Source organism: Pseudonaja textilis, chromosome 2 (genome assembly GCF_049901715.1).
Source record: "Pseudonaja textilis isolate UNSWEBS1 chromosome 2, rPseTex1.2, whole genome shotgun sequence".
NCBI classification, from domain to species: Eukaryota; Metazoa; Chordata; class Lepidosauria; order Squamata; family Elapidae; genus Pseudonaja; species Pseudonaja textilis.
The window spans coordinates 162,978,308-163,086,140 of record NC_141991.1 but is presented as its reverse complement, the minus strand read 5'-3'; the positions used below and the strand labels follow the sequence as shown (position 1 = coordinate 163,086,140).

The following is a 107,833-nucleotide window of genomic DNA, read 5'->3' as shown; positions in this document are numbered from 1 at the left end:
AGCAGCAGTAACATCAAAGATTTCAAAGCTGTTTTTAAGAAATAAGGTCAGGCAGGAGGAACATTTGGCGCATTTGAATACATAAAGTATTTTAATAATATAAATGTTAGAATGAATAGTTTCCTGGGCAATTTCCTTTTCCAATAGATTTTGACTCCACCATGCCATCACCTTGTGACATTGTCCCTGTGCTGGCTTATCCAAAGGCTGTTCTTTGGGGACTGTCAAGAACCTTGTTTTGAGCAGTTCATGCTGTCTCAAGCCAAGTAAATAGCTAACCAACCATGACTGATCTAAACAAGCTTAGCGTCAACTATAAAATGTGTATACAACGTGTATACATTGTCAAGGGTGACAGTGAATTATGTATCTCAGAGTTGGCTACACCCAGGTTAGTGCCGGACGTAGAATGTTACCTTCAAATAAATCCTCTTTAGCTTTGGGAGTGTGGCTCGAGGCTCATGATTTAATTGGAGTAAGTGCCGGAACCCTGACACTTAGCAGATTTGAGCCTGTTTGTGAGAATGAGAATCCCAGCAGATTTGGGCCTGTTGGATGAGAATCCCAGGACTGTAAGCTAGGCTGAATAGCTGAAAAATCCTTATGGTTGCCAAGAAAACAATATGGTCAAAAGAAGTCACCAAGAATTGGCTTCATTTGAAAGGGGCATTGCAAACCAAAAACATTCTTGATGTAAAATACATAAACAAACACAGAGAAGTGTAAATAGTTAACAAACCCAGAAAAAATGCAACCCATTTTTATCTCAACACTTGTCCAGGTATTTAGTATTTAGTGTTTATTTGATTTGTCAATTGCTTACAAGATACAGGTATAAGAATAAACATAGTTTTGAATACATGAGATAGATACTTATAAGAAAAATAAAAAGAAACAATAGGACAGGGATGATAGGCACGATTGGTGCGCTTATGCATGCCCACTACAGGCCTCTTAGGAAGGGGGTGAGGTCAATAGTGGACAGTCTAAGGTTAAAGTTTTGGGGGTTTGGGGAAGAAACCACAGTCAGGTAGAGTATTCCAAACATTGACCACTCTGTTGCTGAAGTCGTATTTCCTGCAGTCAAGTTTGATGCGGTTAACCTTGAGTTTTTATCTATTGTGTGCTCTTGTACTGAAGCTGAAGTATTCACTTGCAGGTAGGACATTGCAATGTATGATTTTATATACTATATTTAAATCGGACCAGAGGCGGCATAGTTCTAGGTTTTCTAGGTCTAGAGTTTCAAGTCTGGTGGCATAAGGTATTCTGCAATGAGTAGAGGAGTGGAGAAGTCTTCTTGTGAAATATTTCTGGACTTTTTCAATTGTGTTAATATCAGATACATGATATGGGTTCCAGACTGATGAGCTGTATTCGAGTGCTGGTCTAGCAAATGTTTTGTATGCTCTAGTTAGTAGTGTGATATTACCAGAGAAAAAGCTACATAGGATTAGATTAACAACTCTTAATGCCTTTTTGGCTATGTAGTTACAGTGGGCTCTAGCACTTAGGTCATTTGAGATGAGTACTCCAAGGTCCTTGACAGAGTTTGGATCCTCAACAAGGTCTTGACTATTTAGCTTGTATTTTATTTTCTGGTTTTTTTGCCAATATGTAAGACAGAGCATTTATTTGTTGAGATTTGAAGTTGCCATTTGTTTGACCATTCTGATACATAGTCAAGGTCTTTTTGGAGGGTAGCAGTATTGTCTGTGGTGTTGAATAGCTTTACATCATCAGCAAAGAGAATGCAGTTGCTCTTGATATGATCACAGAGGTCATTTATGTAGAGTATGAAGAGAGTTGGTCCTAAAACACTGCCTTGGGGGACACCACTGTTGACAGGTACAGAATTTGATAGGATGCTCCCAATTTTGACCATTTGTTGTCTGTTTGACAAGAATGCTTCTATCCAGTTATTCAGGTGTCCAGAGATACCATATGATTTTAGTAGTAGTTTGTTGTGCACCACTGAATCAAAGGCTTTACAGAAGTCTATGTAGATTGTGTCTATTACTTTGCCCTGATTGAGTTGTGTAGTCCATATGTTTTTGCAGTGTAAGAGTTGCAGATTGCAGGATAGTTGTTTTTTCTGAAACCAAATTGTTTATTAGAGAGTAGGTTGTTTGTCTCTAAGTGGAGGATAATGGATTGGTTAATAATTGATTCCATGACTTTACAGGTGACGCAGCATAAGGAGATTGGTCTGTAATTTTCAACTAGGCTGAGGTCTCTCTTTTTGAAGATGGGGATGACTGTGGCTTGTGACCATAGTTTTGGCAAGGAGCTGGTCCTGAAAGATTTTTCAAAGATTATGCTTAGAGCTTCGGCTATGGCAGTGAATAGCTTTTTTAAGAAGAAGGCATATATTCTGTCCAGTCCAATAGGGATGGTTTTAGATTGCGCAGTGCTTTTTCAACAGTGTCTTCTGTAAAATCAATATGTATTAGATATTGTAGTTGTCTGTGGTTCGACTAGGAAGTACTGGGTTTGATCCATTGCTGTTTACAAATACTGAGCCAAAGAATGTGTTAAAGAGGTTTGCTTTGATGTTGTCGTAGTTGCAGTCTTTGCCATTAGGTCCTTTCAGGGGTGGGATGGACCTTGAGTCTTTTAGTTTGTTGTTTACAAAATTGTAGAAAGCATGGGTGGAATTTGTGCATAGAAGATTTTCCTCTTGTTTAATGTGATGATTGGTGCATTCAGTCTTTATCTGATGGCATAGATTTATGTATCGGCTTTTGAAGTTGGCAACGTGACCAGATTTGTTTTTTCGCCAAAGTGATCTCTTTTTGGATTGAAGCTTCCTTATTGTTATGGGTAATCTGTTTTTCCTGGTTTGGGGAGTTGTTATTGGTACATATAGTTTGATGGCTCTTTTGATTTCTAGTAAGAATATGTTGTAATGGTCTTCAACAATACTGCATCCAATGAATAGAAATTGCCAATCAATGGGGCTTCCGGTTTGAGTTCCTTCAGCGATAGACAGAAATCCGCGATTGTGCGCGGTTTTGGTCTGGGCTCACCGCTGGAGCGCCCCGAGCTGGCTGGTTTTGGGGCTAAGCCACCCTGTAGAGGTGGTGAAGAGGGGGGAGACTGCCAGCAGGGTTGAGGAGAGCCGCATCTCTCCTCCTCAGCTGGCCATTACTCCCTTTCCCAAAGGCGGTTGTAGCGGTGGTCAGAAATGGCCACCTCAAAGAAGAACTCGACCGGAAAAGAATGTGCAGGAGGAAGATAAGAAGTGAAAGTTTTGGCTGACCGGGTTAAATTGCAAAAGCAACAACTAAGGTACCCTGGAATTTAAACTTACAAAAAAATAACATTGTTCCCAAAGAAGAGTCTGAAGCAGCAAAGGAAAGTGAAAAGAGAAAGGTTTGGGGTTTTTTGCTTCTCTCCCTTTCCCTATACTGACAACTAAGAGTCTTAAATAAGAAATTGGAAAAATCCGCTTTGACATCAACAGGCAATTAAGCTGAAAATAAAACAAAATGTCAAAGGGATAGATTTCTGGACAGTAAATTTTTTTTCATAAGCAGGAAAGGAGAGAAAAAGAATAAAAGGGCAGGATCTGGAAAGAGGGAGGAGACTACCTGGAAGTAAAAGGAATCTACAGTAAAACTTCAACAAGACTTCTAAAAGATACATTTGAACTGAAACTTTGTAACTAAACAGTAGAACCCCAGGAAGAGGAAGTGAAAAAAAGGGAGCAAAAAGAAAGAGCTTGCGTGTATTTGGATTACTTGGTGATCTTTGGTTTCTTGGTTATTGCATTTGAATGACTAAAATTAATTGGGTGGTTGTTTAAAAATTTATACAATGGGACTACTTCTGGATGAATTGAAAATGAAACTTAAAAAGTACAAAGAAGATGCACAAGAAGGGAGGGGTTCTTTTGGCTTCATTTTTCAATTCTTAGAAATGGAGATTTGGAACTATGAGAAACAACAAGAAACGACTGCAAAACAAGAAGACTGGGACAAAGAAGAAGCCATCTTTAATGAACAAGTAATTCTATGTGGGGAAGAAAAAGGAAAGGGGGGGGAAGAGAATGGAGAATTTAAGACTTAAAAAAACAACCAAAGAAAAGAAAAATAATTCAAAAAATAAGTATAATACTGGAAAGCAACAGAAGAGAGAAATAGAGGTAGAGAGACAAGGGGGTAAAAAGGGGAGAGAGAAGAAGAGAGGGAAGAAGGAAAGGAAAAGAAGTTACAAAGGACCGGAACAAGATATAGAGAAACAGGACCTATTTAGAAATAATGGGTGAAAATCTAACTGAAAAGGGGATTCTGTAAAGGTACATAAGATTGTATTGTTATATTAGTAATAGAAATAACTTTAGAAAATTGGAAACAATGTATGATTAAAATGAGGGATAAAATACTTAGTGTAATTTAGTGAAATGTTTGTTAATAAAATAAATGAAATAAAATAAATAAGAAAATTGAATTAGGAAGGGACGGGAACATTTTAATTAGTTAATGTTTTATAAAATATAAGTGAAGGGGGGGAATTAATTATGGAAAGCTTATAACTGTTCCCATAGAAGTATGATATTTAATTGAAAAGTAATGTTAAAGAAGTTAAGATTTTAATGAATATTAACATTAATGATAGAATTGAATTGGAATGGAATGTGTTGTTTTAATTACATATATTAATATTTTTTTTCTTTTTTTAAGAATATAGTGTGTATTTTAAGAATATACCAAGCAGAATCCGAATGGAAGTTATGTATTATATTGAATGTTATAACTTTACGGTATACATTGAAGCCTAAATAAGAGTTAAATGGATAAATTTAAAAGATATAAAGATGTCATATTCCAATCAGTAACTACAGGAGAAATTTTGTTTAATGAGAAAAGATAATAGATAAATGAAACAGGACAGACAAAAAGTATAAATATAATGATTTGAATTGAGATGGGATAGTTAAAATAAAATTGAGAAAATTAAAAGAGGGGAGAAGCTATGTAGAAAATGTAAAACAGTAACAAGATATGGAATAGAACATAAAAATGAGCATGAAATTGAATTTGTGTCCGTACGAAAAAATGTAACCCGGGATTACGCTACTTTCAAAAAAGATGTTTTATTTATATTTTTTTGTGAAAACTCAAATAAAATTTACAAAAAAAAAAGAAATTGCCAATCAGTGTATGAGAGATCATTGATTATAAGATCATAGTTGCCTTTTTTGAAGGTATATGATAACTCTGTGGAGAGAAGAGAGAGAGACTATGAGCCTACTCCAAGTCAGGCATTCTGTAGATTTTGTCTTGAATGAGTGTCTACAGCAGGGGTGTCAAACTTGTGTTATCAAATAACATATTGTGACTTTCCCCCTTCACTAAACCAGGCATGGGCCTGGCCAGCTTGTGACACATCTGCCTGCGAGCTGTGAATTTGACACCCCTGGTCTAAAGAATCACAGGTTTGAAGCAAGGCTGGGAGGGAAAAGCATTGCAAATTCATTGTCTCTTACAACAGAATGACGGCATGATGAGAACTAAGGAACATCTAGCATTTAGAGACATCAAAGTTTCAGGTTCTAGTGGATCTTTGGAAATGATCAGATTTGCTTGTGAAAGACAGACCCATCTGTTTGGATGAGTCTGAACTCAAGCTCCTCCTCCTCTCCTCCATTCTTGAAGCTTGTACTAAGACTGGCCATTCTATCTTGGTATCAAATCATGATGACCTGGAGAAACCTCAGTTGATTAAATAGGTCTGCTTCTGCTTCTTCTTTTTTTTTTAATATGCTTAACACTGATTTGATGGAGAATCCAGAATGGCATGTTATTTAATATGCCAATTGCAAGTAGTTGCTGCCTGTCCAAGTTGCAGGTATTTCCCAAGTGTTTCCTAATATGGTTGGATATATTACTATAATTTCTTGGGTAATCTGGATCTTGGGTGATCAAGAAGAAAAGGCGTGAAGCATAAGCCCATAAAAAGCATGACTTGCTGAACACGAAGGGCAAATCAGGGCAACTCTTTACCTTGCCAAACTATATATCATCAATTCTCACAAGATTTATGAATTCTCACTCATAATCTTGCCAGGCTGAGGAGACCTCAAATGAGAATAACAAAATCTTGCATGATTTCACAGTCTGCCCACATTCGGGCCCATTTATTTTTTTTCTGAAAGGACTCTGTCCATGGCTTCAATCACCTACAATCTTTTCAGGGACTGCCAATACTTTCCAACCCACACAAAAACCATTTTATACCAACGTTGTTTTTACAGTAGTGTATATTTTACATTTGCCACTAGAAATAGTCTAGTAAAAATTCTACATCAGGTGTTTGCATATATAGCCTCTAATAAATCAATACAATGTTGAAGTGCTATAATTTCTTGATTGATTCTCAGCAGAACATGTTTCAAGTATCCTCTTAAATATTCACCAGTTTGCTGCCTCTGACCTTGGGAACCACACTTAAATTATTACTGCCAATGTTGACCTTCCATGAATCTTAGTAATTCATTTTCTCTTCACATCAGCCCATTCTTAATTTTACCTATTCGTTTCACAAAAACTCATGCTGAAACAATCACTTTTAATCAATTCTCCATTAGTTCGGTTGCTCTGGAACTTGCAAATACACATATGGATGTGTGGGTGTGACTTAGAAGTTCCATTTTACAAATACTGTACTATAACTCTTATGATGCTATGTGAATGCCTGCAAAACTGAATGCACACTTCAGGCGCATTGCATCATGAACTGTCCCATATTCACATTTGATTTATTTGTGTTTATACAACTTAGTACCAGAGCTGATCAATCTGAAATACGTTTACACATTCCTGAGTAATATTCCCATGACGTCAGCAGAACTCTGTTGCAAATTCTTCTAAAAGGATGTCAACCAAAGCTCATATAATTCTTGGGTAAGCACTTAATAAGAAGTTTGAGAGAAGCCAGACTCTCAATTGTGTCTTCACCTTAAATCCCTCAAGCATTTCTATCAAGAGAAAAAAATACAGCTTGATACTTCAATGCAGGAAAGACTTTCAAAGGATCATCCACCTCATAAGGCTGTAAAAGCCTGAAAAGTAACAGAAACAGAAAGTTAGTTGATTCCTTTCTTCTCTTCTCCAGAGTCCGGCTGGCCATTACAATGGTGGAAGTTGTCTTCAAAAAGCTTTCGCTGAAGATCCAAGAGGAATTTGAGCAATAGAAAGTGTTGAACTGCCCTATATTGGTCCCTCCCTAAATAGTCTTCCTGAGTTTCTCTGTTCTTTATTTGCCCAAAGGGGAAGATTTGAAGTCCTGAAAAGCAGTTCTAAAGTACCATTAATTTCCTTTGCTGCAAACCTAAAGGCCTGGCTTTTATCCTGCAGCTGCCAGGAAGGAAATCAAGGAAAGAATCCAGGGGAAATGAATTGTTACTGGCAACAAAGTTATATGATGGAATCTCAATAGATCCCTTGAATTAAAGCAAGGAAGATATATGCAGTTGGGAACTGTCAACCTGACACATCTTCAAGGATGCAGTGTTGCAAATTGGCACTCTCAGCCTCATCACATTTACTTGGATTCTGCTTTAAAATCGAGAGCCATCTTCCGTTTTTCCTCGATAGTAATTTTGAAGTGAGATCTAAGATGATACTAGAGATGGACGTTGGAAAGTCCCAATTCAGTAAAGCTTCATTCTTAAATTAGATAGCATGAATTAAGAGATCATATCACAGCCTTGGCAAACTCTAGTTGCAATGTGAAAAGTAAGATCAACTATCTAATGAGGCTGGTTTACTGTAAGGCCGTCTAACATATGCTCAGATTCACATATCATTCCTATTCCTGGTTTGTTTGTTTTTTTGGAGGGTAGGACCATGCTGAAGAAAATACTAGATTAAGAAGTCACAAAATGTCTGAATATTACTACAGGAATAGGAAAGTGTTTAAAATATACCATAGTAGAGTCTCTTCACATACAGCAATATTAGAAGTATATGTAAAAGGTGGTATGATTAGCTGCAAGTTTGGGGATCTTTTTAACAAAGGGAAGTAGGTCATGGCTTTCTGCGAGGAGACTTGTTGCTGTGTGAAATGGTCTCAAACACCCCAGAGCTTTGGTCCAAGAGCACAAAATGGGTTTTTAACACCTTGGCATTTGCTCACACAGGCAAATACAAACAGTCAGCTGTTGAATATTCACAGGAATTGTGGACAGTTTACTTGTTCACATGTTATGGGTCCAGGTAGGCCACCTGCATAGAGCAGAGGTCTCCAAACTTGGCAACTTTAAGACTTGTGGACTTCAAACTCCCAGAATTCTCCAGAAGCATAGCTGGCAGGAGAAATCGGGGAGTTGAAGTCCACAAGTCTTAAAGTTGCCAACTGGGGACCCCTGGTATAGAGCAAAAAGCAAGGATCACATGATATAGAAGGAAGTAGTTTTACAGCTGGGTATGCTACAGAAAGACATCCCAGATCGGTTTCATTCTGACATTACCTTGCTTCCCTTCCAGAATTTTACAAAAGGGTCTAGATTTGACTGGCTTCCCCTGGAAAGCAGCCTGTTTCTCCACAACTTTTTTTCCCCCTACCATAAAAATTACACTAAGGAAATACAGAATTGGTACAGAAGACTGTTGTGATTGATTATTAGTGACCACACATCCTTTATTATAAAGGATAATATTTATTTCAGAAGATAATCTTTATTTATTTTTCAAACACTTTTGTCTTTCTTTTTGGTCATTTCGCTTTTAACCATACAAATGATACTACTTAAGGTACAACCTTAAGTACATTCATATTTTACTTAAGGTACAACCGTAAGTACATTCATATTTTACATTCATGTAAAATATGGACATTAAATTGTCTTTTTAAAATAAATTAATATACGCTGTTTGAGTTTAGATCTTTTTATTGGAATATGTGTTTTTGTATACTTTTTCTAAGTTTTGCTCTTTACTTTTCCTTTGTAAAACATGAACATTTAACATTTTTACCTTTATGAACCTGTTTTAAATTTGCCCCTTTTTCAGATTTAACCTTTATTTTTTCCAAGCAAATATGGTCCCGATCTGGTAGTGGTTCATTTGAATTTTCCACGGCTCAGGATAAGAGTAACCCTATCAGGAACATGTGTGGCATATACATTCAATAAATAAATAAAAGTAATGTAATAAATGCATAAATGTAAGTTTGACTCTTGCCATTGGTATTATTTTGACAACAATCACACTGGTAATACAGTGTTTCGAAATGCAGGTGTAGCCTGAAACAAACACAAACACACCTAGAGCATCACAGGAAGGGAAAAGGGAGATACAAGCTGAAGGACTTTGCAAACATTGACCAAAGAAGGAACCTGTTAGTGTTAAATTCAGGGAAAATGAAATGGATCTTCTCTTTAAAGGATATCTTCCTGCGTGGAAATAGAATAGAATACTTTTATTGGCCAAGTGTGATTGGACACACAAGGAATTTGTCTTGGTGTAAACACTCTCAGTATACATAAAAGAAAAGATACATTCATCAGGAGTCGAGAATCATAAGGTACGACACTTAATGATAGTCATAGGGTACAATAAGCAATCAATCATACTAGGAAACAGTCAATATAAATTGTAAGTATACAAATGACAATGTTACAGTCATACAGTCACAAGTGGGAGGGGATGGGTGATAAGAAGTGATGACAAGATTTAACTGTAATAGTAATGCAGACTTTGTAATAATTGAACAAGGTTGAGGGAATTATTTGTTTAGCAGAGTGATGGCTTATGTGCTCTTCTGGCCAGACTTACCATCTCCATTAAGACAAGTAGTCTTCTAGGCAAAATGCAGCAACAAATATAATCTTGTAAGTTGGCTCTGTTGCAATTAGTTTTGTGCAAACTCTGAGTTTGCCAAAACCTGGTATGTTAGGTAAGTCATAGTTAGGTGTGTTCCCAGAATGTACTAAGCTGAAACAGCTGACTATATTGTGGTGTAATACATTATGTGCATGCAAGTACCACTGTCTGGCGGGCAGAAGGGATATGCCTTGATGTAATAATATCTTTTTATAGTATTTAAATCCTGAGGACTCTTTCCTATAGTTGTATGATGGTCATGTCAGGTAGCCCTTGACTTACAATAGTCCAGTTAGTGACTGAAGTTACAACGGCACCCCAAAAATGATTTATGACCGTTTTTCACATGACCATTGCAGCATCCTCGTAGTCATATGATCAAAATTCAGATGCTTGGCAACTGACTCATATTTATGATGGTGGCAATGTCCTGAGGTCATTGTGATCACCTTTTGTAACCTTCTGACAAGCAAAGTCAATGGGAAAACCAGATTCACTTAACAATCTTCTTACTAACTTAGTAACTTCAGTGATTCATTTAATAAATGTGGCAAGAAAGGTCAAAACTCAGGTAACAAAAGACATTTTGGGCTCAATTGCGGTCATAAGTCCAGGACTAACTGTAGTATCTGAGGAGGAAAACAGAAATGATTTTTTTAAAGATCATTTTTGCCTGTCCTCTGACCAAATGCATGAATTGCAGAACTAAGTAATTGGTTAATAGACTCATTCCTGACCCTGTCCTTTGCACTCCAAGAGAAGGGCTACCAGATCTGGATTTCAAAAATCCAGAGGACTATTATATGACAGACAGCAAAGAGACAGACTCTGCCTCTTCAATGTCATCTAGTGTTTATCAGGATTTGTAGTGTACAACTCCAATATGGAAGCTTGATTTGTTTCAATAACCTGATCTGGACTTTATCTTCCTGTCTTGTCAACCTCATACTTTTACACTCAAAACTTCTTGGAGTCCTTCAGTAGCTCAGGCAAACTTTTAAAAACTCAGATCTCCAAGGAAATTAGAGTGTTAATTGCATCCCCTCAGGGTGCTCTGGCTTAGTCATTGAGGAAGATGTATGTTAATGACATTTGTCTGGGGAGGGGGGAGAAATAAAGAGGATTTTGGGGAAGGCATAAAGTTACAAGAGAAGGGAAGGGAGAATATAGGTGTGTTTTGCTACTTTTCAGTATTGATGTTTAATTGGCTTTTGCCTTTCCCAAGCAGAGTATGGCTAAAGAAAATCTATACCGCTTTCATAAGATTTGTGCAAGCTTTTAGAGTGGTAAATTCAGGGCCAACAGAGGGAGATAGGAAGGCCATTCAAACAGAGCTTCAGACTGTTAATTTTTTTAATCTTTAAAATATCTAAGTTATTACTATAATAGTTTATTGGTTTATTTTCATAGTTTATAATTATGTAATTATTTTGCAATATAATGGCTGAGGAATCAAATCTTTGGACCTGATAAAATTGTGCCATAATCTTATCTTTTATAGGTCCCTATAAATCTTTATAGTAGCAATAGCACTTAGACTTATATACCGCTTCTTAGTGCTTTACAGCCTCCTATAAGCTGTTTGTTATGTGAGAGATAGGACAATTAAAAGAGCCTGGGGCACAGTTTATTCACATACAGATAGTGAAGGCCAGGTCATCTAAAGTTAGAGGTTTATTTCTATATTATTGCCATTTTGCAACCTAAACTATGATGAGTCTAGGGTACTTAAACATGTAATCATTTTATAATTACAGAGATTGCTAGATATTGCAGTCAACATAACCAGATTATTCATTTATTCATTCAGATTTTTATTGTGCCTTCTAGACACTTGCTAATTTTAAGGTTAGTTAGTTCACCTCAGCACCAATTCTCTTTGTGTTTTAACTGAACTAAAAGCAGAAGCTTTCTGTCACCTTTCCCTCAAAGATTGGGACAGATATTGCTTCCACTGTAAAAGTGTCCTTAATTATAGAAGTGTATTTTCTTCCACCAAGGGTAACACATTCATTTAATAACAAAAAAGTGATACACTCTTAAGAAAATAAATCTTGGAGGCTGGATAAATTATGGCTACTATGATATAGTCATGCTTTTGTTCTTCTTACTTTCTAGCCTAAGACAGACTTTAAAAAAAGAGAGATAAATATTGTTTCAACTGTAAGTCAAACTTTGGTGACCAAAAGGATCTAGGGACCCCTTATTCCTCTCTACTCAGCATTGAGTTTACACCTGGAGTACTGCGTACTATTGTGAGAGCATCTCATTTCCAGGAAGATATTGAAAAGTTAAGAACAGTCAGAAGAGGACAACAAAGATGATACAGAAACAATATGAAGGAACATTTGATAGTTAATCTGGAGAAAAGAAGACTGAGGGGAGAAATAATAACATGGTAGACATGTCCAGCTTCATAAGAGGAAACTACAGGAAAGAAGGTCATGAATGAACTATACTAGGAATAGCATAGCCTAGCATAGCACAGCAAAGAATAGAATACTTTATTGCCATGTGTGATTTGACATGCAAGGAATTGGTCTCTGGTGCATAAGCTCTCAGTGTAGATACAAACAACAAGTATACAAACAAAGCAAAACAAAAACAAAAGTGTACATACAAAAAACAAGTGTACATTATAAACCAGTATTTCTCAAATGTGGCAATTTTAATATGTGTGGACTTCAACTCCAGAATTCCCGTCAACTCTCTAATGCCTGATGTTTACATCTGTTTATGTTTCAGGATCAATATCACAAGTGCTAATTAAGCTTGTTTCTCAATTCTGTTGCTGTGGAATACAGCCAGTGATGTATACTCAACATTTCTAAAGCAAAATAAAACATGACTAATTGAAAATTTACTGTCAATTAGGTAATTCCCAAGGCATAAAATATGGCAGGGAAGTTTTCTCACAAATAAAACAAATTATTTCTAGGAGCACTTTTTTCTTCATCTTGGAATTTCTTCTTAGGGAAACCTATTTTGATCATGAAGCCTTTCAGGAAGGCTTTTGCTACTTGTGAATTTTCTTTTAAAAAAAGAAACTATCTTATAATTGGCTGCTGTGATACTTTGTGTAAGTATTTTATTTTTTTAAAAAAATATATTTTTAAAAATATCTTTGCATTTAGAAAGGAGATAGAGATAAAGCAATGAAGAAATTAGTAATCATGCATTAGCGTTAATGTAACTGAACTTCAGGATTGTTAATGCAGCTTTGATTGGAACTATTTTTTACAGTTAGGTATTCTAAAAAGAACAAAAGTTAATTCCATGAAGAGAAAGTATGAGCTGGACTTCTGCTGATCCAAACAGCTTTCCCAGTCATAAAATTCATGTACTTTTAAATGCCTCCCTGAGCTTTTCTTTTAACACTCTTAGAAGAAAGGCAACACACAAAATAAACAACTCTAACACCCATAATAGCTAAAGGACTATAACAATAAACACTTTCAAATTAACACAGGAAATCTTTAATTTTTTAAAGAAAGATTCCCCCCCAGTTAAAATTATTTATTGAGTTAAAAAAAGACTGTAAAAGAGGTATGTTTAAAATGTAAGACAGTGGTTCTCAATCTTTTTAGGATACTGAAATCATTCAGATTTTTCACAGGCTCTTAAAAGTAGGCCCACAAAATTACAAATACATCTGATTCTGATGTAGATCCTTGTGTGTGTGGGGAGGGGGGGGAATGTGGACAAGTGCTTTGTTTTATATCACCCATTTTGACAACTGTTAACAGTAATTTATTCTCATGTTTTCTGTCTTTCTTCCTTTTTAATCAAGAATATCAAAAAATCTTGTGGCTAACAAATTTATTATGCCATAAGCTATTTCAGATACACTGTGATTTTCGGGCTATAAGACGCACTCCCCTCACCCAAAATAGTGGGTGGAAATGTCTGTGCATCTTACGCAGCAAATATGGGCCCATTTTTGGCCTCCCAAAGCCTCCATGCGTCCCGTTTTTGCCCTGCCTAGTGTCCAGAAGCACTCCGCGGGTCTCATTTTCGGCCTTCCCGACACCGGGAAGGCAAAAACAGGACCTGCGGAGGTCTCCAGAGGCCAAAACTGTGGCTGTTTTTGGCCTACAGAGTGCTTCTAGATGCCGGGGAGGGCAAAATTGGGATGCATGGAGGCAAAAAACTATTTTTTTTCTTGTTTTCTTCCTCTAAACCAAGGTACGTCTTTTTTTTTTTCCAAAATTTTTATTAATTTTTAAAAAACAAACATACAGACCAAACACAAAACATAAAAACATAAAACATCTTTTTTGAAAGCAGCTTGATCCTGGGTTACATCTCTTCGTACAGACATAAATTCAAATTCATGCTCGCTTTTATATACCATTCCATATCTTATTACCATTCTAGATTTTCTATATAGCTTCTCCCCTCTTTTCACTCTCTTAATTCTATTTTATTTATTTCATCTCAATTTAAATCATTATACTTATATCCTTTGTCTGTCCTGTTTCAACTGTCTATTAGCCTTTCTCATTAACACAAAAATTCTCCTGTAATCACTGATTGGAGTATGACGCCTTTATATCTTTCCCCTAAATTTAACACTTAATACATAACTTTCATTCGGATTCTGCTTAGTAGATTCTAAAGCTACAGACTATATTTTAAAAAAAGAAAAAATTATAAATATATAATATAATTAAAACAACAATCCATACCAGTTAAACTCTATTGTTAAAATTAATATTCATTTAAATCTTAAACATTTTACACATTCCTCTTCAAATAAGTATCATGCTTCTATGGGAACCCTTATAAATTTTGCGTAACTTCCCCCCCATTTCACTTATATTTTAAAACATTATGTAATTAAAATGTTCCCATTCCTTTTTAATTCAATTCTCTCATATTTCATTTCATTTATTTTGTTCAAAAAAGAAAAAGTTTCACTAAATTACATTGAATATTTTATCCCATTTTATAATCATATGTTGTTCCAATTTTCTAACATTATTTCTAATACAAATACAACAATACAGTCTATATGTACCTTTGCAGAATCTCTTTTTCAGTTATATTTTTACCCATTATCTCTAAATAAATCCTGTTTCTTTACATCTTGTTTCAAACCCTTGTAGCTTCTCTTCCCTTCCTTCCTACCTTGCTTCTTCACACCCTTTTTACCCCCTTGTCTCTCCATCTCCATTTCCCTCTTCTGTATTCCTCTTTTCTGTTGCTTTCTGACATTATATCCACTTTTCACCTTATTTTTCCCTTTTTTGGTTGTTTTTTTAGGTCTTAAATTCTCCATTCTCTTTCTCTTCTTTCCTCTTTCTTCCCCAGATAAAGTTACTTGTTCATTAAAGATGGCTTCTTCTTTGTCCCAATCTTCTTGTTCTTGTAGTTTCTCATAGGTAGAAATCGCCATTTCTAAAAAGTTGAAAACAGAGCCAAAAGAGCCCTTAAAATCCCATCTTTTAAAATAATCCTGCCCTTCCTATTTGGGAGATAATATATATTATTTTGTGTCAAGCAACAAATTCTTATTTGTTCAAATTATTCTGGGGAAGCTGTGATGGATGATATTACACCATCAGTTTATTATTGTATTATTGCCTGTTTTTCTTTTTAATTTTTAATTTCAGATTAAAGTTATGTATTTTCATTGGAGTTTATTGTCTTGTTGAGTATTAGGTAGCTATTGCTAACCACTAAGTATCTTAAATATAATGGATACCATTTCTTAAACTCAACTTTTGCTGAGATAAATATTGTTTATGAAACTTCACTTCTTGATGTTAAGGACAATTTGATTAGAATTAAACCAAATAAATTAGTACCAATTAATCACTTGCTTGGTCTAGAACAGGAGTGGGCAAGTATGGCTCTTTTAAGACTTGTACTGGCTCAGGAATTCTAGGAGTTGAAGTCCACGCGTCATAAAGGGGCCATAGTCTTCCACCTCTGGCCTAGAAAAATAGAAATGTTCTATTGTTGTGATGAAGATTCTGAACTGTACTCAGCAGCAAACATAGAGGAGTTTATGTCATTATGATTTTTAAATTGATTAAAATTTTGTTTTTGAGTTGTTTACCTAGATTGAGAGGCCCTTTAGGCAACCTTTCATGCCCTGGTCATTTCACAGCAAAACTGCTGCAACACACACAATATAGGGCTGTCCTTGAAGACCACCTAGAAGCTTCAACTGGACCAGAATGGAGTAACACAGTAATAGTAGGCATCCCTCAATATGTCCATGTAATACACTTGCTTTAGAGGTGCATTGGTTGCCAGTTTGCTTCTGAGTGCAATTCAAGATGCTGATCATGCCTTATAAAACATAGGTCTTGATTATTTGGGCGGGGGCTCCTATCTCCCATGGTGCTTGTCCAGCAGCAGAAACTGGCAGACCTGGCACATTGTGGGTTCCATTGTCATCTATGGGGACCCAGGAATTGTGTCTTCTTTGTCATTTCTGGAATGAGGTTCCCCTTCACATGTGGGGAGCTACCATTCCAGAGCGCCTTCAAAAACAGAATCTTTTCTCCCAATGATTGTTAGAGACCTTTGCAGATGTGAAATGTTTGGGGATTTTTTTTGGCGTTGCTGCCATCTGGTTATATATTTGTTGTATATTAGTCATTTGTTTTATGTTGGAAGCTGCCCAGAGTCAGCTAGAGTTGGGTGGTATCTAAGTTGAATAAGATAAACAAATACATGAATAATACTATAAGGTGTCATGCATCCTGTGTATTGGAGGTGTATGGTACCAATGTTTACACTAAAATAAATAGCATTTACAAATAACAGCTCCATTTGAAGTTGGGGAGGGTTATTTTGGCTTTCTGTGATTATTTTGTATTTTTGCACCCCTCCTGATTTTGCAATTCATTATTATGCTTATATTTTTTCTCTTGTTTGACACTGTATGCCATCCTGAGTCCTTTAGGATAGAGGTAGCTACATGAGGACTGTAAAATAAATGTAAAGATAAATAAATAAGTACATTGCTGCAGGAGTTCCATTAGATTTCTCCAAAGAATTAAGTATCTGTAAAGTTGATTGAAAGGCCAGCATCTAAACAAGATGAAGAGGCGGAAGATTAAAGGCAGGCTTTGTTGTCAGGGTGACAGACAGGGGAGATTTTCAACCCACCAGGCCTGGCTGTTTGTTGACCCTAAACTGGAGCCTGGAATGTTATAAAAAGACGACTGGGTGTGTCTGCACACTGAGAGATCCACACAAAGATCCACAATACAATTTGACTCATCCAACTTCAGTCTAGGAAATACACTCTCAAGAATATGAGAGGAGAAGTTCCTACTTTTCCTGGTGTGAATTTGCTAGTAGGAGAATGTGCTCCAATTAGATGTATGGGTTGTATAGCGAAAGAGCAATTTTCTGCTTCAAAAGCAGTTTCTTCCCATGGTGCTTGTCATAGTCATTTTTTCTTGTCTCATTTCATGTGGAAAGGTCAAGTGTCTTCTGCCTGGAGCTCTTGATGGATCACAGAGATACTGTGGAAGGATCACACTAGGCCTCAAGATTTTAAAACCTGATTTATTATTAGTGATGTTGTTAATTAGTTTTATGGCAAGGGCTGGAAATGAACATTTGCTGTAATGCTTACTGTTAACCTTCTTGTGCCCTGCTTTTTATAAAGCCAATCATTCTCCATTGTGTCTAAATGGCTTAATTCCTTGAAACTTCCTGAGCTTGTCAATACTTTTTTGAAAAATGCAAGGGCACAATCCAGTGAAACACTCTTGTCTTAATCATAATAATTAATCATAATGATTAAGCACATGTTCAACATCTCTGAAAGGAATGAGCTATAAAAGTGCTTTGATAGTTATTCCCCACATTTATTATAAACCTTAAAATACTTTTTTAAAAAATTCCCTTTAAAAATATGGAGCAACTCTAATACATGATAACACCCTCTTATCGTCTTCTCCCCCTTTTAAGCCAACAATACTAAAAATGGGAAAAGAAAATTTCTGATTCAAGTATACATCAATATGAAGCATGAGGCATCCAAAGGAGCAAGGCAAACTAGTAAATTAGAAAGATATGATCAAGACAGACTCCAAGATAACTGATAAAACTCTTTTGCAATTCAGTATATTTTGTATTTAAGAATGCTTTGGTATGCACACACACTTGAGACTCTGGGAGGAGTGAAGAATTAGAGTAACAAAAAATGATTAGAGGGCTAAAACATATGAAGAACAGTTGCAAGAACTGGCCATAGTTAGTCTAGTGAAGAGAAGGACTGGGGTGACATGATAGCAGTGTTCCAATATTTGAGGGGCTGTCACAGAGAAGAGGGGGTCAACCTATTCTCCAAAGCACCTGAAGGCAAGGCAAGAAACAATGGATGGAAACTAATCAAGGAGAAAAGCAATCTAGAACTGAGGAGAAATTTCCTGACAGAACAATTGACCAGTGGAATGGCTTGCACTGGAGGCTATTACGAAGAGACTGGACAGCCACTTGTCTGGAATGATATAAGATCTGCTGCTTGAGAAGGGGGCTGGACTAGAAGATCCCCAAGGTCCCTTCCAACTCTCTTATTCTGTTATTCTACTTCTGTGTATACTTAGTAGCTCTGGCAATATTCTTAAACTTTTTCAAGTGGCAAATAACAAATAGTTTTGAACAAGGATGCCAGTAAAAAATGAATTTTTAGTGAGCAAAATAAGTTTGTGTCCAGGTGTTGCATGCTGGGGAATGAACACTAGGCTTACCTCTTCTAAATTAGCCTATTGTCCTTATGCTCCATTACTAGGGTTGAAGAAAAATATAATTTCCAGGACAGTTGACTTTTGCATGTGGCACCCACACTTGTTGTCCTTTTGGTGCTTTACTATAGGATGCAGACGTTAAAGCACAAAATAACCCAGAAATGAATATTTTACACCTGTGTAATTGTCCCACAACACAAGAGCAGAAAGTCTTTATATAAACAAGTTTAAGTCTGGAAGACTTAACTTATATTTTTTTTCCTGGGCCTTCCTGTGAGTCAACTGTGCTCCAGTTGCCAAAAGGATGGTCTCAAAGGAGAGTGAAAAATACCCCAGTGTTCTTGCTGTTTATAATGTTATTTTATTGCTCTCATTTCCTTGAGGTGTATTGAATGCTACAAAACGCCAAAGGCCAATTAAATAAAGAGCTTGCAAAATGGAGGTAAGCCTTCATCCCCAATAAAGCCCCATCTGCCTTAAATATAATTTAATGGGATTATGTGTTTGGAGGTAGCTTAAGAAATATCACTTAACCTAATAAATGAATTACTGTGCCTAGATTTCTCCACCAATTTCAAAGTATATAATGAAATAAAATATAAATAAGCAGCAAAACGTAGTTAACTTTTCATGTGAACTAATGGCAACTAGTTAATGGTGATTTATTGTTTCATTAATAGTTTCAGGAATTAGAACTAGCTGATGTTGTATGAGCAACTAGTTGTGGAGTTTGTACTCTAATGGAAATGAGTTGTTATTCCTGCTCATGAAAAATGAGTTCACAATTTAAACTAAGCCATAATTGTGTCAGTTTATCATGTTGTAAAAAACTAAACGTTGTACAGACAGTCTTCCACTTATGACGAACATATGTTCTAAGAGGCTGTTCTTAAGTGCATTTTGTTCGTAAATCCAACCAAGTATAAAAAACACACGCAGCACAATTCTTACCTCTCATAAGTAGCACTTAATTTCAGACATACTAAAATTCACAATCAAGATACAAAGGAAGAACACCACAAACTAACACCATGTGATCAGCAAATACACAGGACACCTTAGTGTCCAAGATAGCATACACTCAGCCTCCCAACATTTGACTATGCTGCCAATATGAGGCATGCTGCAAACTAACGCTTTCCCACTTTTTCCCGCCTTCCAGAATCTTCTAGGCTGGAGTTGCTGTCAGGTTTCTCCCTATCAGTGAAAGTTTGTAACATAATTCAAAAGTTTGTACGTAGAGGACTCTCTGTAATTCGTTATCTAAACCATGGGCAAAGAAAGCATGCTTTACTTCATTATGTAAACGAAGTTTGAAAGTAAACCACTCTTGAGTGTATAAGTGAAATATTTTTCCAGTTATTCATCAAAGGAAAAAATGTACCTCAGTGTAAATAGTCTGTAACAATGCAGAAAGCCTCCAGTGTAAATTTTATCTTTTCCATGAATTCAGATGTACAGGTAGTCCTCAACTTACAAAAGTTTCTTTAGTGACTGTTCAAAGTTACAACAGCACTGAAAAAAGTGACTTATGACTGTTTTTCACAGTTACAACCTTTGCAGCATCTCCACGATGATGGGATCAAAATTCAGATGCTTGGCAACTGGTTCACATTTATGACCAAGATCATATGATCACCTTTTGTGACCTTTTGACAAGCAAGGTCAATGGGGAAACCAGATTCACTTAACAACCAGGTTACTGACTTATCAACAGCAGTGATTCACTTAACAACTGAGGCAAGAAAGGTCATAAAATGGGGGCAAAACTCATTTAATAAATGTCTCATCTAAGAACAGAAATGTTGGGCTCAATTGTGAGTCAAGGACTATCTCTACTGTAAGCCTCAGAGCATCTTTACTCTGCTGGAAACATAGGAATAATACTTACAGGACTCTTGTAAGAACGAGAGACATTGTGTGAAGAATTTCACACTTGTTGCAAATGTTTTTTTAAAAGTTGGAATAATATTAATGTAAATGGTTATTATTTGTTATATGTTTGATTTATTATATGTTTGATATTATGTTTGATTATTATTATGTTTGATTTTGTTGTACGAGGTGCAATGACAATAAAGAAAACCAAAATTAGAAGCAGCAGTTAAAATGTGTTTTTAGACATTACTGTATTCAGAACCAACTAAGAGAAATCATTGCTGTATATGACTGATTATGCTGATATGATAGAAATACTATTTGTTATGGTTCATTCTAATTAAATTATAGTTTTTTTAATCTATATTGGAGAAAGTCAGAAATTTCTTTTTTCTTACAGCTGTTTTTTTTGTTGATGCTGCTTGAGCTCCCTAATTTTTTTTGTTATCCCTTTTCCCTTTTTTTCTAACTCCCTTTCGTTGATTTTCTTGTATTTCCCTTTTTTGTAATATATCATAGATCAGACTGCAGGAATGTCATTTAGAATTGCTAGGCATATGTCAGTTGTGCATATAAAAATAAGTAAACATCCACAGCTTTATCACTTCTATAATTTTTCAGTTTCAATACTCACATAATGTCAAACATTTATATCCACACTGGATAAAAATATTATTTTCTAATTTTGCATTCATTATATTTTGCATAAGCAGAGCTATTTTGGTGTCATAGTTAAGGCACCAGGCTAGAAACCAGGAGACCATGAGTTCTAATCCTGCTTTAGGCATGAAAGCCACTGGGTGACTTTGGGCCAGTCACTCTCTGTCAGCCCCACCCACCTCACACAGTTATTACGGGTGAAAATAGGAGGAAGAAGGAATATAAGGTATGTTTGCCGAGTTATTTATAAAATAATAAAGGTGGGTTTTAAATTAATTGACTAGAGTCCTGATTATCCATTGCCCCAACCAGTAGCTTGTCCTGGAGATTAATTCCAAAACCTAGTTCTACACCTATCTTTTGGGGGATGGTAATCTGACATGTTTAAATGGATTTGGATTAGCTCCTGGCCCTTCTCCAGGAATTCCTTTTCTCACCTCCCTCAGAGCTCTAATCTAACAGAGATCACAGCTGCAATACACATCCATGTAGACACCAATTGTGGCAACTAAGTGGAATGTAACCCCAAGCTGCATTAACTGGTTTCGTAGTGCAGTACAAATTGCATTAAGCAATCTTTTCTGCTGCCTGTTTTTGTAACCTTTAAACTGAGGAAGGAACAAGGAAAGACAGGCGGGGGGAGGAGCTCATTGAGCAGTGGTCAAATTTTGGCACTTTTAGCCCTTCCCGTTTCTTTACCATAACTGATGTAATGATTGCAAAAACCAATGTGTATTATGAGTGTGTTCCTGGGGAACCCCAACTACCATTCTAAGTCCAGTTGCTGTAAATTGCATGGTGTTAACTAACTTTTGTTCTCTTATTCATTCCTCAGGCATGATTCATTTATGGTTGCAAGCTAACATTTGGTTATATTTTCCTGTTTATCTGGATTTTTCTCTTGTTTTTAAAATGGAACAATATAATCACTATGACTATAATTCTAGAAGCAATTTTTAGAAGGCAAAAATTATATGCGTACATCTCTTTCATGTTTTACAATGCTTATTTTAGCTGTTGCTGCTATTGGACTGATATTTGTGATGGTTCTTCTGTTTATTTATGTCTTGTTTTATTTTTTTTATTAGATTCTAAAAAGCACCACAATTAGGAGTTTGCTATTTATTTAAGTGGCATGATCCCCGAGATGAAGGAATGAGTAAAGCTGGACTTAACTTGCACTGGTTGCCTTCCACTATTCTTCCCTCTGGATGGAATTTTGATCTTAAATAGCTCATTCTCAGACTTAGAAATCCATTGTCAAGGGTGCTAGAGCAGTGGCCCCCAACCTTTTTTGCGCCACAGCCCAGTACCAGCATCACAAAATGATCCGCGGCCCGGTACCAGCATCAGCACGCATGGCAAGGCGAGCCGAGCGACCGGCCAGCCAACCGTCCCCCGCTTCTCCCCGCCACCTTCAATTCCTCCTTTGTACCTTTGTCGATGGGCTTCGGGACAGCTTCGGGACGGTCACTCGGCTCACCTTGCCTTGGGTGCTGAAAAGAATCCTCGCGCCTTAGTTTTGTTCGAAGCCGCCCCCCACTTCAATGAAACTAAGGCGCGAGGATTCCTTCAGGACCCAAACGCCGCTTTCCAACTGGAAAAGCTCACCGGAAGCACTTTCTCATCAAAACAAGATGGTGGCGCCCAGCAAACCGGCCGCCTGGTAGAAAATGTTCCACGGACCAGGACCAGTCCGGGGCCTGGTGGTTGGGGACCCCTGTGCTAGAGGACACTTTTCAAAAGCTAGAGATCTCAGCTCATATTTGCATAGAAAGTATGCTAAATTACATGTATACATGCAAATTTTGGCTACCAAAAAGATGCCAATGAGATTTATTTTCGGTTGACCAATTGTGGGTACTCACAAGATTTTTTGAAACACTGCACTTGTCCTTGGTCATCACAATTACTCTGATTAATGAGTCCACTCATTTACTGGTTCACACAATACATTGAGACATTTAAGCAAAGGAAAAAGCCAAGATGACAGATATGATCACATGAGCCCTGCCTCTTTTTTACATGTAGGTGATGTGTCATATAATTAAAAAGAGGTGGGTTTCAATTGCATGGTCCTACATATCACCTTGACTCTTTTGATCTCCCCTTTGGATATTCCTGGAGCTTGAATTCAGGCAACACCCTGACCTGCAAAAACCCTAATAATATTAAGATTAACCAAGGTTACACCTTTTATCTTTAAATGATTGCGTTACATTATGGTGCGGATAAACCAATATGTCCCTGTGAAAATAAATATTTTGCAAGACTATTGAAAGAATTAATAAAGGAAGGTACATGAAGCACATGCGACAATTATGTCCTACATAAATACTAATTCAGGTTTTATTATGCATTAAGGTCTTCATAATTTAAGGATCCAAAATAAACTTTATTGATCAATCTATTAATTTATAAGACTAAAAACTTAAAAAAAAAATCTGCAGACTTTTGTAGAATACTTTCCAGATTAGTAAGATTAGTTGTTTTCTCAACTTGAAACTGGAAAAGTGGATTTTTCAAAAGGAAATGAAATTTGCTCATTTCCAAAACTCGTATAAGCATTATGATACACCATATGATACTTTGACAACTTTATCAGAAGTACAAGTCAAATGGTGGAACTTTTGAATTTAGTTGCATTTTAAGAATAGAAAACCTGGTGCTTTGTGTATATAGTATGGTTATCATTAAGTAATAAAACTAAATTGTACTTTGGGGGTAAATATGTCATTGATATAAGTTTAAAGTTAGAAATTAATGGTGGGATCCCAATGAAAGGATAAAAAAAGATTGAAAGTTATATGTACTTGCAACTGCTCAAAGTCAGTCTTGATTTATGCTGGCAGTTCATAGGATTAAAATCCAGTTTCACTCAGTAATTCTATCATGCATCAGGAATGACTTTTGCCCAAGTGGCAGCATCTGCCTCAAGCAATGTCTTAGCCAATGGATGGGATTTCGCAAAGTCTTGGCAGTTAGGACACAGATTGCATACATTAGCTTTGCTTAAGGACAAAACTAATTCCCAGATTATTTGTTGCTAAAGTTTATTTTGGCCATAACTGGGCCCATGCCTATAATTTGATTTAAAATAAGAAGGATGAAGAACATGGAATCAATTAATTAAAAAATGCAATGACTAAGAATAATTTTTAGGGCCATCCATATATTTGAATTATATTTTTGAGCAACATACAGGGAAAAGGGATTCTGTAGAGATTGACTTTGACTCCTTGTTGCTTCATCCCAAAGAGCTTTTCTCCATATACAGATTGGACTTAGCGTAAGAGTTTGGACCTGTGGTCCAAGTTTAGTCTCTAAGATCCTGGGGCCGGTTGCTTCTTCTTAGCCCATCCTATCCAACAGAGTTGTTGTGATGTAAAACAAGTTGGGGAGGAAGCTCTAAGAACAGTACTTTAAGCTTCTAAAGGAAAAATAGGAATAGGATAGGATAGAAATTATGCAGAAATACAGAATTACTTTCTCAAGCTTACTGAGTTTCCATCAAAGATTAACATGAACATTGGAAAGGGAGGTGACATTTTAAGAATTTGGAAGTATTAAAAATAGAGTTGCAAGAGCAAAGGTAATCCACAAGTGAAAAAAAAAAAGTTACTAATTTGGACCTCCTTAGTATCTCATATATTTTCCCCCTCCAACTAAAGCTAAATAATTTATACTGATAATTTTCAGATTTGTAATATTAGATGCTTATCTACCAAATCAGGACATGCAATAACATATGTAAGAACAATTTATTTTCATCATTCTCTCAGAAAATAATGACTAATTGCTCAATTAGTCAATTCATCTGATTTCTGTTAAACAACTCGGCTATGGCTAGAGACACCACAATTTAACCAAGCATTGAAAAAACATTGAATTAGTTCCTGGTATTTCTTTGAACTAGTTTGGATAAAAATATAATTTTCATGCATTGACTTGAAAATTTGCTTCTGTGATATTCTGACAACCTTGCTGAACAAAAGAACCAGCCTGGCTTGATACTAACCCTAGGTGAATTATTTAGATTTGAAAGGAACAAAAGTCAATTTTGAATAAATAGGCTAGCTGGAAGTAAGAAGAGCAGATCACCTGTAGTGTAAATCTCTTTTCAAGTTTGGATGAAGCTAAGAACTGGCCTCAGCACTAACACACATCTAGCAGACTATCTACAGGTAGTCCTTGACTTTGTTTAGTGACCATTCAAAGTTACAATGGCACTAAAAAAAGTGACTTATGACTGTTTTTCACAGTTACAACAGCCCAATCTACCCAGTTTGTCCAAGAGAACATGATTAAATTAAATGATTTCTATGCATATACGAATTAGAGAAATTACTACCACTCTCTAATTTTCAAGGTTTTTCTTGGTATATCAGATGTTAAGTGCCACATATGGCTGAGTTATACACAAGAAATATAGACTATATGTATTTTTGCCAGATTTTGCCTGACAGTATATTTGATAATAATTACAAAGAATTAACAAGTATATCAAAATGCATTTTGCTCTTAGAGTTCTTATTTTTCTACTTCGCTTCTCATTTTCTAGCCCTCTATCTGCCAGATTCTGAACCAAAAAGGGAAATACAGGTAGTTGCCAACTTACAACAACTCATTTAGTGACCGTTCAAAGTTACAATGGCCCTGAAAAAAGAGACTTATGACTGTTCTTAACAAGACCATTGCAGCACCCCCATAGTCACATGATCAAAATTCAGATACTTGGCAACTGTTGCTATGTCCCATGGTCACGTGATCACCTTTTTGTAACCTTCTGGCAAGCAAAGTCAACGGGGAAGCCATTTTCCCTTAACAACCGTCTCACTAACTTATCAACTGCAATGATTCCCTTGACATGTGTGTCAAGAAAAGTCGTAAAATGGGGCAAAACTCACTTAACAATAGAAAAATTGGGTTCAATTGTGGTTGTAACTCAAGGACTACCTGTACAGAGAATCAGAGGTTAGCCCTATGTTTATTTTCGTTGATGTTGTTGTTGGGTATATGAATACTCCAACTGGTTTGGGTTGAATAAATATGTAAACCTAGGATTAAGTGCTATGTAGCTTTAAGCACAAGAAACTGCAATGTCATTGTGGGTGCGGTTGCAGGCAGCCATATAGGTAGGAGGGGAAACGTAATAGCCCGGCTTCTGGATGCAACTGTCTGAGTCCGGCTTCTGGATGCAACTGTCTGAGTCCGGCTTCTGCATGCACCTGGTTACTGTTCCTGGTCTGCTGCCCACTGTGTATTGGAGCGATCTATCTGCTTACCTTGGAGGCTACTGTGCCAGATACCAAATTCAACTGAACACAAGGACTGTTTACTGGTGAGCTGTGGATTCAGCGTTAGTACTTGAGAGAAAGGTATCTTAAGAAGAAGATTTACAAGCAGATAAAGACATTGTATTTACTGTTTAAAAGACTAGGTAACTGGATAGATATACTGGATACTGACATATGGACTGAATGACTCTTCTTAATCTCTGTATGAATTAAATACCTATTTAAAACCACAAACAGTGTTTTTGTCTCAAGTGTGTGTATACTCTTGGGCCCAGCCTCACTCTCATTTGGCTGCCTGGCTTGACTGCTGCTGTGCACTCAGCTCGGGGTTTATCCCCAAACACTAACATTGGTTATGGGCCCAGCAGTGTGCACAGTCTAGCTAACCAGGATATACCAGTGAGAGTTTTGGTCAAGAGTTACACATTGCTGTAAAGACAAACTGTTTGTTAAATAGTTATTTTTCTGCAGAGCAATGGCACAAGTAAATTTGCCAAGTCTGTCCCTGATATCCAGGCTAGATGGAACAAACTATGTTTCATGGTCAATGAAGTGTAGTTTACTACTGCTACGAAGAAGGCTTGTGGGACATAATTACAAACCCACCAGATGTATCAAACTTAAATCCCAATGATGAAGAGGATTATAACTGATACAGGACTATGAAAGAAAGAATGAGCAGGCTTTGTGCATCATAGGTCTCACCCTGTCTGACCAGCAACTCATTCATATCCGTGGAGTGGAAAATGCTGCAGAATGCTGGGATAGTCTTAAAAGGATTTATGTTCGAGACAGTGTAGGAGCTCATATCAATCTTACACGGAAGCTGTTTAGAACACATCTTGAGATAAATGGAGACATGTTGACTCATTTAAACTGTATGAAAAGCATTTTTCAACAACTGCAAGAAAAAGAGCTTATATTTAATGAGTTGCAACAAGTATACATCATATTGTCTTCTTTGGATCCAACCTATGATGATTTTGTGACTGCTTTGGAAGTATTGCCTAAAGACAGTTTATCAGTAACTGAGATAACTGGCAGGCTATTAGAGGAAGCCAGGAGAAGGAGTGAACGCGTGAACAGCTGAGGGAAGATAAGCCTAATGAAGAGAAATTATCTTCAAAGCTTGAGAGAAACCAGCTGTGTAAAGCAAAGCACCCGGAAGAAGAAAGTTATCTTCAGCGGCATACACAATTAAAAAGTGTTTTAATTGTGGAGGCGAGGACATTTGGCAAGATTCTGCAGAAAAGGAAAACGCCAGAATTTAAAGAAGCCAAAGAAATCCTTTGAACTGGCCATGTTTTAGCAATTGTGATATTAAGAATAATAAGTGCACACTGGAAAGGGATAACAAAAAGTAACTGCAGCTTTAAATGGAGCATTATATGTCTTGCATGACAGTAAGAAAGGAGGCACAAACTGTATTTAATAATATCAAGCCTCATGATGAATGTATCCATTTATTGCATAGACGTTTGGGGCATGTAAACTTTAAAATGCTAAAACGTACAGTTGAATTATCTGAAGGAATAAGGTTGAAACCCTGTGATAAGTATTTGCGTTGTAATGTCTGTTGTGAAGATAAGAGCAAAATAATGCCTGCAAATAGGCTAAATGGTTTCAAAACTAAAGAACCTTTAGAAGTAGTATTTGCAGACATTATAGGTCCAAAGAAACCCAGTATAGGGGTGCTCGATATATACTGAGCATTATGGACCATTACTCTAGATATGGGTTTGCTACTTAATGAAAAGCAAAACTGAAACATATCAACATTTCTTCAACTGGCTAAAGTTTGCTGAAAGAAAAGTAAACGGCAACTGATAACCTTGGTGACAGATAATGGCACGGAATTTGTTAACAGCAAATTCCAGCATAGGTTAAAGGCAGCTGGAATAGCTCATAAGACATCTGCACCATACAGACCACAGCACAATGCATTTATTGAAAGGCGAGGTCAAATTTTGCAGGCGATGACCCGTGCTATGTTAACTGATTCTGGATTACCTGATTCTTTGTGGGGGGAGGCAACAATGTGTGCTAATCATTTATTAAATAATGTGGTTAACTCAACCACTGGTGAAATACCATTCACCATGTGGCATGGCAGGAAGCCTGATTTGAGTTACCTGCACACATTTGGTGCACCAGCATGGGTGCATATCCCTACACAACTCAGGCGTAAAGGGCAACATAGAGCTAAACAATTTTTCTTCGTTGGTTACCAAGCTAACCATAGGGCATATAGTTTTTTGGGAGAAAGGCACATCTAAAGTGTTATGTAGTGCCAATGCCCAATTTCTAGAGCACGTGGATGGGATAAGTTAGAGAAGGATAGCAATAACGAAGTGATTATTGAATCCTACAGAAATCCCATTAAGTATCCCTGTAACTTTAAGAAAGATGTAAAGCAAGAAGTACAGGATGAAGTAGAGCCCCTAGAGGAAGGAATAGCTGAGCAAGATGAGGAACAGGTAGTAACTCAACCAAGCCCAGTAATACCCAGAAGGACTACACGTATATCTAGACCGCCTGATAGATACCAGGCTAACACAGTGTGCCAGGAAAATAGAATCCCAAATACTGTGGATGAGATAAGAAGATATCCTTCTAAAGAGAAAGAAAATTGGTATGCAGCAATTAATAAAGAACTGAAATCATTGAAGGATATGAAGGTGTATGAAAATGTGAGATTACCTAGTAATGTAAAACCCATTGGCTGCAAATGGATTTTTAAAATAAAAACAGATAAAGATGGTAACACGATCCATAAGGCAATGTTAGTAGCCCAAGGCTTTAGACAAAGTGCAAAAGACTATGATGAAGTATTTGCACCTAGTCTGAAAGCAGCAACGTTAAGGGCAGCATTAGTGTGGGCAGCAAGCAAGCAATATATAGTTAACCATTTAGATGTGGAAACTGCTTACTTGCATGCTCCACTAAGACATACTGTGTATATGAAAAGGCCTAATGGATTTAAAGGAGACAATAATAATAATAATGATTGTTGGTTATTAAAGAAGAGCCTTTATGGTCTTAAACAATCGGGCTATAAATGGAACCAGTATATTGTGAAGGAACTGACCAATATAGGATTTAAAGCTGGTTTAGCTGACCCATGTCTATTTAAGAGAGAAAAGAATGGGAAGATATCATTATTATTGTTGTTTACTGATGATATTGCTCTGATAACTAAGACTAATGATGAAGCAAATGAAATAATATCATCATTAGCCAAGAAAGTAAAAATCAAGCAATTAGGTGAGATAAAGAGATATCTAGGTTTGAATATACTGAGAACAAAGAAAGGATTTAAGATATCTCAGGAAGATAAGATATCTAAATTGCTAATAGATTATAAGATGGAACTTTGTAAGCCTGCAAAGACTCCAATGAGTCAGGATATTTGCAAAATGGATACACAAAGTCCCAAATGTGATAAGGAACTGTATCAATCTTTGATTGGTAGCTTATCATATATTAGCAATTGGTCAAGGCCAGATATTGCTTTTAGTATTAATCAGCTGGCTCGATACCATAATGATCCGCTTCAATGTCACTGGATAGCATTGAAAAGAATCCTAAGATATCTTAAAGGAACATTACACCATGCACTGTATTTAGAACCAGAAGGTGATCTCATATTGAGTGCTTATGCAGATGCTAGTTTTGCAGCAGAAAGAGATACTAGAAAGTCGACTTCAGGAACAGCCATAATGCTGGGTAAGACATTAATTGGCTGGAAGTCAATTAGACAACAGCATATAAGTTTGTCTACTATGGAGGCAGAATTCTCCTGTTTATCATTTTTGTGTACTGAGTTGATTATGTACAAACAAATGTTGAAGGATATGGGTATAACTGTAAACTACCCTGTAGTTGTAAATGAAGATAATCAGGCAACAATTAAAATGGCTACAAGTATTGCAGTTAAAACAAGGAGTAAACATACAGATTTGAGGTATCTTAATGTAAGAGAATCTGTACAGAGTAAATTGATACAGCTGGAATACTGCATGTCAGAGGACAATGTAGCTGATCATTTTACTAAAGCCCAAGGTGCTATTAAGCATCTAGAAAGTTGTCAAAAATATGGGTTTAGAATGTAAAGGTTATATATTTATATCACCCAAAAGGGGAGAATGTTGGGTATATGAATACTCCAACTGGTTTGGGTTGAATAAATATGTAAACCTAGGATTAAGTGCTATGTAGCTTTAAGCACAAGAAACTGCAATGTCATTGTGGGTGCGGTTGCAGGCAGCCATATAGGTAGGAGGGGAAACGTAATAGCCCCGGCTTCTGGATGCAACTGTCTGAGTCCGGCTTCTGGATGCAACTGTCTGAGTCCGGCTTCTGCATGCACCTGGTTACTGTTCCTGGTCTGCTGCCTACTGTGTATTGGAACGTCTATCTGCTTACCTTGGAGGCTACTGTGCCAGATACCAAATTCAACTGAACACAAGGACTGTTTACTGGTGAGCTGTGGATTCAGCGTTAGTACTTGAGAGAAAGATATCTTAAGAAGAAGATTTACAAGCAGATAAAGACATTGTATTTACTGTTTAAAAGACTAGGTAACTGGATAGATATACTGGATACTGACATATGGACTGAATGACTCTTCTTAATCTCTGTATGAATTAAATACCTATTTAAAACCACAAACAGTGTTTTTGTCTCAAGTGTGTGTATACTCTTGGGCCCAGCCTCACTCTCATTTGGCTGCCTGGCTTGACTGCTGCTGTGCACTCAGCTCGGGGGTTTATCCCCAAACACTAACAGTTGTATGGGCAATATTTGTTGTGACACCTAAGTTGCTTTAAAAATACATTTGGAGGTTGTTGTTGTTGTGATGTATAATTTGCCCACCAAAGGAATTTTTCTAGAGACAGCATTACTCAAATCCAGACAACTAGAAAGGGCAGCAAAGAGATACCTCGAGTATCACTCTCTGTTGCCCTATGGTAGTTGTCTGAAAGTTTGCAGGCCAGATACTGCATAGCAGCCCTGCTAGAGAAAGCTTGCTGCAGGCTCTTGGTGGAAATATCTTGTTAGGACTTTGAACTTGAATCTGGACAGTTGTAGATGGAGTCTAGATTAGTCAGCTACTGAGAATTATTTGCCTTTTATGTTCAAGGGCCCTTTCAGCAAAGGAAGAATGTGCAACATTTTCTGTAAGAATTGGCTGACAGAAGGAAATCTTTGATGACGTTGACCTGATATATTTACTGGAAAAATGACCTTCAGCCTTGTATTGGTCAACAGGGAGATAGCTATTTCGTGTTTTGCTTGAAGTTCAGGGATTTCACTTAAGTACACAGAGTATTTCGTTATTTATTTATGGAGTAAGTAGATATTCTCCGATCTTTGATCAACTAATATTTCCCAATGCGATGCACATACAGTATATTGAATAGAATATAGGGTTGGTCCTCCAGCTTATTAAATTACTAGGTCGATACCCATGCTTCACTACAAAAGTATGTGGTCGGGATTAGTTTTTGGGGAGGAAAATAAGGGGAAAAAATTCTGCCTCTGCCTACCAGCATCCATCGGTATTCATCTGGCTAGCATCCTGTCAGTGTGTGAGAGAGTTGAGGGCTGTTTGGAAACTGAAACAGTATTTGCTGTGTGAGCAAGAAGGAGACAGCAAGGAACCTGGGCGTGGCTTAGCTCAACTATTTTGTACTGAAGCTGCTTGGTGCTGTGGAACTAAAACTGAAACTGAAATTCCTCTCCTCTGCTTGTGTTTTGCATTTGGAACAGATTTCTTTTCAGGTGGGGAGAAGGAATAGAACTCCTTAGCATCAGAGCATGTTAATAATAATAATATAAGAAATACTAATGCTCTGATGGTCATTTCAAAAAATCCTTTCTTAGTTGTAGGCTTTACGGTTCTGGAGATTTTGTGATGATGCGTGAGTAGTATTTCACTTTTATAGATAGATAGATAGATAGATAGATAGATGGATGGATGGATGGATGGATAGATAGATAGATAGATAGATAGATAGATAGATAGATAGATAGATAGATAGATGATAGAGATAGAGATAGATAGATAGAGATAAATAGATATAGATAGATATAGATATAAGAGAGGTGGAAAAACAGGTGGAAAAAAAGGATTCTTGAAAGTGAGAATAACTAGATGAACTACAACTGAGCATTCTGCTTCATTTTAGGATTATCTAATTTCTCTCTGTTGTTGACCTTGTAATGAAGGAAAATAAGTGATCCTCATTCTTTGGTTAAGGGGTTGGGTGTCAGTCAGAGTGTTGTGAATGCTGCCATCCAGGTCAACAGGCAATTAACTAAGGGTTATTTTTGTAGCCAGGAAGCTAACTTAGAAAACCAGGCCACCAGGTTCACATATTTCCTGTTCTAATCACTTGCAGAAATTGCTTGTTAACTGCTTTTCAGCTATTAGGAGCCTTCGGATGGACAGCTTTTATAGGGCCAGGAGGTTTCCTTCAATCCTTAATGAAATACATTTTAATTACATGTTTAAGGGCTTTTAAAAATGCTTTAGGATTTTTAGCAAAAGAGCAATTAGTTCTTTGATTTTGGCAGGTTACAAATGGACTAAGGATCCAGATGGATTTGGAATAAGATTTTGGAATTAATTATAAGAATCCTTCCCATAGGGAAGTGTTTTTATTTTGAATTCCCTTAAAAAACCTGATAGGGCGAGACTCTGAATTTGGATATTAGAGAGTAACAGAACAAAAGAAATATTACAATTACATTAATATTACAATTAACAGAGAAGAATACTTTAATTTGACTTATTAATACAGCATGGAGCAAAATATTTTAACACTGGATGCATTGAAGATATTTTTGAACAATAGACACAGAAGTATCTGCTTCTACAGATAGACTGATGTTTAAAAGATGTTATAAAAGAGCAACAAGTTTCACTGGACAAGACTGAGACTGGGGTGAAAGTGGATTTAAAAATGACAAGCTTCCATAATGATATAAAAAAAGGATATTATACTGCACATGCAAATGAAACTGGCTAATTTAATTTAATTTTCATTGATTTAATAAATAAAAGGATATACAGATAACAAACCAAGCGGATGACCTGGATAATTTTCCTATATTAGATTTACAAAGTTAAAGCTTTGAAGGATTTTGTGAGAAGGAAAAAAATAAAGTTCTAGAATATTATTTGAAGGGACTAACATTTTTATTTACTTATTTCTACCCTGCCTTTATCATTTTTTTACAAATAAGGTGGTGAACCAACACACCGCCCCTCTCCTAATTTTTCCAACAACAGTTCTGAGAAGTAGTTGGGTTGAGAGGGAGTGACTGGGACTTGAGTTCATGGCCTCTTCCTTTCTAGCCTGGTGCTTTAACCACTAGAGGAAGAAAAAAAAAGACCAAGATTGTTAAAATTAAAAGAAAGCAGTATAAACTTGTTTATTTGATCAAGGTTAAATAGATACGTTGCTATCTCTAATAACCCTTAATACATTTTTGCTGATCAGGACTGAAACAATGAAGACTTTGTTTATAGATAACAAATGTGAACTGGGAAGAAAAGATCATTTGTTGTATTTTAAAAGAAAGTGATCAGTTACTATCATTATTATAATTTTGATGATAGTGGGAAGTCCCTATTTATATATTTCTTTTCTTTTTCTTTATTATATTTTTCTTTTTCTTTATTATATTTTTCTTTTTCTTTCCTTTCTTTTTATATTCTACACCATTTTTTCTTTTTACTCTCTTTTTTTAAAAAAATTGTATTAGTTTTTATCTTTTTAATTGATATGTATGCAAGTATGTACTGTATGTAGACACACAGAGAGAACCAGGACTTCAGACTTTGATTCCAGTGTTTTTAGTCATGGCCACAATCTGGTCTTTCTAATTCTTATTATCCTGGTCTTCCGAGGCCCAAGAAACAACCTAGAATTCAGGCAGTCCTCAATTAATGACCACTTTTTCAGCAACTGAAGATACAACAGAACTGAACAAGGAAATTTATCCTCAAAACTGTGGCTGTCACAGTGTCATGATTCAGGGACTTGGCAACCAGCTCACAATTACAATGGCTGGGGTGTCCTTGACATGCCCCTGTTGGAGTCTAACTCAGAGGGAGAGGAGGAACAGCCGACAGGGAGTAGAAGTGTGGCTCCAGAGGTTGTGGAGGAAACTGGGGAAGGGCACAGGCCAGCTGGGCATTCAGAGGAAGACCCAGGCCCATCCCCTCTTCATTCTAGGGCATGCAGGGGGGAGCGGATAAGGGAGAAATGTGAATGGCGTGTTCTATGGGGGAGGAAAGAGCCCTGATCCCCTTCATGGGCTGCAACTGTGAGGACTGTTTAAAAGGACAAACTGCGCATGACCCAGTGTTGGAAGCAAAGTGTGAAATAATTCTAGTCTTTCAGTTCTTATCTGAGTTTTGGCGTCCTTCCCAATGTGTGTATTTCAATATCTGTGGACGTCTTCAAGCCCTTATCCTGCCCTGTCTCATTAATTGCTTCAGTGTGGTTTGTGTTGTTTTTTCTATTTATAATTTATAAGTATTTTGAGTTTGAATGGCATTTCTTCCTTTTCACAACTGTTTGTGGGGGAGTTTTTTCTCCAGGCAATGATAATTGGAGCTTTGAAGCCAAGTTGGAGGCATTAAAGGAACTTTGTTCTATTTTTGTGACTTGGTTATTTTTGTGTCGCGCCCCGGGTCATCACAGTCTTTGACTGCTTTTTGCAACCTGAAATGTAGGCTTTCAACAAGAAGAGTCAATAGGGGAAGTCATCAGGGTCTGACCAATAGCAATTATGTGACATGGCACCTAACGATCCCATGAAATTTGCCAAAGGACCGCAACTGGAAATTTCAGAACTTCCTGTAAGTTGCTTCACAACGACATTACTTAGCAACAGAGTTCCTGGTCCAAATTACTATTGTTAATTGAGGCCCACCTCTTTGTGCTCTTAATAAAGATTCAGGAGCCAATTATGTAGAAAGTCAGCTGCAAGCTTCTTCAGTATCAATGAGAAGATCCACTCCATGGATCACCGGAAGGGTCTCTCATGCATATGACGAAATAGTACAGATGCTGGAATTCTTTCAACCCTTTCTTCTCAATAAATCTTGTTAATGAGAACACTGTGAAGATTGCCCTTGGAAAGAATTATGTTGGGTTTTAAGCAGTTGTCTGCTTAAGAGCCTGACAGATATGATCTTAATATACAATGTGATCAAAACTAGGATTACCGTATGTCCATATTTTCCCAGAAACAGAAGTCACAGGGAAGACTCAATGACTGACATTCTCAATGGGGCAGCAGAGGTGGATAGAACAACATCTTTGCTGCCTCCTGATTGATGCACAAAAATGAGGGAAATTGATCAGCAAGGAGAAAACTGCTGCTCTCCATGAACTGCTAGAAGATGCCATTCAGGGTTTGGGGTGGTTTAAGGCTACTGTTGTTTGTGTGTGTGTGTGTGTGTATGTGTGTGCGTGTGCGTGTGTGTGTGTTTACTAGACAAATGAATGAACAAGAAAAGGCTTATTCAAATGCTAGACATGTGATTTCACATCACAAACATACATTCTGATGGTTCGGGCTTCTGATCTCCGACCGCAATCCCTGACTCAGTTTGTAAAAACTTGTGTATAAATTCTGGCAGAGATTTGTGAAGGACAAATACCGGCTTAGTCCCACTTGGGAGAAACCAAGGACCTGCAATTGATTTATTTGGGTATTTGCAGTCCCTGTGCTAAAAGTATGTGAGTAACTGAGTGAATCAGTCAAGTCAATCAATCAAGTCAATCAATCAATCAATGTTTCACGTTTCTCAGTTTCCAGCAGGTTCTGTTTTTCAAATGCAGTGATATGCAACAACCCCATCTAAGCATTAAAAAACTTAACATGCTGTAATGTAAACACTCCTTTTATTTTTGTTTTAATGAAATATTTAGAAAATGTGAGCTGTTCAATCTCGTGCTTTCCATTTTTGTTTCAGATCTAGTATTCACCAGCTAGCATTCCCATTCACACCACTGAAGATCAAGGGAATTGGTTTCAGACATCTAAACACCATGTTAGAGAAAACATTATTAAATAATCAAATGCCCTTGATTTTCTTGATTTATCTATCGGTTATTTTTACAGTGTTTTTCAATATTATGCATAGGCAGCAATACTGTGCACTCATTACAAACAAATGTTATTTGCAAAAAAAAAAAAATCCTTCTACTCAGAATAACTATTACAAATATATAGAAAGCTCCAATTAGGGTTTCATTTTTTTTCAAAAGAATTTCACTACCATCAGAAAAAGAAATGTTGCAAAGGTATTTTGAAATGCATAACAATGACGCTTTCTTAGCCTGGTTATGCTGAGTCAAAGGGCTGGGAGGAAACATTGTTTATCCTCATTAAAAGAGATGTCTAGAGATTTGTCTTACTTTTTTCCTGAACTTCACTAATCAGCCTTGGAAGTATTGTTCCATTTGTATCAAGTCCAACACAATTACGTTTGATTCAGAATGACACACTTATGAGCTGAACAGATCCTGTGACAGTACTAGACCTCACCCCCAGAACCCTAAATGAAATAAAGCAAAATAATTTTCTTAGAATTAAACCTTGGTGTGAAATTATCACATCTCATGAGATTCAAGCAACAACATGCTTGGCATCAGCCTAATTTGCAAGATTTTTTGGGGCGACACATGTGCCTTGGTCCTGTGAAAGCTTGTTGTCCCTTGTGTTGAACCAATGACTCTCCCAATAGGAGATTATATTCACTGTTTCCCCAACATATCACAAGGCTGCAGTGGACATCATACCTATCTAAGACCCACTGATGATGCTAGCTTGGAATCATAGGACTTGTAATTCAACACACCTAAAACCCAACTGAGAAAAGACTGACATTCAATGTTATATGTCAGACAAAATAGGAAAATATTTTACATTTTCTTAAACTTTTAGAGCCAGTTAGAAAACTCCACGGACAATAGAGTTAAGCACAACTTCAGGGAGATATTCCTTTTATAAAATAAAAATATAGACGATCCTGCAGATTGCAAATATTTGGTTTCATAACCTCTGACACCTTTACTTCCTGATTACTTCTGTTGCCTTTTTACCAACTCTTCTACTATTTCCTGTGATTACTAATTGATCTCTGCCAATCCTGGTTTTGGTCTGCAGATGGATCTACCGATGAGCAATTGTTGAATCATCTACCCAGAGGCATGGAGGTTCTTCAAGCTAACATCCAAACTATGCCCACATGTTGCTGCACCCTCATACCAAGCACTTTACTCAAAGATCATATACCACATTCCTTCCTGTTGAATTGTTATAAAGTTCCTGTTAATCTTTCTGGATGGGGTTAACGTCTTGCCGAACAATTTTTGTAGGCTTAAGGTTGACTATGGTCAACCTGTGCAATTTGTGGCCCACAGGCTGGAAGGAGAGTGGCAGAAAGAAGCATCTATCTACAAAGGACACTTTGTACATGTAATTCTGAATTAGGTTTTTAGGGATAAGCCTCTAAATTTAAAGGATGTAAAGCTGGCAAAAGAGTCATCTCAGAAGGTGAAGCAACCAACATCCCAAAGGCACATAAAGCCCCAAGTCTCCTTTTTTGTAACCTTGTAGCTGCCTCTGCAGATAATTGCTGAAAACTCGGGGCACCCTTTCTTCCCATTTTGAAGTGGGAAATACAGGAAAGAATTTAAGTTTAACTTCTAACATTGGTTTAACAAACTTTATCCCAGCTCTCCCAAAAATGAAAACATAAAAAATAAGAGAGAGACAGACAGAAATGAAAAAAGAGAATCCTGGCCCTATCCACACAGGGAAGCTTACTATTATTTGAGAGAAATAAGGTTGCAGTACGTGGGACAGTTAGACCTGTTCTGCTGCATGATTTTGTTAACTTTGGCTCTCTTTTACCAGCTGAAAAGTCCAAAAGAAAGTTCTTCTTTACAATTTTGATAGGTTAGCACTTCCACCTGGAAATCTTACAGATACATTGGATGTGCTGGGTAGGAGTTTTGGAAGTGGTGCTCTGAACATATCTGATTTGATAGTGAAGCTCTAAGAACATGTAAACTAAATTACATGACTAGAGAACTGGATCTGATTCATATGCTGATTAAACACTGCATGTATCTTTTTATAGTGGAAAGACAAAGGAAAGATTTGTACAGTCCAAATCATTATTAACAGTGGTATTTTTTTCTTTCATTTTTATACCGAGCCTTTCCAGTCATTAATTTATGAAACCTATGAATGATTTTTTAAAAATTGGCAATAAAGACATGTCTATGATTGTTCATCTTAAAGGGATTGTATCTCTGATCATTAAATCTCATGTTCTTTGTTGCATGAAGTGATGATGAATTTTAAGTTTAGGTAAAAATATTTTTAAAATCTTGTTAAAAATCAGATAAAACACTTCAGTACATGCATATCTACCTCACCTTTCCTAGTGGTTTACTTTTATGGCTAGCTGATTTAATGGTTCAAAAATGTCTTATTGTTTTATATTCATTTTGGAAGCTATCTTTGAGAAGTAGAACAGAATTATCTTTAACAAGGTGACTGCAAATACTTTTAAGGAAATACCTACTATAAGTCTGACTTTGTTCTCGTTCACAAAAGATTATGGAAATGAACGCCCTGTGAAACAAACTCAGGAGTTAAAATTGTCTGATGTATATCTGATACCAAAAATAGTAGCTTAAATTTAGCATGTTGATGTGACTGCTGCCTTCCCAGATCCTCCCACTCTCCACCACAGCAGCTGCAGCTAAAAATAGAAGATGATAAGAGAGAGGGTTTCTCCATCAGAAAAACAGGTCCGGAGCACCTGACAGAATCACAAAGCAGCAATGCACTCGCTACGGTTTCTGAGTGCTGAAGTTCTGGTATCTAAGGGGCAGTTGGTAAGGCAGAACCTGAGCCATCTTGCACACAACCTCTTCCCTCTTCTTTTTAAGGCAAGCTACTTGCAGGAGAAGGTGGAGGTGATTCATGACCTGGTGGAGAACTGGCCACTGGCCGAATTCAATGTTGGAAAGTTACTGGGAAAGACAGCTGATCACCCAGAAGACATCAGTAACCGAGCCTGTTCTCTGTGCCTGACCAGCTGCCTAGCTGGTTTGAAGGACTATGTTTTGAATTTCTCATCACCCTATGCGAAACGACTCAAAACCGTGGACTTAACAGGCATAAAGGATGTTGAAGTTCAACTCTGCCCCTGTAGAAAAACAATGGGACGGTGGGCCCGGACAGAACTTCTCTCAAGGACCTGCTATGACCTGCTGGTGGACATGCAAAACTCGCCCTTCCTTCCTGATGTGTTTGAAGTCTCTGTGGATGTCTTTGCTGACATCTTTGTCACTGAACGAAACTATGAGTTAGTTGTCCAGGCCCTGCTAATGAGGTGTCACTGCCCACTCAAAATCCGCTGCAAAGCCTTCCGAGTGGACAATCTGGCTCTACGGAAGCTCTTCTACATCATAAAGCTTACAGAGCCCTCTTCCCTGGGCAAGTTTGAAGTAGTTCACAATGTTAGGCTCCATATGGAACATTTGCAAGTGCTTTTTAATAACGTCCAGTTTCCTAAACTGGCATCGCTCACCCTGCCAGCTGGGACCTTTGATGTGAGAAGGTTCACACCAGAGGATGAAGACACTCTTTCAGGAATTGCGGAAAAGATGAGCCAAATGACTCAGCTGACAGAGTTGAGCCTGGCATTTTCCACCCTCACCGGACGGCTCCGTAAACTGCTCAGGTAATGCGTTCCACATTGCTTTTGCTGCGAGTCAAAGTGCCAGGCAGTTGGAAATGCAGGAAGAAAGGATTAGGTATCACCGCTGCTACTACTGTTATTGGGAGGAAGGCATGGTGATAGAGAGCAGCAATTGCATGTTGCTGGTTAATTGATAGCAAATCACTCACTCACCAGGATGGTTCCATATTATTCCAGTCTTACTTGGGGAGGAATTGAATCTGACAGAAACCAGCTGTCTCAAATTGTCTCCTAGACACACTGGCTAAGAGAAATGAACTCAGATTTTCAGTGGCTAAGGCCAATGTTTAATAAGAGACCAACAAAATGTTCCCATGGGGATTTCCAGATAAAATATTCTGCTGAAAAGTTTTCAACTTTCAATGCATGGGACATTTTATTCTTTGGAGTTCATAGTTAATAGTTTTGAGCAGTAGATGTCCAGTGGGTACAGGTTATATTACCATGAACTCCAAAGTGCCTTCTTCCAATTCTTTGATTGTTTTTACCCTTCCCTTTGGTTTACAGAACATATTTATATATCTCTACTGAAAAGGAATTAAATCTGGCTTAATTCCATGTGTATAAGACTGATCTGTAATCATGATTTTAAAAATGCAGCAGTTTGGGAAAAAATTATTTGGGGTCTGATCAAGCCCTAAATGACAAACCAAAGGAAAGTCTCCTTCTATACAAAGTATTTATATTTCACATATGAAAATAATATCTCAATTGTAATTTGCTATCAAAAGCAATTTTATACTATAGAAGATCTAATTTTTTTATCCCAAAACTATATTGGGGGCACTTTCTGAGCCAACAGTCAAATCAATATCAGTTACAGCATGCGATCATTATTCTTACTATGCCTGAGACAGAAAAGAAATTATGAGCAGCTACTGAATTCATTATTTAAGTCATCATCCTGGCATGGAATTACTTTCTTTAGCTCAGGCTTGTCCAAGCCATGGCTCATAGGCTGCATGTGGTACTGGTAGCTAAAGTAGCTCCACAAGGTAATAAAGCAATATAAAAAGGGTTTGTCATTAGTAAAGGAGAATATTTGTAGCTCAGGGTGAAATGAAGGGTCCTTGGTTCTCTCTGAGCTTGGTTGTTTTCTTGCATATGTTTTATTATCCAAACTAGGTAACATCATCAGCACTAGTTACCTGGTTCAGGTAATGAAATGTCTGCAAATAAACAACCAGGCTCAAAGAGCACCAAGTACTCCTGAAATTTGTTATTTATATACATTATATATTTTATCTGCAGCCCAAGACAATTCCTCTTCACTCAATGTGGCCTAGGCAAGCCAACAATTGGACTATCAAGCTTTATAAAAATCTAAAATAATAAAGGATCAAGAAATCCTAAGTCTTTGGATAAAAAGTTAAGAAGGATCTTTTCTACTGAGATGTGACATTAAAAGTGAAACTTAAATTCATAAATTTAGGTGCACATAAGGAAGCCCTTTCTTAAGCCAAAGTCTTTGTCTTCCTAAATCTTGAGCAGCTACTACCCTTAATCTCACCAGCAGTCCCTCTAATTGGCTAAGGAGGAGCCTACGCATACAAACCAGAGGTGGTATTCAGCAGGTTCTGACCAGTTCTGGAGAACCGTTGGCGGAAATTTTGAGTAATTTTGGTAAATACCACCTCTGACTAGAGATTTTACAGTATCCGTCCCCTGCCACGCCCACCAAGCCACGCCCACAGAATCCCACCACTGATCACAGATACAGACCCAAACCTACACAGACACACACAGAAAACAACAGTAACCCCATCCTCATTCTCATTCTCCCATTGCTACATTTTCTTGGGGGACAGGAAAAGCATAACAACAAAATTCACAATATAGAGAACGTTGCACAAACCATTGCAACAAACTTTTTCAAAGTGTTTGTGCTGTAATTCTCACATTGCAGATTTGGACAAAGGCACTACAATATTTAAACGATTGTTTTAAGTGTATTTCTTTAGGATTGCAAAGATGGAAATGGAATACAGGAAAGCCTTAATTCTAGCAAAAATATGCCACAGAAATCTCCTTTTTTCTACCATGTTCTTATATTCCTTGATTGGATCCCAGGCCATCACTGAGACGGCTTTATGTCACTTATGAAGTTGTACTGGAAAGAAGCGTTATTTCCCTTAACAAAGTTTTGCTTTGATTAGAGTGATGCACTTCACCAACCACCCCACTAGTGGGGCTTTCAGGTGCCCCACCCCCACCCCCAAGAGCTTGGGATCAACCAGGGACCTATTGGCCACTTTAGGCTGATGCAAACAGACTCCCTTTTTTCCAGGCTATTCTTGACTCATAGCCCACGGATCTAGATTAGTTTGGTCAGCAACTTACCAAAACTGGCAGAGCGGATGCTGCACAATGCAAGGGCAAAGAGAAAGCTAACACCTGAATAAGTTTTGAGTAAGAGCTAAATTTATTGGTCTAGCCACCTATCAACATTTGCTTCTTCTCTAATCCACATTCCACATTAAGGACAGTGGTTGGTGATGATATTTGGTGAGAGGAGAAGAAAATAACGATGTGAGACTTCCCCTCCTTAATAAGGTCTCTATAGACAAGAAGGGCATGGCTATTTGGGAACCTCGTGTCTGTGGCTTGACAGGGATTGCTAGATTTGGGGAGGGGAAAATATCTGTATTCAGTAAATGTTATATTAGTAGAGCTTTGTGTCAGCTCATTGACTGTTAGACATCTTAATTTGGCCATGAAGAAAACCCTAAATCAATATTTTTACCAATTTTGTGGGCACTCTAAATAATTTGGTATATAATACCCTGGTTTGACCTCTCCACTGTTCAGCCCTACTCTTTCTGGAATACTTGAAAATAATGTGTCTCAACCCCAGTACAAATATTCTGTTTACATCTCGACTCTGTGTGAATGGAAACTAATTTATTTCCACTTTCTTCTTCCTGTACTTCAATCAGCCACCAATCTATATGAGGACTTCTCCTCTTATCCCATGACTGCTAAATTTGCTCAGAGTCTTTGATGAGGGACTTTATTAAAAGCCTTTTGAAATGCCAGATAAACAAGGTCTGGCAAATGAATCACAGCCACTTATTTGATGAAACTTTCAAATGTCTCCAAAAATTAGTGAGGCAGGAATTATCTTTGCATAAATCATACCGAAGAATTAGCAAGATGTTACCATATGCCCAGATGACCATTCTATTTTTTAATACCACTTTTCCACCAATTTACTTAGCTAGGTGATCTATACTTTCCCCGATCCCTTTTTTAAAAAATTGACACTAGAACCATTTTCCGTTCTTATGTTACAGAAGCTAGCCTATGCATGTTTATTTATCTCTTGTTTTTAAAAGCTGTAGAATGGACTAGTACAATTATTGGATTTGTGGTTTTATTGAACTTTACAGTCCTTTGAAGACACCGCTGAAAATGCTGGATGTTTCCAACTGTTCTCTGAACCATTCTGACATGGCTTATTTAGCCAACAGCCTGCATTCTGAGAATCTAGAAGCTCTTGATATCAGTGGGCATGATGTGGCTGATTTGTACCCATCAACCTTCTTCAAACTCCTGAACCGTTCGTCTTATACACTGAAAAGCCTCACACTTGAGGAATGCAACATTCAGGACATTCATGTCAACATGCTGATTTTGGGGTTGATTCCTTGTCAGAAATTAGAGGAGCTAAAGTTCCTTGGAAATCCTCTATCTTCTCGAGCCTTGAAATGCCTTTTTAATGTTTTCATTGATTTTCCAAAGCTGAAATATATCGAATTTCCGGTTCCGAAAGATTGCTATGCAAGCAACATCAGTTACCCAATTGGGGAAAGTGATCTTTCGAAATTTGACCACCAGAAATATGAGAGAATAGTCGAAGATCTTCATATGATTTTTTTGCAAGCAAAGCGGGAAGACATCAAGGCTTCTACTCCCCTCTATGGAGGGTACGATGCTGCAATTCAGGAAACAGGAAATGAACTAGGAATTTCTTTGTTGAAGTCATTCCAAGACGCCCTACAAAATTTCAGCGTGGCCCTTAAGGAAATGAGCTGAAGTTTGAAGCTGAAGTGTATGCAAATGAAATATGAGCACATACGGAGAATTGAAAAGGGTTTGTGGTACCCTCAAACTCATATCGTGGTCACCTTATGGTTGTTCTATAGCCATCCCCTTTGATACTGGTTTGACCTTCCAATATCTTCATTTCTTGAGAAAATTCAGACATACATACTAAAAATAAGACAAATCACAAGTCTATAAAAAAGTATGCATGGACATAGTGATACCCATCTGTTCCCTATTACACAATCCAGTGTTGGGCAGGCACTCTGTTTAGGGAATTCCACAGCAAGCATATAGTAAATGCAAACCTGCAACCCACATTGCATCCTTCCTCATTTATTTTTATAGATATTTTGGCAAGAAATTGAAGCCCTCATTGACAAATAAAATATCTGATATGGATGCGAAATAGATGATGGTTTCAGAATACTTCGACATATGGTACTTACTATTTTAAGGTCATGAGCCAACCTGAGATTTCACAGTGTCTATGCACTCAATACTAAGGTGAGATATTCCTGCCAGTCTCTCTTCTTTTTAATTTGTGGAATGGACATCTTATCCTAGACTGTCCATCTACCCAGTTTGTCCAAGAGAACATGATTAAATTAAATGATTTCTATGCATATATGAGTTAGAGAAATGACTACCACTCTCTAATTTTCAATGTTTTTCTTAGTATATCAGATGTTAAGTGCCACATATGGCTGAGTTATACACAAGAAATATAGACTATATATATTTCTACCGGATTTTGCCTGACAGAATATTTGATAATAATAATTACAGAGAAGTAACAAGTTTATCGAAATGCGTTTTTCTCTTAGAGTTCTTATTTTTCTACTTAGCTTCTCATTTTCTTGCCCTCTATTTTATTTTTATTTTATTTTATTTGGTTTGTCAATTGCTTACAAGATAATAGGTATAAGTAAAAACATAGTTATGGATACATGGATACATATAAGAAAAATAAAAGAAACAATAGGACAGGGACAGTAGGCACGTTGGTGCGCTTATGCACGCGCCCTGCAGACCTCTTAGGAAAGGGGTGAGGTCAATAGTAGAATCTGCTAGATTGTGAATCAAAAAGGGAAATACAGGTAGTTGTCAACTTACACCAATTCATATAGTGACCATTCAAAGTTACAATGATCCTGAAAAAAGAGACTTGTGACTGTTCTGAACACTCTCGACCCATGGTCACATGATCAAACTTCAGGTGCTTGGCAATTGGTTCATATTTATGACAGTTGCTACCTCTCAGGGTCATGTGATCCCACTTTGCCACCTTCTGATCAGCAAAGTCAATGGGGAATCCAGATTCACTTAATAATCGGGTTATTAATTTAACGAATGGAATGATTGACTTAACAACTGTGGCAAGAAAAGTCATAAAATGGGGGCAAAGTCAACTTAACAAATGTTTTACTTAGCAACATAAATGTTGTGCTTAATTGTGCTCGTAATTCGTGGACTACCTGTACATTCCATAGATTTCCCTCTTCCATTGGGGAAAACCTTACTCCTGAACTGTAATGTAACCAGGGCTGGGCTGCTGGGGGTTCGCAGGGAGTGCCCCTAGCTAAATTTCTGTGCAGTTCAGAGAACCCCCAAATCCCACTCCTGGCTGGCCCCACCCACCCTGCCCCTCCCAGGAGTCCCCAAGCGGCCCATTTCGGATGCAGGTATGTGCAGGTGCGTACGGAGGCTCAGAGAGGGTGAAAAATGGGCCTCCTGGAAGTTTGGGCCTATTTCTGGCTTCCTGAGAGCCCTCCGGAGCCCGGGGAGGCTGTTTTCACCCTCCTGGAGGCTCAAGGAAAGCCTCCAGAACAGGGGAGGACAAACACACACACACACACACACACACACACACACACACTATGATGCAGGAGGACAACTAGGCCACGCCGACCATGGCCACATCCACCCAGCAACGGGGCAGAGAACCCTTTGCTAAAATTTTTGAAGCCCACCCCTGACTGTAACAACAAGTGGGCCTTGAGAAAGTACAAATGAGGTACTCCCATTCTCCCTCCTCGCCTTTGGAAAGGAGAAAAGGAAAGTACAGATAGTTCTTGACATCCAACGATTCGTTTAGAGAAAGTTACCATGGCACCTCAAAAAGTGACTGGTGATTTTGTCACACTTAATGACCATTGCAACAACCCCAGGGTCAAAATTTGGCCATGAGATAACTGGAATATATTTATGATGGTTGCAGTGTCTCGGGGTCATGTGTTCATATTTTGCAGGCTTCTGACAAGCAAAGCCAATGGGGAAGGCCGACTTACTTAACAACCGTGTTACTAATTAAACCACTGCAGTGATTCACTGAACAACTCTAACAAGAACGGTTGTAAAATAGGGCAAAACTCACATAACAACTATCTTGGTTAGCAAGTAATGCAAATTTTGGGCTCAGGTTCTGGTTTGAGGACTATCTGTAATCACATCAGGGGAAGGAGGAACAAAAAGGGAGAGGGACCCTATACAAAACACAGAAAGAGCCAAATTGTTTGATCAGGGGAAAGAGTTTGTTAATGGTGACTTCAGTTACAGTATCCACTCCTCTTCAGTTTCCTCCCTGCCTATCTGGGGATTATAGTGTAGGAAGTCAGCACCCACCCCTCTCCTAGAAAAATGAAATAGCCTAGGAAATATTAAAAAGGCAGAATATTTTCCCTAAAAAGAAAAGTAGAAACTCAAAGAGGCAGAAACTCAGCCCTCACCCATAATGGACCATTACTCTGGCCTGGGCCAGTCTATTTTACATAACAAAGATCTATTCCAGGTAGAGCTATAAGAGGAATTGCCCAAAGCCCTTTCATTACATCAACATCCAGCAAGGCTCAACCAAGCCTGGCACTCAGGACAGCCTACAGAGTTGCCCCTGCATGGCCCCATGGGAGTCTGACAACCAATCAGAATACAAGCTCAAATTCAAATCCCAACAGAGGGTATATAACTAAGGGTCTCTCAGCATCTTGGCCTTTTCCTTTTCCTTCAACCAACATCTTGAAGCATGTGATCATCCTTTTCACTTTGGAGCTTCAAGCCATGTGATCCTGTCCACCATTAAACCTTCTTTCCAAACAGCCTCCATGTTTCCAGTGTCTCTTTCCCCACTTGGAACTGAACCCAGAAGGATATTTCTTCCAACAATTGGTTAGCTTAACCTGTAGCACACTAATACACAGTACAAGGTCTGTACAGAGCAGAGGTCTCCAACCTTGACAACTTTAAACCTGGAGGACTTCAACTCCCAGAATTCCCCAGCCAGCTGGCTGGGGAATTCTGGGAGTTGAAGTCCACCAGGCTTAAAGTTACCAAAATTGGAGTCCCCTGATACAGAGTCCTCACAGAAGCTCTGCACCAGAGTGGACAATCTGAAACTCCAGGTCGCTTGAGGTCTCCAAGTTTGCTAAGAATTTTTTTTCCTGCACCCCTCAAGACTGTTTATGATTTCTGAAAATCAAGTGGAGAGTTTTCCACTATTGCGAAGGAAGTAGTATAAGCCCTGGAAAGCATGATATGTGCATTAAAAGACTAAAAAAAAAAAATCTTTCTAAAGGATTTTAGGAGGGAAAATCCTTCTAAATCCTAGACATTTTTCCTAGGAAGGAAAATCTGATTTAACCAGCATGTCAGGTGCAGCTTCTCCTCTATAGTGCTGCCTGATTTGACCTTTGACCTTCCCCAAATGTACAGTGGAATGTGTCCTTCCCACCACCACTCCTTAAAAAAATATTTCCAAACTTTCAACAAGAGTGCCAAGGAGGCCCTGTAGACCAGGTATAAATTTCTGATCCAAAGCATCTTACATTCATTCAGGAAAACTAGATTGCAGAAGATGAGAAGGGGTGTAGGGGTAGCTGCTGCAGCGGAGCTAATTAACTGCTAATATCTCAAATAATGCTAAATTCCAGAGAAACAAAATGTTTTTTCCAGATCTAAAGTACCTTCCTTATATCTTACAAAACGTGTGTTTGAATCAATTATTTTTGAACAAAGGGAAAATTATTCTTAATTATGCCTTTGAACACTTTTTAAACAAAAAGCACTGCATATAAAGCAGGTCACCCTGTACAGGGATCTATTCTTAAACTGCATTGTTCTCTGAGTCATCATTTAATCCTAAATAAAGTCATAGACATAAACATTCGTTATGGCTCATTGAATATACTGTATAGGCATACAAGCACACACACACACACACACACACACACACACACTAAGAGAGAATTTAGTGCAGAAAATAGAGATTATTGCTTCACCTTATTATCAAAAGTAATATCCAGAAATGAGGAGAAACGAACTCTGATTATTCAGCTTTTATTTTTAGTATATTACTTTTCCACAAGGATGTTATGGCTGAGGTTCCTTCACATCCATTCCAAATGGATACTTTCCAATTCTTTATCTCACCACTTTTTCAGATACTTTCCTTTTTACATCTTATTCACTACCAGTATCTGCCAACATTTTACATCCCCGAACTTCCTCACTACTTTTAACTAATGGCACTTCTGATCTGAGGTGGTATTCAGCAGGTTCTGACCAGCTCTGGAGAATCAGTAGTGGAAATTTTGAGTAGTTCTGAGAACCAGCAGTAACCTTCCCCCTGGAGTGGGGTGGGAATGAAGATTTTGCAGTATCCTTTCCCTGCCACACCTAACAAGCCACACCACGCCCACCAAGCCACACCCACAGCACTGGTAGTGAAATTTTTTGAATCTCACCACTGCAGTTCTGATCTTATAGAGCAGTGATCCCCAACCTTTGTGGCTTGGTGGCCTGGCTGGGGGGTGGGGCAGGAAAAGGGAACTGGGTTGCATGATGTTCTGACCCAACTGGGTTCCCAAAGAGCAAACACAAAGGCAGCAGCCCCCACCTTTTAAGGTTTAATAACGAAGTCTGTTCTGAAGGCTGCTTTCCACTAATTAGCTCTGACAAGAAAGAGCCTTGCCAAGTTGTTTGTCAAGGCTGCCAAAAACCCAGAGATAAGAACTAATTTACAAAATTCTCCAAACACGAACTAAGATGTCCACCAGTTGAGTTTAAGAGCTTCTTTGCTATCTGCAAAGAATGCTTTTCCAAACCTGGCTTTTATCCTCTTGAGGGAGGGGCCATTACCTTACAGCCTTACTCCCGAGTTGCCTGTGCTGCTGTAATTGTTCTTTCCTCTGAGTAATCCTTCGTGCATGTGCACTTGGCACAGGCTCCTCGGGAACCTCCTTGTCACTGCTGCCGGGCCCCACAATCTCTGAAGGCAGCAGTCCACTCCCTCATGGTCCTGGCCCCTCATCAGAGTCATTGCTCTCCTCAGCCATCTGCACCTGCAACCGGCTAACAACAACACATGAACAGTGGCCCTGCACATGTGTGCGTGTGCACAGCTTCACTCACGCCAAGAGAGAAGAGAAGGCTTAGGGCATGGTTTTGCAGTCCTTCAGGCTTCTCAATGCCAAAAGCTATTGCAAAGGAACAGGAGGTCTGAAGCAGCATGAGATTGCTCCCACAAAGACTTTTGTTCATTTGCAAAAACTTTTGGTGCAGAGAAGACAAGCCTTTGAGGGCACAGTCTTATGCTCCTTCAGACTCATTGATGCTGTTCAATGCTCCAAAATCGGATTGGGTGTCCACCAGGCAATGTCGGTGAGTCAGCAAAGCTGAGCAGGACACACTCGCCCCACTCAGCCTGTGCTCTCACCGCTTCACTTTTGAAACATTGGGTGCAGGCCGCTTGGCAGCCCGGCTTGGGGGCGGGGAGAGGGGAACTGGGCCGTGTGAGCAGCGGCATGCAGGCATGCAGCTCCACTCACGCAAGAGAGAAGAGTGGCCTCTCTCATTGCCTGGTTCTGAGTAGACCATGGCCCAGCAGTGGGTTGCACCACAGGGGTTGGGGTCCCTGCTATAGAGTACACTTTCACCCTAGACCTGGGATTCTCAGCCTTGACAACTTTAAGAAATAAGTTGTCTGGAGAACAAGCAAGCTGGCTGGACTGGAGTCTACACATCTTAAAGTTGTCAGAGTTGAGAAACACTACTCTAGACCCACCCTATTAGAATTCTGATTTGCGTAGATCTGAAACTCTCTCATTTCCTCTTAACTTCTGCCCTCTCTCTTCTATTACCACAGGGGAATCTTTGTTGCCTTTATTTGGAGAAAATTCAGTATTAGATTTGATGCTCATATAGAGAAAGACACTAGGGGAATTGGAATGATTGTTTTCTGGATAAATAGTATTTTCCAGCTATTGTCCCAGGAACTGAGTTACTTTTTATCACAGAAGCGGTTGATCTTCACACTTGATTAGACTGTAAAGTCAGCACTACCGTAGTGAGCTATTGATTTTGCAGTTAAGGAGCTTGTAGTTTTAGACTAAATAACTAAAGCATTACAAATTGAATCTAAGGATGCATACAATGTACTTTAATGCAGACATGAAGTGCAATTTGAATTACACCTTGATTTAACTCTGATGGAATCAACTAAAGCAACAGAGAAAGTCACATAGGGGTTCGGAATGGATATTCTTGCCAATTATGATGAAAATTTGCAGCACTGTATAGGGGATCCTGGAAATATTTAGGTATGCCTTCAGATGAATGTTAGTTTCTGGCCAGATCTATCCAGCTATCGTGCTCCAGTGTTGTGTGAATAGAGGACACCTGTCAACAGATCCCTTGTTTGCTGTTTTTGCCATTGGAAGGAGAGATACAGACTGGTTAGGAATGATTTTTGTATTTAAAATAATCTGAGAAGTTTCTGCTGCATCAGATCCTGAAATTCCTGGTATGTGGATCTTTCAAATAAAGAAACAAAATTATGCTGTATTTATTTACTACCGGTATGTATAAATCAGTTAAATACCACTGCCCTTTGTTCAGATGTACAGAATAAAGCAACATGTTGAAATACAGCAAGTTTATATATTTACATATTTGATTGATTGAAATGCTTCCTTCTTTGTCCAGAATCATATTTATGGGTGACTCCAAACTTTTCTGTTATAAGGGAATTGTATCCCTTTAACTGTATGTCAGATCTACAATTCTAAGAATTTCCCATCAGCATGAATAATGGGAATTTTTGGGATTGTATTCCCAACATATCTTGAGCATGCCAAATTGGGGAAGGCTGATATACAGCCTCCACGTTACCCCTTTTTTAAAAAAGAGGAAGTACTTCCTTCTTAGATTTTATTTCATCAATGAAACATTGTAGCCTCAGTCTGTCTTCTGTTGCTGAATGATAGTTTCAAACTTCAGAAGAGATTTTTGCTTTGTATTTAACATGCCAATTTGAAGATTATGCATATATTTTTAAAAAGACACAACACCAAATCTCAGGTAGGTAAGTAAATCCATCAGATTGAATTGAGAAAGCACAAAGTAATTACTAATGATGGAACATCTGGTCTTTCAACCTGCTCCTCGGTGAAAATGCTATTGATATCAATCTAGACTTTTCATTTCCTTAATGGCTATTGATTGTCCTAACAGATTTTATTTAGCAGCATTTAAAGGGCAACTAGGGCATAATCTACCATACTAGACCATGTGACGAGCAGGAAGTGCAGAGTTCAGATCTTGCCTCTGCTGGTATTAAAACTATGCCAGTCACATTAGGATTTAAGCCCCTGTTAGTCTTATATGTAATCTGAGGATAATGAAATGATCTATCATGATCTAATAATGTGTGTGAAGTTTAGAATATTCTTAGACAGCTACCTCATTGCCAAGCAGAAAGAGAGACGTGCCAATGTGGGTATATTCTGTCTGTGCAGTGTTATAGCTTAGCAGTCCAAGACTTAATCTTTGTCAGAGAAACAGTTGTAGCCTCTAAAATATTCATTCATTCATTCATTATTGCCATCCATCTCACACACTTCTCCAATAGCCAGGTTTAATATGTGAAAGAGAGGAGAGGGGAAGGGAGTTACCCATCCTGCTTAGACAAACCGCTAACAGAAATATGCAATTAAAGAGGAAACCTCATTATACATCCCAGGCAGAGGTGGGTATTCAGCAGGCTCTGACCAGTTCTGGAGAACCGGTAGCAGAAATTTCGAGTAGTTCAGAAAACCAGCAAATGCCACCTCTGACTGGAGATTTTACAGTATCCTTCCCCTGCCACACCCACCAAGCCACGCCCACAGAACCAGTAGTAAAAAAAATCGAATCCCACCACTGATCCCAGGCAACTGAGCAACAATGAAGGAGGAAGACCCTCAGGGACATTAGTAATATAGAGAGCATATAAAATAGCTTTGAAGGACAGTAAGAAAAACTACAGTATTACCAAGCTAAGGATCAGACAAGCATGGCTTCAGCCCATTCCAAGAAAACTAATTTAAGAAAATGCCCCCTACAGGGGCCTCCCAAATTCACACACAGATAAAGTGAAAGAAGAGGGCAAGCATCTTCCCATTTGCAATATTCAGGAATTAGAGCTGTTCTAATCAAAGTAGTTTCAGGCCTATATGTCATCTGTTTTTTGGTTTGATCTACCCTGTAAGGCTGACAGAAGAAGCATTTGAACTTCATGCTCTGTTGCCCTCTTCTGCCCAAGCACTTTAACATTGAATAAGCAGTAGGATTCCAGAAAATCTGTCCAGTTTTCATCATAAAATAAATATAAACTGAGCTCAGCTGAGCACCAATCTAAAGAGCAAAGTTGGGAAACAGAAAGTCCAACCCCATCTCGGTTCAGATTTTAAAGGATATCTCCAGGATTAGAGATATTCATGCTGGTATCACCAATTTCAGGACTGTTGACATTCTTGTTAGTGTTTGGGGACAAACCCCCAAGCAGAGTGCACAGCAGCAGTCAAGCCAGGCAGCCAAAATGAGAGAGAGGCTGGGCCCAAGAGTATACACACACTGGAGACAAAAAACACTGTTTGTAGTTTTAAATAGTTATTTAATTCACACAGAGATTAAGAAGTGTCATTCAGTCCATATGTCAATATCCAATATATCCATCCAGTAACCTAGTCCATTAACTAGTAAATACAATGTCTTTATCTGCTTGTAAATCTTCTCCTTCTGATACCTTTCTCTCGAAGTCAACGCTGAGTATGCACAGCTCACCAAGTAAACAGTCCTTTTGTTCAGTAGAAATGGTATCTTGCACAGTAGCCAACAAGCAGACGTCTCATACAGGAGTAAAACTGCAGGCAGCAGAGATCAGAGAGACCAGCGACCAGTAACACCAGGAAACAGTAACCAGCAACACCAGGGAGCAGAAACCAGGAAATGTTACGTCTCTCTCACTGTCTTATTACTGCTGCTTGCAACCGCACCCTTAATTATCAAATTACATTGCAGTTTTTGTGCTTAAAGCTGCAAACACTTAAACCTAGGTTTATATATTTAGTCACCCAAACCTAGTTGGTGTATTCATATACCCAACATTCTCCCCTTTTGGGTGATATAAATATATAATGCCCTTACAATCTGAACCCATATTTTTCACAACTCTCTAGATGCTTAATAGCACCTTGGGCTTTAGTAAAATTATCAGCTATATTGTCCTCCGACATGCAGTACTCCAGCTGTATCATTTTACTCTTTACAGATTGTCTAACGTTTAGGTACCTTAAATCTGTATGCTTGCTCCTAGTTTTTACTGCAATATTTGTGGCCATTTGAATTGCTGCCTGATTATCTTCATGTACAACTATAGGGTAATTTACAGTTATACCCATATCATTCAACATTTGTCTATACATGATTAACTCAGTACATAATAGCGATAAACAGGAGAATTCTGCCTCCATAGTAGACAAACTTATATGCTGTTGTCTTATTGACTTCCAACCTATTAATGTCTTACCCAGCATTATGGCTGTTCCTGAAGTCGACTTTCTTGTGTCTCTTTCTGATGCAAAACTAGCATCTGCATAAGCACTCAGTATGAGATCACCTTTTGGTTCTAGATACAGTGAATGGTGTAATGTTCCTTTAAGATATCTTAAGATTCTCTTCAATGCATTCCAATGACATTGAAGCGGATCATTATTATGTCGTGCCAGCTGATTAATACTATAAGCTATATCTGGCCTTGACCAATTGCTAATGTATGATAAGCTACCAATCAAAGATTGATATATTGCCTTATCAAACTTGGGACTTTGAGCATCCATTTTGCAAATATCCTGACTCATTGGAGTCTTTGCAGGCTTACAAAGTTCCATCTTATAATCTATTAGCAATTTAGATATCTTATCCTCCTGAGATATCTTAAAACCTTTCTGTGTTTTCAGTATATCCAAACCTAGATATCTCTTTATCTCCCCTAATTGCTTGATTTTTATTTTCTTTTCTAATGATGCTATTATTTTATTTGCTTCATCATTAGTCTCAGTAATCAAGGCAATATCATCAGTGAACAATAATAATAATGATATTTTCCCATTTGTCTCCCTTTTAAACAGACATGGATCGGCTAAACCAGCTTTAAACCCTATATTGTTTAGTTCTTTTACAATATACTGGTTCCATTCATAGCCCGATTGTTTAAGACCATAGAGGCTCTTTTTTAACAACCAACAATCATTATTATTTTCACCTTTCAATCCACTAGGCTTTTTCATATATACAGTATGTCTTAGTGGAGCATGCAAGTAAGCAGTTTCCACATCTAAATGGTTAACTATATATTTCTTGCTTGCTGCCCACACTAAGGCTGCCCTTAATGTTGCTGCTTTAAGACTAGGTGCAAATACTTCATCATAGTCATTTGCACTTTGTCTAAAACCTTGGGCTACTAATCTTGCCTTATGGATTGTATTTCCATCTTTATCAGTTTTTATCTTAAAAATCCATTTGCAGCCAATGGGTTTTATATCTACAGGTAATCTCGCATTTTCATATACTTTCATATCCTTCAAGGATTTCAATTCCTTATTCATTGCTGCATACCAACTTTCCTTATCTTTAGGAGGATACTTTTTTATCTCATCCACAGTAGATGGAACTTTATTTACCTGGCACACTGTGTTAGCCTGGTATCTATCAGGCGGTCTAGATATACGTGTAGTTCTTCTGGGAATTACAGGGCTTGTATGAGGACTTTTTAGAGTTACTACTTGTTCATTTTCCTCATCTTGCTCAGCTATTTGTTCTATTTCTTCTTCTATGGGCTCAATTTCTTCCTGTATTTCTCTTTTCACTTTATTTTTAAAGTTACAGGGATACTTAATGGGATTTCTATAGGATTCATTAATCACTTCTTTATTGCTATCCTGTTCTAACTTATCCCATCCTACGTGCTCTAGAAATTGGGCATTGGCACTACATAACACTCTGGATGTGCCTTTCTCCCAAAATCTATATGCCCTATGGTTAGCTTGGTAACCAACGAAGAAAAATTGTTTAGCTCTGTGTTGCCCTTTACGCCTGAGTTGTGTAGGGATATGCACCCATGCTGGTGCACCAAATGTGTGCAGGTAACTCAGATCAGGCTTCCTGCCATGCCACATGGTGAATGGTATTTCACCAGTAGTTGAGTTAACAACGTTGTTCAATATGTTATTGGCACACATTGTGGCTTCCCCCCACAAAGAATCAGGTAATCCAGAATCAGTTAACATTGTTCTAACCATTGCCTGTAGAGTTTGGCCTCTTCTTTCAATAAATGCGTTGTGTTGTGGTCTGTATGGTGCAGATTTCTTGTGCTCTATTCCAGCTACCTTTAATCTATTCTGGAATTTGCTGTTAACAAATTCCGTACCATTATTTGTCACCAGGGTTATCAGTTGCCGTTTAGTCTTTCTTTCTGCAAACTTTAACCAGTTGAAGAAATGTTGATATGTTTCAGTTTTGCTTTTCATTAGGTAGCAAAACCCATATCTAGAGTAATGGTCCATAATGCTCAGTATATATCGAGCACCCCCCATACTGGGTTTCTTTGGACCTATAATGTCTGCAAATACTACTTCTAAAGGTTCTTTAGTTTTGAAACCATTTAGGCTATTTGCAGGCAATATTTTACTCTTATCTTCACAGCAGACATTACAACGCAAATATTTATCACAGGGTTGTAACCTTATTCCTTCAGATAACTCTACTGTACGTTTTAGCATTTTAAAATTTACATGCCCCAAACGCCTATGCAATAAATGGATACATTCATTATGAGGCTTGATATTGTTAAATACAGTCTGTGCCTCCCCTTTCTTACTATCATGTAAGACATACAATGTTCCATTTAAAGCTGCAGTTACCTTTTTGTTATCTTTTCCAGTATGCACTTATTATCCTTAAATGTAACTACATAACCTAGTTTATCTAATACTCTTACAGAAAGTAGGTTCATCTTTAACTGTGGTACATACAACATTTTTATATTCTGGTTTAAACATGGACAATATGCAATACCTTCACCCTTGGCCTTGAGGTGCCAGCCATTCGCGAGTGATATATGTTGAGAGCTTGTAGACATTTTTATAAACTTTGTCTTATCTCTCGTGATGCAGTGGGATGCACCACTGTCCACCACCCATAAATCACTCTTCACATCACAGTTGCTAAACGTGGCTAGTTCAAAGGATTTCTTTGGCTTCTTTACATTCTGGCTTTTTCCTTTTCTGCAGAATCTTGCCAAATGTCCTCTGCCTCCACAATTAAAACACCTTTTAATTGTGTATGCCGTCGAAGATAAATTCTCTTCTTCCGGGTGCTTTACTTTACTAAGCTGGTTTCTTTCAAGCTTTGAAGATAATTTCTCTTCTTTATTAGGCTTATCTTCTCTCAGCTGGTCACGTTCAAACCTTCTTCTGGCTTCTTCTAATAGCCTGCTGGTAATCTCAGTTACTGATAAACTGTCTTTTGGCAATACCTCTAAAGCAGTCACAAAATCATCATAGCTTCGATCCAAAGAAGACAGTATGATGTATACTTGTTGCAACTCATTAAATATAAGCTCTTTTTCTTGTAATTCTTGAAAAATGCTTTTCATACAGTTTAAATGAGTTAACATGTCTCCATTCTTCTCAAGATGTGTTCTAAACAGCTTCCGTGTAAGATTGATATGAGCTCCTACACTGTCTCGAACATAAATCTTCTTGAGATTCTCCCAGCAGTTAGCAGCATTTAACTCTCCACGAATATGAATCAGTTGCTGGTCTGAGAGAGTGAGTCCTATGATGCACAAAGCCTGCTCATTCTTTTGTTTATAGTCTTGTATCTTTTTGGCATCCTCATCTACATTAGGATCTAAGTTAGATACATCTGGTGGGTTTGTTATTATGTCCCACAAACCTTCTCTTCGTAGCAGTAAACTACATTTCATTGACCATGAAACATAGTTTGTTCCATCTAGTCTGGATATCATGGACAGACTTGGCAAATTTACTTGTGCCATTGCTCTTCAGATAAATAACTATTCAACAAACAGTTTGTTTTTACAGTAATGTGCAACTCACACCAACCTCTCACTGGTATATCCTGGTTAGTTAGACTGTGCACACTGCTGGGCCCATAACCAATGTTAGTGTTTGGGGACAAACCCCCAAGCAGAGTGCACAGCAGCAGTCAAGCCAGGCAGCCAAAATGAGAGAGAGGCTGGGCCCAAGAGTATACACACACTGGAGACAAAAACACTGTTTGTAGTTTTAAATAGTTATTTAATTCACACAGAGATTAAGAAGTGTCATTCAGTCCATATGTCAATATCCAATATATCCATCCAGTAACCTAGTCCATTAACTAGTAAATACAATGTCTTTATCTGCTTGTAAATCTTCTCCTTCTGATACCTTTCTCTCGAAGTCAACGCTGAGTATGCACAGCTCACCAAGTAAACAGTCCTTTTGTTCAGTAGAAATGGTATCTTGCACAGTAGCCAACAAGCAGACGTCTCATACAGGAGTAAAACTGCAGGCAGCAGAGATCAGAGAGACCAGCGACCAGTAACACCAGGAAACAGTAACCAGCAACACCAGGGAGCAGAAACCAGGAAATGTTACGTCTCTCTCACTGTCTTATTACTGCTGCTTGCAACCGCACCCTTAATTATCAAATTACATTGCAGTTTTTGTGCTTAAAGCTGCAAACACTTAAACCTAGGTTTATATATTTAGTCACCCAAACCTAGTTGGTGTATTCATATACCCAACAATTCTGGAGTTCATAAAGAGATGAAGATCTTTGCTATATTGAGATCCCCCTTCAGGAAAGCCTAGAATTTTAAAAGCAATCCTTTGTTGGGTCACACCAAAGGTCAGTTCTGTTTCCTCAAGGTAATCGCAGAGACATTCCTCTGTTGAGACTATGGAATTTCAAAGAAAGGAGCCACATCTGTGAGGGATTACTTGGCCTTAGAGTTAAGGTGTTCAGGAACTGAATCATGACATTAGTGAATGGTGGGAGGTTGCAGAATTTTAACACCAGGATTCCCATCAATGACCTAGCCAACGAAGTAGGGGGAGCCCATATATACTGACGTCTTGACTCTCTTGTTAGACCGCAAGAAATAATGAATCACATCACCAGTCTCCCTCTGGGTTAGATAGAATGAAACCTCTGGATTGGTTGGGTTTGATAGAAATACTAAACGGTTGGTCTTGAGTAGCCTGTTTTATACTCTGATATTGCCACCTGTTATCCACACAGTGTAGTCTATGCATGGACTTGGCAATGTATTGTCAATTCCCCTGCTGTTTGAGCAATAAATAATAACGGCGGGGGTGGTGGTGGTGGAATCTTTTCATTGACTACCACTTTGCAGTGAGCGCTGATATATAAAAATGTAGTCATAGCAGTGGGATCTGAAACCTTCTCGCACATAGCTGGAGATAATTTCCATCTAGAATTCCAGCTTTTAGGTAGCAGGTCATAATTCCTTACGTGCTGCCAACTCCTCAAAGCATCCAGCCAATACTGCATCTGGATTATGTGAGCATTGAATCAACTGCTAGAGTATCCAGTCATAAGCAACAATTATTAGACTGAAACTGTCTTAGAAACTGAACTGAGGGTGATTTATTTCTTTTGAATTTTCCAAAAATTTAAATGCATTTCAGTCAAAATTGATATAGTTAGAAATTTAGGAATTATATTTGGATATTGTCCTCTGCAAAGATCCTAGCAGGAAATATGGATTTGTTCCAACAATTTTATATATTTCTCCTTTTTCCAAAAGGAGTGAGAAATTTATTTGAGACAATATATTTGAATACCTATTGCTGCACTTTTATTTTTTTATTGCTTCATTATTTTTACTATGGTTATATTTACATTTTTATAATTTTACACTTTACTCCTGTAAACCTCCTAGAGTCGCCCCATAGCTGGCAAATTTAAATAAATAAACAAACAAATATTATCTTTATATTATCACACAAAAAGATACAGAATATATTTAATAATGTAAATATTTATTAGAACAATATATGTATATGGCTCAAAGCATGCATTGTATCCGGTCATGGCGAGGAATGGCTTAGAGGAAAGCTGTGATTGTATGGCTACTATCAATATTAAGTAGGAAAACATGAACTGAAAGGTGAAGTTATTCAGCAGAACATTCTTTGTGTCTTTCCACTCCCTGGACGACTTGAGCAAATGAATAGGGCCGCTTCTTCTGATTTTAAAAGCATACTTTTTCATTAATAGAAGTGTATGGAAGACTAGCTTGATACCCATGCTTCGCTACGAAACTATGTGGTCGGGCTTAGTTTGGGGGGAGGAAAATAAGGAGAAAAAAATTCTGTCTCTGCCTACCAGCATCCATCAGTATTCATCTGGCTAGCATCCTGTCAGCGTGTGGGCTGTTTCAAAACTGAAACAGTATTTGCTGTGTGAGCAAGAAGGAGACAGCAAGGAGGCTGGGCGTGGCTTAGCTCAACTGTTCTGTACTAAAGCTGCTTGGTGCTGTGAAACTGAAACTCCTCTCCTCTGCTTGTGTTTTGCATTTGGAACAGATTTCTTTTCAGGTGGGGAGGGGGAGTAGAACTCCTTAGCATCAGAGCATGTTAATAATAATATAGGAAATACAAATGCTCTGATGGTCATTTCGAAAAATCCTTTCTTAGTGACCACCTAGAAGGCAAGAGGAATATACATGCCAAATTTTAAGTTTGTAGACGTTATGGTTCTGGAGATTTTGTGATGATGCGTGAGTGGTATTTCACTTTTATATATATAGATATACCTCAGTCTTGCCATCATGGTTCTCCTTCATAATGGATTGGGCATCTATAGAAACAATAACTTGCAACAGAAGTAAAGGATGAATTGGATTTCTGAAATGCTCCCAGAAATCTTAAAAGCATTCTTGCAAATGAGCCATCACCATCATCATCATCCAGCTGATATTCTTTGATCAGACAGCCTAAACTTGTGTCTTTGAAGTGCAGGTAACTCCCTAGGAGCAAGCATGTTCATTTTTTATTTATCAGTACTTTGCATTTACATGACACCTTTCTTATTGCATAAAACACATTGTCCCATTAAATCTAGGTATTTATTTTGGAGCAATCCTGGCATAAACTGATCTCTGTTTAATATTATGGCAAGAGAAAATTGTGCTTAGCTACAATGATCTTCCCACTCCCTCTCTTCAACTCAACTTTTTTCATTTGTTAAAAGATTCAATTGCTTTCTTGTAGATAAAAGAAAAATGTCTAATTTAGAAACACAAGTCCCTGACTCATAAAAGTAAAGGTCAAGATTTCCCTATTCAGTCACATTCATCTCCATTTTTTTAGCCAAGGGAGCCAGCATTTGCAAAGATGCTTCTGTAGTCATGTGGCCGGTATGACTTTGCACCAAAATGCACAGAACGCTGTTACTGTACCTTTCCACCAAAGTGGTAATTATTTATCTACTCACATCAGAGGTGGTATACAGCAGGTTCTGACCAGTTCTGGAGAACTGGTAGTGGAAATTTTGAGTAATTCGGAATACCACCTCTGACTGGCCCTGCCCCCATCTATTCTCTGCCTCCCAAGTCCCAGCTGATTGGCTGGGTCTTCTTTTGTTGCCCTGCACAGGAGAATGGAGCTGGAAAGCAGGTTAGTGGGGTGGAAAGAGAATGGGGATTTTATAGTATCTTTCCCCTGCCACGCCCACCAAGCCACACTACGCCCACCAAGCCACGCCCACAGAACTGGTAGTAAAAAAATTTGAATCCCACCACTGACTCATATGCTTTCAAACTGCTAGGTGAGACAACTACATGAAATATAGTCATTTTGCTCCAAATCAGAGAAGGTTTTCTGGGATCTGCAAGCACAGTATCCCTTTCGGAGAAGGTGCAAAAATACAGATGTATCTAAAGTGATGTGGCCACCAGAAAAAGATCTGTTATTTGCACACCTGCCATGCTCATAGTTCTTGAATCCCTGGTGCTACCATTGTGGGTTTATCAAAACCAGGGGGGCATAAGGTACCAGAAGAGGGCTTGACCAATGAGACACTAAACTAATTTCTGCCCCCAAGCTGGAAAAGCAGAGTCGCACCAGTGGCTAAATGGGAGTGGCAAAAATTCAGCATCCAGGACTAAGGTGACCAGAGAAATACTATGTGTTCCTGAAATACCTCTGCTTTCTCCCAAGTTCCTTACCTCACTGTTACCATGGCAACTACAGATGATCCTGCTATCCTATCTCAAAAGAGCACAGGATAGCAAATTGTGCCTTAACTCTTCTTATCTTACCAAAGCATCTTTGTTGTATAAAAATGTTTGTTTCTTCAGCTAAAAAGGGATAATAATGCAGCTTATGATCCAATTATTTGGCAACAAATACCGTTCCGCTCCATTTATTCTTAGGTGCAAATGTACTTTTATTGGAAGAATATATCCAAGCCCAGCATCTTATTTTGGCAGAAAAATCCACAAGCATTTTGCATCCAACTTGGGAGTACAAATCCAGAAACGTGAATGCATTAGTCAACTTTATGGATATGTCACTGTATCTGAGCGACTTTAACTACTGCTTAAGCAATATAAGAATTTTTTTCCTTATATTGTATGGTCAGTCCATAGGGTGATGTGTGTCTGTGTGCGTGTGCAGCACACCTGCACACACCGTTAACATGTAAGTACTCTCTGATTCTAGTTGCCTGAGGAATCATAATTAAAATAAGGTTAGTCCAACTTTCTCTAGATCTGATTGGGATTTAGGTGTTATTTTAAATTTTAACTTAGGGGAATGATAGAAAGGCATCATACTCCGATTAGTGATTCCAGGGGAAACTATTCTTTTTTAAATTGGAAATGAGACAGATGTAAATGGAGAAATGGACAAAAGATATAAAAATATTTTTCTTTAAAGCAAGATTAAATATATAAAACAGAATTAAGATGAGGCAAAAGTGGAGAGGAGCTATATAATAGATATAGAATGGTAAATAAGATGGGCAATGGTATATAAGAAGAGCGTGAATTCAATTGAGTCCATACAAAAAGAGGTAATCTGAGGCCAAGTTACTTTCTAGAAGAAAGTTTTATGTTTTTATGTCTATGTTTTATGTGTGTGTGTTTAATTAAGAATTAAATAATAAAATATCGGAGGAAGACTAGATGAGAATAATTATAAACAAGCCAGAGGAAAATATAAAGTTGATGACTGGATAGCAGATAAATCAGAAAGGAAATATGATTGAATAATGATTAAAGAGAAACAATGTGGAATATGGTAAAGGGAATTTACGTGTTTATATGGAAATGGGATAAATTATAAGTACGTGATATAAAGCAATATGTTACCTGCCTTGTAAGGATCTACAATGGAAAGAGGTTTTATGTTTTTAATGTTTAATGATGTTTTGTTTTGTTTGTTTGTTTGTAAAATCAATAAAACTTGTTTAAAAAAAAAAACCTTTTTCCAACAATATCCACAAGAGGGCAGAGTCTGTATTTTATTTTTTTCCTTATTTATTTTATTTTGACTTTCTATATACAAAGTGTTCTTCAGTAATTATCTTTTCAAATCAAAGAATCAGAACAATCAAAAACGTCATGTTGTTTTAGCTCTCCCCAAATCTTTTTTTCTTTTCCCTTTTATCTATTTAAAGTTCCATGGATGAAATTTACCACCTACTTGCTGTGAAGAATGATTTTACAGCCTCATTCTCACTCTCTTTTTGTCATTGGATGAATTGATTTTTATAGCTGTTTGATTTCCAGCATGTTCAAGTTAGTATGCATTCTAATAGTTTAATCACCAATGTTCAGCTTCCTAAGTTTGCTTGCTTCTCATTAATAAAATACACCCCAGTTTGGGTTTGTTTTTTTTTTGTACTAATTAGCTTACTATTTTTTCTCTGTTCTCAGAAGTTGGGATGAAAGATTCCCTTTGAGGGAAACATTTAACTGCACTTGTTAATTAATTTCCGCAACATATCTTCAGTCAAATGAAGAGATGTCCTTTATGCTTCAAAAATTGTACTGGAAAGGGCATAGCTGAGAAAATGAACAGTAGATTGATTGAGCAATAAGCATGGATGATTTCCATCCAAATGTTATTACTAATGGCACTGATCCTGAGAGGCAATTGATGAGGCAATTACATCTTATAGGAGCAAGCTAATTTTACGGTCAAGAGCTGAACTCCCCCTCCATTTGATGAAAAAGGCAGTTTGCATTTCTGTATCCTATTTTGGGCCACAAAGCTAGACACAGGCGAGATTTTGCAAGCAAGCAGGAAAAGAGTTCTGCCTCTTTCTTTGGCTTGGCAGGACCCTCAAGCATCCAATCCAACCTGAGAGAAGTGATCTCTTAAACTATAATTATTAGGGAGTAAGAAATGAAAATTCATGTGATCTGGAATGAATTGAGATTGCATATCAATACTACATATCAGGGGTGGTATTCAGCAGGTTCTGACCAGTGAGAGAAAACCGGTAGCAGAAATTTGGAGTAGTTCGGAGAACCGGCAAATGCCACCTCTGACTGGAGATTTTGCAGTATCCTTCCCCTGCCACGCCCACCAAGCCACGCCCACAGAACTGGTAGTAAAAAAAATTGAATCCCACCACTGCTACACATGTGTTGTGGCTCCGGGCTTGGATTCAGCTCCTGTGATTGATATGAGTTCAAGTGAAGAGGTTATGGCAGAACAATATGAACCGGCCTGGCTTACTGATTAGACTGATAACCAGGATGAGGAGATGGACGTGACAAAGGATGACAGACCTGATGTATTAGAATTGTCAGGACCTTTGACCTCCTCTGGTTCCTTATCTGATCAACAGCCGGGAATGGCTGACAGGGAAGTTTTGAGAGAGTCTTCTAGTGGAGATGAGAACTTGGAAAATTTGTGGTTAAATGTAAAAAATAGAAGACGGTTGAAAAGGCAAAATCAGCTGGAGCGAATGAGAAGAGCAAGTCAGTAAATTAGCACGTTGCCTTAATGAGTATAAAAGGACACAGCTGGGCTGGTACATTTCGCCAGGAACAAAATAACTATTTGAGTGAGGACGTTACAGCAAAGAGCTCTGAGGCTGAAAGATTTATTGCCAGGACTGGTTTGCCGGACAGAGTAAAGATTTATGCTGTGGTTTCTGGCAGCCATTATCTTGTAAGACTTCTTTCCGTTTGATTTAATTGTGAAACAGCTGCTTTCTGTTTTGTTCGTTTGAATTTTGAAGGGGAGTCATAACACACATACATGATAGCATTCCTTAGATATAGCAGATATAGCTTTGCAACAGCTTCTGGAGGTGCAAATCTTCTGTTTGCAATCTTCATTATTAAATAGTATAAAATAACTCTGGTTGGAAATAATTCAGCAGTAACTGTTCAGGGGTAATGTAAGTACTCTCTGATTCTAGTTGCCTGAGGAATCATAATTAAAATAAGGTTAGTCCAACTTTCTCTAGATTTGTGCTTTTGAGGTATTTTTAACAGATAACAGATAATCAGAGTTGGAAGGGACCTTGTAGGTCATCTAGTCCAACCCCCCCAAGTGGGAGACCCTACATCTTTTCTGACAAATGGCAGTCAAATCTCTTCTTGAAAGTCTCAAGTGATGGGGCTCCCACAACTTCCGAGGGCAAGCTGTTCCATTGGTTGATTGCTCTGTCAGAAAGTTTCTCCTTATTTCCAGGTTGAATCTCTCCTTGTTCAGTTTCCATCCATTATTCCTTGTCTGACCTTCAGGTGCTTTGGAAAATAGCTTGACCCCTTCCTCCCTGTGGCAGCCCCTCAAATATTGGAAGACTGCTATCATGTCTTCCCGGTCCTTCTCTTCACTAGACTAGCCCTGCCCAGTTCCTGTAACTGTTCTTCATGTGTTTTAGCCTCCAGTCCCCTATCATCCTGGTTGCTCTTGTTTGTACTTTTTCTAGAGTCTCAACATCTTTATGTATGTTTATTTATGTATCTTTATCCTTATCCTTATCTTTTATCTTTAGATATGTGGAAATGACTGCTCTCAGAATTTCCAGCTAGCAAGGGTAATTCAGTATTTTAATCAATTTTCTTCCCTTTCAACAAAAAAAGCCAAGATGAATGATTGGTTTTTGCTTGAATTGCTTCCTGTGCATTATAATAACCTTTCAACAATTGGAATTGTTATATATTGTAGTTGCAGCTTTTCACTTTTCAATTTAGATGCACATTTTAAATGTGTACTTTTGCTTTTGAGTTTAATATATGGACAAAATACATTTTCGTTGTTTGAAGAGAGCATCCATTTCAACAAGGCTGCGCTGTTCAAGCAGGCTTTCAAGTAATCAAGTAGAGCAAAGATCTGAATGTTCAACTGAGTCCACTTCTCTCTAGTCAAGAGGTTAGCCTCTTAAAGTCTTCATGAAACAATACTCCATATACAGAAAAACCTTGGGATCAAATACTGGGCTTTTGAAATTTAAGAAAAAACGGGTGGGGAGTGGGGGTGGGAATCAAGCAAACCCTCACCACTTCAGGAACTAAAAAGCAGGGTAGCTAAAATTGCATGCACTGATACTCTTCTGTAGAGTTTCAAGGTCAGTTTAATCTTACAGAAATGCTGGGTTGACTTGCAGCAAGAGGATGTCAAGCAGTGATGATGGATTCAGCCTCTGAGCTATTAATGAATTCCTGGGTGAATGTCAATAGAGTGGATTTTGTCTCCTGCACAACTAAGAGTGTTATAGTTCACTCGGCGGAATTTACTCAGCAATCAGGAAAAAAAAGGTGCTGGAGGGCAAAGAGGAAGAAAAAAAAAGAAGGGCGGAAAAAGAGGTAATATTTTGATTTATTCATATACAGGTATTTCTTAACTTGCAATCACAATTGGAACCAGAACTGGGGAAGATTGCAAATGGCAATTACAGGACCCAGGAGACCCAACAACCTCTCTAAATACGTGCCAGGTACCTAGCGCAAACATTCTGATCATGTGACCAGAAGGGATGTTACAACGATCATAAGTGCTAGGACTAAGTCATTTTTTTCCAGTGCTGTTGTCATTTTGAATGGTCCCTTGTTCAAACCTATCAGTCCAAATGATTGGGGTAGATTGCAGAAATGCCTCAGTAGAACACTCCCTTAATTCACATTAACATAAAAGGGGGAAGGAGGGAAAGCAAAATCAGACTTGCAAGTTTATGTTACTCTAGCCAATCTAAATAAACTCTGCTCCTTAGTGTGCTCTGTATTGACTGTGCTTTCTGGGAATTATGGGATTTGTAATCCCAACATATTTGAAATGTGCTGAGCTGACAAAGTCTACTTAGAAATGGTCTCATTATCTTCAGCAGTGGGCATTCCCTATGTGGTTATTCTCATGCCTGCTAAGCTAAAATGAAGCCAACGCAGTACTAGCAACTAATACTGTGTTTCCTTGAAATAAGATGCAACTGGAAAATAAGTCCTAGCATGATTTTTCATAAGCCCTACCTCAAAAATAAGCCCCAGTCAAGATTGACAGCCAACCAGACACATTTAGTACCATATTTCCCTCAAAATAAGACCTAATCAGAAAATAAACCTGATGCGACTTTTGAAGCAAAAATTAATATAAGACCTGGTCTTATTTTCAGGGAAACATAGGCAATAGTTATAATCCTTGTGGTTTTAAAAGTCCTTTTACTTAATCACTCGAGGCAGGGATTTATAGAACTTCTGTCTTTAAATGGGCTTCACCACTGAGGGCTTTTCTTGCTTTGGCTAAATCATAACAAAATCAAAATTGTCGTTCACTTTCCCAAATCTGGAGATGGAGATATAGAGACAGAGACACCAGAGAAAGAGTCTATAGAACTTGTGCCATCATTCTGCAATGATGTCTGAGAAGCACTTTGAAGAGATAAGATTTGGGATACAATGTGCCTGCTTACACACACACACACACACACACACACACACACACAAAACTTTTATTTAAATTATTGAGAAGTTTTGTCTTTTCTTATGGATAAGATACAATGCAACATAGACAAAGGCATTTTATGACATAATACAACTATCCTGAGCTAGACAAGCCAAAAAAGAATTCAGGTTTGAGCAGTTTTTCATGTTCTTCTGGATATACATATGTTCTTTTTTTTTAAAAAAAAGTGTCCTAGAAAGGTAAAAAGAGGGTGTGAGGGAGTTGACAAGGAAGGACAGAGCTATAAATCCAACTGTTTAAAATATTGAACACTTTGACATTAGTTAAAAAATGTGGGGAGAAAAGCATTTACAACAAGGATGACATGGTGCCCTTGAAAGGAACAGCACATTCTGTTTTCTTGTGATGCCTGCTGGTTCCTTCTCGCAACAGCTGCCCACTCACACAATGTCCTCAAGGTTTATGATATCATCAGACCCTCACAGGTTAATCACAACTTTATATTCTCTTTGAGGCCATGACTTTCCTTTCTACCCTTTTCAAAGAGTTATCTTGTAAGCAACTTCTTAAAAGTTACCATGGCAAGAGCAGAGTGACTGGCCGTTTGATCTTGAAGAAGATGGCACCCAGCTACAAGAAGGACTATATTCAGATGGGCCAAATACTGAAAGCATGTGCAGTTCAATAAAAGGAAATAAGAGGACAACCTATACTAGACCGATTCCAGGTGCAAACTAATTATGATGACAAATGAGTAGACGAAGAAAACAATTCATTTGACTTCTGCGGCATTCCTCCGGATTTAGAAATGTATGTTGTGAATGTGACAGGGTTCATAATTATTACATCTGAGAAGGATGCATGCATCATTAATATTCTAGGTGTTAGTTAATATCCAGGTGTTTTTTTTACTCCTTGCTTTATGCTTATCTATCTTTTTTAAAAATAGTTTTTGTTCTCTCCACTCCCTCTGTGATCTGACAAGACCAAGTGATTTATTACTGTTGTGGTTTAGAAGCCACAATCATGTAAGATTGGACCAAATGTTTGCACAGAAGCATAGTATAACCTGGAGCTTCAGCTTGCTGCCCTATGGGCTTGTCTTTGGCCCCATTAAGCGAACAAACGTTGATGATACAATCTAGCCAATGAAGAATTAATTAAATCCTTCATTAACTAATACTTTCATTAAGGATTTCATTAAGGATTCTACAAGGCACCACAATCATGAAGCAAATCCAAACTGAGTGTACAATCAAATACTCTGAAAATGCTGCGCTGGACCACTGGATGAGATCAAATGATAAACAAAGCCCAAAGCAAGACATGTCCTTGTGTCCCTCAGCTTCCTGTCTCTGATACTAGAAATAATATAAAGCCTCATGACTATGACATAAGGCAACCATAGCTTTAGCCTAATGACTCAACCAACCCCATTTTAATGCTAACCTGATCACTTATGAACACAATGGGACCAGAATTTCCATTGCTAACCAGGGTTTTTAAGTGAGTCATATTCAATTCTGTGATCTTTTGCCACTGTTGTTAAGTGAATCACTGCAGTTGTTAAGTTAATCTTGTAACTGTTAAGCAAATCCAGCTTCCCCTATTGATTTTGTTGGAAGTCAGCTGTCACCAGTGGTGGTCCCATCACTCTGGGACACAGAAACCATCGTAAATACATGCTAGTAGTTGTCAAATGCCTGAATTCTGTTCACATGATCATGGGGATGTTACAATGGTCATAAGTACAAGGACTGGTCATAAGTCACTTTTTTCAGTGCTGTTGTAACTTTAAACATTTGCTAAATGAATGGTTGTAAGTTAAGGACTCTTAGCCTAGCCTGGCCTAGCATATTGCCTGGAAGATAAATAGGTGAAAAATATTTGCTTTCGTCCACTGGAATTTCAGTAGTTCTAGGATAATGGCTATAGGATAGGAGAGAGAAGACATCATATCTATTTTCTCCACATTATATGTAACCTAACAACAACTTTTAGGTTCTTTTTTCCTTACCTTTCTTGTAAACCATTTCCACCCAAATCTTCTCTAAAATATGAGCAGAATGCTTGTTCAGCTGTGTGTTCTTCCATCTCGACAATGTTGTCTGCTGGTATCCAGACCTATATGCATGTCTCTGCTCATCAGAAGCTTGTACAATGTAGTAGCAACCTGTCCAGTGGTGGTATTCTACCAGTTTGGCCCGGTTCTGTGCCTGCGCAAAGTGCACATTTGGTGTGCACATGCATGCAAAGTGTGTGCACACGCGCAAAGCGTGCTCACCTAGCCACGCCCACTGAACTGGTGGTAAAAATCTTTGAATCCCAGCACTAAACCTGTCATTATCTTGTACTCAGATGTTTGGGATGTAAAATGGAGTCTAATCGGGGGCGGGATTCAAATTTCTTAACAACCAGTTCTGTGGGCATGGCCTAATTTGTGGGTGTGGCTTGGTGATCATGTGAATGGGTGGGCATGGCTTGTATGTAAATATTGCAAATATTTATGTAAATATTGAATTTTTTATAAAAAAAAAGAGGAACTTTTACCCAAAAGCAGGCAAAACAGGCAGGCAGATGGAGTTGCTCGCAGAATCACAGATTCACTCACAGATCTACCTTTCTGCAATCTGCTGTCTGAGTCTGTCACATAAAATTTGCTTGCAAGCAAACTCACAAAATTTGTTAGCAAGCAAACTCACAAAATTAACTGACAACACACCATTATGTAAATATTGATTTTTTTTTATTAAAAAAAGGCAACTTTTACCCCAAAGCAGGCAAAGCAGGCAGGCAGATTGAGTTGCTCAGTCACAGATTCACTTAGTGATCTATCTTTCTCCTGCCTGAGTCTGCACTGAAAAATAGAAGCTTCAGTCCTAAGGAAGGTTCAGCTCTGCTCTCAGACCGCCTCTCTTCCCACTACCCAACCCCCTGAATACCACCCCTGACTGGGCCTCAGGGAAGCCTTCTGGGCGAAGGCAAATCAGTACAGCAGCGATTTAGATAGAAAGCAAGAAATTCAACAATTTCCTGCTTTCTAGCTAAGCTAAATCTCTTGGCACAGCTGATAGTCGAAACAGCTGATGGTCGGGGAAAAAAGGAAAAATAGTAACTTACCCAAAATTAGGTGAAGGTTCGACACAGGCAAGTTGGATGGCATGCATACCAGGTAAGGAGTGACTGGGTGGGGAAGGGAGGGGAGGGAGGGGTGGGGAGGGGCCAGCCAATGGTGCAATTTTCCGGTTCTCTGAACTGCACAGAATCATAACAACCGGTTCTATAGAACCGGTCCAACAAGGTAGAATTCTGCCCGAGACTAATAATACCAAATGATATTGGGTACTTTCATTTTGTCTTCTTCTTTTAATGGATTACTTCCAAAAATTGACTCTTAGACACTGGAGTGATGTTGTCTCTGAACTGTCCATCTTAATCCAGAAATCCTTTTTCTCAGAAACTGCCAGTTCAATTGATTGATTATGTGCCATCAAGTCATTTTTCAACTCTTAGTGATCACATAGATCTGCTAATTCAAACCTATCACTTTATACATGAAATTGGAATGCTTGCGCTAATATTCCTCCCGTTCCACGTGCTAAAATCACATGTAACATTTTAATGCTGCATATCTCCCTCAAAGGAGATTTTTGTGTGTGTCATTCGCCAAATCTTTTTTGTTTCCCTCTCTAGCTAAATCATTCTTAAGCCTACTGTCGAAGAGAAAACCTGCTTGATCATCATTGTCTGCCAGATTCACCTGGGAAAAAATGCTCAAGAGAAGGAAAGACATCTCTTTTATTGAAAAGCAGCCCTGCCTTTTCATGTCTTCTGACTCCACGTCATCAGAGGTCTCCGGTTATTGGCAGTATCTGTGTTTAGAATTCAAATGGCACCTAAAGAGTGACACGGATATTAGCATTCTTTTCTTTCACAAATTATCTGGAATGGATTTCCTGTTCCAGTCACCAGGGCCCTTGCAGAGGAATTGTTTTTATTCCATTTTACATCCAGAACATCTGAATACAGGAACTCTGTAGGATGGTGTAGGTGACAGGTAGCATCAATGGCAGGGGTGGTTTCTAATTCAGAACACAGCAAAAGCCAGGTTATAAATAACTATCCCACGCATGTGTTCCAAAATACGGATTTTTAATTCCTGAGCTTTACTTAGCATGTGACAGGTGCAGAATCTGCCTAACAATGTCAGGTTTCTGGCACCATTCCACTAATCACCCAAAATGAAACACAACTGTCCTGATCCAAATTCCAGAGAAATTCATTCCAGGTTTGACCATTTGATTCATGATATCAGATCAGCTATACCTGTGCAAAATAGCCTTGGGGTTAGAATTGGGGATGTCTGACCGCTGTTGAATGAACATCTCGTAAGAGCAGCAAGGCCAATTTTTTTCAGGGGCTTTCTAGTTTAGCAAATACAGTTAAATTCCTGAGTCATGGTGCCCTGGCCTCTATTGTCAAGAGAAGATACTCTGCCATTCTGTTAGTAGAATACAGAGGTATTATACAATGCAACAATATATGGAGCCTCTGTGGTGCAGTGGTTAGAGTGCAGTACTGAAAGCTACTTCTGCTGCAGTCTACAATTTGGCAGTTCAAATCCCACCAGGATCAAGGTTGACTCAGCCTTCCATCCTTCTGAGGTGGGTAAAATGAAGACCCAGATTGTTGGGGCAATATGCTGACTCTGTAAACCACTTAGAGAGGGCTATAAAGCCCTATAAAGCGGTATAAAAATCTAACTGCTATTGCTATATAATGCCTTGGTAAGGCCACACTTGGAATACTGCCTCCAATTTTGGTTGCCCCAAAGTACCGTGTTTCTCACAAAATAAGGCTGGGCCTTATTTTTTTTTTGACCCCCGAAAAAACGGCTAGGCCGTCTTTTGGGGGGTGACTTAATTCCCCCCCCCTTGCATCCTCGAGTGGGCGGGCAGCGACGGCTTGGATGTTGACCTCGGCGTTGGTGGGGCACTACGTATCGTCAGACCTTCTGCTACTGTTGCTTTCCCTTCTCCCTTGCTGCCGTGGCATTTAGAGCAACGCTCTGGCGTTGGCACAGCCACGTGCGGCCAGTCAGGGCTCCTCCCTGCAACCGGAGCACAGCAGAGACACTTGGCTTCAGGCGCTCCTGTTGCCGCCTTCCCTTTGCCTTCGAAGGTAAAGCCAATTCTTTTAAAAACGACACCCTACTACAACAAAGACTCCCCTGCCCGAGAGGGCAGCCCAACCCCACGTAGGGAGGCGAATCTCCCGGGCCTCAGCGCAGGATCGGCCCACCCCGGGAGAAGCACCCAGCCACCATACCTGCCTGGCACCGGGCAGAGCGTGAAGAGCTTAGCCTGGGGTGCCCAACGCAGCTGACAGGTGGGCCCTCCTGCCCGTCAGCAGAGCTCTCACCAAGGCAACGAGTGCCTCCCCGCCGGACCCTTCGCTCATCCCAACAGGGCTGCGTGGGCTGGGCAGAGCCAGGAAAGTGAGCCGCGGGTGCATGCCCGCCTGCCAAGCAAAAGAGCCGGGCCGACCCAAGCTTGGCTTCCTTCCCAAGTCCCTCCAGCGCAAACCCGAAGGGGCCACCGGGAGAGGCTGCCTGAGGCAGTGATAGCACCCACCCATCTGTGGACAGGGAGGTGAGGTCATGGCAGCGCTGCTTCCCTGACCAGCAGAGAGAGCCCGAAGCTGCCCGTCCTTTCCACCCCTTGCCCAGCCTGTCCCCATCCCTACGCATCTCCAAATGCGCCGGCAGCTCCAAATGCTGCAGCGGAATGGGCATCGGGCAGAGGCGCTGACTCAGCAGGGCTCAGCTCGGAGGAGGACGCGGCGCAGGCTGTCGCCTTGCCTCCCTGTCCACGGATGGGTGGGCGCTATCACTGCCTCAGGCGGCCTCTCCCAGTGGCCCCTTCGGGTTTGGGCTGGAGGGACTTGGGAAGGAAGCCAAGCTTGGGTCGGCCTGGCTCTTTCGCTTGGCAGGTGGGCGCGCATCCGTGGCTCACTTTCCCGGCTCTGCCCAGCCCGCATGGCTCTGGCGCGGCCCTGGCAGGATAAGCGGAGAATCCAGCAGGGAGGTGCTCGCTGCCTTGGCCAGAGCTTCGCCGCCGGGCAGGAGGGCCTGCTTGTCAGCTATGCTGGATGCCCCAGGCAAAGCTCTTTGCGCTCTTCCCGGCGCCAAGCAGGGATGGCAGCTGGGCGCTTCTCCGGGGGTGGTTGATTTTATGATTTTTGATTTTATGCCGATAAAACATGCTGGGCCTTCCTATTGGTAGAGACTGTATTGTTGGAGAAACATGGTAGAAAAGATGTTGAGATGATAGTGTTTCCTGCTTGATCAGGGGGTTGGACTAGAAAATGTTCAAGATCCCTTCCAACTCTGTTGTTCAGTTAAGAAACTATGGTAGAGCTGTTGGTTGAAGGAGAGGAGGAACTGAGAGGAGGTGGGGTTAAAAGACATTCCAGATTGGACTCAATGTTTGAGATCAGTCCCTAAGTCCAGGGGTCTCCAACCTTGGGAACTTTAAGCCTGGAGGTTTAAAGTTCCCAATGTTGGAGACCCCTGCCTTAGTCTATATCTCCCATTTCCAAGTGGAGATTCTTGTAAACTGGTGATCAGCATGTGGAAAGGAAACTTCACGAAGACAGTAGTGTCACAAAAACAGGAAAAGCCCAAGGGGTACATCAGGTCAGCCATAAAACAAACTTACATAGGAAAATGAATCAAATAAAAAGGTATTAAAGAATCCCTATAGACAAAAGCCTAAGTAATTAAGAAAACTAGACAAATAAGAAAAGGAAACAAAAAGATAATTTAGAAAACCCTTCAAACACAGGACATACCTAATAAGCAAAACAAACAGACAAAAGACACAAAATATAAATTACAAAAGGGACAGACAGGAGATTGCCACAGAACAAATATGAAAAACTATCTTAAAGCTAAAAGAGATTAGAGAAAACCAATAATACAATCTAGCCACCCCATGAAGTTTGCCTTCCACACTCCGCGGAGCTTGCCCTCCGGTGGGAATAAAGACAAACTCAAACAGGATTTGAAACATTAAGCACAAATACAAACATTCACACAAAATTAACTTACAAAGGGAGAAAAGGGTATAAAAACCCAGGGACTTACCATAAGAAGCTAGCTAGCCCAGGAATGCAGACTTCTCGCTGTCCCCCGCCTTCCTGAAAAATAAAAAGATCCAACTTTCAAGCAGTTGTCCGTATCCTTGCGCCATACCTCTCCCAGTGGGAAAATCAAATCCTCGAAAGAAAGGCATTTTGACACCTTTCAACAAGCAATAAAAACACCCATTTGACCCATTCTTGGAACTGTTCTGATGGTTTGCACCTGATTGAATAGTATGGAATTGTTACACCAAATCACAAGGTTACTTACATTAAGATAAATATAATGCCCCCACTATCCTTGTTATGGATGCTCCAACACTGGAGATTTTAAAGAAGAGATTGGACAATCATTTGTTGGAAGTGATATAGGGCTTCCTGCCTAAACAGAGGATTGGTCTAGAAGGCCTCCAAGGTCCCTTCCACCTCTGTCATTGTTACATTTCTCCAAAATTATTGGTAGGACGTATCTATTCACCTGATTGGCTTGTCCACCTGCCTCAAACCAAAAGGGACAAATTAAATATTGCAGGTGCAATATAAAGGTAACATTGTTTTGACTGCTATCCACCACAATCACCCAATAGAGATCCACTTGCAGTTATTTTTCTGCAGGCATAATTTTTATGGGGAACTAATCATGAGGTAATAAATTTTGAAAAACCAGTTGCGCCCCCTTGTGGTGGGAGATAAAGCTTTACCGGCTAGTTGAGAAACATTTTTAAAGAGACCTAAAATTAAGGGTGCTATTAACTTTCCTGGATTTTTGACAGCCAGACCACAGGTGAAAATCCATTGGGATGACTCCCTCTATTTTCTCTTTCCACTGAAGGATTCATTGCATTAAAAAAGGGAAACAGTAAGGCAAATATAGGATAAAAGTACCACCTGACCTACTGCAACTGCCACTACCCCTCTAGGACAAACATCTGTTTCTCAGAGGAAAGCAAGGAAAGCTCTTTCTGTAGAGATCCTCGCCTTGCTTCCTACCTTAGCCACAGGCCCTAAATTAGGCCTAGGTTGATCCTTATATTGCATTGCCAATTGAAATGACACAGCGTTATCCGGAGCCCAAAGCAGATTTTGTATAGACACCCTGACTCCATTCGCATGTGTTTTATTGTCTTTTGTTTGCTTGACATGGCCCAGAGATCTTGGCTTGAACCTTCCACTTTGCTTTGAAGAAGGTAGTTCAGCTGAAAAAGGCCACACTTTTATGGCTGTTGCCTGTGTGTCTCAAGTCATAATTTTAAGGGAAGAGATATGCCTGTCTCCCTCATGGATTAAACTGACAGGCAATTCTCTAAGAGATGGTAATGCTTTATATCTAATTAAGAGCTGCCACTCACCTAGTCAGTCCAGTCAGGAAACCTTTTGACTTGGTCAGCCTAAGTGACAAACCAAAGCCAACTGCAATGCAACATCTCCATACAAGTTACAACACTCCTTGATGACAGCAGATTTATGGGGTTATAAATCATTTTGATCCCGGCAGGCTCTTTTTTGCTTAAATAGAAGCAATGGAAACACTTAACAATATGCTTCTGCTACAGTTCTGCCCACTTACACTAAACTGATGGGGTTTTAAATCCAAGGAAAGTCCACATTTTTATTTTATTTATTAAAATTATATGTTGTCCACTTCACAGCTGAGTGCCTCTTTTTATTCAGTCTGACAGAAGAGAAATTATTTTGATCTTTTCCCCCAAATAAGATTACAATTTCTGTAATATGTGAGTCCTCCTGCAGCCTTCCTGGCTTTCTGTGAAACCCAAAGGGAAGAATTATGAGGCGTTTTCTTTTCAGGGAATGTGGACAGAGTGATGAAAATATATACAAGCAACCCCACTGAAGCAGATGTGGTATTCAGCAGGTTCTGACCAGTTCTGGAGAACTGGTAGCAGAAATTTTGAGTAGTTTGGAGAACCAGCAAATACCGCCTCTGACTGGCCTTGCCCCCAACTATTCTCTGCCTCCCAAGTCCCAGCTGATTGGCTGGGTCTTCTTTTGTTGCCCTGCACAGGAGAATGGAGCTGGAAAGTAGGTTAGTGGGGTGGGGAGGGAATGGGATTTTGCAGTATCTTTCCCTTGCCACGCCCTCCAAGCTATGCCACACCCACTAAGCTACACCCACAGAACTGGCAGTAAAAAATTTTCAATCCCATCATTGCACTGAAGCACTATGTCTTCTGCCATTTCTCAACAAAAAATGTCACTCAAAGAAATATTGAAAAGAACCCCGCTGATAGAAAGCAAGCAGCTTCTCTCTCTCTTTCTTTTTTAAAGAGAATGAAGTGTTTGTGAATCAGAAAGATACATTTTGCTACCATATTAATTTTAGCACTCTTCATCAATCTTCACCAATCCATTCTCTTAAATAGACAATGGTAGATAGACAGACCTTGTGCAGAAATTGAATAGAATGTGCTGACACAAAGTGCAGAAATGGTAGCTAAATTGGCTTACCTTAATGCTAGAATAGTCAAATTAATGAATGCCAAACCTGTAATGGTTTATTACCTTCTTATTAGAAATAGACCTCTCCATATCATATAGGTATAGATATATATAGATATAAATATAAGTAGATATGAAATATGATGCAATATTGGTGTATGCATGAGCTGAAGAGTGTCACTACTTCCTGTCCAACCTTAACTTTTTCAAAGGCATCTTGATGGCAACCATGAAATACAATGTTAGTTGTATTTCATGTTTGCCATCATCCTTGGTTGATTATCCTTTTGATTTCATCGTTTTGTATTTTCCTACAAAGCAAAGTTTAGAATATATTATATTTGGGCAATCTATATTGTTCTCTTGCCTGGTGCTTGTCACAGCCGTTGCTGTCTGGTTCAGAACAGTTTGCAAATAGTATTTGTTAAAGGCAAAAATATTCCTAAGCATCAGTAGTGGGATCCTACTTTAGTCACTACTGGTTCGGTGGGTGATCATGCGTGCATGCATGCACACCCCTAACAAACCAATCAGCTGAGAGGATGGAGAAACGAAAAGCTAGGGGTGACCCTCCCATGTGCTGTTCAGTCTTTTAAGTTCTCAGCTGATTGTTTTCCTCCTCTCAGCTGATTGGAGGGGATTTTTTTTTACTACCGGTTCAGCCAAACCAGTCTGAACCAATAGCATATCACCACGCCTAGGCATGGAATGCCAGTCAGCACAGGCCTATGCTAACCTTCTTAGGCCCACAACATCTGTTTTTCTTAATGAAGTTGTACCCTTCAATCTGTAAGGGAGCATCTTAACTTTACTGCACAAAGAGCATTTCTCAGGCCTGGTGCAGCACCTATGGGTGAACCCTAATGTCCAATACATTATGATAGAATTTTATAGGTTCATCATATTGAGTGCATGTGATCATGATTTTTGCTTATAACCCCTGTTGACAATTGTGATTACCTGTTTAATGTGTGCAGATTTTGTGTTTGTGCCAAAGATGTTAACATCTTGCTCTCAATCACCTGGAATCAATCATTTTCTCCTAATAAGGATGGAATTCAAATTGAGTTCCAGCTGAACTTTTAATCCTAAATGATGCCATCAGGATCATAAATCAGTCTTCTCTTTGTACGAGAATAATGTCTTCAGAAAATTGCCTCACAGAGTCATAATCACAAAGTAGGTGTAGGCTTAATCATGGATAGAAAAACACCTTCCTGTCCCTCAAATTTAGCCGATAAGTTTCTTCACGTTTATTGCCAAAGATGGAAAGGTTTCTGCCAGAAAGTGATATAAATTATGTTATACACGAGTTATGAAGATAAATGAGTGCAGCTAAAAATATAGATACATTTCCTGTACTCAAATAAATTCAAATGCTTCTCTCTTGGTAAATGATTATTTCTGTTGTGCAGGGCTGCCCTTTTAGAGGCCTGAAGGTCACAGGGCCAGGTGGACTCAGGTTCTATCCAGCTTCAGAATCTTTACTCTATTTTTTCTCCTGAACATTTCAGGAAATAGGGTAAGAAGCTCTTTGTTCCTGATCCCCACAAAAGTAAAAGGAAGTTGTTGTTTACAGTCCTCTGAGGTGGATGGTAACAGATCCATCCACTTTGAGATCAAATGAGGGCAAGAGCTACTCTACCCGTGAAGAAAATATTGAATTCTCTTTTTAAATGGCCGTGTCCCCTGGATGAAATGAAAAGTGCACTCTATTCTTTCATGCTTCATTTGCATTTTTCTGCTTCTTCTCAAGTATGCAGAGAACAAACACTAAAACATATCACCTCATTACACAGATCTTAGAAATCATGTGGGAAGAATCCTGGCCAGGTAATAGTGTATTTCACATTGTCTTCAACTTTTCATAGAATAGAATAGAATTCTTTAGAATAAAATTCTTTAGAATAGAATTCTTTATTGGCCAAGTGTGATTAGACACAAAAGGAATTTATCTTTGGTGCATATGCTGTCAGTGTACATAAAGGAAAAAAATTAAAATACATTCATCAAGAATCATAAGATACTTTGTGATAGTCATAGGTTACTAATAACGAATCAAATCATACTAGGAAACGAACAATATAAATCGTAAAGATACAAGCAACACGGTTATAGTTATAAGTGAGGAGATATAAGTCATAGGAAGGATGCAAATAATAATAATACAGTCTTATTAAGTAGTTTGACAGTGTTGTGGGAATTAGTTGTTTAGCAGAGTGACGGCATTTTGGGAAAACTCATTAAAAAGATTTTTTTTTTTGAAAAAAATAATAGTCCAAAGTATTTGAATGTTGGGGGAAAAGGTATTTTTGCAGGAAAAGCATCCTGTAACTGGTTTTGACAAGTGAATTATACATTTTGAAAGATCCTTGCTTCATCTGTTTAAAAATACAGTATAACTGCAGGTTAAATACGATCTGTGCAGTCATAGTGATCCTGCATAGGATATTGTCACAGGATTTCTTGAACAGCAGCAGGAATCATCATCATCAATCAGCCAATTGCTTTCAGAGCCTATATTTGGGGATTGAGCCAATGTTACCTTTAAGTCAATATAGTTGTCATAAAGGCTGCCGTGTGGATGGCTACAGTGCTTTCTGTAAAATGATGAAAAATTAGACACTAATGAAGGGTCTCTGAAGTGTCAGATCTATTAACTGATGTAAAATAGACATTGATCAAATGTCTGTAAACCAACTTGGTCTTTTGCCACAATAGTATCTTGTACTGCCCCTCTGCCATGTTAGACAACACAGCTTTATCGGTGCTTGTATATCTGATGAGAAACCAATCCTTTTTGTAACACAAGCTTTGATGAGAGAAAATCTTCATGTTCTTGCCCAATATGGCAGAGAAGAAACTCATCAATTATAACAAAACAGGAATAGATGCTTCCTCTAGACAAACCTTCCCTTGCCAGCAAAATTCATGGCTTTGGCATAAAAAAAAATTAAATATCCAGGATTTTAGGATATGTAGGTATCCTTCCAAGTGTTAACACTGAAATGAACAACCGAGGGCCATTATTGCTGAAGTTACAGGTTTCCAAAAGCCATCTTTCATTCTGATCATCACAATGAAATACGGTGGTCCTTGCTTACAGACTGGCTCATGCAGAGACCATTCAAAATTACTTTTTGACCAATCCTTACAATTACAACCACTGGACCATCTCACAGTCATGTAATCACCATTTGTGTGCTTCAGTACTAGCTTACAACAAGCAGAGTCAATAGAAATGGTAAGTCAGTTTTTATTTAGTTAGCTACTTTAGCTATTGCATCGCTTCATTTAATGACCAAAAGCAAAGTAAGGTAATAATAATCCCCTTGCAATCCTGTGATTTTCTACTTAGCAACTACTTTGCTTAGCAACTGAGTTCTCAATCCCAATTGTGGTTGCTAAGTGAGGCCTACCTGTAACCATATTTCTTGTAGCCATAAAAATCTTTACAACTAAGTCAATAGAAATCTATTGCATGGAACAGGCAGTTGATATTATCATTTAAGATCATCAAATCTTTTTTTTTTGAAACAAATTTTATTAATTTTAAAGACAAACAAAACATCATTAAACATTAAAAACATAAAACCTCTTTCCATTGTAAATCTTTACAAGGCAGATAAAACATTATTTTATACCGCATAATTCTAATTTACCCCATTTCCATATGGACACATAAGTATCTTTTAACAAATTTCTCATTATTTCTCTTTACTCTTATTCAATTACATTTCTTTTCTATATTTATCTGTTTTATAGTCATCATATTTATATTTCCCTCTGACTTGTTTACAATTATTCTCATCTGACATTCCTCCAAGGTTTTATTAATTCTCAATCAAACATAAACACACAAAACACAAAAACATAAAACTTCTTTTTAGAAAGTGGCTTGGCCCCAAATTACCTCTCTTTGTACGGACTTCAATTAAATTCATGCTCATCTTATATACCATTACCTATCTTATTTACCATTCTATATCTTCTATATAACTCCTCCTCGCTTTTCAATCTTCTTAATTCTATTTTATTTATTTCATCTTACTTTAAATCATTATACTTGTATCTTTTGTCCATTCTTTTCCGATTAACCATTTATCTCATTCTCTATAATAAAAAAAAGAAAATTTCTCTTGAAATCACTAATCGGAGTATGATGCCTTTCTATCGTTCCCCTAGATTAAGATTTAAAATAACACCAAGATCCCAGTCTGATTCTGCTTAGTACATTCTACCTACTAAATTTTAAGAAAAAAAAGAACAAATCTATAAAATAGTTAAGTACATAATTAAATATTAAAATCTATCATTAAATCTTAAACATTTTAATATTTTAATTTATTAAATCTTGTAACATTCCAATTGTCTATTTCAAAAACAGATGCTGCAATAATAAATCTATAATAACATCACACAACAGCCCATTAAACTCTATAATTAAACTAAATATTTTAAACATTTCCTTTAATATTTTATTAAATCTTAGAATCTATCATTATTAAGCATTTTAATATTTTAATCTTTTATTAGATCTTATAAAATTCTAATTTTCTATTTCTAATACAAATACTACAGTACTAACATATGTACTTTGCAGAATCTTTTTTTTTTTTAAATTATGCATTACCCTTTATCCCTAAATTTTTTTTGCTTTTTCCCATCTGGTTTCATACCTTTGTGGCTTTTTCCCCCCTTTTCCCTTTCTTTCTTAACCCACCTAGCCTTTTTACCCCCTCCTCTCCTAACCTCCGCCTTTTTAGCTTCCCCTCTCTGTTGTATTCCTCTTTTCTTTTGCTTTCTAACATTGTATTGATTTTGCATCTTATTTTTCTCTTTCTTGGGTGTTTTTTTAGGTCTTAAGTCCTTCATTTTCCTTCCTCTCTTTCTCTTTTCTTTCTTGATCAAACTTTTTGATTCATTAAAGATGGCTTCTTCCTCTTCTGCTTCCTCCACCTGTTGCTGAGTTTGCTGGTAAATAGCAAGCGCCATTTCTAAAAAGTGAAAGGCTTCTCCCACAGTGTCCTTGCCTTCTTTCTTTGTTTTTCCGTATTCCTTTCTTAGTTCATCAAGAGATAAAGCCATTATAAACCTTTTCTTCTTCTTTTTCTTTTTCCTCTTCTTCTTGTTAAACCAACCAAGATATTTCAAAACTTAAAACAGTTCCCCAAAGTCCCAGAGTCATCAAGCAGTCCAAACAGAGCACCTTTGCAATTTCTCTTCCTGGGGTAATATCAATTAAAAAAAAAAACCCAATCTGTATTTTAAAGCCTTATTGCAATTAACTTCTAGTCTCTAAATCTTCAAGGCATCTCCTCCAACAAAATCTTAATATAAGTTTTTTTTTCCAGTCCTCTCCCTTCCCACTTGTAACAAAGAGCTTTAAATTTTTACCTTCTATAAAAAAGCAGGTTTTTCAGTGTCCATTTGTTAACTCCGTAAGGGAGGGAGAGTAAACTTTCCCTTTCAGCACTTCCATTTGCCGCTTTAAAAATCTCCACTGGAAACAATGTATCATCCAAAAGATCCTTGTTTTCAGGGTATTAAGTGTATCTTAAAAGTCCTGGTTCAGCAAAAAAAACTTTCACTTTACAACTTTCTCCTTCCTCCTGCACAGTCTTGTCCAGCTGCCAGCTTCTTTGTGGCGGATATTACAGACCACCACTCCACCGCCTTGAGAAAAGGGGGTTTTGCCGGCTGGGGAGGGGGTCTGCGATACCTCCAAACCCCTATCCAGATCCCCCCTGTCTTCGGCTGCCTCTACGGGGCAGCCTTATTCTCCAGACCCATCAGGATCGGAGGCACCAAGACGGCTAGCATGGCAGGGATCGCGCAGGATCGCGAATCCCTGCCATCGCTGAAGCCTGGCAAACCAGAAGTCACCAAGATCATCAAATCTTATTGAGGCAGTTCAACTTTCTACAGGTGTTGCATGAATGCCCCATTGTCTCCAGCCCTCTGCTAAGACTAGTGTCATTCCCCTGTCGGAATCTGAGTCAGAGGGGGAGGCTGAACAGCTGACAGGGAGTGGGAGTGTGGTTCTGTTGGCTGTGGAAGAAATTGGGGAAGGGCAAAGTCCGGCTGGGCAGAGCAGGTGGAGGTAGAGCAAGGGAGAGGGAATTCAGAGGAAGACTGAGGCCCACCCTCTCTTCATCCTAGGGCATGCAGGGAGGAATGGAAAATGGAGCAACATGAGTTGGGTGGCTTTTGGGGAAGGAAAGGGCCCTGATTTCCTTCATTAGCAGCAGCTAGGAAAACAGTGTTTAAAAGGAGAAGCTATGTGCAGCAAACTGTTAGGAGCAAATTGTGAATTTATCTGGTATCGTCATGGCTTATCTGTGTTCCTGGCATCTTCCCATCTGTGTGAGTTTTGCTGTGCTTTCAAGTCTGAAAGTCCTTTTCATGCCCTGTCAAGTTAATTACTGCCGCACGGTTTGTTTGGATTTTTAGTTACAGTCTGTATGTACCTTGTTTTGGACTGAATTTTCTCCAGTTAAAAGCTGTTCCTGGGAGAGTTTTTCTCCAGCCAAAGGTAACCTGGACATTGGGGGCAAAGTTGGAGATAATAAAGGGACTCTTCTTGCTTATTTGCCTGTGTTGCCTTTGTGCCATGCCCCGGGTCATCACAACTAGTATGTGAATTATTTTGGATATTCAATATGCAAGTCAGTTGAAATTCTGAATTTAAATTACATTTCTGCACCATAATCTGGCCTCTCTGATCTCATGCACATGGAAGGAAGGAAGGAAGTGTGTTTGATCTAGAACATTACTGTTATCTGGTTAAGTGCTTGATCTCCTTTGGCCCAGGAAGACCTTCGGCTGCAAATAACAGGCCCTTGACACTACTGTTCAGGATTTGTTCCAAGCCCCTACTTGATATGCCTTGGATTTGCCTGAAAGACCATTTCCTCATGCAAGGAGGGGATGTTGTCCATTTCAGGGGAAGCATTTACTGTGCCCAATATAATGTCCTGCTTTCCTTCCCATTTAGAAGGAAGATTTCAAACTGTTCCAGTCCAATAATGTCTTTGGCCATGCTCCCTGGAGGGAACAGAGTCCGTTTTGCAGTGACTTTTTAGATGACATGGCACATTGGATTAATTATTCCTTTCCTGATCCATAGTTATGTAAGGTCAGCTGAGGACATTGCTCATTTCTTTCTTTTTAGCTTACAGCTCAAGAACATTTGACAAATAACTCTAGAACATTTGACAAATTTCTTGCAATTATTGCTTGCAGCTCTATTCATTGTTTGGTTAGAACTCATCTTTTATAAGTTGATTGGTATTTTTTTCCCTTTCTTTTTAAGTTCTTTACTTGTTCCTTCTGTAAATTGCATTTAAAACGTTCTAATTCTTCAGTTTCCTCTTTTTCTTCTTAACTTTGCTGGTTATATTGGATTGGATTGTCTTATTTAATACCGGTGCTTGTTCTGACCCAAATAAATTTTACCTGAATGACCTTTAATTGGATATCCACCCCCCCGCCCTTTCTAAGGCCTTCACATTTTTAGTCATACACAAAAAATGCATATTTCATCCTATATGGGGGATAGGAAAAAATATGAATAGTCAATTATTTTTTCTTCCCACCTTCCCACCTCTAATATCTCTCCTTGCATGTTTAAAACATTTTTCCAGATCTGTTACTAACTCTGATTAATCAGATCATGAATCCAGGGTTAATTCACAGGCCTAGCTGATTAACCAACTACTCAACCAGCAGAAACACTGTATGAATCATTGAGTCCAATTCTGTCATTATTTATCCCTTTAGAAAAGCCCCCTTAAAAACAGTGCTAATTACAATATATAAAGGATATAATTTAGAACTGCACTGAAATATGCCTGGAATAAGGCTGAACATTGCTCATTTAATGTTAAGTTCCTTATTTTCATGTTGTTATTTGATGCTATTTTGGGGAGGAGGCTCTTGCAAAACCCAAAAGCACTTTCCTTTTTTCCCCCTTTTTAAAAATAAAGAGAATGCTATTTTGAAACTAGGCAGCTCACTTTGCAGATTTGGGCATATATACCTACTGGCCAATATCTAATTCCTTTAGACTTGCACAATATACAACCTTTATTTATTTATAGAATTTATATGGCTGCCCAGCTCATATACCTGACCCTGGTTAACAATACTTAAAAACTGAATAAAAACAAGGCATGCAGTGATTTAAAGCCAAAAAGGTAAAGATTTGGGGTTTCCCTTCCCATGAATTAAAGTAGCTGATCAGCACCAGGGCCAGTTCCAAGAAAGCCGATAGTGATCCTGCCAGAAACCTTACCACTCCATACATTGTGTTTGAAAATGAGAGTGGGCAGTAGTAGAGACAGGACAAAAGAGTTTTGCAACGCTCTCCGCAATTTAGAGAAAACATTTTCTAGGTCTACAAGATGTTACAGACAGCAAACAACTCTTTTTAAGGGGGCATAGTTCTTGGGCAGAGGAAAGGATGAATGCAAAACACATCAAAACATATTGCAGAGTTGAGAAGCATAACAAATGTCAAATATATTAGCAGTAATGTTAGTAGTAGGAGATATATTTGAATAAATCTCACAATAACGCAGGATATATCTTTATTGAATGTGTATTTTGGATTGTTTAGCCCATGCAAGGTACAATGTTGCTACAGCTATTTTTTAAAATAGCCCTGATACCTTATCAATTAGACAAAATTCTAACATCCTTTTTCCCCAAAGGTTTGCGTTACTCCATAATTGAATTATTCTGTGCCAAACCCCCTTTCCCTTTGGACTGTGAGTTGCTCTTTGATGCATGTTAGCAAAACCAAACTCCTCAGAGTAAGGAAGGTATTTATGGCATGCCTCATGGCCCCAGTGAAATAAATTCCTAATTACTACACTGTGCTTTTCAGTGAAAGCCAGTTTATTATTTGCACTACATGGGCAGCCAATTCATTATCAGTTGCTATGACGACTGTTGCCATGTGCCATAAATCTTCAGGATTAATGATTTATATTCTAAGGCTCCAGCTTTTCCCAGCCTGATGCTCTTCAGATGTGGTTCCCACCCCCACCAGGCTAGCAATGATGGGAGATGTAGCCCAGTGCACTTGGAAAAGACCAGTGTACCTGAATTAACATATGAATGTATGAACCCAAGGCTTCACTTGGGTGAATCAGACAAAATCTCTATATAACTGAGCACAGCTTGCCAGCCAGTCAAATAATAAACAGGGCATGAGGAAGATAAACATCTTCCTTGCTTATCTCTGTCACCTGTCTCTGAATATTGGAGATCTGTTTAAGTGCCATGTTCACTCTCCATGGATTTGCTTACCCCTTTTAAAAATCTCAAATCATGCAGGGAAAATCAGGGAGCCACAGCCACACCATAAAAACATTTCAGAAAACAGAAAATTCAAGAGGAATTTGTCCAAAGAAACTTCTCAGAAGTGGTGACCTACTTCAAAATGGTGAATAATCTGCTTCAGCAGAGGAAGAGAGAGGGGAAAATCAATTCATTCCTCAGGCAAGCTCCAGTTCTCTCCTCTGAGTCATTCAGAAAATTGCTTACCGGAAAAAAAAAATCTCTATGTGGGTTAGATATTTCTTTCTTTACATGGAATTTTTAGTACTATTCCCACGCTGATAAAACATTTTGAGAAAGGAAGCTCATCTCCAGTACCCACTCCACAAGAGCCACGAGAAAGGCCAAATTCATGTCTAAGATAATGCTAAAACAAATCAGACTCCTACCTCTTTTGGGCCATGAGCAGTGGCTTGAGCAGAAAGTGAGCTTCAGTCTCAGTTTGAAACCTTGAATATAAGAACAACATGCTGGTCTGTCAGCCAAAGTGCGAAGTCAAAAGTAAGAACAGCCATGGGGAAATATGACTCAGAAAGAGGATGGAGCATGAGGAAGTAACTTAGAAGGTTTAGGCACTAGCCTGTCCGTCATAGCTCCTAAGTTTTGAGTCATTTGTCATTCTCAGTTTTGGTTCACAGCTGCTATGATAAAGCCCAGAAATAGCACTCAAAACAGCATTCTAAAATGCTCCTTCCAACCCATTCTGGAATGCACAACACCCCACTCAAAGGAACGCAATCCAGAGTATAGGAAATACTGTTTGTAGGCTTCTTTGATTTTTGCCTGCAGCTTTTTCTCAGTATCTGGCTTTGCATGACTGATCAGTTCGTTTGCCACAGCTACCTTCTTCAGCCTGGATCAACACACACGAAATAGATCGGAAGAAACTGATGCAAAAAAAGAGAAAATAAGTCCTTTTTGAAGCCAACGGACAAAAAAGTATATTATAATGAGAAGAAACATAACAGAATTGGATTATGAAAAGAGCCATTTCTTATGTCACTGAGAGATCTTAATTTATTACTTGACTCGGAAATGAATTCCAGTTTGTTGTTATGTGTGCTATGCACGTATAAAAATAGTACTTAAATATACCCTTGACACTTGTGAAAAGACAGAACCTTGTGCAGAGCCATGGCAAAAGTACAGCAGATGTTGTGTTACCTTTAGGCAAAATGAAAACTTAACGTTTGCTTAAATGTAAAGCATGGAAGTTTTATTTTACCACAAATGGAGACAGAGATTCAATTACTATGCCATTCCCTAGCACAGAAATGGCGAATTGTGTCTTTATAAGCTGCACTAACAATAACAGCATGTCAGAAGAAACACTGGGGGCATCAGAACCTGGCAAATAAGGAAGAAAGAGAATGCTAGCCAAAAAGGGAACTTAACTTTGGAGGCCAAAGGGCAAGGAGGAAAATCAGTGACACAGGGGAGACTTTTGAAGAGAAGAATCAGTCCTGTGTTACATCTGTAACAGAAGAGAAGTTGGAGCAATTTACAGGTAGTCCTTGGCTTATGTCCACAATTGAGCCCAGCATTTCTGTTGCTGAGTGAGACATTTGTTAAGTGAGTTTTGTCCCATTTTAAATCCTTTCTTGCCAGTTGTTAAATGAATCACTGTACTTAAGTTAATAACAGGTTGTTAAGTGAATCTGGCTTACACCTTGACTTTGCTTGTTAGAAGGTCACAAAAGGAGATCACATGACCCCAGGACACTGCAACGGTCATAAATATGAGTCAGTTGTCAAGTGGCTGGATTTTGATCGCATGACCACGGAGATGTTGCAACGGTTATGTGAAAAATGGTCCCAAGTCACTTTTTTCCAGTGGTGCTGTAACTTTGAATGGTCACTAAATGAACTCTTGTAAGTTGAGGACTACCTGTATTTAGCTATTTCAAAGGAAGGACTGCCCAAGTCTCCAATTCCTGGTAGCAAACTATGGAGCACATCTGGCCCAGGAGGCCTCTTGTGGTTTCAGCTTGTTTAGCTTGTTCAACTGTAAAGTCAGGATCAGTGGTGAGATTCAAAATTTTTTACTACTGGTTCTGTGGGTGTGGCTTGGTGGGCGTGGCAGGGAAAGGAAACTGTAAAATCTCCATTTCCTCCCCACCCCACTAACCTGCTTTCCAGCTCCGTTCTCCTGTGCAGGGCAACAAAGGACCCAGCCGATCAGAGAGAATAGATGGGGGTGGAGCCAGTCAGAGGTGGCATTTGCTGGTTCTCTGAACTACTCAAAATTTCCACTACTGGTTCTCCAGAACTGGTCAGGACCTGCTGAATACCACCTCTGGTCGGGGTGCATCACTAACCTTACAGTTAGATCCTTAACAGATACAGCACTTAATGAGCCTCGCAGCACCTACGATGCATAAGGCTCAGCAGGTTCAACATTGCCTCCATGTATCTTGGCTCAAAGTTACTCCTGGGCAGCACATTTGAATGAAGTTGTGGGTGTGATAGTCGATCATGCAAGATAACCTGAAGGTGTTTTACTCAGTTGACTTCTCTGGGTTTGGATACTTCATGGCTGGGGTTTAAAATATTAAGGAACTAGTCTGTATAACCTATTTTGCTTGACTGGACATACTTTCCCAGGGACAATAAGAAGCTTTTAAAACAAGTTTGACACACTGGTATTTCTCTCAGTATACTAGGTACGTTAAAATATATTCTCAACACTTTGAATGAAGAATAAGAGAGAATTATAGTTCTAGGGAAAGTATTGTGGAATGAAGCATTCTTCTGTAGCCTGGAGCCTGCAAAGGCTACAACTCCCATAATTCCAAGCCAGTATGTTTTTGTTCAATATGTTTACAGCAGGCTGGCGCAAGCTTGCTGTAACATGTGAAGGGTATCTGTCAGGAACATTTCTGCAACATACCTTCAAAACAGATGCAGTAGAGTTTTGATCGTATCCTTACAGTTGCCAAATTGACTTTTGACTTTTTGGATCATGTCCTGCAGACACTCCTGATTCGAACTAACTTCCTTCCTTCCTTCCTTCCTTCCCCACATCTAATTTCTAGGGCACTACACACATACTCACATGTATCATCAATTTTGTTACCTTTGGGCGACCTCTAGTGGTTAATACTAGCAGTCAAGCTGACAGGTGCTTGAAGTCTATCAAAAACTCAAGGATCAGTTAATCAGCTTTTAGGGTCCTGGCAGGGTCGGCTTAAGAGATTTGCTGGCTAGGCTAAATCAGTAATAGTCCAATTATTTGCCCATATCAAGCTGCAAACAAATTATGTATCCCTTGATTCAATTCTGTTGAGTGTTCATCCATGAGGTTTATTTGGTAGACAATACAGAAGTCATTTGTCCATGCCAGGATGGATTCCCCCACTTTAAATACAAGTTTTAAGATCTTGTATTTCCTATTACTTTCCTACTTATTAATTAGCTTGCTCTGATCCTGCATAGCTTTTTAACATCAGCCACAGATAGCTAGACATTTCTATTAATTCCGAATGCTCCTCGCCCCCATACTAAAAATGCAGGGATTTTGATATAAAAATACAGTGAGAAAGTAGTTATTTAAGAGTATTTCATGATACCCAAGTCTTATGGCTGAAACATTTCACTTCATCAAATTGTAACATTAAACTTAAGTACTAAAGATCAAAGCCTGAGCCAATCTCTCTTACATTATATAGCCAAAGAGAAAATTTGAAAATCACAGGCTACATACCATCACTTGTTCTTATCTGCATATTCTCATTGAAAACTTAGAAAGCAGAAAGGCATCTTATACTAATGTGCACATGGCATTGAGAAAATCACATTTCCTGAAAGCACTGTAAAAGCATAGGAACATTTACAATTGATAAGTATATTGGAACCTTTACTTTATCTATCTGTCTCTCTATCTGTCTGTCTGTCTATTTTTGAAAACTGTCTATTTCCCTCACAGAGGTTATCTGGGTGATATGGAAAAAAAGTAATAAAACACAATATTGCAAAAAAAGTAATAAAACATACACACACACACACACACATATACACACATATATATGGTGAGGATGATTAAAATTCGATGTCAAAAGTTAATGAAAGGGGGGGAGGGCTTTCAGGGAGCTATTTTTATTTATTTGTTTATATCCCACCGTTACTATTTTTACAAATAACTCCAGGCAGCAAACATACCACACACATCTTCCTCCTCTTATTTTCCCCACAACAAAAATCCTGTGAGGTGAGTTGGGTTGAGAGAGAGAGTGACTGGCCAAAGGTCACCCAGCTCAGAGGGGAGGGGGAGAGGGGATGGTTTGGCACAAGCGGCAGCAAGCGTATGCATAGGCGCAGCTCCATTTGCACCAATGGAGAGTACAGGCAAAGACTCACTCACTGCTCGCACAAGTGGAGATGTGTGTGCATGCTTTGGTGGCCTGGTTCTGAATGCCTCATGGCCCTGTAGTGGGCTGCGGCCTGGGGATTGAGAACCCTCGGACCTAGCTGGCTTTCATGGCTAAGGATTTGAACAACCACTTTCTAGCCTGGGGACTTAACTACTAGGAACCACAAGCAAGGACACAGAGCCATATTTTTACAACTTCTGAAAAGCCAGGAAAATCTTGGGCACCCAGACAGTAGCACATGTGCTGCATGAATTGCATTGGGCACCAGTTTGTTTCCCTACCTAGTCAAGCAGGGAAAATACATTGCAGATCCTGTGAGCTAAAAGTTTTTAACTGGTGGGGTCCAGGAAGAGTCTTATCTGCTGTTGCCCCTATCCTGCAGAACATTCTGCTCCCAGAGGTGAAGTGGTGACCGCTTTGGAGAAGGCGCACAGCCACTTCTCAATCAGCACCAGCCGCAGAAGAGAAGAGCAGGCAGCCGTCATCACATGAGCAGGCAGCCTCACTTCGTAAGGAACTGGGGCGCCACCCAGCCAGGCAGCCCACCATTCACCGGACCCACGTTGTTCCTGCAGCCGTTTCTGTCTTCCCCCCAGGTTTGGCAACCCGGTGAGGGCTTGACAGGTGGCTCCCCCTACCAGGGCCGCACCTGGAAGACAGTAAATAGACATATGTTAATTGTGGTGAACCATGGGTTCCTGGGTCCCAGCCCTTCCCCCTGGTTTACGGGGATAGGCCTTATGGAATTTGTGGATCAACTGAGCAGCCCGCATGTTTTTCTCTGCCACCCAGTGGCGTCTGTCGAAGGGGACCCTTTTCATCACACGAGGTATTTGTATTTGGCTCCTGTGGACCCAGGAATCTAGTATGCGATCTATCTCATAGTGATCCCCGCTAGCGGGTCCAGGCGGCCGTGGTGGGGTCCTAATGTGAGTATCCTCTACTGGCTTGAGCAAACTGCTATGGAAGACAGGGTGAATATGTCCTAACATGTGAGGCAACTTTAGTTCCACTGTGACTGGATTTATTGCCCTTACAATGGGAAAAGGACCAAGGAACTTTGGACCTAGTTTCTCACAGGGTATTTTCAACTGGAGATATTTGGTTGAGAGATACACTTTACTTCCCATCTGGAATGGTTTGTGAGGAGCCAGGTTTTTGTACGCCTGGGCGTTGTATGCCTCAGCGGCTTTGGTTAGGGCTGCCTTCATCGCGCTCCATACGCTTTGTGTGGTACCCATCCACTCTTGGAGTTGGCAAGGAGAGAAGGGATCTTGCGGTTATTCAGGATGAAATCTAATATGAAATCTAATCCATTGACTACCCAGAACAGGGTGAACCCGGTGCTGCTATGCACTGCATTGTTATATGCCACTTCCGCAAACACCAAAAGATCCGCCCAATTAGTCTGTTGGTAGATTACATGGAGATAGCATTTCACCATGGCATGGCAGGGGAGATATGGGTAACAGGCCTCGGGGTTTGGTGGAGGGGGCAACCAGAGATCCCCGTGCTGCTCCAGTTGTGATCCTACCAGGAGGAACCAGGTGGCAGATGCTCCACTCTTTTCAGTGTAACCGGCTGGGTCATCGAGTGGCCAAATGTCCAACCCTGGCTCCACTGCCAAACCTGGGGGGAATGAAGGGAAGGCAGAAACAGCTGCAGGAACAGCATGGGTCCGGTGAATGGTGGGTTGCCCGGCTGGATGGTGCCCTGGTTCCTTACTCTTCCCTACCGGCACACTGGCACTGATCACAAAGAGGCTGCGTACCTTCTCCAAACAACAGCTGACTAGCGCTGATTGCGAAGCAGCCAGAAACCAGGAGGAAGACTGAGAGATGATGGATGCTGGCGGGGTGGGGCCGTGGGTATGTTATGGTTATTTACAGCGCTGGTAGGCAGTATCTCCCAGCGCTAACTTTGCAACTACTAAGGACTCATTTGTGCCAGACCTCAGTCTTCATTAAACCTGTATCAAGCAAACTTGTTTATTTCCACGTTTCCTTGGCTGGGCTATGGACTAGTGAGGAAAATGAAATAAAATAACAAAGAAATCCAAGCTTAAAAATTAGTAACTAGGGCAAGAACATTTCAAACTCCCAGGATATTCTGCAGTTTTGAAAGCTTTAATCCTTTAACAAAGGAATAACAAAAGGAGATTGTAGCATAAAATTAAACAAGAATTTACACGGAAGTCCAATTTGAATTATTTAGGCTTGCATTGTTTCCTGTCCAACAGCAGGTGCTTATTACCTGCTTATTACCTAAGCCATGTTTAATTGCATACTATTATTGTAAATAATTGCTCTTGTGAATTGTTTCTTTGCTTCTCTGAGGTTCTTTCTCAAGATAGTACAATTGCTTCCCTGTGTCTTTTACTTTATGTACCAGTGGACGACAATAGCTGCCCATGATTTTTGCATATATTTGAAGCAAGTGCTTATCAGGCATGAGATTGGTGACCTTTCATAAGCTGGATAACTATAATTCCCGGCAGTCTCACCAACCTTGGCCAACATTTGGGTACTGTCATTCAGCAACCACTGATTCTCCATCACTTCACTTGTGAATTTGATGGGATAGTCAAGTCTGTTTTTGAAATGTGGGATTTCCCTTTTGTTGGATTGCAACTTTTAAATTACCCAAATTAAACAAAGGTGAGAATGCACGTAGGTGTTTATTATGAACCATATGCAGGATGACAAACCTTCTAGGGCAAGAGGTTGGAATAGAAACCTCCAGGATCCCCTTGTTGGAAGAAATGTCCATCTGGGTTCAGTTCCAAGTGGGGAGAAAGACACTGGAAACATGGAAGCTATTTGGAAAGATGGCTTAATGGAGGACAGGACCACATGGCTTTGAGGTCCTGGGTAAAATGGAACACATGGGTGAGAAGAGGGAGAGAGATTCATAACCTCTGTTGGGTTTTGAACTTGGTTCCTGTTTTTGTGGCAAGCAATGTATCCTGGTTGGTTGTCAGACTCCCATGGGGCCATGCAAGGGTAACTTTGTCGGTTGTCTTGAGTCCCAAGCTTGATTGAATCTTGTTGGGTGATGTAATTTTCCCAGGTATCATGTGGTGAGATGAGTAGAGGTTTAATCCTATCATGTCCTGAGGGCCATGTCTTAATCCCATCACCCTGGAGCTGAAGGTCTTTTGTGCTGTAGATAACATGTCTTTTGTCTTTCTGGGGTTATTAACAAAGGTGGAGGTCGCTTTCCAAGAGCATGTTTCTCCTTTTCTCATCCAGGAAGGTATAACATTCTGCCTTTTTAATATTTCCTGGAATATTTCATTCTTCTAGGAGGGGGATTGGTGCTAACTTTCTACACTCACCAGTCTTGATTCTATGAAATTTGGTGGGATTAATGGCCCCCCAAAATAAACTGTCTGCAACAAATCCCGCTGAGGGGTTGGGCTCGGGAATGAATAAGTAACCCCATAATGGAAATTAACCTTGGTCATTTTAATGGAAATTAAACTTTGTCATTTTATCACTTAGGTAAGAGCTGGACTTGGAACTTGGACAAGTGCAAACAATATATTTCATATTGATCAGGAATGACTTTTTCATTCTCCTGCCCCACCTCCAAAATGTGCCAAAATAATGAAACTTGCACAGCCACTAAAGTAATGAAATAATAAATAATAACACAAAATAATGAAACTTGCACAGTTTACTAAAGTTTCTTAGATCTCCTGTGATTTTTTTCCTACTGGCAGTTGATGTCACAAACCAACGAAATGTAAACTGAAATTTATTAACCAACTTTTCTATGCCTTTAAAGAAATGCCATATGGAATCCAGACACAGCCTAAGCAGCAGACTAGATACCTCGTTTGTAGACTATAAAGATCAAAGTGGCTGCCATTTCTGAGCCGCTGGAGCAGCCAGTCCATACTATCCTTCCAAGTCTGCATCTCCAATCCAACTGATCAACCCATTTTGATCTACTGTGAATCTGACAATTCAGCAGTTACCATTCCATGTGGTGCAACTGCAGAAAACTGAGTCGCGTTAAGCCTTGCAGGATTATGCAAACCCAGCCTTAGCTTAGACCAGTGGTGGCTAACCTTTTTGGGCTCCTGTGCCAAAAATTGTGCGCGCGCTTGCGCTTCTGCCCTCGCATCCCAGCACCCAGAAGGCAATGCATGCAGGGGTCCTCACGTCTCCTGAGCATGCATGCACAATTCCCCCCTCCCATGCTTCTCCCTTACTTGCACTGCTCTTCAGCTGATTTTGGGCCCGTTTTGAGGCCTTTTTCGGCCTCCCAGAGGCTTGAGGAAGGCCTCTGCAGGCTTTGCAGGCCGAAAAATAGGCCCATTTGTCACTTCCTGTATTTCCGGAGGCACGCGCATGCACAGTGAGGTAAGTTTGCCTGTGGCTCACATGCTGGCACAAATGCCATAGGTTCGCCATCATGGGCTTAGACTCTGAGTTCTTCCATGTCCCTTGAAAACTATACAGGTAGTCCCCGACTTACAACAGTTCATTTAGCGACTGGTTGAAGTCACAACAGCACTGAAGAAAAGTGACTTAGGATCTTTGCTGCATCCGCATGGTCACGTGATTTCCACTCAGATGTTTGTCAACTGATTCGCACCTCTGACGGTTGCAGGGTCCCATGTTCAAGTGATCCCCTTTTGTGTCCTTCTGACAAGCAAAGTCAATGTGGAGACAAGGTTCATTTAACAACCATGTTATTTACTGAAGAACTGCAGTGGTTCACTTAACAAATGTAGTGAGAAAAGCCATCAAATGGGGGAAAACTCACTTAATATATTTCTCACTTAACAACAGAAATGTTGGGCTCAATTATGGTCATAAGTTGAGGCCTATCAGTAGTGAAAACCTCACCAGCCGGTTTTCTATTTTGCAGGATGCAAAGCTGGAATCCACCCACCCACTCATTTGCAACACAGGAACACGAGGGTTTGGTAGCTGCTTTTGAAAAAGAAAACTCCACTATTTCAACATTTGATCAACCTGGTTTGAACTTGTATAGCCATTTGTATAGCCATACGCCGCTGGAATCACCGGGACTTTAACAGATGACAGATAATCAGAGTTGGAAGGGACCTTATAGGTCATCTAGTCCAACCCCCCGCTCAAATGGGAGACCATACACCATTTCTGACAAATGGTACTCCAATCTCTCTCCTGTATCACTTTATAAAACCCTAGTAAGACCACACCTGGAAAAACTACAACCAATTTTGGTCACCATACCACAGAACGAAAAAGATGTTGAGACTTTGGAGAAAGTTCAGAAAAGAGCAACTAAGGTGATCAAAGGCCTGGAGATGAAAACATATGAAGAACTGTTGCAGGATTTGGGTTTGGATAGTCTAAAGAAAAGAAGAATTAGGGGTGACATGATAGCAGTAGTCCAGTATTTGAGGGGCTGCCACAAAGAAGAGGGGGTCAAATTATTCTCCAAAGCACCAGAAGGCAAGAAAAAGAAACAATGGTTGGAAACTAATCAAAGAGAGAAGCAACCTAGAATTAAGAAGAAATTTTCTAATAGTGAGGACAATTAACCAGTAGAACAGCTTGCCTCCAGAAATTGTGGGTGCTCCATCACTGGAGGTTTTAAATAAGAGTCCAGAGAGTCACTTACCTGAAGTAGTAGAGGTTCTTCAGCTTGGGCAGAGGGCTGGACTAGAAGACCTCCAAGGTCCCTTCCAACTTCTCTTCTCTTCTCTTCTACTCTACTCTACTCTACTCTACTCTACTCTACTCTACTCTATTCTACTCTACTCTACTCTATTTCAATTCTATTCAATTCTACTCTACTCTATTTCTTCTATTTCTATTTCTATTCTATTCTATTTCTATTCTATTCTATTTCTATTCTATTCTATTTCAATTCTACTCTACTCTACTCTACTCTTGCAACTCTACAGCGCGTTGAACCACCAGCTCTAAGCACCCCCCCAACTAACTCACTGCGCACGCGCACAGAAGAGGCGGAGGCGGCAAGGGCTCTCGGACGAGCAAGTGGGCAGAACCGTCGTTGTGCCGAGGGCAGGGGGCGTGGCCTCTCCCAGCGCACGCTATAACTGGAGCGGCGAGCGCGTCTCGCCAGGCGTTTGTTTTTCTCCCTCCCATCATGAAGAAGGTGATGGTGCGGCTGCTGTGGGCGCTGGCAGGTACCGCCGCGCGTCTCTCCCTCCCCGCTCAGGCGCGGGAAGCGGGTGGCCGGCTTTTTCCAGCCGCTCTGCTTCCAGCAAACCCGGCCGCGGTTGAAACGTTAATCCCTTCCCGCCTCCTGCGATGCTTTCCTACGCATCGGGTCGCTGTCCGAGGACGCAGGGGAAATCCTTGGCAGCGCTCTCCATGTGGGTCAGTTGGCAGCCCCGAGAGAGTACCGAGTTTGGGAGGGAGGGTGGTACGGTAACCATGGCAATTATTTGTGCGAGACTTTGGTCTCCCCTAGTAACCTCTCCATCCTTTTTCTCTCTCCACCCGAGGACTCCTGTTGCTGATTTCTCTTGCGACAAGTAGCACGGAGGTGAGTGTTGAGAATCCAAGGAGTAAGCAAGCTCTTTTCATCCCAGGCTTACTTTGTAATTTGCAAAGTTCATGAAAAAGTTCATTTCAAAGTAGGGTTGCTGGCTCTTTTTTCATCCTGCCGCAAGCTCGAGGGAGGGCTTGGAGCCCCCTGGATGGCAACGGGACAGGCTTTTTGTACTCGGAGCTATCAGAGACTCAAAATAGAAATCAGAGCTCAGATGAGAATCTTCCCTCTTTTGGACCAGAAAGTCATGTCCCATCAGGATGAGAAGCTTCCCTCTTTTGGACCAGAAAGATGTGTCCCATAATTAGGAAGTTCCCGTTGCTGGACCGCTCTTCAGCAGAGAAAGGAAAAAAACTGTTTACTGTATGCCCACAGATGATGTTGGCGCTTGTGAGCTTTAAGCTATAGACCTCAGAGAGTAAACATGAACCAAAATGTTTCTGGGGTATGTTAGCTGCACAGAAAAAAAAAAAAAAAAAAACAATTTGGAGACTAAATCCTAGTAGAAATAAAAATTTAGGCAACATCTTTCGTCCTTTGAAAATAAATGCTAGCCCTCCCCACTCCAATCCTCAGTTTTAATTGTCATATGGAGTTGTGCATTTTTGCTGCAAAGATTGATGGGTTAGAAAATTATAGTTTCTCATAAAGGGCAAATATATGGTATGTTTTCACTATGCTTAGCTGTAGATATAGTATTCCATATGAATATTAGACTTAGGCTTGCATTACCAACCATGTTTTTGTTTAGAAAGAAAAGACTGGGTTGAAAGTTTGGACTTTCTAGTTTCCTCCTTTTTTCCTCTCTTATTTTTTTCAACATCAAATGAAAAAAAATCGTTTGATGTTGAAATGTGAATTAGAAATCTAAGGTAACCATCTGGAAGTCACTGAACTACAAGAAACAAATGTAAAAAGGAAGAATTTGATATCCATATCCAAAGGGTAGGGAATTGTATAATGGAGAGGAAGTTGCTGCTCAGTTTAGGTTCTTATACTCCTAAAGGAATTTTTTCACTCTTAATAACTTTCTAATATAGTTCTTCATTAATAACTTATTCTTCTATTGGTCTGTCCAGTGTATGTGGCAGGGCATGATGCGCAGGGAACTTCATATATGCCTTGGTTTTCCAGGTCAATTTTATCTTTGGGGTTTCTTAGGATGTCTGTGTGTGCTGGGTGTGTGCTGTTTAGGTGTGTTAAGAAAACAGCGTACACCCCAAAATCAAACTCACCATGGAAACGGAAACAAACAAACAACTACCATTCCTAGTGTGTATTAATCTACAAAAAAACTGATAGCACACTAGGACACACCATATACCAGAAGAAAACACACACCAACCGCTACCTCAATGCCCAATCCCACCACCACCCAGCATAGATAAACTCTGTGGCCAAAACACTAATTGCCAGAACCAAACGCCTGGCAGACAAGACACACATAAAGACTGAACTATGCACCCTGACTAAAGTACTGGCAGCCAATGGCTTCCACAAAAGCAAAATCACAGGCCTGATCCACAAAAACACACTGAGACATAATGGAGACCTAGAAGATGAACAGACCTATGGAACAGCTGTCCTACCCTACATAAGAGGTACTACAGACAAAATCAGTAAGATACTACACAGGCATCACATCAAGATCCTATCCTTTTTTAGGGCTTGCAGTGCTTTTAGTTCTTCTTTGTGCAAGTTGCTTTTGGGTGGTTTGCTCGTGCATAGGAAGTTAGTAACTTGGTATCTTATTCTATCAGCTTCATCTGTATTTAATTTAGTTAGGCTGGATTCTACTGCACATATGATGGATTCTGTGGGGATTTTTGGGGGTGCTATAGCATAATTGAATCCTTGGTTAGGACCTCTGTTTCTGTTTTGGTGAGTTCTCTGTTGGAAACATTATATACTAACTGTTTCAGGTGTTGTGAGTTGTTGGGGGCTTTCTTATCATGTTCTAATTTCTTTAGTTTCTTTAAGAGTTTGTCATTTTTGTAAGTGGTTTCAGTTTCAGCTCTTCAAGTTGTAAGTTGTTTTATGTTGTCCCAAAGTAGAGGGTGGATTTTTCTGCTCAATTCCAGGTGTCGTGCTAGCAAATCTTTGTTTAACTGATCCAATTGGAATCTCTTTCTGTGGAGCTCGTTCCTGAGTAGAGCCATTTCAGTTCTTTTCAGGATACATTTAGTAGCTGCTGTGCTGTGATGAAATGTTAATTTGAAGCAGGTTGGTGTTGCATTGTTGTCTCTGCAAGCTGCGTAGGAATTTGAGGTCACATAGTATTCCTGCTCTTTTAATTTCTAGCTTCTCATAGGTTTTGGTCTGGCTGTTTATTTCCTCCCCGTAGAGGTCTGATATTTGTTTTCTTAAGTTTTCGCGGGTACTTACGTGTATGGTATTCAGCTTTGTTCGGGTATTTTCTCACGTCATTGTAGTTGTGCTTTTAAAGTTGTAGCAACGTTTCGGCAGAATCTCATCTGCCATCATCAGGCTTCTGTATTGTGTTCGTCTGTGAGTCAGACTTTTACAGGTCTTTAAAAGGTTTTAAAAGGTCTTTAAAAGTCTGACTCACAGACGAACACAATACAGAAGCCTGATGATAGCAGATGAGATTCTGCCGAAACGTTGCTACAATTTTAAAAGCACAACTACAATGACGTGGGAAAATACCCGAACAAAGCTGAGTACCATGTATGTATGTATGTATATATGTATGTATGTATGTATGTATGTATATGTATGCCTAAGCCTAAGTGCTATATCTGTCTATTTCCAGCCCCAGTGTAACTTGTATGCCCTGCCTGGATGCCCAAGGAATTTTAATCCAGTTTGCGGAACTGATGGAGAAACATATGCAAATGAATGTATGCTTTGTATGACAAACAGGTAATTTGAAACTAGAAGATAATTATTTATGTAAGGTGGCATGAGCTTTATAAGATTCGATTGGGGCATCTGTGCTTAAGCACTCACTTCATTTCAACTTCCTATCTCTCAGCTCCTCTGAAAACCTATTGGGAAGTCAATGATTTTTCCACTCTGGAAGAATGTAACGTCTGACTGACATTCATAGACAGGAGAGAGTCACAAAATTGCAAAACCAGTTATTTCTCGATAGTATACAATATTGGCTATTTCCAAGAGTTAGATATTTAGATACTAGATAGTTAGATACTCCTGGAAATAGCCATTCTTTTGTTTTCTTTCTTTCTTACGGGGGTCTTTACATTTTAATAATGTTTGACTTTGGGGGAGGGATATTCAAACAATGCAATCTTCACAAATGAAGATTTGTGTTTTTAGAGTATAGATCAAACAGGTCATTGATAGTAGGATCACTATAAATTATTAGGTAATTTACATCAATTTCCAATCCAATTTGCAATTCTAATATCAGGCAATAGTGTTTCCATAGATTGTTGATCCCACTTGCCAAATTTATTCTGTCTCCACGTTCCCACTCAGAATTCTCTGGTCCTATGTGAAAATTATCCAACTGAATATGTTCTCAGTTTTCTCCTTAGAAACCCTCACAATCTTTCTGCTGCATAATTTTTGAACTGATTGAGCAATGTAATCACAGAAACGATTATGAAAGCATCTAACATAAAGCACTTTTAAGAAATACAAATCTAATTTGGGGAGGTAAGGAAAATAATTGCCTATTTTTTGCTTTCTGGAGGAACATAAAGAATATATCAAAATTTGATTGCAAAGCTAGTTTTATCTCCTATGAAAAGCCTATTAATCTCCTGGTAGCAATGAAAGAAAAGAGATAACTACAGTAGTACTTCTTTGCAGTACCTACTCCAATCCATGCTAGCATAACCTAACAATGTGTTTGATTTTTTCCCTTACAGAGACAAGGACGGGGATATACAAATTGCGTATAAGAGTGCCTGTTCATGAGAAGAGGTTCAAGAAACAGAAAAAGAAAACACAAATCCTGCTGAGAAGTTTAAATGTGCCTTTAAAACTGTTTAAATAAATGCGAGCTTACATGCTTTTATCCAGCTTCTGCATCTTGCTTACTTCAAATGTTTTGTTGAAAGAACTTTTTTCAAAATTTTATGGTGGGTTTTTGTTTTTAGATTTAACCCTCATTTTTCAAAGAAATCATTCTCAATCAACAGAAGGTATAAGTACCGTACGATCCCTCAGACCAGGCTTAATTCAACTTGGATACGTAGAACTCGGCAACTCTTGGCCTCCAACTAAGGGATGAAGCCAAGAAATGCTCCTTTATGTTTTCTCAGACTGAGGAAATCAACATGTGGAACCAAATGTACTTTCTAGCAAGGAGCATTTACTCCTCTGATCAGAAATGGAACTAATTTGGTTTTTCATCTTGTTATGATGTTCTTCCTGCAAGGCAGTGCCATTTGGTCTTTTGGCATCCCTTGTTAACATGCAATATTTTCACTGGCTTGTACAGCTATTTATATGAACACACACAAGCATATATTTGGCAAAAAAAGTCTATAGATTTATAGTTATATGCACCATGAAACCTTGGCCACATAGAGCCATGTTCTTCAGACTTCTCATTATTTTGATAAAGAGTAAATTCACAAACAGTATGAATGCATGATCATTAACCCAAGATACTGCAAATTATCACTGTTTGTTATAAGCTACTGTAGTATACTTTTTCCTACACCTTTGCTCAATAACTGCAGTTTCCCTTCATAATAAATTCTTAGGTTTTAGTATAGGATTCAAAATCACAAATTTTAAGCCATATGATTGTTTCAGATATACATCCCTTCCATTATTTTAATATTCAATATTAAAAATGTGTATACTTTCAATATATTTTTCCTAACATAAAATTGATTAATCAAAAGCTTTAATTTTGATACCATCCAATAAACATGAAAAATTAATTTATTTTACTTGAAATACTTATATAGCTTTTATTTATTTTACTTGAAATACTTATATAGCTGCACGTATTGTAGCTGCAAGCTATTGCATTTTTCATATAGAATAGAATTCTTTATTGGAAAAGTGTGATCGGACACACAAGGAATTTGTCTTGGAGCAAATGCTCTCTGTACATAAAAGAAAAGATAAATTCAAGAGTCAAGAATCATAAGGTACAACATTTAATGATAGCCATAGGGTACAATAAGCAACCAAATCATACTAGGAAACAGTCAATATAAATTGTAAGGATACAAGTGACAAAGTTACAGTCATACAGTTACAAGTGGGAGGGGATGGGTTATAAGGAGTGATGAGAAGTTTAACAGTAATAGTAGTGCAGACTTTGTAAATAGTTGGACAGTGTTGAGGGAGTTATTTGTTTAGCAGAATGATGGCATTTGGGGAAAAACTGTTCTTGTGTCTAGTTGTTCTGGTGTGCAATGCTCTATAGCAGGGGTGTCCAACCTTTTACCTTCCCTGGGCCACATTAGAAGATGAAAATTTGGTTTGGGCCGCACATAAAATAAAATAACAGTAACGATACCTGATCATCCCAAAAAACCATAGAAAACATAGTTAACATATTAAATTTATTTGGAAATGAAGTTAGTCAGATGTTTTTATTATTTATTATTAATTAAAATTATTTTTTATCACGGTTTTTTTATCACGGTTTTTTTTATCACAGTTTATTTTCCGGCCAAATTTTGCGGTGGGGGAAGGGGGAGAGAAAGCTCGCCCGCCTCACGCCTACCTCTCCTCCTGCTAATGGCCCGGCTGGATGAGGCAGGACTGGAAGGCAGAAGCAGCAGCAGCAGTGGCGGGGGCAGAAGCCTTCCCCGCCACCGCTGCTGCTTCTTCCCCTGCCACCGCCGCCGCTTCTGCCACCTCCACGGGGGCAGAAGCGGCAGCGGTGGCAGGGGAAGAAGCGGCAGTGGTGGGGGCAGAAGTGGCGGCGGGGACAGAAGCGGCGGCGGGGGCAGAAGCAGCAGCGGTGGCAGGGGAAGAAGTGGCGGCAGGGGCAGAAGCAGTGGCAGGGGAAGAAGCAGCAGCGTTGGCGGGGGCAGAAGCAGCAGCAGTGGTGGGGAAGAAGTGGCGGCAGGGGCAGAAGCGGCGGGGGGAAGCAGCAGCGGTGGCGGGGAAGAAGCGGTGGTGGTGGCGGGGGCAGAAGCAGCAGTGGCGGGGGCAGAAGTGGCGGCGGGGGCAGAAGCGGCGGCGGGGCAGAAGCGGGGGGGGCAGAAGCAGCAGCAGTAGCAGGGAAAGAAGCGGGGGCAAAAGCGGCGGCGGGGGCAGAAGCGGTGGCGGCAGCGGGGAAAGAAGCGGCGGCAGCAGGGGCAGCAGCAGCAGGGGCAGCAGCGGCAGCGACGGTGGGGGCAGAAGCGGCGGCGGTGCCGGCAGCGGCAACAGCAGGAGGTGGCGCTCTGACGGCGCCCGCCTTTTTCCTTGCTGCTTGGCCTGGCACTCACCTCGCCCCGCCTCGCGCCTGCTTCTCCTCCTCCTCCTCGCTGGCTCTGGCATGAAGGTTGGGGTGGGCACTGGGCTGCATTACGAGGCGACCTGGGCCGCATGCAGCCCGTGGGCCGCGGGTTGGACAAGCCTGCTCTATAGTGTCATTTTGAGGGTAGGAGTTGAAACAGTTTATGTCTGGGGTATGAGGGGTCTGTAAATATTTTCACAGCCCTCTTTTTGACTCATGCAGTATACAGGTCCTCGACTGAAGGCAGGTTGGTAGTCATTGTTTTTTCTGCAGTCCTAATTACTCTCTGGAGTCTGTGTCTATGTTGTTGGGCTGCAGAACCAAACCAGACAGTTATAGAGGTGCAGATGACAGACTCAATAATTCCTCTGTAGAACTGGATCAGCAGCATATATTCTTTAATGTCTCAATCATTGGTTGTTAATATGAGATATTTCAAAGCTTTACAGGTTGGCCTCAACTTATGACCGTAACTGGGACTGGAAATCTGGTCATAAGTTGAGGCACCCAAATAACCAGAAGTAATTTTCTGCCCTTTTTCATGGTGGTGGTTAACTAATGTTGCAGTTATTAGGTTTAATTTGAATGGGTGTCGGAAACTGGCAAAAAATGCCAGAAACCAGCCAAAAAAATCAAAAATGACTGCAAAATGCTGTAATGGGTCCCAAACAGAGGTGGTATTCAGCAGGTTCTGACCAGTTCTGGAGAATCGGTAGCAGGAATTTTGAGTAGTTCGTAGAACCAATAGTGGAAATTTTGAGTAGTTTGGAGTAGTTTGGACTCTGACTGGCCTCGCCCCCATCTATTCTCTGCCTCCTGAGTCCCAGCTGATCGGCTGGGTCTTCTTCTGTTGCCCTGCACGGAACAGAGCTGGAAAACAGATTAGTGGGGAGGGAATGGGATTTTGCAGTAACCTTCCCCTGCCATGCCCACCAAGCCACACCACGCCCACCAAGCCATGCCCACAGAACCAGTAGTAAAAAAATTTGAATCCCACCACTGGTCCCAAAGCTGAACTTTCTGACATGCAGTCATGTGACGGGGTCAGTGTGATCATTTATTATAGTTGGGGGTGCTTAATGGACTGTAAAGTACCGGTTCCATGTCTGTTGTAACTGAGTGGTCGTTTTAAGTTGAGTATTACCTATATTACCTACAACTAATTTCTTCCTTTTGTCTATTAAAAAACTGTAAATTTGAAATCTTTAAAAAATTATACTGAATTACTGATACTAATAGTAACTAACAGATAGTAATTCAGGAGTTATTCATGTTGTAAAACAGGGGTCTTCAAACTTGACAACTTTAAGACTTGTGGACTTCAACTCCCAGAATTCCTTCTCCAGTCATGTTAGCTTGGGAATTCTGGGAGTTGAAGTCCACAAGTCTTAAACTTGCCAAGGTTGAAGGCCCTTGCTGTAAAGCATTTGCAGCAGAGTAGGAAATAAAAAAATGTTTTAACTGAATCCATATACTACTAAAATTCTCATATTTATCTGTTTGTACTCCCAAGCTAACCCAAACTATGCATTATACTGCAAAGTATAATGAATCAAAGTTACCTAAAATTGGCTAACTTAATGCGTAAAAAAACCCCAGGACCTTATGAAGAATCCTGTGGAATTGAAATTTCCACCATGTTCAGACTAATTTTATTCACAAACTTGTGGCCATTTGCAGGGTTGTCATGGTCACATGATTGTGATTTTTGATACCCTCTGCCAGCTTCTCACAAGCAAAATTAATGGTGAAGCCAGGAGGAAGTTGGCAGCTGCTTCTGCTCTCACTATTTTTTTCCTTGCTTGTGGACATTTTCTTTAGTGTAAAAAAAAGTAAATACTGACATTTGCCACTATAATTATTTTTGCTATTTAGGATACATATTCTTCTTAGATGATCATTGGACTGTTCAGCATTGGACTAAAAAATTTTTTCACTCTGATTACGTCTGATTGCACCAACTTTCTCTCAAAGGGGTCACCTATAGTTCACCTTTTGTGAAACTTTCTTCATTATCAAATTTTGGAAGCAATGTGTATAAATTCTCACTGTTCTCTGTGCAAATTTGCTGAACGCAAAGCTGTTTATTTTATGTCAAGCTGGCTTTAATTTTACAGCACATGCTTAGAGTTTGAAGCAGTCCCTATACAGTATATGGTTCCATCACAAGGGGACACCCTTTCTTTAGTAAAATACAGCAAAGAGAACAAGTAATGTGTAATCATGAATCCAAGAAGCCACCCTCACATTTACACAGCTATTATTTAAAAAAATCATTTCTATTTGACCTTGCAGTCACCAATGCCATTATGTCAGTTTAGTATGATAGAAATTAAAGTAACCTTGAAAGAAAGTTTGTAGTGTACTTGTAAAATAGCAAATAGAGCATTCATGAATATCTAAAGTATCTAAAATATGGAATATAATTTACTAGTCTGAAATAGGATATTAATCAACTTCTGTTTTACAGTTTTAATATGGTTTAAATAGTGATTATACTTAGTGGACAAATCAGACAGAGCTGAGAAAGTCTGAGCTATAACAACATCTTTGTCAAGTATTTGACACCAAATAATCCCAGCTACGTGATACACCAAAAGCCAACATTTCCCCACTTGGTATCTTCCAGATGTGTTAGTATAATAAATGGTAGCTGAGAATTCTAGGAATTGTAGCTTAACTCAAAGAGAGTTAAGAAGCAAACTGAAGAAGCTTCTTGGACAAGAAGCGAAACGTCTTCAAGGAAAAACAAAATCCAGTTACCTTTTGAAAAAGCACCTTTAGGACAACCATGACTTGGATGACTGAGAATCTTCATGTACAATTATAGCCTAATATACCTCTTCGCAGTCAGAGGTGGTATTTAGCAGGTTCTGACCAGTTCTGGAGAACTGGTAGCAGAAATTTTGAGTAGTTCAGAGAACCGGCAAATACCACTTCTGACTGGCCCCACCCCATCTATTCTCTGGCTCCCAAGTCCCAGCTGATTGGCTGGGTCTTCTTTCGTTGCCCTGCACAGAAGAACAGAGCTGGAAAGCAGGTTGGTAGGGTGTTATGACTCCCCTTCAAAATTCAAATGAACAAAACAGAAAGCAGCCGTTTCACAATTAAATCAAATGGAAAGAAGTCTTACAAGATAACGGCTGGCAGAAACCACAGCATAAATCTTTACTCTGTCCAGCAAACCAGTCCTGGCAATAAATCTCCAGTCTTAGAGCTCCTTGCTGTAACATCCTCACTCAAATAGTCATTTTGTTCCTGGCAAAATGTACCAGCCCAGCTGTGTCCTTTTATACTCATTGAGGCAACATGCTAATTTACTGACTTGCTCTTCTCATTCGCTCCAGCTGATTTTGCCTTCTCAACCGTCTTCTATTTTTTACATTTAACCACAAATTTTCCAAGTTCTCATCTCCACTAGAAGACTCTCTCAAAACTTCCCTGTCAGCCATTCCTGGCTGTTGATCAGATAAGGAACCAGAGGAGGTCAAAGGTCCTGACAATTCTAATACATCAGGTCTGTCGTCCTTTGTCACGTCCATCTCCTCATCCTGGTTATCAGTCCAATCACTAAGCCAGGCCGGCTCATATTTTTCTGCCATGACCTCCTCACTTGAACTCATATCAATCACAGGAGCTGAATCCAAGCCCGGAGCCACAACAGTAGGGTGGAGAGGGAATGGAGATTTTACAGTATCCTTCCCCTGCCACACCTACCAAGCCACACCACGCCCACCAAGCCATGCCCACAGACCCGGTAGTAAAAAATTTGAATCCCATCACTGCTCTTCTGGTGTCTGTTCTACACTCCATTTTGTCTTAACCATAGTTGACTAGAGTTAAATAAAAGAAAAACACACCACAATCACAAAAATACACTACACCACACTCCCTCTCAATTAGGATTTCTGTATGTATCAAATGAATATTCTTTTTCCCTTTCTTCAAATGAGACTCCGTGCTCTCCTCACAAGCCAGTGGGAAAGTTGGTCCCCTCATTCCCTTGTTTTGCTACAATATTTGGCAAGGACCAAATTGATAAAATGCTGGATGCAGTATCATGATGCAAACCCCACCACATGCATGTTAA

General features: G+C 39.3%; 2 protein-coding genes and 2 long non-coding RNA genes across 4 annotated transcripts; 2 read left to right on the top strand and 2 right to left on the bottom strand.

The window, feature by feature from the left end:
* The first annotated feature begins 39,195 nt into the window (after positions 1 to 39,195).
* On the top strand, positions 39,196 to 44,859 carry LRRC14B (leucine rich repeat containing 14B). Its single transcript, XM_026712776.2, has 2 exons — positions 39,196 to 40,171; positions 43,579 to 44,859. The coding sequence occupies exons 1-2, from the start codon at positions 39,267 to 39,269 to the stop codon at positions 44,222 to 44,224; spliced, it is 1,551 nt and encodes a 516-aa protein (XP_026568561.1). The 5' UTR covers positions 39,196 to 39,266; the 3' UTR covers positions 44,225 to 44,859.
* Positions 43,576 to 71,144, bottom strand: LOC148127224 (uncharacterized). Its single transcript, XR_015742108.1, has 3 exons — positions 70,624 to 71,144; positions 69,521 to 69,627; positions 43,576 to 44,401 (listed from the first exon to the last, which is right to left on the bottom strand). It is a non-coding gene; the product is annotated as an uncharacterized LOC148127224 (long non-coding RNA).
* An 18-nt stretch (positions 71,145 to 71,162) lies between these two features.
* On the bottom strand, positions 71,163 to 96,707 carry LOC148127223 (uncharacterized). The gene is made up of 3 exons (XR_015742109.1): positions 96,441 to 96,707; positions 74,651 to 74,703; positions 71,163 to 71,585 (listed from the first exon to the last, which is right to left on the bottom strand). It is a non-coding gene; the product is annotated as an uncharacterized LOC148127223 (long non-coding RNA).
* A 19-nt stretch (positions 96,708 to 96,726) lies between these two features.
* Positions 96,727 to 101,352, top strand: SPINK2 (serine peptidase inhibitor Kazal type 2). Its single transcript, XM_026712690.2, has 4 exons — positions 96,727 to 96,972; positions 97,294 to 97,334; positions 100,114 to 100,223; positions 101,198 to 101,352. Exons 1-4 carry the CDS (start codon positions 96,933 to 96,935, stop codon positions 101,244 to 101,246), a joined length of 240 nt encoding a protein of 79 aa, XP_026568475.1. The 5' UTR covers positions 96,727 to 96,932; the 3' UTR covers positions 101,247 to 101,352.
* The last annotated feature ends 6,481 nt before the right edge of the window (positions 101,353 to 107,833 follow it).

Excerpts from the sequence above, each read along its gene's own strand:
- SPINK2 (XM_026712690.2), top strand. The coding sequence starts at position 96,933 with ATGAAGAAGGTGATGGTGCGGCTGCTGTGGGCGCTGGCAG. Across the intron at positions 97,335-100,113 it reads TTGCGACAAGTAGCACGGAG|CCCCAGTGTAACTTGTATGC; the intron begins GTGAGTGTTGAG and ends GTCTATTTCCAG. Across the intron at positions 100,224-101,197 it reads ATGCTTTGTATGACAAACAG|AGACAAGGACGGGGATATAC; the intron begins GTAATTTGAAAC and ends TTTCCCTTACAG.
- LRRC14B (XM_026712776.2), top strand. The coding sequence starts at position 39,267 with ATGCACTCGCTACGGTTTCTGAGTGCTGAAGTTCTGGTATCTAAGGGG. Across the intron at positions 40,172-43,578 it reads CGGCTCCGTAAACTGCTCAG|TCCTTTGAAGACACCGCTGA; the intron begins GTAATGCGTTCC and ends TGAACTTTACAG.